Source organism: Epargyreus clarus, unplaced genomic scaffold (genome assembly GCF_041222505.1).
Source record: "Epargyreus clarus isolate Ecla_fem2 unplaced genomic scaffold, WU_Ecla_fem_2.2 ptg000033l, whole genome shotgun sequence".
NCBI classification, from domain to species: domain Eukaryota; kingdom Metazoa; phylum Arthropoda; class Insecta; order Lepidoptera; family Hesperiidae; genus Epargyreus; species Epargyreus clarus.
Genome location: NW_027332238.1, coordinates 6,456,285 through 6,579,817, shown reverse-complemented (window position 1 = coordinate 6,579,817; position 123,533 = coordinate 6,456,285). Strand labels below are relative to the sequence as shown.

General features: G+C 38.8%; 5 protein-coding genes and 1 long non-coding RNA gene across 7 annotated transcripts; 3 read left to right on the top strand and 3 right to left on the bottom strand.

The window, feature by feature from the left end:
- The first annotated feature begins 6,028 nt into the window (after positions 1-6,028).
- On the top strand, positions 6,029-13,200 carry LOC140755387 (uncharacterized). The gene is made up of 6 exons (XM_073090582.1): positions 6,029-6,057; positions 7,961-8,064; positions 9,548-9,635; positions 11,290-11,422; positions 11,789-11,897; positions 12,696-13,200. Exons 1-6 carry the CDS (start codon positions 6,029-6,031, stop codon positions 12,845-12,847), a joined length of 615 nt encoding a protein of 204 aa, XP_072946683.1. The 3' UTR covers positions 12,848-13,200.
- Positions 13,201-21,393: 8,193 nt separating this feature from the next.
- Positions 21,394-37,951, bottom strand: DPCoAC (dephosphocoenzyme A carrier). The gene is made up of 8 exons (XM_073090802.1): positions 37,747-37,951; positions 34,302-34,389; positions 27,836-27,983; positions 26,884-27,072; positions 25,376-25,546; positions 24,320-24,405; positions 23,455-23,638; positions 21,394-22,385 (listed from the first exon to the last, which is right to left on the bottom strand). Exons 2-8 carry the CDS (start codon positions 34,363-34,365, stop codon positions 22,247-22,249), a joined length of 981 nt encoding a protein of 326 aa, XP_072946903.1. The 5' UTR covers positions 34,366-34,389; positions 37,747-37,951; the 3' UTR covers positions 21,394-22,246.
- A 570-nt stretch (positions 37,952-38,521) lies between these two features.
- LOC140755470 (thioredoxin domain-containing protein 9) lies at positions 38,522-43,733 on the bottom strand. The gene is made up of 6 exons (XM_073090741.1): positions 43,564-43,733; positions 42,465-42,545; positions 41,337-41,436; positions 40,496-40,697; positions 39,598-39,733; positions 38,522-38,813 (listed from the first exon to the last, which is right to left on the bottom strand). The coding sequence occupies exons 2-6, from the start codon at positions 42,527-42,529 to the stop codon at positions 38,672-38,674; spliced, it is 645 nt and encodes a 214-aa protein (XP_072946842.1). The 5' UTR covers positions 42,530-42,545; positions 43,564-43,733; the 3' UTR covers positions 38,522-38,671.
- Positions 43,734-51,181: 7,448 nt separating this feature from the next.
- Positions 51,182-55,838, bottom strand: LOC140755395 (E3 ubiquitin-protein ligase RFWD3). Of its 2 annotated transcripts, none has more exons than XM_073090591.1 (2): positions 55,628-55,838; positions 51,182-53,828 (listed from the first exon to the last, which is right to left on the bottom strand). In XM_073090591.1, the coding sequence occupies exon 2, from the start codon at positions 53,815-53,817 to the stop codon at positions 52,048-52,050; it is 1,770 nt and encodes a 589-aa protein (XP_072946692.1). In that variant the 5' UTR covers positions 53,818-53,828; positions 55,628-55,838; the 3' UTR covers positions 51,182-52,047. The 2 variants fall into 2 exon arrangements, with proteins under 2 accessions (XP_072946692.1, XP_072946693.1); XM_073090592.1 differs by lacking the exon at positions 55,628-55,838 and adding an exon at positions 55,288-55,539.
- A 1,975-nt stretch (positions 55,839-57,813) lies between these two features.
- On the top strand, positions 57,814-98,599 carry LOC140755386 (BTB/POZ domain-containing protein 7; the record flags this gene model as incomplete). The annotated part of the gene is made up of 30 exons (XM_073090581.1): positions 57,814-58,096; positions 62,249-62,359; positions 63,762-63,823; positions 69,339-69,445; positions 69,785-69,965; positions 71,615-71,728; positions 72,399-72,514; positions 73,647-73,709; positions 74,381-74,524; positions 75,114-75,240; positions 77,523-77,682; positions 78,190-78,261; positions 79,088-79,161; positions 79,772-79,897; positions 81,094-81,269; positions 83,537-83,703; positions 84,568-84,693; positions 84,942-85,058; positions 85,363-85,533; positions 86,338-86,420; positions 86,777-86,863; positions 87,804-87,874; positions 88,216-88,279; positions 89,314-89,435; positions 90,145-90,207; positions 90,387-90,442; positions 90,807-90,876; positions 91,256-91,354; positions 97,649-97,855; positions 98,466-98,599. Coding segments are annotated over exons 2-30 (3,228 nt in total), but the record flags the coding sequence as incomplete, so codon positions are not given.
- Positions 98,600-98,606: 7 nt separating this feature from the next.
- LOC140755320 (uncharacterized) lies at positions 98,607-100,595 on the top strand. Its single transcript, XR_012103770.1, has 3 exons — positions 98,607-98,718; positions 99,634-99,695; positions 100,550-100,595. It is a non-coding gene; the product is annotated as an uncharacterized LOC140755320 (long non-coding RNA).
- Positions 100,596-123,533: the final 22,938 nt, after the last annotated feature.

Below are 123,533 nucleotides of genomic sequence, written 5' to 3'. Positions count from 1 at the left end.
ACGCAGATACTTACCTGAACCTCGCTGCTGTACATGCCATGCTACCTGCTCATACCTTCCCTACTAGAAATAACAACTGTCTTGATCATGTTCTCTTAAAAACGAAGTCCCCTGCTGTAACACTTGTAATTGACTCCTCTATCACAGATCATGCCCCGGTCATTTTAAGCTGCAACGGTATAATCAAAAAGAGTAAAGCTGCCAGCACTAAAACTCTTACTGACGAAGTTGCATGTGTTGATGAGTTGGAAAAAATGAACTTTGCATTTATATTAGCTATGACTGATGCTGAAATAGCAGCCTATGCATTAGTTAACACCATCATGAATATTATGAAAACTCACTCACGTACTGTACATATCCCGAGTAAACAGCGAATAATTAAACCCTGGATGACACCGGGTCTTTTGCGATGCATTAGAAATCGTGATAGATTGCACAAACTTTACAAAAGTGATCCTAATAATGAATTGTCTAAAATAACGTATAAACGCTACAGAAACCACTGTCGACATTTATTAAAAACTGTTAAACAAGCCTACGAACGAGTAGAATTTCAAAAGGCTAAGAATAACCCTAAGGCTACGTGGAAGCTGATTAAAAACCTTACCAATATCAACAGCAAGTCAACCTCTGCTCAAGCACTTCTGCAGGTAAATAATGAACCAGAGATAGCTGTAAACAAAGTCAATGATTATTTCAGTAGTATTGGTAGAGAGCTAGCCTCGAAATTCCAGACCTCTCACGAGAGCGATTGTCTCCCAACCCATTCAAGTAATTCGGTAGTTAATTCTATGGGTTTAATTGAAACTGACAATGATGAAGTAGAGCGTTACATCCTAGGACTTAAAAACTGCGCCGTTGGTTGGGACAACATCCCGGCGTCTTTATTAAAAGCAAGCCGCCAACAACTAGTCCCGGTTATAACTCATGTTTTTAACCTTTGTTTTTCCACCGGAATTTTTCCCGCTGTGTTTAAAGAGGCTCTTGTACATCCAATCTACAAGAGTGGAGACAGAGACAGCGTCAATAACTACAGACCAATTTCCGTTTTGACAACACTATCCAAGTTATTAGAGAAAATCCTAAACAGCAGACTGATAAAATACCTTGATACTTTTGCTATACTTTCTAAAAATCAATTCGGCTTTCGTCGTGGAAAATCTACAGAGGATGCTGTCTTAAAATTAATAGACACAATTGTGTCTAATCACAACTGTAAGCTCAAGACTATTGGTATCTTCTTAGACCTCTCTAAGGCATTTGACACTGTCTCTGTCCCTATTCTGGTAAATAAGCTACAGCACATTGGAATACGAGGCCTTGTTCTCAAAATTCTCAAGAGTTACCTGAGCGACCGTAAACAGAGAGTAAAAATTCATCCATATACTAGTCAACAAATATCAATCACCTCCGGTTTGCCTCAAGGCAGTGTGGTCGGACCGACCTTATTTTTAATTTATGTCAACGAGTTGTGCAACCTTGCATTAAATCAATGTACGATTTTCTCATACGCTGACGACACAGCTCTTCTCATACAAGCTTCCGATTGGCAAGAAGCAAGCTATTATGCTGAGACAGCGATGAGAACTGTAATAAAATGGCTAGACAGAAACCTTTTAACTCTCAATCTTGATAAGACGCAGTTCACCACCTTCGCTATCAATGCTTCATTCTTGCCAAACCAATCCTTTTGTGTTCGTGCCCATCGATGCTTATCCAATGACAGCTCCTGTTCCTGTACCACCATAGCCCGAGCTGGCACTGTTAAATATCTTGGAGTGCAAATTGATAGTTTGCTTACTTGGAAGGATCAGATAGAGGCAACTGTTGCTAGAGTAAGAAAGTTGATATTTATTTTTAAAAACCTGAGAGCTATTGTCGATCAGCAAACTCTAAAAACAGTTTATTTTTCTTTAGTACAATCTATTCTGTCATATTGTTTAACGGCCTGGGGTGGATCTGGGAAGGCTAAATTTCTCCGACTAGAGAGAGCTCAAAGGGCTGTGCTCAAGGTAATGTTCGCCAAACCCATTCTATTCCCTACCTCTGAAATATATAAAATTGCCAAAGTCCTAACAGTAAGACAACTGTTTATTCGTCAATTGATACTACGAAAACACCGGAGTTTACCTTTTGTGGGTACCACCTCTACCACTCGTCGTTCACGTCCGCGTCCGATCTGCGAATTTAAAAGATGTCGGACAGCACTCGCAAGACGTCATTATGAATACCTTGCATCTGTTGTTTATAATAAAATAAATAAAATCATTAATATTTATCCGCTCTCACATTGGGAATGCAAAAATTCTATTATAAAATATTTACAAAACCTGTCTTATGATGAGTCTGAGAGACTTATTTCTGGTTGACACACACACACACACACACACACACACACACACACACACACACACACACACACACACACACACACACACGCATACACACATACACGCACACACACATACACACCCACACAAGCACATGTTAATAATGTAACTATCTTAATAATTTTTGTAAAGTATTATTTTACTCTGATATAAATAATATGTACATGTAATAGAATATTTACCTAAATTATAATTATCCGTATTGTATAGATTTTGGAACAAACTACCTTCGTGTTCAGAGGGGGCGTAATCGGCTGCGACACAGTTCTTACTATTGCAGTTGTTTACGAATGTACAAATTGTGAAAATTGTTTACTGTTTCAATAAAATCTTTAAATCTTTAAATCTTTAATCTTTAATTTTGAAGGTGGTAGAACCCTTTATGGTTCGACTCCGGCGGCACCACCGCCACACCTATTTTTGTTATAACAGCAATGTTAAGCGCTGCTGTGTTCTGGTTTGAAGGGTGTGGTAAGGGAGACATACTTTTCCGAGGCGTTCCAGCTTAGTGCTCAGGAGTAGCAGCGCAACTGCGGCCGACCTCAGGTAGGAATATCTAATCCTATCTGGGGTTGGTTACAGATGTCCATGGACGGCAGTAGCCACTTACCATCAGGTGGACATCGTAGGGCATGCTCGTCTGCTACTCCTATATACTAAAAATAAAAATTGAACATCTAGTAATATATTTAAACGTACGCAATATGTTTCCCCAGGTGTAAGGGAGAGAGCGATGTGGAGAGCAGAGCTGAGTATAGGGAGAGGGATTACAGAGAACATTACCATTTGCACAGGTACGATACCTTCGATATACGTGTACCACGTAATGTATAAACCTTTTTTAATTTCAACCACAAGTCGACATCATCAATGTAAACGGCATGAATCATCAATTAGAATGAACTTGATAGAATAAATAGGATTATTTATTCTATCAAGTTCATTGATAGTTAAGACTTTTTAATGTTAGGCTAAGCTATGTTAGGTTCCGAACGAGTGCTACTAGCGATCCTGTGGTCCCGGCAAAGGTCGTACAGGGGAACTCCGTGAGGTTTTACCCGGTAGGAGTCCGGCATATCCTCTCCGCTGCCCCGAGGCTGAAAGGAATACTCGTATATGCAGGGATTCCACGTAAAAATGGCCTATTCCTTTTTTGGGGGGTTCAAATCCCAGGCACACACCGCTGATTTTTTAAATTTATGTGTTTATTAGAAATTAAGTATCACTTGCTTAAACCGTGAAGGAAAACATTGTGAGGAAACCTGCATACCTGAGAAATCTTAAAAAAAATGTTTTCGAAGGTATGTGATGTCTACTAATTCGCACTTAGCATGGCGATGGACTATGGCCATTACGCCAAAAGCTTCTCACAATAAAAAGGATTACCTTTTTATTGTGAGAAGGGACCCGTAGCCAGCAGTGGGACAGTAAAGTGTTGATGATGATTACTATTTTTTAGCTTCACATAACTTTAAAATCTTTATTACAGAAATTAAGATGTCATAATTGGAATTCGAACCTTCGACACGAAACATAATATAAGGAATTACAAACAATTACATTATTATTGATTGTCGCAGATAAATCAACATTATATTAAACGTGTACATTAAAGGAAAGAAAACATATAAATTGTTTAATCGCGTTATCGTAAACATCAAAAATAGATAAAGAAAGATAAGAAACACACAAATAAAGCGAGCAAATAATAAAATTTTCGTCTATGCACCATTAAAAATATGAGCCACCGTCTTATTCTCTTACCGTCTAAATATTCATCACCATCTTGATCGCCAGCTATATGAACGGTGAGGAAGTAGCATGAAGACAGCTCGAGGGTTCCCCCCTGAATTTTGACGACTGTCCTTATCCTGCGCCCAAATGTCTTCATATACCTCTCATAAACCATCTCTCTCCTCAAAATTGATAGTTCAGCAAACTGAGGAAGCGTCCTTAACTTCTCCAATGATGAGTGAATCAAGTCGAAATATTCTTTAAGAGTTAGTGCACTTGTTCTCTCCGGAATAAATCTATGTTTGTAATAATGGTATACAGCTGCTATGTCTGTACGAAAGCTTGGTGTGATCCGGTCTAAATAATACCTAACATTGAACGAAAGATCAAAATATGTTTCGTAATATATCTCCGAATCATTGTTTACAATTTCTGTTGTGATTTCATCCATAAGTTCTCTCTGTCTCTCTTTAAATGGTTTCTCATTATCTCTAGTCTCATATTTTAGTTTATCATTACGTTCTGCCAGTTTCTCACCAACATACGTCATCACAAACTGGACTAAGCTGATAAAATTCTGAAATGTGATTTTTTTCTCGGGAAATCTATGGAAGAATTGCTTCACGATTTTGATGATGTTCATGAAATATGTACCGCCGTGTCTTCGTAAATGACTAATTAGCTTATATAAGCTTTTCTTTTGTCCGTCATCTAAGTTTTTAAAAATGTGTACATTGTAGATTCCCACACATATATCATCTAAAGACATAACGCCAAAAATTTTGAAAAACGCCTCCCAATGTGTATCGGTTTCGTCATAATGCTCTTTCTTTATTTTGTTTTGTTTTTCCTCCGGTGGATCAGAGCCTGAACCACTTGTAACGTCAGTTTTTCTGCTCGACTTCTTAGTATCTTCTCTATTACTCGCGATTTTCTGGTAATTACGATTTGATTTACTAGATTGTGGTGTGAAGGCGCGAGCGAGTGCATGCGTAGTGGTTGTCTTTGTTACGATTTCGACCACTTCTTTTCCAACATTCTTACCGATTACTATGCCAACTTCCTTTGTAGCGTTGGCTAGAGTCGCACCTCCGATACCACCAACAATGTCGCTAGCTAGGCACAAAGAAAGCTCTAAAGTCGACTCAATAGGGACCTCTCCGTTAGCAATGCCCGTAGCAATGCCTATTACTCCCCCTAAGACTCCTTGTGGACAATCAGCGGTGACGGAAGACAGTAAGTCAGCGACCATACCAGCCGTGACAGCGCCAGCCGCTACCCCCACAGGACCACCCACTGCTCCCAGCGCTCCACCGGCCATTACAGCTGCGGATCTTGTGGCTTCAAATATAGCTCTGTTACCACCTTTAACATCTCCTGCTAAATAATGAAGCCCACCTTTTACGTGGCCCACAATTGGTATCGAATCCAATATCATATTTGAATCTTACTTGTAAAAAAATTTTGTGTTTAAAACTAAAATTCTTCGATATTTATTTTCGAAATTTGATCGTGTATATCATGAGCGCCACCAAGTGTGAGACGCAGGAACTTTATGAGTAATCTTAACCTTTATTTTTGACCCTTCGTCAGAATCTGAAACGTCTGCAAGGTCTCTGATGAGCTCATCTAGAATAGCAATACTTTCTTCGATTTTGTTTCTTTTGAGTACGTCTACAAATTTGCCATTATCACTATTATTGGGGAATTGTCCAAATATATCAATAAGGAATTGAATCGCTGATCTTTTGATAAGAATTGTGTTATCTAGCGTCGTTCTATACAAACAAGCAGTGTGTTCTATATTTATTTCCAACGGTAAAATAGTTTTCTCTAAAAGAAATCCTAAAAATTGTTTTTCTTTATCAGAATACTGAATATTTAGTTGTCCTATCTCAAATATGAGGATGAAGGCTTTTTCAGCATTGACGTGGGTCTCCCTTGCTACAGCAGCGTTGGAGTAATCGTAACAACGCAGCTGTCGTAAGCACGTAATGAGACTTTCGACTTTCGTCATCACCGATGCAGTGTTCTGGAAAAGAGAATATCTTAAGATTACAGGTGTCGTGTCAGGGTAGAACCCTTCTAGTTCGACTCCGGCAGCACCACCAACACACTTATTTCTATCTAATAACAGTATTGTTAAGCGCTGCCGTGATCTGGTTTCAAAAGTGTGGTAAGGGAGCCATACTTCTCCGAGGCGTTCAGCATAGTCCTCAGGGGTAGCGGCGCATCTGTGGCTGACCTCAGGTAAGATTTTATCCTATCTGGGGTTGATTAGAGAAGTCCATATTCGGCAGTAGCAACTTACCATCAGATGGACTGCATGCTAGTCTGCTACTCCAAAATAAAAAAAAAAATAGTTCTGCCAAAATTTCAAATAACAGTAGATATCTTACTAACTCACCTTTTTTCCGTAAATTCGTTAGGATATCAAAAACTTCGGGAACCAAATCCACTTCAATCTTAAAGTATTACATAATTAAATTTGAAATTACTTACAAATGATTAGATTTCCTTATGAGAATTGCGTCTAGTTCTATATAGCTTTAAATTGCCAATGCAATATTTATTAAAGATTAGCAGTGCTTATCTATAAGGATAACATTATCACTGATCAGTCGTTTACAGATATTCAACTAAAAAGCAGTGATAGCCTAATGGTTACGTATTAAACTCGGCCCCTCAATCGAGGGGTTCGAGGTTCACATCCCAGGCACCTCTGATTTTCCAAAGTTGTGTGTATTAGAAGTTAATTAAACGATTACGACTTAAACGATGAAGGAGTAAACATCGTGAGGTATGTGAAGTCTACTAATATGCACTTGGCCAGCGCGGTGGAGTATGGCCTAATCCTTCTCACTCTAAGAGGAGACCCGTGCCCAGCAGTGAGACAATAATGATTTGATGATGATTCAACTAAAAATGATAGACTTAACACTCCAAAAATTTACAGAAACAGTAGCTACGGAACCCAGTGATAGTCTCATGGAAGTTCACCTCTCTATCTGGGGGTCTGAGGTTCGAATCCCAGGCATACATCTTTGATAAACGCCAACGGATAACATCTTAAAAATGTTATCAAATTTGTATGAAGTCTAGCAATCCACATTTGAGCAACACGCTGGACTACGGTCTAAATCGCTCTATTTAAATACATTTGTATATATAATCTCTTTCCTATCTATAAATAAATCCTATTATTCTATTATTTATTTGTATAAATAATCATTAACGAGGAGCAAACGTGGTCCAATAGTCGTAACTCCAAGCTTTAATTTATATAAAACGCTAAGAAAACTTTGATATCGTGATTTATAAAACGTACAAGTAGCGTCATCTCTTGACGAGTTACGGGAATACGCCACACTTAAAACGAAATAGGGTTGCACCATTGATATACGTAAATAAAAACGTAGATAGGTCACTGCCAAAACAATTGGCGCCTTCTGGTGGCACCCATCGCGAGAAATGCACACTACAAAGGTATAGAGTGCAAGTAGGACAGCACGTCTAAATGAATGCGCGAAAAAGAGAGACATAATTAACCCGTATTTCAACTGCCACTTTTCGAACGTGTACAACCTATCTAAGTTTTTAATAGCGGTACCTATATCAATCTATATTCTATACTCATATTATAAACCTCATAATATATCGTTTGTTTGTTTGTTGGTAAGGGCTAATCTTCTGAAATACTGAACCGATCCTGAAAATTCTTTCAAAATTAGAAAGCTCCACTATTCAGTGTATATTTTATTATGATTAAACAAAAAGCGAGCAAAGCCGCGGGTACTTCTAGTCGTTTATAAATAGTGTTGAATGTTCTACAGATGTCCAACATATACAAAGTGCGTGGAGGAGGTGGCTGAGCAGGAGCCGCGCGAGGAGCCGGTGTCCAGCTCCGTGGAGCATCTGCCCTGGGGCGACAGACATGGTGAACTGGGGATCTTTATAATATAGGAGTAGTTTGAAGGTTGAACCCTTTGCGGTTCGACTCCGCCGGCAACACCGCCATAACAGCAGTGTAGCGCTGCTGTGTTCTAGTTTTTAGTGTGGTAAGAGAAAATAGATAAGTAAAGATTACTCACTCCTAACAAGAAAATGTACCCAGTTTTGAGAATTGAAATAGCTGCGTAAAAAAAGTTTTGCCACGTCTCCGTGCTAAAATGTCCCTAAAATATTTGAAATAATTATTTATTTATTATTTTAATTACGCAGTATTAGTTATTTATTCGTAAATTTTCTCTAAAAATGTTTTTATTTGTCAAGAATTCAAAAAAGAACTTACTAGTAAGCCGTTTGTGGCTTCATTCAATTTCAAGACGGCGAAGTATCTTTACTAATCTATGTAAGGGAGATATACTTTTCCGAGGCGTTCCAGCTTAGTCCTCAGGTAGGATTTTTTTTTTTTCTGGGGTTGCCCGTAGACATTTGTAATCAACCCCAGACAAGACCAGGTTCCCACAGATGCACCGCTACCCTAGAGAACTAAACTAGAACGCCTCGGAAAAGTATGTCTCCCTTACGACACCCTTCAAACCAGAAGCGTAGCAGCGTTTAACTCTGACGTTATGCATAGGCAGAAAAACTTGTAGGTGTGGTACCGCTGGAGTCGAACCACAAAGGGTTCTACCACCTTTACATCTACCTACTGAAGTACCAGCAACCAACTATGCAATTCACTTGGTAAGTGGCTACTGTCACCCATTAACATCAGAGACCAACTCCAAAAGGATCATTTTTAGTTTCTAAGATAAAAGATATATTATATAAATTTTAAAATAATGTTGACATATTTTTCAGATAAATTTAAATCTTTATATATATATTTCTTGTGTGCGTGTGTATGTCACTGAACTCCTCCTAAACGACTGGACTGATTTTGATGAAATTTGTTGTGTGTGTTCAAGAGGACTTGAGAATGGTTTAGATTCACAATTTAGTCCGTGGAAAAAGGTTTTTTTAATTAATTTTTAGTTCGTAAGTAGTTATAGACTCGGAAACTATGTATTTGATCAAGTGATGATCTTTAGCAAAGTTGTTGTCCTAGAGCCCACGAGGATTTGGGAGTTGGTAAGACCAATTTTCGACAGATGGCACCACTGTCATTCCAATGCCAGGTACAAATATTTCCATTTTATGTATGTCACAACGTTAGTTAACGTACTCCTCCGAAACAGTCTTACCGATTTTCACCAAATTTTATATGCGTATTCAGTAGGTCTGAGAATCGGCTACTATTTTTTTTTCATACCCCTAAGTGATAAGGGTTGTTCACCTTAACATTTTTTTATTTATATGGCAACACAACGTTTGCCGGGTCAGCTAGTTTGTTTAGCGTATAACAATACGTTAACAACACGTTTTTGCTGCAATTACATTATACAATGTAATTTAACATGTTCTAATCATTCCAGTGAGCAGTTCGCTGTGTTCCACTTCAACCTCATCCCGAACGGAAGCCTGTTCACCACACCAGCTGGTTTCCACAACACACGCCGGTTCGTAATCTGCTATATAGCCTAGCATGCTAAAAGCTATTTGCTAATGCTATTTGTCGCACTATATTTAGTACGTTATACGCTACATTATAACGGCGATAACGTTTATAATGTTATAACGTCAATGCGCTACGCTATTTTTAGAGTTTATTACGTAGGCGTCGCTATTCTTTGCATTATAATTATTATGCTCTAGACAGACGGACCGCATTTAAACTGCAATCCAACCGCAAATTGCAGTTCAGGTGCAGTTTGAATGCAGTTGACACGACTGCAATAGAACTGCAATCTAATCTAGTAATAAATGAGTAATAATCAGTTAGTTAGACTGCAATTGAGCTGCAATCGGACTGCGCGTTTGGTTTGCAGTTCTGTTGCAGTTTAGCGATCCCTTAGCGATATCCTTAGTGATCACTATTAATGACATTTTTTCGCCATATATTAATATAGTACGGCAACCTATAATAATAGATGGCGATAAAATTAATTCTAGGGGAACGACCGTGTTCCGATGGTCTCGATTTGTATCGAGAAATTTTTGATAGCGTGATTTACAGGTATGTGGTGCCATCTGTTGATAAGTTGCGGGAACTCGCCACAGTAGAATAAAAATAGTTAAATGCTTACGCTGGCATCTGTTATTGAACAAATACAATAGCAAACATTCACTATGTTTGCTATTTTTCCTTCTTCATACTAGTTCTGATCTGGACGACCTGTTTTATCGCAGTGAATCAGTTTTTGCTAGCTTTAAGCGACTATGGCAACTTCCCGCTACTCGCCAGAAGATGGCGCCACGTGTATTTGAATCACGCTATCGAAATTTTCTAAACATGTTGCATGTTTTGTATATACAAATTCTACTTAGACTGTGATTCTCGAAGCACGGCCGCTGTCCGGGCATGACCGAGCCCGACGGGTAATCTCCCTTTGCCAAAACGACAATTCATGTTAAGCTTAGCAATCCAGGGGCCGACCGCCATCTTTTAAAAAATATTATAGTTCAGACAAGTTTTATTTGAAATATTGCATAAACATTTTTTTTTCGTACCACGACCTCCTTAAAACAGTTTTGTTTTCTTCCTGCCGAGTGAAGTCATCGAATGAGTAATTTGTCTATTCCTTATCCAAGAGGAAACGAAATATTGAAACTAATCTCACCTGTTTCGCACCACAGTTTTGATTGTGTTCCGTCATACTTAGTTGAACAAACTTAAACCCTTATTCATTTTTCGCTTATCCATTGTATAAACCAACTGAAATTGTATTTTTTGCTTCAAAAGTTATATTTCCTGCAAAAAAAGGAATTAATAATTTCGACCGACATAATACAAAATTGCATATATAGTAATATTATAAAAACAATCTTACTTTAACGAGGTCGTGGTACGAAGTTTCAATGTATAATTACAATAATATTGTTTTTAACCGACTTTAAAACAGGAGGAAGTTCTGAAGTCGGCGCTCACATTGGGGACGCTGTTAAATATTGGGCGCCGACTACAGAACTATGTACTAAACCAACATTTATTTCAATTATTTTTATACTTTGTTGTAACATAGAAGTGGGTTGTATTTTTTTGTGTTTTTTTTTAAGGATTGTAGTAACTCGAGATGTTTTAAAGCTAGCAACCCTGGTGTTATGTGTCAGGTGCGAGCGGCGGCGCGGCGGGTGGGCGGCGCGGTGCGCTGCAGCTGTGGCAGTTCCTGGTGGCGCTGCTGGCGGAGGGTGCACGCTGCGTGGCCTGGACCGGACGAGGGCTCGAGTTCAAGCTGCACGAACCTGAGGAGGTGGGCAACCTTTGGGATTCGACCCTGGCGACACCACCGCCACATCAATTTCTGCCTCATAACACTAGTGTCAAGCGCTTCTGTGTTCTGGTTTAAAGGGAGACATACTTTTCCGAGGCGTTCCAGCTTAGTACTCAGAGGTTGCAGGGCATCTGTGGGTCCTCAAGGGAATCTGCTTTTTTTCTGGGGTTGATTGCATGGCGGCAGTAATCACTTAATATCAGGCGGACTATATGCGTGGACGTTTGCTACATCTTTGTTATAAAAAAATATCTCACAATTTTGTGTTGTTTGTACCCAACAATAAACAAAAAAGCATAAACAGCATTAAGTTAAGAATATGTGCTAAGAGATTATTATTTGCAGGTGGCCCGCCGTTGGGGAGCTCAAAAGAACCGACCGGCGATGAACTATGACAAGTTATCGCGTTCACTACGATACTACTACGAAAAAGGGATCATGCAAAAGGTCGCAGGTGAGCAGCGTCTCCTTCTTTCTTTTTATTTCTTTTAACGCATTTGTGCAGTATGCACATATCGATTGTAATACTGTACCTAAACGAATAAAAGTTGTCGCTCACTCGCAGCGCTGCGAACTTGTCGTATCATTTACCTTCTTCCCAAACATTTATCTTGGCGCACCTACATACACGCCACGTGCGCCAAAACATTAAATACTATTATTATTATAATTATATTTGCTATTTGATTTTCTCCTTCACTTTTTACCTGCTATTTCTTTTTCTACTTATGTTCCATATATATCTTTTTAATAAGATTTTTTGTTTGCTACTTTCGTTTTTCTTACATATCGTATGTTGTCTACGTTTTATGTGTCTTTGAAAAAATAAGACAATGGATTAAATCTTCACCATTATTTAATCTATTGTTTGTTACTGTTTGCATAATAAATTTCCTTCCCTCTTTCCTTCAGTTTCTATTATATTAATTTAGTCATAGTGACTTTCCCTTTACCTCTGTATTCTAGGTGCTTAAGGGGAGGAGCCGGAAAGGACGGTCCGCCCCGGGCCTCTGATCCTGGGGGCCTCCAAACACAGTTGCTAACATAAGGTCGTCAGAACCTAGCAATCCATGAAATATGTATCACTCACCGTCGCCGAATCACAGGCGAATAATTTTATGACACATTTGTCATATAATTTTGTAAAATCAAATAAACTTTTTACACTTTTGGGGGCCTCCATTCAACTTTCCGCCCCGGGCCTCCGACGTTAGTCCACCACTGTCTGTAACCCACAATTCTATTTCCCCAGGCGAGCGCTACGTGTACAAGTTCGTGTGCGACCCCGAGGCCCTGTTCAGTATGGCGCGCGCCCCGGCGGCGCCGTACGACGTGCTCGCCTCGCTGTACGCGCCCGACGACCCGCGCCGGTACTACGACCACGCTGGACATTATGACGCGTGAGCGACGGTAGGAGTATACTACAGGCTTACCATCTTTTAAAAAACATCATAGTTCAGGAAAATTTTATTTCAATATTGTATCAACATTAATTTTTTTTGTACCACGACCTCCTTAAAACAGTATTGTTTGTGTACTTATTATTTGTACATTTGTGTATAATTCAAACTTATGAACATTGAGTTTCATTTGATAAAACTTTGAAACTGAATAATATGCGTTTCTTCGTTTATTTAATAGCAGTTGTATAAAACTATACGTAGGTACGTACGTAATCTCATAAGTTTACCTTTAATTTTACACTTTAGGATGTGTATTATAGTAACCAGCATTACATTAGTCATTTATATTCCGTTGAACACAATATAGCAAAGTTATTTCCGATTTGGATATAACTTATTAACTAAAAAACTGCTTAATATTACTTAGGTTAATTACTAGAAATTATTATATAATAATGCTATCTCGTTATCAGGCTATTGCGATCGTTTTTTTTTTACATTTGAGCCTAACGATAAAGCAGACGCTACCTGATAGAAAGTAGTCATCGTCGCCTATGAACATTTGCCAGAGGAGGCGCCAGCATCGCCAGCTTTGAAGGTCAGGTCTTTTCGCACCTTTTTTGAAGAGCCCCGTGTCATAGCGCTCCGGGAATACCTCTGGATACATCGTCTTAGCGTGCTGTTGCTATTTATTAGTGATGCTAAGCGCTAGCAATAGATCCGTGAGGATAATCAATTTACCATGTTTCGGGCTCTGTAGTAAAGTAGAAATAAACATTTGTTAATTATTACAACAACCTGTCTCGTACTTAGGATTTAAGAAAATCTTTAGTAAATGTATATGAATACGTAAAATATCTAATTATGATTATTGTGATGTAGGTACGTAAATATTCTAGTCAATATTGCAATCATAGTTTGTAGAATATCATCATAGAATTTAGTATTAAAAATTTAAACTCATCACTTTAAAAACGAAAGTTCCATAAAGATTTTTACGATTTACTATTATGATTAATTATTATAAGACATCTTTAAAAGTCTTATTTACCATATTTTAAGCTTTTAAGGTCATTAAAAGTAGCTTCAAATTATTCATATGAATGAATTCGTGTAATATAATACCGCAAACCGATTTTAGATATAGGTCTGTGTATAATACGGTCTCGTGTTATTATTTTAGAACTTGGCTGACACACTACCGTGTATTTAGATGTATGGAACTCTCTGATACAATTCATGTAAGTTGCCTCACAATATTCTTCACAGATAAGATAATGTGTACTAAGCTATATTACTTAAGAAAATAACATTGTCAGTCATGTATAACATATAATTCTGTTAATAAAATAAATAAATAAGTTCTAAAAATCATGTATCTACTTTTAAAGCTGACCTCTGATAAGAGTAGAAACTTAAAATAAATGAAACTGATCTCTCATTGTATACTAGGAGACAAAAATATTAGGCCCCCAACTAAGGAAACTCATAGAATTGAAAATCATATTTTTTTGTTACTTATTAAATTATTTTTTCGCTCATTTTAATCTCTGTATTATCATAATAAGTATATACGAAGAAATACGTGAGAAAATCAAGATACGAAGACAAAAATACAGTAAAAATAGAGGTGTTCTATTTTATTTCTCTGCTAGCTAGTATTTTAGGATGAGTTACGAATGTGACGTTCCAACTTAGTTGTTAGTAGCAATCTCACAGTAAAGGTAGCAACTCATATCGTATTTAGAGTTAATAATAAATATGTAGGGGCAATGAACACTTGATCAATACTGTATATCTGTTATAGGCAAACTCCGAAGCTCCGGCGCTCCTAGGTTGGACTGGTCAATCCTCAGGTCAGACTGAATGACTTAGTCAAAGCCCAAACAAATGTAAATTTTCGGCCTTTGACTAAACAATTATCGTCAAACCTGGAAGAGACTAATTTGGTCAGGCAAACGTCAAAACACAATTTTATTAAATCGGGGTTGGACGAGTCAAACTCCGATATAGGTATGAAGTGTCTTATCTTCGTATATTTGGAAGCATTTTATCATTTAAGCAGCTTTCAAGTCTTAAGAACTGCTTAACTCTGCCAGTTCTGACACCTGATTGGTCAGCTTACGTGATTTTCACTTTTATATTTGAGATGCTTTGAGAGAATGCCGTGTGGCATTAGGCCCACCTTTTGTACGATGTGCAATAAAGTATAAAATAAATAAATAAATGCTTTGGAATATACGGAGGTTAGTTTGTAAGATTAGGTATAAAAAAATAACATTTTTAAAATTTTGATGTTTATTGTTTTAATAATTTAAAAAAACCTAACCTAACCTAACCTAACCTAACCTAACCTAACCTAACCTCACTCATCTTCAATTTTACACAATTACACGCCCGCACGCTCAATGAACGAACATGAAATGACAAAACAATCGGTCGGAACACCGCGAGAGACATTATGAACCTGTTTAAACATGTTCAGATCAACGTTTGACCGAGTTTTGCAGTCGCTTCTAGGATGGACTAGGCCAAAACCGAAACAGAATAATTTACTTTCGACGTTTGACTGAAAAGTTAGGAGCTCCTGGGTTTGACTAAAAATACTTCAGGCAAAGGGCGAAATTGAAATGTATTTCGGGGATTGCCTGATGGCTTTGGCCAAACCTAGGATAAACCAGTCCTTCCGCGAAGAGACTGTGTATCGGACTTTGACTATAACATATCCATTAAACTTAATTATATTTCATAAATAATAATGTTATACATAAAATTCTCGTGTCACAATGTTAGTTACCGTACTCCTCCGAAACGGCTTTAGCGATTTTCATCAAATTTTATATGCGTATTCAGTAGGTCTGAGAATCGGCTACTACCTATTTTTCATACCCCTAATTGATAAGTTCACCCTTAACATTTTTTTTATTTATATGGCAACACAACGATTGCCGGGTCAACTTGTAATATGTAATAATAACGCCGTGCAATATGCTGTAAGAATTACATAGAATTACAACGAATGTGAAGCAATCTTGTGAATAATAAATAGTTGAATACATTTTGTCTTTTATTTCTGCCATTTAAATTAATAAAACAATTTTTTTTTCATAATTCGTATTGTGTAATTGCATTTTTCGCTACTCGATAACAGATGTCGCTACAGGTATCGTTAGTAAAAAATCCGTTGTTGTTCGACTCCGGCGGACCACCGCCACAGCTATTCCTGCCTAATAACAGCAGTGTTAAGCGCTGCCGTGTTCTGGTTTGAAGAGTAAGGAGTATACAGAGAGTTCTACCACCTACTACCTAAATATCACAACTGTGAACTAACCTGTGCAAGTTGTATGTGCCAAGTGCTAATATTTGCTTAAAACAATCTATTTACGACATTTTTCTTTCTTTTTTTTTATAATGTAAGAGTAGCAGACGAGCATGCAGTCCACCTGATGGTAAGTGGCTACTGCCGCCCATGGACATCTGTAATCAACCCCAGATAAGATAAGATATTCCTACCTGAGGTTGGCCACAGATGCGCCGCTACCCCTGAGGACTAAGCTGGAACGCCTCGGAAAAGTATGTCTCCCTTACCACACCCTTCAAACCGGAACACAGCAGCGCCTAACACTGCTGTTATTAGGTACAAATAGGTGTGGCGGTGGTGCCGCCGGAGTCGAACCACAAAGGGTTCTACCACCTTCAAAAACATATTATCTCAAACGGATTAATTAAATTTTTCAGTACGACCTTAAGGAACATGCCCATACCTACTACGCGACTCATTAAAAAACAAATGCGAATAAAAGAAAATAATACCTCTACTTTAGTAAATCGGTAAAATAGTCTCGGTAACTCCTTTCAGGATTTTTCGCTATTTAATCATTCGAATTTGTCCCTGAAGGCATATTTGAAAAATTCACCCTGCATACACAAGCTCTGAATTGAGACTCATGGGTCATTCCCCAAACATGATCTCTTCAATCATACAAATAAAAACACAAGTAAACATTTAAACCTTTTATTACAACATAATGAGCGATACAAAATAACAAAGTGATAAAATGTACAACATTAATACTTTTTACAACAAAATTGTTACTTTGAGTAACATTTAATACATACAATATTATTTTTTACATTTTTCGTGTAATACATTTTTCTTTATAACTGAGTTTATCATGAAATAACTAAAACCATTCCATTTATATTAGATTCCAAATAGAAAACTGCATTAAAATAGTTTTTTTAACCAAACACCGTGTTTCCCACACTTGCCCAGCAGTGGGACGGTACAAAACTGACCAAACCACAGCTTTAAACTATTATTACAGCTCTATTCGCCTAACAATTTTAAGGAAAAAAATAAAATTAAAAAGCTATTTAAAAAGTAACACTTATACCATTTTAACAAATAACTTTAATTTTAGAAAATTATAGATATCGTCTTCATAATAAAAACATGTAAGATTCTTAAAATCTTTAAAACAAAAAGTAATAATAACAAAATTATCTTAAGTTCTACCGGTCCAGCCGAGCTCGGCTCGCCATCTTGTGAGTAATCGTTACATATTTTAACATATTCAGTTCGCGTTATGATGACGGTAGTAGTAATTTTGGCTGAATATTTTCAAATTCTTTAAAAAATCGATATTTTTAATTTTTTGTTGTTTTTTCACTATTATTTCGTCTTATAATATTCCGTCCATTCGTATACAAATTTACATTATCTATTCATGATTTACCTAACAGCATCTATATTCTTTTCTCATACAAATAAAAGAAAAAATAAAAATTATTTCGTTGCAAAATGATTTTTCAGTGCCAAAAAAACATTGCTTTTACTTCGGTCAGGATTCAAACACTTCGCTTAAAACATTTCCTCTGCCTTGTGATACAATACTTCGCGAGCTACAAATAATAAGAGCGTATAAAAATATTGTTTTTTTTTAGTATATCATTCAGTTCCAAATATGTCGATACATAACCTGAGTCAATTAAGAGTATTGACTCGAAAGTTATGTATTGTCATATTTAATCTGGATTAATTAATGTTTAAGAAAATAATGAAAATTTTAATGTTAAAAGTTTTTTTTTGTCTCCTGAAAAAAAAATATTTTCGGTATACATCCCTATGGTTTGAAGCCACGATATTATTTAAAACAACATTTAGCTTTTTACGAATTGCATAAAAAATAAAAATAATATTTAATAACTTTTTACAACATACTGGCACCAAAATAAGGCTCTATATAGCAAAAGATCAAATTTTATTTACAATAACTTACTTAGATAATCATTTTGCTTTTTCATAGTATTAAGATTCAAAATCCTAGAAATAAAAATAACATAAAAATATATATTTAATAATCGCAAAAAATATAATTACATTTTCCTTCAACCTTGTTGATATTTGAAAAGTTAATAAAAAAAATATTTATAACTAGACTAGAAGCCATATTGCCTGGAAGAATATCGAAATAATATAATTTATAATAACATAAGTGATATAAGCATAGCATATTAAAAAGTAAAATATATAAAAAAATAGAAACAAACTTTTTGTAACGGTATTTTCGTAATCATTACAAAAATCCCTTTCATTTGATACCCATATAAGGGGGTATAAAAAAAAAATTGGCTGTAATGATCCGCCATATTAGATTTACTATGACGTCACTATCATACATTGTAATCAAAACATTGTAACTGACAATTTGTAAGTGCCGCCGTTGGCCTATACAAAATAAATATATTTCATTTAAAACAAAATTGTGCAAAATTTCAGCTCAATCTGTTTTAACTTGTTTTAAATTCAGAATCTAAGAAAAAATCTAAGAAAGAATTTTAAATAAAAACTTTTAAAAATCGCCAAAAAGTCGTTAGTTTTGATATGAAGCCCTCTAATGTCAATTCTCTATAGTTGATTTTCAAAGTTCCTTTAGAATTACAATGACGTGAATATTAAAAAATACACGTAGAATAGATAACCTCTTACCTTCAGGAAGTCTGTTACAAAATAAAATTGACTTAAGTAAAAAATAACTTACAAACAAACATTGATGATAGGCGAGTAAATATTATTAATTATTATTATTGTCTTATTGTACAAAGTAAACCATCTGCACATAGCACTCATATTTGCACTTACGTCATTGTATTTCTTATAGATGGGCCATTACAAACGTGCGAACTGAGTCATAACGTCAAAGGAATGAGACAATGTTAAACAACTCGTTATCGATTAAGCGATGCAGCTCAACGCAGGGAGCTATAAACGATGCGGTCGTGACTAATTATATTAATTAAAGTTCAATAACATTTAATGTATTGTTTGTTTGTTTTAAAAGCAGGTTATATAAATACATCCTAAAAAATATTTCGCAATAGTTCCTTAACCTTCCTTGATTACCTGCTATTGACGATCGACAAATCCCTTTATTGTTAGACACAACACTAGAAGTGCGAGCGAGAGTCCGACATGCCTATAAGTGTGAACGAGAAATCTGATGGAAATTATTTCTGGCTCAGTTCGCACTTTTGTAATGGCCCAACTATAGTGTAAGCATAGATTAGTAAAGATTACTCACTCTTAACAAGAATATGTAACCAGTTTTGACAATTGAAATTGTCACTGTCATCTATTTTCGTGTTTGAAAAATCTAAAAAAACGTAGTAAAAACGTAACGTACCGTACCGTAACGTACGTAAAAAACGGAGCATTTTCAAACGATATTTCTTCGCACTTTTCCTTCGATTTCGTGTTATTTTAGCACCACTTAACTGCACATGTCGGCATTGTCCCGCGTAAACTACATCATGACAGTCGAAGACGTAATGGGAAAACAGTCAGCCATTTTACATGTGTTAGCCATTTGTGGCTTCCTTCAATTACAAGGTGAGATATCTATACTTATCTATGTGTGTAAGTTATAAGTGTAAATCTATCGCTACGTAGGTACACACTACGAGATATTTAACAATTAAATATATCAAACATTATTGTCTTATTGTGATCAGTCGTATATAAGGATGATATATTACATATACTTGTTATTAATATTCGACCTATCCAAATATTGCCTACCAGAGATATCATTGACAAAGATAAATAATCAAATGTGGTCAATGATGGATAGATTGATTTTTAATAACGGGCATTAAAATTACACATTGAGCTACAAAGGTACGTCGGGTTAACAGAACTACAAATTGTTAAACAAGCAACAATCATATCAATTGTTGAGTGACCGTACAACAGAACGTACGTACATTACATTACAGAACGTACAGTACATTTATTAAATAGTAAAAAAAAAGTTGCAAATGTCAAAAATATGTCTGTATTCATTGTTTTATAAGACATCTAGACGAACGGTTGTGCGTCTAACAAATTCAATATGAGGCAACTTCCCGCTACTCGTCAAGAGATGGCGCTTTACGTATTCTGAATCACGCTATGGAAGTTTTCTCGACATGTTACATACATACAAGAGACTGAGACTGTCATAGCACGGCCGCTGTCCGGTAAGATCTTTGCCGATTTTTTTATAATATAGGAGCAGACGAGCTTGCAGTCCACCTGATGGTAAGTGACTACTGCCGCCCATAGACATCTGTAATCAACCCCAGATAGGATTAGATATTCCTGCCTGAGATCGGCCACAGATGCGCCGGTACTCCTTAGGACTAAGCTGAAACGCCTCGGAAAAGTATTGTTCACTTACCACACCCTTCAAACCAGAACACAGCAGCGCTTAAAACTACTGTTATAAGGCATAAATAGGTGTGACGGTGGTGCCGCCATAGTTGAACCACAAAGGGTTCTAATACCTTCATTATGTTATTATATTCGAAAATATACTCTTTATTCAGAATCTATTACTACCCGACGTACTTTCGTTGCCTCAATGCGCTTAATAATAAATTAAATTGTCCTAATGTTGTGATAACTTAAGCGTGTTTGTGAAAATATCTAATATGGTGTGTCGTTAGTTCGACTGTGAGGACGTCGTCCACGCGCATACATTTCGCCACTACCGGTCACCCATCCAAGTTCTCACATAGCTTAACTTAGATAGAATGAGTGATATGCAAGAGAATCGCCGTTTACTAACATATCTGTCTCACCACACCCTCTAAATCGAAACATACCGCTATATAAAACAAAATATGGTGACAGTGGTGCCACAGTCGAACAACGACAACATAATATCAAAAAATGTATGCTGCAACTGTTAAAGTTATATAAAAATATATAAGCGTGATAAAAATACACAATCACCATGAATCCATTACAAAAATCTTTAATTTAGCTAACATTTACACAATTTGTTAAGTCCCTGCCTTCTGCAGTTAATTGGTTCTTCCGAAGCAATTGGATTCATACATTCGCCTCTAAATATACTTCCGAAGCATTTGGATTCACTAACAGCCAACTGCTGTAATTGAATCAACTTTCACGAAGCAACTGGATTCATAGTCTATCAATCATTAGTAAAATAACATAATTGATAATAAATTTATTATTATATATTGTTATATACTTTGTTAAAAACACAATTTATTGAGTTCCAAATGTTTCCGAAGCATTGGGATTTATTTTCTACAATTGCTGCCACCGTAATGTCCTAAAACATCAAATTCAGTTACTTCGATAATAACCAAAATTATATATCTTTTTTCCTTTTTTTTCTTTCTTTCTTGCTTTCTTTTTTATTGTTGCGTAATCAATTCAAGTATTTCGAAGTGCAAATCGTATTGTAATATATATTCGGCACAGTTTTAATCAATATTTTTTCAGTATTTCTTTATTATCGTGCACTTCAGAAGCATTTTGATTCATACCGAAGCTACACTCCAACGCTTCGGCCGTAGTCACAATTTTATCTCACCCACAAACCGAACCAAGATTCATTATCTGAAGTACTGAATCAATATCTTAGAGCACATTTCCGACATTTCAGAAGCACTTTGATCAATATCGTTACTTTCAATCTAAGGACGCTGCCTTATGATGTCACTCACATACCGAAGCAGCATTCATTCGAAGTATAGAATCTATCCTTCAAACTTTCACGAGGTGAGGGCTAACTCACTTCCGAAGCATTTTGATTTATACCGAAGTTACTTACTACAATCCAACGCTTCGAAACAACTTGAAAGATGCTGTCACACACCGAAGCAACACGATTCATTATTTAAAAGCACTGAATCCCTCAAGAATCCCTCACATAATCACTTCCGAAGCATTTTGATTCGCACTTATTGCTTGCTGTATACGCTACAAACGTAGCCACAACACACTATCACTACCCACAAACCGAAGCAACATTATTCAATATTTAACACATTGAATCCATCCATAGAAGGTAGCGTCATTCGAAGTACAGAATCCCTTAAGGGATCACGAGGTGACGGTTAGCGCTATGTCCCTAAGGAAAGCCTTGATGGAGTCGTACGTCGCGAAGGAGATTCCCACTGCGATGGGGCCCTTCACCCAGTTCATGCTGAGGCCCTTGAAGAACCCGCGCCAGCCCTCCGTCCTGGAAGGGATAATTAGTAACTAAGTTACACTATACATACATTATAGTATTTGTTTATTCTATTTCTTCAGATTTTTTTATAAATAACTAGTAGAAATAACTTTGCCCGCGTTTAAAAAAATAACATGACATACATATAACTGAAAATTTGTACCTTCATTGAAATGACAGTCGTGCTATCTGTCGTAAATTACTCGTACCAACTCAGAAACCTTCGTGGGCTCATGCACAGCAACTTTGCTAAAGATCATCACATGATCAAATGCATAGTTTACGATTCTATAAATGAGATACAGACTAACATTCAATTGTATATATATTTAGCAAACGGGCATGCAGTCTATCTGATGTAAGTAGTCACTGCCGCACAATCACATTTGTAATTTGTGAACAACCCTATATAGAACTTTTACTTCCTAAATAAATTAACAAAATAAAAATTAAACACAAATAAGCAATTTTACAACAAAAGTGGCAGAGTAACATTTTTTACATCAATCAAAAATAGAATCTCCAGTGCTTACTGGAGACATCGCTTGATCTACAGCGCCTTTTTATACCTCATTTTAGTTCATACCCTCATTTGACGATTACATTTATCTTTTTTATCATTTCTGATTTGAAATGAACTAAAGTCTCCGGGTACTCGCGTCCCCCACGTCCTGTCCCGTCTCACCTGTACACGGACAGCAGCGTGTCGACGGCGTTAGCGCAGGGGTAGGTGCCGTCGGGCCGCCGGCAGCCGGTCTGCATGCGGCGCCGCACGATGTCCAGCGGGTACGACGCGGTCTGCCCGAACACCCTCACCTGTACACGGACAGCAGCGTGTCGACGGCGTTAGCGCAGGGGTAGGTGCCGTCGGGCCGCCGGCAGCCGGTCTGCATGCGGCGCCGCACGATGTCCAGCGGGTACGACGCGGTCTGCCCGAACACCCTCACCTGTACACGGACAGCAGCGTGTCGACGGCGTTAGCGCAGGGGTAGGTGCCGTCGGGCCGCCGGCAGCCGGTCTGCATGCGGCGCCGCACGATGTCCAGCGGGTACGACGCGGTCTGCCCGAACACCCTCACCTGTACACGGACAGCAGCGTGTCGACGGCGTTAGCGCAGGGGTAGGTGCCGTCGGGCCGCCGGCAGCCGGTCTGCATGCGGCGCCGCACGATGTCCAGCGGGTACGACGCGGTCTGCCCGAACGCGCCCGCCACGCCGCCGAACAACACGTTCGTCAGCCCGCGCGGGGAGGTGCCGAATAGATCTGGAGGGGGGCGGATTATCATGTTTTAATTCAATGTTTTCTCATAGCGTAAATGCCTTGAGGACGCACCGAATAGATCTGGTTATAACATGTCTGAGATAAACGTTTTGTTTGAGGTAAAAGTCGTTGCCGTCTGCCCGTGCGAGGAGCAACCGAATAGGTCTGAAGGGGGAGATTAGTATTTCTTAGAACTAAAGCTTTATTTGGGGTAAGTGTCGTTGTCGTGAGCTCTCTAGGGGTGGAGCAAAATAGATCTGTTGGGGGAGGGGGGCGAATAACATATCTAAGATAAATGTTTTGTTTGAAGTAAAAAAGTCGCAGCCGTAAGCCCTCGAGAGAACGAGCGAAAGAGATTTAGATTTACTAGATTACGAATTGGTCTGAAGATTAGTAATTTACAAATATTAATAATAACGCTATCCAATGTTTTGTCTACCAAAGAATGAAATTTCAATCTTTAGTAGGTAAGAATAGGATAGATTGATTATAAATAACGAACGATAAGCGATATAAAATGAAAGATAGATTGCCAATAATTTACGAAAAATACATGTAAATTAATTCTCAGGAAAGCTTACATAATGTAGATGAACCTAAGAGATGAACACTAAGAAATGATAATTGAAATTCATGCAATATGAACAGGAACAGGAATCAGTGGGAAATATGGTGAACACTCACCAAGGTACCAATGCTTCAAATAGTCATATGTGAAGAAGGAAACGCCAGCGTATGGTATCACCCCCATTACGGTCGCAGGGTAGCCTCTGTAACAGACAGATGTAGAAACATCATTAAACCGAACAATTAACATACATCCCGTCCCCAGCATACGCGTTCACTATTCCTAATTCAATATTCAAATATTTGCGAAAAAGAGTGTAGAACTTCCACTCCTTTTGTTTTACGTGGGAGCGTCGCCGGGTTATGTGGGATTCTTACCGCAGTAAAACCCCGGTGGCCGTCCTCAACGTTTGTTGGAGAACTCCGGGATCTCCGACGGAACGCAACCGGAGTCCTGCAAGCGCGATGCCCCGACCGGGCTCTGCCCTGGGGGAGCAGATTTCGTTCCTCCCGCACCATTTGGTGTACACGACGCTATGCGACCACACATACCGCCGTCCTTCCCGGGATCGCTTACAGGACGGCTAGAGCTCCCACTCTTGCCGCCCGCAGCCCCGGAAGCCCCCTTTTAGTCGCCTCTTACTACAGGCAGGAGTTACCGTAGCCCTATTCTAGTCCCGGAACTACAGCGACAAGAACTTCCACTCCTAGTGCGTGCAGCTTCCATTAACCGCAGCACGCCTATTTGTGCCCCTCCTCCCGCACGACGCGCGCGAACACGGCGCGCAGCGTGCGGTAGTCGGCGACGGCCCCGTGTCCCCCCCCCCCTCCCCCCGCCCCGCTCACCTGTACAGTGTGCGCGGCCCCTCCTCCCGCACGACGCGCGCGAACACGGCGCGCAGCGTGCGGTAGTCGGCGACGGCCCCGTGTCCCCCCCCCCCCCGCCCCGCTCACCTGTACAGTGTGCGCGGCCCCTCCTCCCGCACGACGCGCGCGAACACGGCGCGCAGCGTGCGGTAGTCGGCGACGGCCCCGTGTCCCCCCCCCCCCCGCCCCGCTCACCTGTACAGTGTGCGCGGCCCCTCCTCCCGCACGACGCGCGCGAACACGGCGCGCAGCGTGCGGTAGTCGGCGACGGCCCCGTGTCCCCCCCCCTCCCCCCGCCCCGCTCACCTGTACAGTGTGCGCGGCCCCTCCTCCCGCACGACGCGCGCGAACACGGCGCGCAGCGTGCGGTAGTCCGCCACCGCCATGCGCGCGCGCGCCAGGTCCAGCGGGTACGTCGCGCTCTGTGACGTCACGCCCGCCAGCGAGCCCGCCACCAGCAGCAGCACCGGCTGCTCCCTTACACATGTTGATAAAAGGGGGCCTTTAAACAAGACTTGAAGGTGGTAGGACCCTTCGTGATTCAACTCCGGAGTGGTCACTCCGTGCTGGTGGTCACCAGCTCGTATTTCTGCCTAATAACAGTAATGCCCAGTGCTGGATGTGTTTGGAGTTGAACCCTAAAGAGATTTAACAGCCTAGAAATGATAGTATCATCCTATCAGACATCGATGATCGAGACTGCATCATGTATTGGCGAGTCGCTTCACTCGCTATCTAAGTTGCCGTCCTAAACCTCATCGAGCGTCTAAAAGTAGCGACCACGGCATAAACGATTGCATTTAATAACTGCATCTAGCATCCGAAAAACATTAAAATCATTTGCCGAAGCTAAAAGTAGTATATCTACGGTGGCCCTCAATGCGACTTAGAAAATCCTAGAATGTCTGACATAAACGTTATCAGTACAGTGGCAATGGTTTGCTCATTTATTTGCACTTACAATATTAGATGTTGATACGATAACGATTAGATACCGTTGCTATAATGGGAGTTTCTAACGTAAAAACGTAAGATAATGATTAGTGTCGTTCAAATGTAGGTTTACTCTATGAGATATTTGAAGGTATTAAACTTACTTAAAGGTATAAAACTTAAACTATCGCGGTATTGAGACATTGTATTATGTAACGGGTACTCACGATATGCGTTTTTTTATTGCCGATATTCGCAATATATTATTGTTTTGCCGTGACCACGATCCATGCAATGGGTCGAAATATCGGCAATAAAAAACGCATATCGTGAGTACCCGTTACATAATACAATGTCTCAATACCGCGATAGTTTAAGTTTAAAATCATATATTTAAAGGTTCTTTATTATTTTATGCTGAAGGTAAACCTGATCCTATTATGTACGAATAATAATCAAAATTTTGGCAAAAAAAATCAGTTGTTTAATGAAAAAATCTTAATGCTGTGATTAACTAAATAATTTCCATAATTTTCTAGAAAACAAAGTTGTGTATTTAATTAATTCTAATACTAATACTTTTTTTTAAGTGATTGTATCGATGTACCTATCGCTTAAAATAAAGACAAGAATTTGCATTACAATTTTTCGGTTGTTTGTTACTGTGCCTGTATATGCATTCTTCCTGTGTGTGCGTATTTGCCTGCGCGTGTGTCTGGCTTGTCTGCTCCTTCTGTCTCAGTGTCTCTGTGTGTGTGTGTGCGTGTGTGTATGCGCGTGCTCGTGTGCGTACGTGTGTGTGTGTGTGTGTGTTTGTGTGTGTGTGTGTGTGTGTGTGTGTGTGTGCGTGTGTGTGTGTGTGTGTACGTGTGTGTACTCACTGCGCAGTCTGCGGCGTGTCGACGCCGAGCAGCCGCTTCCAGTGCTCGTGCGCGGTGAACTGTATCGCGGCGTAGGGCACGATGCGCGCCATGGTCGCGCTGTTGCCGCGCCACAGCGCCGCCCAGCCCTCCGTGCGGGCGCTGTGCGACAGGAACTGTACTGCCGCGCGCCATGAGTACGGGGTCTGACTGCGGACAGATATACCGAACTGTCAGACTCACATGGATGGATACACATAGATAAATACGCAAACTTTTTGATACACAAGAGAAATCTAAATTCGTTATTTATTTACCTGGCTGCCCGAGTATCGAACTCAGAACCCAGTGCGCATCTAACTTGTTTACTATTTCGTTAATCATCCCCAATGAACATACATAAAAGCTACTAAACCTACCGCTGCATTCTAAATACGACCTTAACCTTAATAATAAAGCTAGTGTGTTAAGATTTGTGGTGTAATCATAACTATTTAACAACAACAAAGCATCTGTGATCAACATCAAGTAGTCCTCCATGCGATAGATGCCGTCCTGTTGAGTCTGTTACAGATGTTTATGTGCTGATCCCATAGGACCTGAATTAACTCCCATAAAATCAACCAGAGCAGTTAGCATCTAACATCAAATCAGATAAAGTCCCACAACATAACGCCTGGACATGTAAACAATCACAGCAGAGGCCGCCCCTGGGCCATGCAAGCGATTATGAATTATGCGTCCACACCGGGCGCCGTCATATGAGACGCGCCAAAAACACCCGAACATAACTGTTTAGTAAAGAGAGTAGTCTGTTAATTGAACGGCTACTTAAGATACTTGGCTGCAAACTATAGGGTGCGAGCCAAAAAAAAAAAGAAAAACGTCACCAGGACCTAGGGAGCACCACCATGAGATGTCGCACCACATATTTTTTTTGCTAGGGCCGCCACTGAATCACAGCAATACTCACGAGGTCTGGAAATTGATCTTGGTGCGGTCGAGCGGCGCGATGACCGTCTTCGCGAGCGCTCCGGCGGCGGCGCCCGCCACCAGTGACGTCACCACCGCCGCGCCGCCGCTCAGCTTGCGAGCGCCGCCCGCGTGCTCGCTCGCTGGTACTGCAGAGATAAGGGCATAACTGTTCAGAATGAACCACCTTTGACATCATAGTGTGGGCTCACAAGTTAACCACATACACACACACATGTACATACATACATATACACACATTCACAGCGATACATGTACACACACACATCAGTAACGCACCCCGGACTGTGTGCCAATGTGTGTATATGTATGTATGTACTTGTGTGTGGGTCCCTTAATAGGAATAACAGCCGAACATGCAGTTCATCTGGTGATTAGTTTCCTACCTGAGGTCGGCCAGAGATACGCCTCTACTCCTGAGGACTAAGTTGAAACACCTCAGATAAGTATGTCCCCTTACCACACCTTTCAAATCGAAACACAGCAGCGCTTAACACTGCTGTTACTAGGCATAAATAGACGTGGCGGTGGTGCCGCCGGAGTCGAACCACAGAGGCTTCTACCACGTTCAAAATAACTTTTGAATTTCTTCATAACGTAACATTTTCCGAAGGTGTGGTAAGTTATTGCCATACAAAAAACATTCTGTAAAGAATGTTCTTTAAATAAATTACCTTGATTTTTATAATTTCAAACTACGTTAACGTGAGTTATCGTGAGATATATACAAAATTCACGAAACGTGGCGTCACTGTGCCGTGACCACGACACATACAAATGGGTCGAAGTATTGGCAATAAAATTTAAAACAGCATATCGTGAGTATAGTGTGTACTTTCATTTATGTTTTGTTTCATCAATTTTTAAAACCTTAACTGACGTTCAAAAATGGATTAAAAATCCTACTTAAAATAAATTGCTGCATTGACTGCATGCTGTCTTCACCTATAATTGTAATGACACTTACCTCTTTCCTCTGTATTTATGATTGTTGCTTTTATTTGGTGTACATTATTTTGGTGATCATGATAATAAATAAAATAAATAAATAAATTGTTTTCAATTCGAGTTAGAACAATTAAACTTACAGCCCATGCCACTTCAGAAGTTATCAAATGAACGAATCCAATTGCTTCCAAAGCATTCAATTATTCCGAAATTGGTAATTAATATATAAATTTCTTCGAAAGCATTACATGAACTTTAGAATGCTAATAAATGAATCCAATTGCTTCGTATGCATTGAATCAACTTCAGAAGTTAACAAGTAATGAATCCACTTGCTTCGGAAGCGTTAAGAAACGTTAAGTCGAATCGACGCTTTACCTTCTCATCTTAATGTTTAAAAATAATTAAAATTAAATAAAATAATTAAATATTTATTGCATTAATTATATTTTAAAGATATTATTAATTTATATTTTAAAGATAAGTATGTGCTTAAAATAATCGCAATTCATTAGCTTAAAGTGAGGCTTACAGTGCTAAGTGTATATGATTAATTTCACAGATGAGCAAAAAAAAATTTCCGATATTATTGATAATTTTTTAAGAAAAACATGCTTACATCACACTTGAGGTCCATCGTCGTTGCTACCGCCTGTTAGTAATAATCGCCTGATACGCCTCACTTTATTTTTATAATATAGGAGTAGCAGTCGTACATCTAGTCCACCTGATGATAAGTGGCTACTAGTGATGCAACGGATATCCGGCAACTATCCGGTATCCGGCCTATCCAGCGACCTAAACACTACCCGGCCGGATACCGCATAGCAGCACCTATCCGACCGGATACCGGATAGTAGCACCTATATTCCTTACCATGGAATCGAACGAGTTTATTTTGAATAAATATAGTTCAAAAAACTAAAAAACACGCTTTTATGATAAAATCAACTAAAAAGTAGAAAATAATTTTCAATCTAGGAATCAATTAAGGAACTGTTCTTTTAAGTAAATGCATTGTGAAAGTTTATTATTACGGCTCAGGAGATAGAGCTCCGTGACAGACGGACAGACAGCGGAGGCTTAGTAATAGGGTTCCGTTGAAACCCGTTCGAGTACGGAACCCTAAAAATTATTTCGAGTTCATTACGATGCCCAATACGTACGTCATACTCGAATTTAATAAAAAAAACATTACCTTGAAACTTGAAACTAATAATAAATTATGAAAAAAAATACCATAAGATTAATTACTCACGTGTCTTACGCGTAATTTTAACATTAAACCCGTCATTATGTACATTGGTTTCCATCACACACAATATTATTTACCATTCATTATAATTACATGAAACTATATTTACGATTATTTTTCAAAATACACGCCTTACTACATTAAACTCACGCAAGTAACTAAATGAAACTAAACATAGAATATTACAATATTTACTAAAGATACTTATGCTCTGTTTGTAAACAGATGTCGGGGGTAAAGGTGCGTTTATAGTGAAGTCGATATTTGCTGCTCATTCTAGCTCATTGGCCCTAAATAAGATTTTCTTTTAAGGGTGCCATTGATTTACTAAAGCCAGATATACATATAACAGAAATATAAATTCATCTTTTATCAATTAATCATTGGGCGGTAGAACCATTTGTGGTTCTTCCCGGCGGCACCACCGCCACACCTATTTCTGTTATAACAGCAGTGTAGCGCTGCTGTGTTCTGGCTTATCACACCCCATAAGCGAGACATACTTATCCGAGGCAATCCAGCTTATTCCTCAGAGGTAGCGGCGCATTTGTGGTCGATCTCACGACTATCACGACGTAGGTATCTAACGTTATCTTGGGTTGATTACAAATGTCTATGGGAGGCAGTAGCCACTTACCATCAGATTGACACGGTACATGCTCGTCGGCTACTCTTTTATTATAAAAAAAATCTAATGGTATTGTATCCCGTCGATCGTGTGATAGACTCCAAAATGGTGATTCAAGCGTACGGATACGTTTATACATAAGCCGACATCTAATTCTCGGCTTATTTTGAACAAACCTTATTTGTTATTCAGTAATAACATAGAAACGTCATTAATGTTGTTACACTGTAATGAAATGAAACAGCTTAAGAATTAAAACTACAAAATACAAACAATGACGCAAGATTTAATCTTAATGAAGATTGCAACAAAGTAGCGTTCATACCATTCTATTGTGATTTGTGATCACTTACCATCAGGTGTTATGGTTTTTTTTCAAAAAATAATTAGAATTATCCTGTCCAGGATTTTTTTAGCAAACCCATTTTTAATGTATTACCCAATGTACTAATTTCGTTATAAAATGAGTTTCATTCTATTATCAGCTCGGTCCAGTTCGATTTAGCTTCGGATCTTCTACTATTATTTCAATTTTAGGAAAGGATCATTATTTTTTGCATGACTTTGGAATTATCAAATTTTTGCTTTTAATCATTATTTAATTTACCTTGACGATATTCCCATTGACATGTATTATAAATATTTTAATTGTTTGGAATTTATTATAATGAAAATACGAATTTTGAATTTTAAATTAGATTGTTCAACCTACATATATATATTTGTAAGCCACTCAGTGGTAGAATAAGCGATTGTCCAAAATTGTTTTGACACCCAACAGCCATTATATTATGTTTACCTTATTCACAAATAAACTGATTTGAATTTGCCACGTTTGAGAAAACAGAGCAGAGTGTATTGTACCGTGGGACAAAGTTACGCTCGCCGATGTTACACATACTTTTTGGCGTGGGACGAAGTTATCATGTAATGTAACACATATTTTTATAGACATATACACATATTTTGCTTTAGTCAATATTGTATAAAATACCAGAGAAGAAAAACTTCTTACGTGTGTACATCTATAAGAACTATTTTTATCTTCAACTAAGCAAACATAATCCGTTGTACGTAAACAAAGTACTCATACCAATGACTTTAATAAACAGTGGTTAATTAAGATCATTGTTATCAACTAGATTAAACCTGCTCCTAAGCTGGACCTTATAGCTGTAGACTGAAGGGTTAGCTAACATAGATAGTATAGTTTAATTGTTTTGTAAACGTGTGAAACATACATATTGAACAAAAGGCGTTTAAACACAATTGTGTATACATAATTATAATAACTATACATATATCTAAATCACAAAGCACTATGTTCGTAAATGCTAATATTCGTAACTGCGCAAACAATTTTCATGAATTTGAGATTTCAACCTTAGATGAGTAAAATACATAGATTGATCACTCCTAACAAGAAACCAGTTTTGAGAACTGAAATTGTTGCGTAAATAATGTGTTGCCACATCTCCGTTCTAAAATGTCCCTAAAGCCCTTGAAATACTTATTTATTCATTATCTAAATTTTTTTTTTTTTTTTTTTTTATAATATAAGAATAGCAGACGAGCATGCAGTCCACCTGATGTGGCTACTGCCGCCCATGGACATCTGTAATCAACCCCAGATAGGATTAGACATTCCTACCTGAGGTCGGCCACAGATGCGCCGCTACCCCTGAGGACTAAGCTGGAACGCCTCGGAAAAGTCTGTCTCGGAAAAGTGTGTGAAATTACGTAGTATTAGTTATTTGTACCTAAATTTTCTCTAAAGATGTTTTTTATTTGTCAAGAATTCAAAAAATAATTATTAAAATCATCCTTTTTTTGGTTCTTTCAATTTAAAGGCGGTAAAGTATCTTTCTATAATTCTTATCAAAGGTTTCAACAAGAAAGTTGGGATATTTATAAGTTCGCATGTTCGAATTCGGTATCCCTTTGAACTTTGCATGTATATGTAAATCGGATGACAATGCAAAATAATTATTACATGACTGATCTGAAGACAGAGCCGAATGGTCCAAAAACACTGTAATAAAATTGGCGTCTAAAATACGAGTTTTGTATTTAACATGTTCCATATACAATGTATTTAACACTTTTCCGCGGGGATACCTTGCATGGGTTCCTCTGCCCCGCCCGCGGGGGTAGCGGTGAGGATATGCCAGACTCCTATCGGCTAAAACCCCACGGTGTTGCTCTGAACACCCTTTGTCAGGACCACGGGCACGCTAGATACATTCTTCCGCATTCCACATGCACCCCCCCCCCCTCCCTCTCTATATCTTGGACTAGTTAAAATTACCACAAATAACCGTTTTCGCTTTTGCTCAATCATTAACCAAATGTTACTGATTGAGCAAAAGCGACCAATTATCGGTGGCATCGGAGCGTACATACCGCTGTTATTAACCTAATTGTTTCAACAGGCGAACGTAGGGCGCGCGTATCTTCAACTATGGTCAAGGCCCCTTCAATAAAATCATTAATCACCTACAAAAGCGTCAAATGTGACATTTTGTTCGACACCGCTATTTCATTTATAACAGCTATGTAACGGTACTGTGGTTTATATAGGGTAACACTTCAGAGAAGTTTATTACCCCTAGATGATTTGGAAAAACTGGATAGCGTGACTCAGGGTAAGTGGCGTGGCGCCATCTCTTAACAAGTTGCTGAAAAACGCTACAAACATGTTTCCCTATAATTCGTGCCGAGATCGTCGTCAAAATTAATAGTATTTTAATATTGTTGGACAAAAATGTCTTGCTACTTGACTGTTTTCTTTAATTATCTTTTTGAAGGTGGTAGAACCCTTTGTGGTTCGACTCCGGCGGCACCACCGCCACACCTATTTCTACCTAATAACAGCAGTGTTAGGTGCTGCTGTGTTCCGGTTTGAGGGGTGTGGTAAGGGAGAAAGACTTTTCTGAGGCATTCCAGTCTGTGGCCGACCTCAGGTAGGAATATCTAATCCTATCTGGGGTTTATTACAGATGTCCATGGGCGGCAAAAGCCACTTACCATCAGGTGGACTGCATGCTCGTCTGCTACTCTTATATTATAAAAAAAGAAAAAAATATATCTATAATATTTCATGTTCTCGACATTGACGATAAATTGATACCTACTATTTTAGTAAGTAAGATTTAAGTAATATTTACTCATACAAAGCAATAATAATCGATTCACAATATATGGTAAATCAATATATCCATCCCGAGAACCGAGTTTTTTTATAATATAGGAGTAGCAGACGAGCATGCAGTTCATCTAATGGTAAGTGGCTACTGCTGTATAATCTGTGATTATCCCCGGATAAAAATAGATTCCTGAGTTGGCCACAGACGCGCCGCTACCCCTGAGGACTAAGCTGCTTCCAGGATCTCCCACCTTTTTTTTCTTTACGAGGGGAAAACCTTCAAAAGGTACCCGACGCCGTAGGAGCGACGCCAGGTTATGTGTGATTGTTACCGCACTAAAACACCCCCGGTGGCCGTCCTCAGCGCTTGGTGAAGAACTCCAGGATCTCTGGCGGGACACAACCGGAGTCCTCCAAGCGGATGCGCTATCAGGCCCTGCCCTGGGGGAGCAATACGAAAGTCCACTGACCGTGGTGCGCGTGCGCGGGCCGGTCGTCGTGCAGCAGCGGCACGCGCGCCTCGCCCACCGCCATCGCGCTCACATCACCTCACACCATCTGCGGACGACGGGGACACATTTACAACACTGCGAAGGATAATGTCTCTTGAGCGTATATATGTATGTTTTTTTTCTGATGAGGGGGCCGTTCAAGTATTACGTAAGCACTATGGGGGGGTGGGGGGCCTTTGCTTTGCTTATTTTGGATAACCGGTTATTTATTTATTTACACGAATGGCAACCCTCACATTGTTTTGCTTGAAAACGAAACTAATTTCGGGGATTAAACAATTATAAAATTATAATTTAAAAAAAAAACAATACCTTTATTGAAAAATGTTTACATACGCATGGGGAAAGGGGAAAGAGCTTTAATTAATTTTGCTGACAAGGAAGATGGGGGATAGATAATTGTAATAAATCTGCTTACGTAATATTTGAACAGCTCTAGGAAAAAAATACAATTACGTATCATAGGGTCAAGATGTTTAAGACCATGTATGTCGGACTTGGCCTAATAGTGACCTGTACTAAGTTAGTATAGTATACTAAGTTAGTATAGATAGTACTACTATCTAAAAAACCGCCTCTCTATCAGGTTAGGTATTTCTTCACGGGGCCTTCCCCTTTTAGCTATTTATAAGCTATTTTGACCTACTTTTCTACCAGTTGTTCGAGTTCTTTCTTGCATATGTAGTGTCCCGAGGCCTTCCGTCGCATACCTATGTGTTTCTGTCTGTATGTATGCCTGTGAGTATGCTTGCATGTATGTACGAGTGTGTCATTCTTTGGCCGGCCCTACAGCTCAAACAGCATGACTGATTTTAAGATATGAGGTATCTTTAGATTCGTCTAAATTGTAAAAGTGACATGGGTAATATCATCAATCCCAGATAAGATAAAACATGATTCTTCCTCAGGACTAAGTTGGATCACCTTGGATTAGTATGTCTCCCATACCACACCTTAGAACGCTAACATAGCACCTCTTACTTTTGTTAGTGGTTTTCAACAAAAAGCAGTCAGATAAAAAATTAATTAATGTGAGTAAATGAACTAAAGGATATTTATTATGTGATAAACTTCCAAAAAACACATATTTAAGTAATGAGGTATATAATAAATAATTTTAATGGAAACGTCCTAACAGATTAAAATAATGTTAAATAGGTAAGTTATTCTCAATGACATTGAATTTAAGTTTATTAACAAAAAGTTTCCTATATTATAAATTTGATTATTATCATTTAAGATAAACAAGTTTTTATTTAAGTTGCTTATTATTTCATGACTTGCTGTTTATGTTTGGGGCATAGATTAGTAGTTTGGGGCAAATCTTACAAGTTACTTTTGAACCACTTCCCAGTATCAAATTAATCGAAAATGTGTTTTGATTGAATGACAATGCATGCTCTATTATATTGTGATATTATTTTGGACTCCTCAAAATTGCGGACCAATTACTTTAATGCAGGGTGCATAGTATAGGTATCAAACGAATGGGTTTTCTTTGAAGAATCATCATCATCATCAACAACAACCCATTACTGTCCCACTGCTGGGCACGGGTCTCCTCTCATAATGAGAAGGATTAGGCCATAGTCCACCGCACTGGCCAGGTGCGTATTGGTAGACTTCACATACCTTTGAGATTTTTTTTTTTTATAAATCTCTCAGGTATGCAGGTTTCCTCACGATGTTTTCCTTCACCGTTTAGCAAGTGATAATTAATTTCTAATACGCACATAACTTTGAAAAATCAGAGGTGCGTGCCTGGGAATTGAACCTCGGACCCTTCGATCGAGAGGCCGAGTTTCTTAACCACTAGGCTATCACTGCTGCTTCTATTCTTTGAAGAATGTAAAAAATAAAAGAGAAGAATATGAAAAATAAAATGTCTTTATAAAATGTTCGTACATATTTTTTTTAGAATAAATTTATTTATATATTGTATTTGAACCAACTTATACCTATATATGCCTTATAACAACAAGTTCTGATTAGTAGAGTGTGGTAAGGGAGACAAACTATCACAGGCATTGCAAATTATTCTTTAAGAGTATCAACTACCAACATATCGACCCCTCCTACTATAATCATATTACAGGAGAGCCTTTCAAAGTTTCGAATTTGTCGTAATTTGGTATGTATATTTTATTTTATATGCTTTATAACATTACTTGTGTAAAATAAAACACATTAAAATAGGGCAATTTATGCAATAAAAATGAAATGGTACTTTTGTGGATTACAATATTATACGTAGGAGGAGTCAATATATGTGCAAACTTCAGGTTTTCAGGAATCTCCTCGAGGGTTGATTACAGATACCTATGGGTGGCAGTTGCCACTTATCATTAGGTGGTTGCTTACTACTACTGTAGTAATCATGATGGATGAGTTCAACATTTTTGAAATTACCATTCAGTATATTTATCTATTATATCATAATTTCAAGGTTGCACTAAATTGACATCTATAAGTAGCATGAATGGTTTACTCATAGATTAGTAAAGATACTTCGCCGCCTTGAAATTGAATGAAGCCACAAACGGCTTATTTTAGTAAGTTCTTTTTTTGAATCCTTGACAAATAAAACCATTTTTACAGAAAATTTACGAATAAATAACTAATTTACGTAATAATTACGTAATTTACGTAATAAATAAATAATTATTTCAAATATTTTAGGGACATTTTAGCATGGAGACGTGGCAAAACATTTTTACGAAAGTATTTCAATTCTCAAAACTGGGTACATTTTCTTTTTAGGAGTGAGTAATCTTTACTTATCTATGGGTTTACTATAATAGTTTGTCAACATAAGTATAACATTACTAGCCTGTAACAATAGAATTACATAAGACATTTTTCAAGTTTTCTGGCATCAAACCAAAATTACACCTGTAAGTTAATTTTATATTTATCTTATATCTTAAGATCACCGATTTAATCCTAGAGTACTATTCTATGAAGTTTAGTCATACAATTCAATCAACTTAACCAATAAATAACCGCTAGGAATTTTGCAGTAAAGATTATTAAAAATAAAAATTGGCGCGCGGCCGTAAGATCATTCAACCTTGAATATCTACGTAATAAAAAAAACATTGACAGATAATACATAACCCAGGCTTAAGAATAACATTCTTAAGAAAAATTGGCGCGCACTTATAACTTGTTGATCCTTTGGTTGCGAAATTAAAAAAACAAAACAGATAATTTAATACCTCGGTCAACAAGTTCTTGGAAAATCGAGATTATTTTCACAGGTATAAAAATGTTATTTGGGATCGTTGTTCACACAAGTACAAAGTCTAAATACTAACTTCGAGAGGATCTAACACGCGACTGCGATCGACAAAACCTATAATCTATATTTAGAACACAATCCCATATAGATTTGTCTACTCACTTCGAATTCCCGATATTTTTTTGAACTTCGGCCCACAAATTCACTTAACCTTTAATACCAGATAAACACACTGTTTTATTAGCAAAAGCACAAGTCAGCCTCGGCGTGGCATTCCTTCTATTATCTCACTCGTATAAATATTTCGTAGATAATTTTTAATAAACACGGCACAAATATCGCACTTTGCAGCTGTTTTCAAACTGGGTCACAGATCAAAAATGTCATTGTCATAATTTGTCATTGACTGATAATGACATTCAAATGTTGCCAGGTATTATAGTAGAAAAAAATATATCATAGTAGATTATTGTGACCACTTTTGAAGATCATCAAAAAAAATGTTTAATATCGAAAATTAGGGTACTCTGAAATTTCTTTATTTTAAACGGTCTTCAAAAATCAAACAAAGAAACAAAGTTTTCCTCTTTATAATATTAGTATAGATTAGTAATTTGTTAACAGTTATAGATGCGACATTCGTATCAAATTACGTTTAAATTACCATATTAATAAGTGTAATATAGACTATAACAGTGACGTCAGTAGACCATTACCAGTCAGGAGATTACCAATTATTATTTTGCGTTATACAATAAAAATAAAACAAAATTGTAAAATGTATTTATAAATATTTTATTTTTGTGTTTATGTAAAATATAATACTCATTAATTTGTGAATTCAATTACAAATAATAATATAACGCGTGACACATGAAGAATACAAAAATAATTGAAAGGCACTATTATCAATTCACATAAGTAATAAACATATGTGATAGATGCTCTTTATTAAAGAGTAAAACAGCATTTTTTCAGATAACTAAAACAAGCCATCTATAAAATAGTAGAAATATAATTTTCACACAGTTACTGGCAACCCAGTCCGCACAGTCCGAGACGTTTACACCTGACGACACGACGACGATCAGTCGCTGAGCTCCAGGTCCGAGTCGGTATCGTCGTGTCGTCCGCGGATGGTCTTCTTGCTCTCGATGGTGAGGGCGCGTTGCTTGCGAGCCTCTGATGGTGGCACTAATAGGTCTCCTGAGTATTCTATTACTTCAGATCTGGAAAACATTTTAATTGTAATTATTTAAAACTAACCAAGCTTTTTGATTAAATATTAAAAATCATTTTTATTTTGAAACCAAAGTATGGTTCAATGGGAGGTATAGTCCGCGTAAAACTGCTAGTCCGCTCTGAATATAGAAATGAATCGCGTCGCCATAGCAAATTGTATGACAACACCCGCTCGCAACAACTTCAGAGCGGACTAGCAGTTTGGCGAGGACTATACCACGGCAACACCTAATTCTAATATATTTCTGCGTTTCGATAGAAGGGTGCTAATTTTATTTATTTTACGGCATTATTTTTAAATGCCGGCTGAATTACATAGGCGACATCCTCAGTCCTCATCTCAGTCCTCAGGAGCAACGCATCTGTGATCGGTAGAACCCCTGATCTATATGGAGTTGGTTACAGTTGCCCATAAGGCAGTGACATACCACCAGGTAGACTGCATTGCTATTGCAATTGCTACTACCATATTAAAAAAACAAGTTTAGTTCGGACATTTATAAACACAGACACGACCTCTATTAGGAGCCATCAATTACTTACATGATACATTTTGAGCTATTTTTATTGCAAAAAATAATCATATTTTAATACAGAAACACGCTTTGTATTAACATTATTTTCTCGCAATTTTATTTTGTTTACAACGTGATATTTGCCGAGACACCCCCTCTTCCCAAAGTAAGAGTAGATTAGGCTTGCCCCCCCCCCCCCGCCTCCTAAATGCTTAACGTAATTAGTCAACACATGTAAAAATCAATGTGACAATACCTGGCCAGCCTCCACTCCAGCATCTCGGTGGAGAAGTCATCTCTGTTCCCGAGGTCCGTGAAGCCCACTATGAAGTCCTTGGTCTTGTTGTCACACACTATCGCTATGGTTGGGATCATGATGATCTTCAGCCGGGCTGAGAAACAACAAATAAAGGTATGTTCACATGGGCATGTTTGAGAAACAGGTAATAAGAGTATTTTCAGACATTTATATCTTGTATGTATAAATGAACACTGATAAAACATTGGTTTCAAGCGAAAGACTTGAAAATCGCACTTGTATACAATAATACATTAATAACAAAATAAAATATGTATGTAAAAGTGTATGATTTTTTTGTATTTTGTACGTATAATTGCTGAAATTTAATTATCCATGCATGCACTCCATGCATATTAATAATGGTCACGATAGTGATGTTAAGTCATATTTATTTTTATACAATTGAGGCAGCAAATGATCACAGAGTCCACCTGATGGTAACTGGCTACTGTCCGTGAACATCAGCTTTCAGCCCCAGATGACCAGATTCCCATCTTGGGCCAACCACACATACGCCGCTACCCCTGAGGACTTAGAACGCCTTGGAAAAGTATGTCTTCCTTTAGCACACCCTTCAAACCAAAACAGAGCAGCGCTTAACACTGCTGTTGCAACAGAAATAGGTGTGACAATGATCCCACCAATGTCGAAGCACATAAGGCCTCCTACCATGAAAATATTACATGGAACCTTAATCAGAAACAAATAATACAACTCGAAATAGGATTAACGTTGGTGCCGCCGGAGTCTACCACCTTAAGGTGGACTGCATGCACGTTCACTATTATAAAAATAAAAGCTACAAATCGATTTAGCAGTAGCACCATACTCTTGCAACTCTATCATCACTAACCTGTAAGGAAGGGTGCTCTCTCAGCGTCCAGCTTCACGAACCGCGTCTCCACGTGTTTCTTGGCGAGCAGCTTGAGGTGCATGTCGACGATGCGGCACCGCGGACTGTCGTTCCGGTAGAAGTGGCACACGAGGTTGGGGCTCTTGCCGCTCGCCTTGAAGAACTCCTTCTCGCCCTCCAATTCTGTGTACTCGCCGTGGCCCTGCGGAGATATGGATTTGAAATGAAATATTCTGACTTATAAACCGGTATCACTATCAACAACATCATCATCATCAACCCATTACTGTCCCACTGCTGGGCACGGGTATCCTGTCATACTGACAAGGATTAGACCATAGTCCTCCGCGCTGGACAAGTTTGTATCGGTAGACTTCACTTAACTTTGTATTTTTTTTTATAATTTCTCAGGTATGCAGGTCTCCTCACGATGTTTGCCTTCACTGATTAAGCAAGTGATAATTAATATCTAATACGCAGATAACTTTGAAAAACATCTGTGATAATTGTTAGGTGGGTAGTATTTTTCTGGTCTATATTGAGCTGGTTACATACGTCAGAGATATGGCAGGGATCACATACCATCAGGTGGACTGCATGAGGAATGCCTTGTTTAGTGTTTAAAGGTAAAGGTGCCACACACTTCAAATCAGAGTACAACACCACTACACCAATATTATAGTCAAACCACAATCAGCTCCACCTCCTTTAAAAGGTTCACGATTTATTTTCATGACCCAATAAAACAAATTTCTGACCATTCCTTTATATGTCACTATGCCTTGCCTGTACATACGTTATAAGCTTAAACCATATACATAAATATGAATGTTTTGCTCACATTGGCCAACCACTCCTGCTTCTGTTTGGCGCGCTTCTTCATCTCAGCGATACGCTGTTGTCGAATGGCCTCCAGGTCACTCTGGTCTAGAGTCTCTAGCCTGAAATAAAACAAATATACTAAATACAGTGAAGCAGACAATCAATATGAACGAAAAGTTCTCATAATCATGATGTTTCATGAACTGTAAAGAAGCACTCTGAAAGGAGACCTATGCCCAACTGTAGGACAGTAATGAGTTGAAGACTGTTAGCTAAAGTAATTACTTCATTCTTGATGGAGACCTAAAAACTAAATGCAAAAGGATTTTATATTTTGGCAAAGGGAGATCTCCCGATGGGCTAGGTGATCATGCCCGGGGAGCGGCCGTGCTCCAACAGTCTCAGTTCGGAGCTTGTATATATGCAACATGTTTAGAAAACTTCGATAGCGTGATTTAGCAGCGCCATCTCTTGACGAGTAGCGGGAAGTCGCTACAATATAATACTATCCTAGCACTATAAACCACTTTATGTATGAAACTCGCTGCTACAGAGAGGTCAATCTGGAAGTTATATTGGTTGCTTCTTTCAGTTTTTTTTTAAATATATTTTAATAATTTGTGGCCTATGTAACTCCACAATAATTTATTCAAAACGGAACCAGTAGTTTCGAAGCCTATTCAATACAAACAAACAAAAAAATAACAAATCTTTCCTCTTTATAATATTAGCATAGAAATAAGAAACACTTTCTATACTCATAGAATTTTTCATTTTTGTTAATGCATAGACAAAAAGGACTAATACACAAACACCCACACAAACCCAGGACAGGAATCTAAACTCCTCACCGAGATATTTATCCTGCCGGGAATTGTACCTGGTACCCATTGCATTACAAAACCCTATGGTGACCGCTTTACCAGACAAGTCATGTTTGCCTCTGTCAAAGATAGGGATCCTTCTGGTTCAAGAACCATACCTGCCTTAATGCCGATTGTACATTAGTTTATTTTGAAAATTTTGTATTTTTACTTATAATTTGGTGTACAATAAGGAGTTTTGTATTGTATTGTACGGTGTTGTGTTGTATTGTATTGTGTTGTATTGTATTGCTTTATTATAAAAACCCATCAGTGTCGGTTACCTCTCCAGCTCACTGTCAAGCTGCCTCTCCATATTGTGGGCCACTTGCTGCAGCATCTGCTCCATGGTTGCAGCGGTATTGCTTTAAAGAAAGACATATAAGATGTAGCATTATAATAAGTAATGCCACAATATGTGCAGTTTGAGGATGCACTCAAAATACTATTATAAATAATTTTTAAGGTCATATATCCTCTAGCAGCTTAAGGGGGGGGGGGGAGGGTCCGCCCCGGGCCTCCAATCCTGGGAGGCCTCCAAACAGAATTGCTATAAAACACTTTGAAGGTGGTAGAATCCTTTGTGGTACGACTCCGGCAGTACCACCGCCACATCTATTTCTACCTAATAACAGCAGTGTTAGGCGCTGCTGTGTTCCGGTTTGAAGGGTGTGGTAAGGGAGACAGACTTTTCCGAGGCGTTCCAGCTTAGTCCTCAGGGGTAGCGGCGCATCTGTGGCCGACCTCAGGTAGGAATATCTAATCCTATCTGGGGTTGATTACAGATGTCCATGGGCGGCAGTAGCCACTTACCATCAGGTGGACTGTATGCTCGTCTGCTACTCCTATATTATAAAAAAAAAAAAAATAGCTCGTCAGAATCTATGAAATGTGTATAAGTCAGCGAAAAAAAAAAGTTACTGAATCACAGGCAAAGTTTTTACACTGGGGGGCCTCCATTCAACTTACCACCCCGAACTCCAACGACCCTAGTCAGCCACTACATATATCTCATAAACTTAGTAGTAACCCCAGCATTAATTACTAAAACAATGTTGCAAATTAATTAAATGCAATCTAATCAAATGGTCCATAGCAAGAATTTCATCCATGTTGTTACTTTTAAAAAATTCTATCTGTAGCCATTTTTGGAAAGTTGTGTCTTTTTGAAAAAGAATAACTGAAATATATTACAAGACTGGCGTTCTTATTGATGAGTCCTAGGCCTCTAGTGTTTTTTAACTATAGAACCATAAGTTTAAGAACTTAATATAACATATTATTTAGTTACTAATTATTGGTGACCTCATTCCTACTACGCCGCTACTATAGTACGCCGACGCACACCTGTTCAAAAATAATAAAATTAAGTGAAAAACTCACCTTCTCCAAAAAGAATAATAACTGAAATCACTTGGCTATTGTATAAACTACAAATAAATGCACTTTAAATAAAGCTCCTCGATATAATTTGGTGTTTTTTTAGAAAACAAATGATTACTCTATTGTTTATGCAGGAATGCCGTATGAAAAGGAATTTGTCTCAATGACACTGTCATAGTGACATTCCTTCGATTTATAAAATTTGATATTAAAAGTAGCCTGTATCAAAAACTAATTTGTGAAATGTCATTTGTAAAATTGAAAACGGATATTCTCCAGCAGGGCTGGTAATCATGTAAGGGTAAGGGCAGCTTAACTCCGACAATCACAGTCATAGATGCAATTGATTTTGAGAAAACGTAGGTAATGTAATTCGTGTAGCGCCATCTGCTGACTATTTGCAGGAAGTTGCCACACAATTATAAAAAAATGCCCGTCAACGGCTATTAGAAAAAATCTTAAAATTAACCAATATTTAATGTACCTACCACCTTTATTATATTTGGAGTACCTACTACCACCTAATACCTACATTAGTAGTCTTTTTTATAATATAGGAGTAGCAGACGAGCATACAGTCCACCTGATGGTAAGGGGCTACTGCCGCCCATGGACATCTGTAATCAACCCCAGTTAGGATTAGATATTCCTACCAGAGGTCGGCCGCAGATGCGCCGCTACCCCTGAGGTCTAAGCTGAAACGCCTCCGAAAAATCTGTCTCCCTTACCAAACCCTTCAAACCGGAACACAGTAGCGCCTAACACTACTGTTATTAGGTAGAAATAGGTGTGGCGGTGGTGCCGCCGGAGTCGAACCACAAAGGGTTCTACCACCGTAAAGTAGTGTACATTGGTTAAGCTTAGTGTGCCACTTACGTTCTTCGCACGTTCAGCCTCCCCTTCGTTTAACTGCTAGTAGGAGGGAGTTAGCCTGGCTATGCGTTTGCAGAAATTGTCTTTTTATAAAATCTATAATTAGTTAATAAATATTTTGCTAAAAGTTTGCAATTATTACGGAGATTCAATAAAATTTATGAGGTAGCCAAAATGCAATTTGATTAAAATTTATTTCAAATGAGAACCCATAGTACATATAGGTACACAAACACAATACAAAAAAATCCATGCAATACACCTGATGGTCGCAATTACGCTGCCTTTGGACAACTGTAACCATGACCGTATAGAAAAGAGGAAGAAGCCGATCAAAAATGCACTGCCACTGTTATTAGTCAACCCACATCCTTGCACTAAAATAACTGTTTTACGTCACACGGTGGCGGTAGTACCTCCTAGGTCGAACCACGAGTATTTCTACCATATTTCAAAATATAAGGAAACTTTTCTGTGAGAGGTAGCCGCATGATCTCAGTTAAAACGCAAATTTAATCTCGAGTTGATTTCAGATGTCCATGGCAGCAGTGTCCATATTATCTGCTTGAAACATACATACATACACCCAAAAGACATTAACCTCTGCTTTCGGGTGAAACATTTTTCTGGATTGGGATATGTTAAAACAACAATTATTTTCATCAATTGATTTATGTACACTCGCAATCATTACAATTATTATAATTATGGCAATTCAATGAGTTTCAAAATTACCGGAATAGTTAGTATTTCTTTAATTCTCCTTCAGATATGATTTGGGATACGTCAAATTTGTGCTTAGCTTAAACTAGGCTATCATTAGCATAATTTGATCTGAGGCCGGCACATCTGATTTTTCGTAATTATGTGCGCATTAGAAATTATAACTTGCTTTAATGACGTGAGGACACTTAAGTTCATTAAAGAAATAAAGCAAATAAATCTATTTACACGATACGACAAGATCGACAACAACATTTGGGTAATGTCATCCGAATCACCATATGGTTTTGAATTTTTGATTACCCAAAAATATTTTAATTTCATTCGATAAAACGACACATTTGTAATGTAAGACAAAAGTGTCGTCGTCGTGTCATCGTGTATAAAGCATAGTCTTAAAAATCTTTACAGATTTAATATCGAAATTTGAATAATATGTCCAGCATTATAAATGCATTTTAAATTAATAAACTAACTATTCCGGCGTACATCGATACTTTAAAATTTACATAAATATCACATATAAGAACAAAGTTATCATTTAGGACTAGTGACCGACCGAAGTTTCTGGTTTTGGGCCAAAAAGAATTTCGGACACAGTTCGGCCAAAACGTTCGTGAACTTTCGGGTTGCGTCGGTTGTGCTCGTATATTTTAATAGCAAAAATGGTTGTCTACTTATTCGTCAGTACGCCGACGAAACACATCTACCAAGTGAGATTTATATATATTTTAAGTACACCTTTCTCATTAAACAATATAAATAAATAGGGTTTATTCCGGAAATCCCCACCGAGAAATCCCCACCAGTGGGGATTGTTATTTTTTTTTCCAAAAATCCCCACTAATAAAACTAACTCAGCTTAGTGGGGATTTTTGGAAAAAGAACTAACAATCCCCACCAGGATTTATAGTTTCAAAATTAATAAAAAAATCGTTAATCGTTTAATTAGATATTTAAGTAATCATGTCAATATTATAATCATCTTTTATTATAAATTGTTTACATTGAAACGATAATGCAGCTATATCGAAAGCTCTTCAAAAAAGGTGCAAAAAGAGCTCTCCTTCATAGCCGGCGATGCATTGGCGACTCCTCTGGTGTTGCAAATGTCCATAGGCGACGTTAACTACTTTCCATCAGGTGGCACGTCTGCTTTATGACGACCTGGCGAGGTCCAAATATAAAAAAAAAATTACACCAATTAAATGGATAAAAAATATTTCAACATTTTACATCGTCGTCAATTTATCTCATTTTTTCCAAAAAATGTGGCACTGTAATGTTGCCATGGATTAACTCCTGTTGAGCATTTAATATAAATTGGTCATTTTCTTTGCTTCTTGGTGATCGCGGGTTCCGACGGCGACTCTCGTTAGCACTTCTTTCAAAGAACAAAGCGTCTTCATATAAATAATGTAGTAGTTTCAGTAAACTTGGATTTTTCTTCGATATAGCTGCATTAAGCTTTTTATGCCAACCTTCTAAAAAGTTTGTGGTTCTATGTCTCTCTCCGTAAACACATACTACTTTAATGAAATCGTCTTTTATCCATTGGCTCAACATATACCGGCGAAAACGTTCACTGTTTTGATTGTCTGGGCTTTGACTGGCAACATAGAACCAGCCTTCCATAATTTGATTTTCCGGTAACAGTGGTAGTACTGCAGCCAGTTCAATTTGCCTCTTCAAAATTTTGGATTTTGTCAAATTTAATTCTCGCCCCTTTTTCCAAATGGCATTTGTATAGTGAAAAAAGCAACCTCTAACAATTACTTCCGGAAATACCTCTTGAATAGCATTAATCGTGGCCTTTTCAAAATCGCACCTGAATGTTTGTGGGTGCCACATTGGTATAATAGATTTTATCATGGAAAAAACTATGTTGTAAGATTTCTGTGTTTTGTCACTCATCAAAATGTACAACAATGGCACGATGTGTGTATTATCATCTGTGCTACCATGTTCACCATGTACCGTATAAAGTTGATAAAATGGAAAACAACAGCTTTTAAACGTACCATCCCCAAAAAACTGTTTTATACTTTTCATGCGACTACAAGCGTTTTCGGTAGCAAATATTAATATGCGAGTATTATTATCGTTAAAATCTGCTATGAGGAATGATTTGAACTTTGGAGGAACTGTAACTTCTGCGAGGTTCCTGAATTCAATTTTTTTAACTTGAGCCGTTGTATTTCTGTGGTCATACAAAGAACTCTTTATATTTTTAAAAAGAGGGAATTGTGATCCACTCAACTGGAAACCTAAATCTTTGTATGATGCTGCTGCCGTATTATATGCTGTGGGAATATTCGGTAACTCTGGAGTGATTATATCGTTCTTCAGTTTTTGTATTTTTAAAGCTATTTCATTTTTTTCGAAATTCGGTGTGCATTTATGTGGCTTTTCCTTGACAATATTAGTATTCTGTAAAAAATATTTTTTTGTGTCATTATGTAAGCATACAATAGCTTTTTCAGTTAAAAAGTTCTTATGAAAGCCGCATTGGCGAATTGAGATCGATTAATCGGAGAATCGATCTTTCGAAAAAAAACCGATGGTTTTAATCGATCTCCAGTAATTGATCGATTCAGTGAATCGATCTTTCAACCCAGAAGATCGACATTCGATTTTTTCATAATTTACCTACAGTTACTTTACTTATCCATGTTAGTCGATCGATCTATTTATAAAAAAAATAATATTTGGCTATATATATTTGAATCGGAAACTATGCATTTGATCAAGTGATGATCTTTAGCAAAGTTGTTGTCCAAGATCCCACGAAGGTTTGCGAGCTGGTAAGACTAATTTTCGACAGATGTCACCACTGTCATTCCAATAAAAGTACAAATTTTCTGTTTTATGTATGTCATATTATTTCTTTAAAATGCGGGCAAAGCCGCGGGTTATCACTAGTCTTGAATATGTTAATAACCAATATGAACTTACATGAATAGTGATAGATCCATTACACTTTTCCTTTTTTCTTTTTACACATTCCCATATATTTGCTCCATTTTTATATTTCTTTTTAAAACAATATTGATGTCCCGCGCGTACAAGAATTTTACATTTTTTTTTATGTATGTAATCAAACATATTAGATCTAGAAGAACTTTCTCCCATTATGGTTAATTTACTTTTATAAATTACGCTTAAGAGACGATTGCAATTCAAGAACGTATTATTTGATTTCTCTCATATGTTAAGTACTAAGTCAAGATGTGATATTTAAATTTCGTGCCTTTTGTTCAGTTGACTTGAGCTGTCACTTATGTCAATTTAATTTTTTTTCTCTCACTCTGCATCGTGAATTTTACTAGCCGGCTATGTATCAAAACTTAAATAAAGTCTTTGCTATCCATTTTCTTGTATTGATATTTCATTGAAAACAAATACTTCTACTTAAAAATAGCAAAGACTTTATTTAAGTTTTGATACATAGCCGGCTAGTAAAATTCACGATGCAGAGTGAGAGAAAAAAAATTAAATTGACATAAGTGACAGCTCAAGTCAACTGAACAAAAGGCACGAAATTTAAATATCACATCTTGACTTAGTACTTAACATATGAGAGAAATCAAATAATACGTTCTTGAATTGCAATCGTCTCTTAAGCGTAATTTATAAAAGTAAATTAACCATAATGGGAGAAAGTTCTTCTAGATCTAATATGTTTGATTACATACATAAAAAAAAATGTAAAATTCTTGTACGCGCGGGACATCAATATTGTTTTAAAAAGAAATATAAAAATGGAGCAAATATATGGGAATGTGTAAAAAGAAAAAAGGAAAAGTGTAATGGATCTATCACTATTCATGTAAGTTCATATTGGTTATTAACATATTCAAGACTAGTGATAACCCGCGGCTTTGCCCGCATTTTAAAGAAATAATATGACATACATAAAACAGAAAATTTGTACTTTTATTGGAATGACAGTGGTGACATCTGTCGAAAATTAGTCTTACCAGCTCGCAAACCTTCGTGGGATCTTGGACAACAACTTTGCTAAAGATCATCACTTGATCAAATGCATAGTTTCCGATTCAAATATATATAGCCAAATATTATTTTTTTTATAAATAGATCGATCGACTAACATGGATAAGTAAAGTAACTGTAGGTAAATTATGAAAAAATCGAATGTCGATCTTCTGGGTTGAAAGATCGATTCACTGAATCGATCAATTACTGGAGATCGATTAAAACCATCGGTTTTTTTTCGAAAGATCGATTCTCCGATTAATCGATCTCAATTCGCCAATGCGGCTTTCATAAGAACTTTTTAACTGAAAAAGCTATTGTATGCTTACATAATGACACAAAAAAATATTTTTTACAGAATACTAATATTGTCAAGGAAAAGCCACATAAATGCACACCGAATTTCGAAAAAAATGAAATAGCTTTAAAAATACAAAAACTGAAGAACGATATAATCACTCCAGAGTTACCGAATATTCCCACAGCATATAATTCGGCAGCAGCATCATACAAAGATTTAGGTTTCCAGTTGAGTGGATCACAATTCCCTCTTTTTAAAAATATAAAGAGTTCTTTGTATGACCACAGAAATACAACGGCTCAAGTTAAAAAAATTGAATTCAGGAACCTCGCAGAAGTTACAGTTCCTCCAAAGTTCAAATCATTCCTCATAGCAGATTTTAACGATAATAATACTCGCATATTAATATTTGCTACCGAAAACGCTTGTAGTCGCATGAAAAGTATAAAACAGTTTTTTGGGGATGGTACGTTTAAAAGCTGTTGTTTTCCATTTTATCAACTTTATACGGTACATGGTGAACATGGTAGCACAGATGATAATACACACATCGTGCCATTGTTGTACATTTTGATGAGTGACAAAACACAGAAATCTTACAACATAGTTTTTTCCATGATAAAATCTATTATACCAATGTGGCACCCACAAACATTCAGGTGCGATTTTGAAAAGGCCACGATTAATGCTATTCAAGAGGTATTTCCGGAAGTAATTGTTAGAGGTTGCTTTTTTCACTATACAAATGCCATTTGGAAAAAGGGGCGAGAATTAAATTTGACAAAATCCAAAATTTTGAAGAGGCAAATTGAACTGGCTGCAGTACTACCACTGTTACCGGAAAATCAAATTATGGAAGGCTGGTTCTATGTTGCCAGTCAAAGCCCAGACAATCAAAACAGTGAACGTTTTCGCCGGTATATGTTGAGCCAATGGATAAAAGACGATTTCATTAAAGTAGTATGTGTTTACGGAGAGAGACATAGAACCACAAACTTTTTAGAAGGTTGGCATAAAAAGCTTAATGCAGCTATATCGAAGAAAAATCCAAGTTTACTGAAACTACTACATTATTTATATGAAGACGCTTTGTTCTTTGAAAGAAGTGCTAACGAGAGTCGCCGTCGGAACCCGCGATCACCAAGAAGCAAAGAAAATGACCAATTTATATTAAATGCTCAACAGGAGTTAATCCATGGCAACATTACAGTGCCACATTTTTTGGAAAAAATGAGATAAATTGACGACGATGTAAAATGTTGAAATATTTTTTATCCATTTAATTGGTGTAATTTTTTTTTTATATTTGGACCTCGCCAGGTCGTCATAAAGCAGACGTGCCACCTGATGGAAAGTAGTTAACGTCGCCTATGGACATTTGCAACACCAGAGGAGTCGCCAATGCATCGCCGGCTATGAAGGAGAGCTCTTTTTGCACCTTTTTTGAAGAGCTTTCGATATAGCTGCATTATCGTTTCAATGTAAACAATTTATAATAAAAGATGATTATAATATTGACATGATTACTTAAATATCTAATTAAACGATTAACGATTTTTTTATTAATTTTGAAACTATAAATCCTGGTGGGGATTGTTAGTTCTTTTTCCAAAAATCCCCACTAAGCTGAGTTAGTTTTATTAGTGGGGATTTTTGGAAAAAAAAATAACAATCCCCACTGGTGGGGATTTCTCGGTGGGGATTTCCGGAATAAACCATAAATAGAGGTAACTAGTCCAAATGCTATGAGTGTGTAAATCTTGAAATTTAATGAAATCGTGATAATTTCTGAAAATGATTCCCTTTCGGCCAAAACTAGCACGTAAACCCTTAGGTTTGTTTCCGATTTGAGCCGAAAAATCACTTTCGGTCGATCACTATACAAGAATATTCAACAAAACATCAATTAAACAATTGGAAATAAATTACACTGAACAATTATCTGCTGCTATTCGAAATATTAATATTAAGATACCAGATACTAGATACCAGATATATACACCCTAATCGTAATATCGCGTCCGCACGCTTGCCAAGCTGTCACAAATACAAACGTGTGGATAGAGTTTGACTTGATTTGTCAGGATTTGCCTAATTTCTCAGAGCTTTGAAGTTAGTTGCCATCGCCAAGCGTGCGGACCCGACGTAAGCATAATTTTTACAAATGCAGTCATAGGCTCCGTTTATAGCCACAGTCATCGAACATGTCAGACACGTGTCGTAACAGACAAAATCATATTTTTGTATACAATATTTTGTCTGTGACAAACACAGTCTGTATTTGCCCGTTTGTGTTACTGTAGGTATTAATATACATCGTATAGAAGAATTTTTTGTCTGTCATGGGTTGTGTCTGACACGCTCTATGCCTGAAGACTATATGAACGAACCTTTAAGTTGCAATAAATCTAGACATTTCACGTAGACAGACAAAATAATACCACTTTATACAATGTGTGTAACGTATTCATATCTACAGTGTAACGACCGTGCAGACACAGGCTTCGCTTGTCAAAATATTGTACAAAAACATATGATTTTGTCTGCCACAACACGTTCAATGTCTGTATATTACTACACGTACGCAGCCATTAATATTTAGTCGCGATCGATCTGTACAAACGTAACCGTGTCTCAGAGAGCGCTGCGATCACCGTATCACCGTTCATTTGAGCCGCACACACGTCTAAGGTTGCCTCCGCGGCTGGCAACGTCATCTTTCTCCCTCCCTCTAATGGATAGAGAAAAAGAAGGGAATCGCTTTCAGAGTACGAAGCCACCCAGGCCGCGTCCGGGCACTTAACAAACGCTGCCCTCGACATTAGCGTGGAGCGTGTGGACCCCGGCATGCTTTGCACCAAGTCGTACACCACGTCGCAACTATCACCTCTGTGCATCTTGTACACGGCGAGCCTCGCACGCTCGCCGGGACGCGGCCGGCACGACACGACCGCGCGCTGCGTTTCCACATCGTAACTTAGGGATGTAAACGGCCCTTTCACGGGAAAGGGTTGGGGATCAGAGTACGCCGGCCGCCACAACCAACACGAGTTGAGCTGGCAGGATAGCAGCCCAAACTCGGTGGAACACAGCGACACGCAAGGCGACATGTCCCCGGGGGAGTTAAACGTCTCCATAGCCGTCCCCGTGTTCCTGACGTCGTACTGCCTGACGACACCACCCACTCCGCCCACGTAGAACTGGTTAGTGCGGACGCGGTCCCACGTGCAGGACCACAGCGGCATCCCGCACTGCACTACCGCCGCTGGTATACCGCGCTCTACTATCCTCGCTGTTCCATCCAGACCAGCACTTAGGAGTAGATCCATCGGCTGCGAGTACGCAATATCTCTTATCGCTTTCGGGTGTAAATGGATGAACGAGCCTAGCTTATAGTCGATGCTGTTAACCGACCTCACGCCGTAACCAGGGAAGAGGTTGTTCGTCTTCTGTGAGACGTAGAACTCGTAAGTCCTGCAATTGAAAGCTAAGACCCTGCAGCCACCGTCCCTCCAAACCTCCAGATTCTTCTCTAGAGCAAACCTCCAGTCGTTGACTTGCTGTGGCTTCATTTGGTTCTTCCGAATGCTTTTCTGTAGCAACTCCAGTTGTATCCCGAGCGAGCGGTGCTCAAGCTTCGTCGCTTGGAGCTCCATTTGAATTTGATTCTTCTCCATCTCCACAGTTTCCACTTGCTTTTGAAGTGCTGTGAGTTCCGTCATGTCTACCGCGACTAGACGTTTGGCGTAAATACACCTAATGTCCTTTAGAGAGGCCTTCGCCTTACACGTAGGGCAGCAACGCTCTTTGCTGTTCTTGCCTCTGATCCACCTCTCGACGCACTTGAAGCCGAACAGATGTCCACACTTGAGTGCAACGAGCCTGTGGTCGCCGGAGTTGCCCCACGAGTCCAAACATATGGGGCAGGTCTCGCCGTCGCCGTCATCGGAGTTCAGAGGTGGAGAGCTCATTTTCCTGACCTTAGCCGGCGGTTCGCTGACCTCTGAATTATGTTCCGATTCCTGATTCGTGTTCGAGTCACTAGGCATTACATCCACGTCATTGCTAGGGGGATCGTAGAGGTTTGGTAGCAAGCGAATACGTGGCCCCGTCGTGACGGGGCGAGTGTCTGGCGGCGAAGGTGAAATGGGCACAACTTGGGACCAAGGGTCGAAAGACTCCTCGGTATCTATAATAAACCTGTGCGGTCTGTCCGTGTTCTCGACGACGTCTGGCGTGTCGGTGTCGCGGCTCCAGCCTAGGTCGTAGATATCTGATGATGATGACGTGTCCTCGGATGTGGTCTGACTTTCACTGTCTTCTGACCCGGTCGATGATTCTGTTGATGTCTGGTCGTCCATAATGCTGTTTCCTGAAAATGTAGAGAAATTAATTTCATGAAAATATCTACTGTATGTTAATAATGAGAGGGTGTTGTTAAAGGTGGTAGTACCTGCTATGTTTCAACTCCGGCAGCAACACAGCCATACCTATTACTGCCTAATGGTAGCTAGTAGTGGTAAGGGAGACATATTTATACAAGGCATTCAAAACTAGTCTTTAGGGGTAGCAGCATTGTGGCCGACTTCAGGTAGGACTTATCTTATCTGGTTTGCTCCTTCCATATATAATAAATTATAGTTTAAAAACTAAAATAACGCAAACAAAAATTGCCTAGTAAAATTTGTTAACTCTGATTAGGATAATGGTACAGAATTATTAAGATTGTGTATAATTGGTTTTTGGTAAGTGTTCAAAATTTTAAATTCGTTGGACCGTTCAAAGTTGGTAAAAATCAAGTTCAAAGATTCCATTACATACATACAAACTGGTCAAGCTAAAAAAAGCATGGTAAAAACCAAAAGAAGAAATAGGTGAGGAGATGTTCCATCCATACTGATTCTATCTTTCAAAGTTTATTTCAAAAGTGTTACAGATGTTACAATTCATTTGTTACATGTGTTCTATATTGACCTTTACTGTATCTGTTTAAATGACTTGCCAAAAACACATTGGCAACTTGTCTAATACCAAAAGGAGAAGCAGTTGCTACCAAACATTAGTGTAACAGTTTTATTCTTCATTATTTGCGAGTGGACCTCTGAATATCAGAATTTTGTGCCTACTCTTGTATATTTGTTAAATATTTTTATGACGCATTTATTAGCTTGACCTGTATGTATGTATGTAACGGAATCTTTGAACTCGATTTTTACCCACTTTGAACGGTCCAATTAATTTAAAATTTTGAACACTTACCAAAAACCAATTATACACAATCTTAATAATATTGTCACATTCATCAAGATCATCAGGATTAACTATTTAGCCTGCACACTTTCAGTGTGGATTTTAGTTTTTTAACTATAATTATTTCATTATATTGTAGCAAATGAGCATGGAGTCCACATGATAAGTGGCTACTGCTGCCCATGGACATCTGACATCAATCCCAACATCCTACATGAGGTCAGCCATCAATGTACCCCTGAGGACTAAGCCGAAACACCTCAAAAAAATATGTCTCCCTTACCACATCCTCCAAACCAGAACACAGCAGCGCTTCACACTGCTGTTATTAGACAGAAATAGATATGGCGATGTTGCCGCCGAAGTCGAACCCCAGAGGGTTCTACCACCTTTAAATTATGCAGCATAGCAAAATCACAAGAAAATCAAATATCAATATTTATAATTTTCTAAGTTTAAAGTGTATAGTCTTATCAGTAAGATTTTAATTGCAGTGACCATATTATTCGCGGTACTACGATGTACTTATCAACCCTATGTTAAAATAAACATCAAACTAACAACGTTTCTTAGAAACTAACCTTTTGTTGTTACTAGCAGCTGGTTACATACGCGGGAATATTGTCGATTCGCGACTTTTAACAAGTTTTAACTAGTTATTTACGTATTTTTTTATCCATTTAATTAGACAAACATCCTATATGAGTACTTAATGAGATGAAAAACAGTAATTTTCATTTATCAAATCTTTAACTAAAATAAAGTGACATCTACATTTGTTTATACATTAAAGGCACTAAAAATGGCGAGAACTCACTAATACACTAAGTAAAATGCTATAGTCTTCCAGATGGACATGAAATAAGCAAATTCAAAGGTGAAAACTAGACGTAAGAAGTTTAATAATAATTATTTACATACCCCTTTTTAATACACTTTCAAAACCTTACAATTCATCTTCAAAGTAAACATGTAAATTACTTTCGTCAAATATCATAAGAAAAACAAAATTCTAAACAAGTATAAAGCTTCAATCTCAACTTCTAAATTGCTGTTACTTTTTTGTTTATAAAATAGTCATAGATTAACACAAACCGACATGGCCGAATTTATTATTTTTTATTTTTACATTTCAACTGTCAAACTTTTTGACAATATAAAACTATCGATTGTGTTCGAATATGCTGTACCTGTACAGATTTTATTATTATCTTAAAATTATTTTATCCTTTTAATGTATTTAAATAAAACAATCTGTAATGAGTTGTTTAGTCTAAGTATTATTCATTCATATTTTGTACAAGAAATTTATTCATTTTAACTATATCTAAGTTGGTAACAAAGTTAGTTTTAACTCCTCTTTTGTGAAAAAAAAATGTTATACACTCAGTAAAAAATAAATAAAATTACATTGTGATGGGTATTGAAAATGTAAAATTAACCAATAGAATAAAATTGTTCATCTGCCATTTCAAAATAACTACCATTACATTCTTAGTTCATTTTCATACCTCAGCTCGATGGTTCATTGGCAAAACTTAAATTATAATTAACAGGAATGAATTATGTGATATGTATATTGGCACGTGTAACTTTCGTTCCCTAAAAAATACACTGTTATATTTTTTCGAACACGCTAAAAGAAGTATATCTTTAAAAGCTTTACGTGAAAATAATTTAAATATACCGTAGTACCAAGCAAAGAATATAGTACCAAGTCACATTTATTTCATGCTGTTTCAATTTTTTCCAATTAATAGATAAATTAATATTTAGTTTCGTGTAAAAAATATGATGTACAAGAAAAAAATACTATTTTTATGTATAAAAAATTATACACATGGATTATCTTATTGAAGTTTGGGGGTCAGCTGCTAAAGTCCATCTTGACTCAATTCAAATTACCCAGAATAAATTGATTAAAGTACTATTCAACTACAATTTTTTAACACCTTCAGAAAAAATATACAGAGAAACCAAAATAATGAACGTAACACAATCATATAGATATTACACATGCATTTTAATTCATAAAATATTAAAAAAAATATATATTCACCCAAATTGAATTTAAAACAAAATCTAGTCATCAAAAAATTAAACTAAGAAGCGCAAATAATTTGTTGTTACGACCACCAAGAACTAGCTACGGTAAAAAAAGTCTAGTATACGAATCCGCACAATTATACAATAATCTCCCAAAGAACATCAAAGAAGCCAAATCAATAAACATTTTTAAAAAATTACTCAAGCAACATATCTTATTAAAAACAATAAAATGAACATAACATAGGATTAAATCAAACACATACTATTTTAAAAAAGCTAAAAACAATCAATAACATAATAAAAATAAAAACGAATACATAAAATAATATATAAAAGAACACATAAATGTAATAAAACTATATACAATATTATGTAGAAGTGTCAACGAACATCCACCGTCAATAAACTAAATAAAAAAAAATAAAAAAAAATACACTTACCTCTTACCTGAACACTAACCTAACTTACCTGAAATAATTTAAATAAAATAATAATAATGATACATTAAAATAAACATAACATAACATTTAATAACACTTCTGTACAAATAACAAATTAAAATGCATTAAAATTAACATTAAATTAAAATAAAACAAACAAAAATAAACGACTACGCTCACCTTTCTAACTTTAACATGAAGTCGCATCCAGCCGGCACTATCGCTACGTTACCTTTTGTTAACAGATTCCGTCTATACCGCCGTCGCAGTGTTGTTTACAAGTAAAATCCACATAATTTTTGCAGTCTACCCTCATGCTCATTACTTATGAATGTATTTAATCTTAAGTTCTCATTTAAGTGAATTGTAACCAATTCTTTTGAGAATAAATGATCTTTAACCACAAAAAATTAAGGAATTTCAATGTATAGTTTCATATCAAATTCAATATTTACACAAGCTTAATGTACAGGCACACTAACACAAAATTCTATTAATATCTCCCGTAACTGCGTCGCCTTTAACGCAATGAAAGCCAAGTCAACGTATCCGAACGCATTTGTGTCAGTCATTTGGTACACTTGATATTTATTTATCAGTTTGTTCGGTTGACAGCAGTGTCAAAGGAGCGACGAACTATAGGCGTAACGGGTCGCTCTTTCGCATCTTTATCATTACGACGAGCTTTTTCGTGATTTATTCGAGTTAAAAGTTAATTTTAGATGTGCGTATCGTGCGTGTGGAGTGTGTAGTGCGTGTTTTGGGCCGTGTCCAGTGCGTTTCGCGTTCGGTTTACGCGATAAATGTTTTAATGGCGGTGCAGTGCAATCTGTGTCTGTCATCGTATGTGATGTTTTAGCAGTGGATTTGACTGGCGCAGCTGTGATGACCCGGATCGTTGGTAAGTAGCACCAATCCTCCCGAACGGAGTACATAAACACCTACATTTCTTGGGTATTCTGACTTTTTAGACGTATATGTAACGTTTTATTTGGTGTAGATTTGTGGGCCACTTAGTCAATAGCTTGGTTAGAGCCTGTTGACATTTAGTTGTGTTGCAACGAGCGGTATCTGGGTCAGGCTGGGCCGGTGGTGGGGTCAGCTGCGCGCGCACCTACGTCACGACCCCCCACGACCCCCGGGCCCCCAAACTCACTTTCGATACTAGTAAATGGGACAACCTACATACAATATGTGCCCCAAGAATTTCGGAATTTCACTGACAGGTTAGCTTTTTTTTAGAAACGCAAGTTAGTGCAGGTTTTCGTGCCATTCAGCCTTTAAACAAAAAGAAAAACAAATAACAATTATTATCATTTCTACCCCTAAAGTCTTTACTATGTTTTAAGAAACTAAATAAAAAACAAAATTCATAGAAGTGCAAGTGTTTCTCAAGTATGTCTAGTATTTGAATATGTGTGTCAAAATATGTTTGTCAAATAAGCACAAATATTGCAATAATAGTACACAAATATGTATATTACAAAATCAAGTATGTAACTCCCTCATACTGGTTTGATAAGTGTTGCATAGAAGTCACAAGTGGAGCAAGTGGTATCATATTGTGAAGATATGTGGTTCTCAAACTGTCATCTATTATGTTACTGGAAAAAGATAACATAAATAATACTTATGTGTGTGTGTGTGAATTGATAGTGTGTTGATTGATAAGTGTTAGGAAAAGTAATTTAAAATCTATTAAATAATAATTAAATCTTACACAGATGTTGTTCTTAAATTTACAGGAAAATAAAGATAACAAATATATTTTTATGTGTTTGTTTAATGTGTGAAACAGCAGTTTGAGATGCAGTGAATATAAGAAAATGCTATAGGTTCTCAAACTTAATAGAAAAAGAAAGGTAATAGTTATTAATATGTGTGTTTTGGACTAACTAGTTAGGTCTAGTTTTGATGTTAAGAAAAGTAATATTAATGAGATGTGGTTCTCAAAGTTACTGGAAAAATGAAGATTATAGGAATATTACTTATGCATGTTTATGGACTAATAACTCTAGGTTTTATTAGTGTTAGGAAAAGTAGTTAAAAATCTTATAAATAATAATTAAATCCTATATAGATTTTGTTCTAAAAACTTACAGGAATACTAAAGATTAATAGTTCCAAGCATATTGATTGTGGGAAAAAGCAGTTTGAGATGCAGTAAATGTAATAAAATGCTACAGGGATGTGGTTCTTAAACTTAATAGAAAAATAAAGATATTGTTACTTATGTGTGTCAGTTTTGATCACTGCTAAGAAAGGTAGTTTAAAATCTATTAAAAATAATACATTCTCTGAATATGCTGGAAAAGGAAAGGTAATAAATGTTAGAATGTTATTTATGTATAAATTAATAGATGATTCCAGGTTTTACAAAACTTACTTTTAAAGTGGTTCCAGTAAGGTAGTAGAATCCAGTGAAAATAACTAAAATATTATATGGATGTGATTCTCAAATTTAGTGGAAGAGGAAATATTGTGGAAATGTTATTTATGTGTGTCTATAAAATAATAGATAGTTCCATTTCATAAATTATATAAAATGTTATTTAACATCAAGTAATAATAATAAAACTATAGACATGTGGATCTCAAACTGTCATCTGCAATATATATAAGAAAAGAAAGATAATGAAGATGTTATTAAACTTTTAGCTTATAGATTAAAAGCTTCAAAGCTTGTTAGAATAAGTAATTTAAATTATTTATTTATTTCAATTAAATAATGTTTTTACACTGATAAATAACATTGAAGAATAAAAAAATAAAAGTTACACACAATAAGAATGAAATTAGATATGCACTATATTTCATATAAACATATAAACCTGTGCTTCTCAAACTGTTTTATGTAATGTTAGGGGTAAAAAAAGGGGTAATTAAGAAAGAATGATAGAGAAGAATAGTAGATTTGTAGCTCTCAAAGATTTATTAATGAAGTATCTGGGATTTTTTGTGGAAATGGTAGTGAAGTTTAAAACACATTCATCGATGTTTTTCTCACCAAAAATTGAAATTAGACAGTGCAATTGCATACACATATTCATAATTTTTTAAATATTAAAATAAATCCTTTCTTAAATTTTTTTCTGGTTTCATTGTGAAGATATGATTATTCTCTTCATAGGTTTGATAAAATGTAAGGATTTTTATGCTAAGCTTAAGGAATTTTTAATAGGAATTGCTGAATACAAGTTATGAGAATATGTAAAAAATTATAAATAAATCTGTGTGTTGTTACATTATATTTATTTTAAGTAATATTATTTTTTAAAATAAATTAGTCCTTCTTATGTCCATTGAACCCACTGAAGAGTTTGACCATTCACCTCTTAGCTTCATCATTACCTCTCGTTTAGCTCCTCTTGATGATACCAAATTTTTTACTAATATTTGTGCTATATATATTTTTACGGTGCTAGAACTCTCTGTGATTTAACTCTAGCGGCATTACCGTTACACCTAACAGCAGTGTTAAGCCCTGCTGAGTCTTGGTTTCTGAGGAGTTCCAGCTTAGCCCTCAGGGGTAGCGTACCTATGGCTGACCTCAGGTACGAATATTTAAACCTATCTAGGATTGATTACAGATGTCCATACTACAGTAGCTTACCATCAGGTGTACTGCATGCTTGTCTGCTACTGCCATATTATTAAAAAAAGGTTAGAGCTTTTTAGGTATTTAGTTGTGGAACATTAAAAAACAATGTATGTCAGGCTCATATGATAAAAGTTTCATATCAAACAACCTTAATCCGCCTCAACTGTGTCAGACAAACACAGCCAGATTTGTTTGTCGCACTTTTAGGCCTTGGTGGTGCTATTATGTGGAGTATGATAATATTGACATTTTGATAAATAATTAAGTTTTTTGAAAAAAAACTATCCTATACTCTATACTCTAACTATATATGTATGCTACTAAATCATCAATCATCAATTGTTATACTGTTATGTTAATTTTTATGGTTCTGTATCCAAAGGGTAAAAGAGAACCCTGTCACTAAGACTCCACTGTCTGTCTCTCTATCACAGGGCTCTATCTCTTGAACAGTAACTAATAGATATTGAAATTTTTACAGCATATGCATAGCTATGTAAACTATATTAATATCCTGTATAGTATATTTCAAATATTCAGGGCCAAAGCCAGGGCAAAAGCCGAAACTATAAGGATTAGTGAAAAATGCTGAAAGGAGTTACGAGGCCCATTTTGATAAAAACTACAACTACATCATTACTTTTTTTAAATATCTTTTTCCTTAGCCGGGAATCGAATGAGTTCATTTTGAAAAAAATACACTATATTACTCCACTATCTGATAATGTCGCTTATAAGGATCAAATTCTGGGAAGTAATGTCATGTGACAAATTAAATCTGTATACTGAAAGTAAAAGGGGTTCCCCATAACAGAAAGTGGTATTTTTATACTGTAATAAGTCTATTAAAATTTTCACAATACATATACTTTGCTATAGTTGCCATAATAACAAAATATTAAAACAATAATAAGATGAAAATTTCAAGAAGAAATTGCAAGTTTGATTAGCCAATTTTTAATTTTATGTTTTTAGTTTAAGGTAAAAGTTTTATTTCAATATTGCATCAACATTATTTTGTTTTATATCACTATCTCCTTAAAACAGTTTTGTTTTATTCCTGCCGAGTGATATAAAACAATGAGTAATTTGTCTATTCTTTCCGTCATATGTAGTTGAACAAACTTAAACTTTTATACATTGTATAAAACCAACTGAAATTGTCATATTTTTCTTAAAAAAGTTAAATTTCCTGCAAAATAATGAAAATAATTTCAACCGCCATAATACAAAACTTGTTAATATTGTAATATTATAAAAACAATCTGACTTTAAAAAGGTTGTGGTGCAAATTTTTATGTATGATTAAAATAATATTGTTTTAATTGATGGTAGTAGCCCCCAGAGGCTCTGCTGCCACCCTTTAGTCGTGTCGTCATGTCGTCACTGCTTTGCGACCTTAATCAAGCTACGATTAGTAGGATAGTAACGTGTTTGTGTTATGTGTTTCAGAGGCGGGTGGGTGTCCGCCGTCGCGGTGATGCCGGGCGGGGCATGAGCCGGCTGCTGTGCTGCCTGCGCGCGCGCCGACACGACATGGGCGCGGCGCTCTCGCACCCGCAGGTCACACACCACCACCACTCATACACTACCACCACTCACACACTACTACCACTACACTACCGTCACACACACTACCACCACTCACACTAACATCACTCACACACTACCACCACTCACACACTACTACCACTCACATTATCATCACTCACACACTGCCACCACTCACATTATCATCACTCACACACTGCCACCACTCATACACTACCACCACTCACACACTACCACCATCCATACACTACCACCACTCATACACTGCCACAACTCACACACTACCACCACTGACACACTACCACCACTCACATGGTGCCATCACTCATCCACCGCCACCACTCATATTACCATCACTCATACACTACTACCACTTATACACTACCACCACTCACACTACAATCACTCACACTACCATCACTCATACAAAACCACACCTCACACATTACCACCACGTACACAGTACCATACACCGCTCACCATCATTTACCATCAATATCACTGACCATAACCATCACAGCACTACAGACCACAAAACCACTCACCATCACTAGTCACTACCATCGACCATCACCCATCTTCTCTGCTTACCAACACCACCATCGACTATCACCACCACCGATCGTTATCATCACCACCAATTGATTGATTGTGAGCTAACCATTGTTAGCTCACAATCTCTATCACTTTCATTACCACTTCTCACCTGTAACAGCACCACACTCTAACACACCACTCACCATCACAACCAATAACCACCATGACCACTCATAACCATCACTAGTTACTTCCAACTTCGATCGTCATCACCGTTGACTGCCACCACCACTACCATTCAACATCAACACCACTTACAATCGCCACAATACACCATCAGATACTTTACAACCACCCAGTTACATTTACTACATAATTATATGAGGTCACCTTAGCCTTCCAGGTTTTCCAAAGAAGCATATAGTCCATCTGATAGCATGTGGTTACTGCCGCCCATGGACATCTGTAATCAACCCCCAGATAAAATTAGATTCCTACCTGAGGTTAAAAGCTGATATACCTTAGAATAGTGTGTCTCCCATACCACACCAATCACGGAACATAATAAAAATCTCCGGGAGTGCATGCAGAAGTGAAAACGTGAATATTAACTGAATTGTTAGGGAATAATTTCGCACGAATTGCTTTATTAGTATAAAAGTACTATAATTTATGTGGTGTAATTCAATATTCATGTGTTTTAAAAATCGTCTTACGAATTTTCGATCAGGTCACGTGTCCTGACGCTAGTTTAACATTTTTACCCATCACATAGTGCACGACGCTGCTAAAAAAGTTTTCACTTCAAAAAACACAAAATATCATGCATGTCATGCGAATGTGTACGTAGTGTACGTGTATTGTGCTGTGTCCACAGGAGGGCGATGCGTGCGATGGCGGCATGCCGGCCGCGCCGCCCACCATGGCCGACGTCATACGGTACGTTACACAAATAACTAATAAAACATTAAAATTAATTGTCACACACATTGTCAGGGGTCTCGAAAAGGACATAGGGTACCTTTTATTCCGAAAACGGTACTGATCCCGAGGGATATATAGAAACTATTATTGTTTTCCACCTCTGACTGCGAGCAGAGTCGCGCTTTAAAGCTAGTAAAATAATAAAATGAATGTTTAATGAGATCTTACGATGTATGCAGAATACGATGCTGTTAACTAGAGTCAACGAAGGGAGTCAGACATTTGATTACAAATAGCAGCTGTCGTCCTACCCTCCTTAATTTCAATAAAATTGTAAATGTTGCACCTACCCGCTTGCCACTCGCCGCAAACTCCAAACCTTGCAAACGCACAAACGTGTGGACCCGTCGCAAGCGCGGCAAATTCCCTGTGATTTGCCTGAAAAACTCACACTGTATTGGATCGGCTACAATCTTGCATACCTTCACAAGCCAAGTCAAACTTTCTGATACAATTAAATGACTGATATGTGGATTAATCGGATTTTATTGGATAGCTTTGAAAATCTTTACATTCACTTTACAATGTTCCGCAGAGTAGAGAGAATAGACAAGTGTCACAGATCATGAAAAAGACATTAGATGGAAGGCACGAAATTTTAATTGTACAGATAATATATTTTAATATTTTAACACTTCCTTCAAATGAGAGCCTTCCTTCAAACACAAAATTAATTAAAAAATATATATATATTAAGTTTCTATATTTAACATACCAATGTTACCTCTTAACAACTTAAATCTATCTCGAGGTAATGCTTTTGTAAAAATATCAGCAAACTGATGATCTGTGCTTACATACTTTAAAGAAATAATTTTTTCATTATACTTTTCTTTCACAAAGTTATACTTAATGTCTATATGCTTGCATCTTTTGTGAAATTCACTGTTTTTAATTACATTTATAGCACTTAGATTGTCAATATGTAGGCACACAGAGTTTTGTTTATACTCTCCTAAATCACTTAATAAGTATTTCAACCACATTGTTTCTTTGGTGGCTGCACAGGCAGCCATAAATTCAGCCTCAGTGGTTGATAAGGCTATAGTTTGCTGGCGTTGACTGGACCAAGTTATTGCAGCTCCATTTTTTATAAAGACATATCCTGTCATAGATCGCCTTGTTGTTATATCATTGGCATAATCCGCATCACAATAGCCAACTAGATCTGAAGACAGTGGCTTACACTGATAACTTAAACCTAGGTCAATGGTCCCTCGTAATTACTTCAATATTTTCTTTACAGCACTCCAGTGAGACTCATTATAATTGTGCAAGAACTGACTTACCAGACTAACTGCATACATAATGTCAGGTCTGCTCACAGTCGCTAGGTGTATAAGTGATCCAACTGCTTCTCTGTATGGTAGATTGTTGTCGGGTACCGTCTCACTTTTCTGGAGCTTCACATGAGGATCTGCTGGAATACTGTTGGGATTAGCACAGCTCATGTTAAACTTTTCTAATAATTTTTCAATGTATTTACTTTGATGAATAAAAATGTGTCTTTTATTTCTATATATTTGCATGCCCACAAAATTAGAAGGAATACAAGTCTTTATGTCAAAGCTTGTTTTCAATTCATCAATTACTTCTTTCAAGACTAACTTTTCTTTTGACATTAGAAGGCCATCATCTACATAAAGGCATAAATAACATTTAATTCCTTTAACTTGACCAACATAGACACACTGATCAGCCAAGCTTTTGACAAACCCGAACTTTTGTAACACTGTGTTAAATGTATCATTCCAGCACCTGGGGGCTTGTTTCAGACCATAGATTGATTTATTAAGCTTACACACAGTATTAGGTGGACATTCTAAGCCCTCAGGTGGAACCATGAATATATGTTCTTTCAATTCTCCATAGAGAAAAGCTGTCTTTACATCAAATTGAATTATTTCAAGGTTTTGTTCAGCAGCTATAGATAAAAGTAAACGTACAGAGTCATACCTGACCGTAGGTGAGAAGGTTTCATCATAGTCGATTCCTTTGGTTTGTGCATATCCCTTAGCACACAGACGGGACTTGTATCTTGGACCTGTTGGTTCATCTTTCACTTTGAATACCCATTTGCATCCAATCACTTTGGCATTTTATGGTTCCTTGACCAATGTCCATGTATTATTTTGACTATGTGATTGTAGTTCTTCACCTATTGACATTTTCCATTTCTCTGCATTGGCCGATTTCATTGCGTCTTTGTAGGTCAGAGGTACATCTAGACTTCCTTCATTGTAGTATAGATATGTTTCAAAATCTTCAGTTTTAGATTGTAGTTGTTTGTTTCTTGGCCTTAATGTGACATTAGAGACTGGTAGGTTGTCAATTTTTCTGTCTGGTACATAGATGCTGCTGTTTGGTGATGAATCATAAGATTCATACTCTTCACAACTACTGGAGGAGTTTGTGGAACTTAATTGTTGACTGTCACACGATAATTCTTCATTTACAGACTCCTTCTTTGATTCAGTTAAGTCCACCGGAACATAGTTTCTTACAACAGTTGATTCTAGAAAAACTGCATCTCTGCTTTTCACAATTAATCCAGAGGTAGGAATTATGAACCTGTAGCCTTTGGTGTCACTACAGTAACCAATGAATATGGCTTTCTTTGCTTTTGGATCCCATTTCTTTGTTTTCTCTTTTGGTAAGTGCACCATGGCTTCACAACCAAACACACGCAGGTGACTAACACTTGGTTTTGTTCCAGACCACATCTCCTCAGGAGTTTTATATGACAATGATTTTGTTGGTATTCTGTTTAATAGATAAGCAGCAGTTTGAATGGCTTCTGCCCAATACTGTTTAGATAATTTGGCATTAAGTAACATACTTTTGGCTTTTTCTATTAAAGTTCTATTTAATAGTTCAGTAACTCCATTTTGCTGCGGTGTATAAGGCACTGTGGTTTGATGTACAATTCCATTACTTTTTAGTAGCTCAGAGACACTGTTGTTAATGAACTCGAGGCCATTATCAGTTCGAAGGCACTTGATTTTACATTCTGTTTGATTTTCTACATATCTTTTAAATTCTTTCAATTTCTCGATTACTTCTGATTTCTTTCGTAGGAAATAAACAAATATCTTCTTTGAAAAATCATCGGTAAAGGTTAGGAAATACTTTGCTCCGCCAAGAGATTCTGTCTCCATTGGACCACACACATCGGAATGCACTAGTTCAAGGAGTTTTGAGGCACGTGTACCTTTGTTTTTGAAGGGCAATCGTGCCTGTTTTGCTTCTAGGCATGTTATACATGTTAAATTGTTATCCTGTTTCTTTAGTACTTTCATACCTTCAGTATTTTCAATCATTTTATTTAAGTCATTGAAATTCAGATGGCCCATTCGCTGGTGCCATAAATATGCATCATTTTCTACAACATCAGATATGTAAGCATGTTCGTTATACATATTTAGTCGATACATATTGTTCACTAAATCTGCTGTTCCCACTATAGTGTTATATTTGTTCAGAATAACACATCCTTTGCTATTGAATTTAACTTGGCCATCATTTCTAATTATTTGGCTAACAGATAATAAATTAGTAGCCAGCTCTGGCACAAAAAGCACATTCTGAAGTAAAACTATGCTGCACTGACCTGTTTCATCACAAACATCTAGACTCAATTGCCCCGAACATTTCACTGGTAAACATTTTTCATTGGCAACCTTGATCGTTTTGATTACTGATTCTTTCTGATGTGACAATAAGTCACAGTGTCTGGTCATGTGTGCAGAGGCTCCGGAGTCAACATACCAAGCATCACTGCTGTTATTAGAAGCAATGAATGCAGCAGCATAACTTGAGCTTTCTGCTTTATTTTTCTTCTTGGACTTACATTCCGTGCTGATATGTCCATACTTGTTACAGGAATAGGAGGTCCTTTTGGAATAAACTTTTTATTTCCTTTCCTTATGAAGTTCGTCTTAGTTGCAAATGCTGAAGTTTGACTTTCACTCATTTTAACATCTTGTAGAATTTTCGATTTAACAGAATCTGAACTTATTTTGAGTCCTGAACTTTCAATTGCAATTATCATGGGTTGATATGACTCGGGTAGACCGGAGAGCAATAAGGTTCCTAACCACTCATCATCTACTTTAAACCCAATATTTCTCAGTTTGTGTGCTGTCGTCATAATTTTACTGACGTACTCCTCTACATTTTGGCAACCTGTCAGTGTGGTTGTGCACAGTTCCCGAAGCAATCCAACACGGCGTGTCAGCCCTGAGTCATCGAAGGCTTTGGCAAGATTGTCCCATACTTCCTTCGCGCTTTCAGCCTCTTGTATGTGAACGTAATTAGTGGAGTCAACCAACAATATTATTTTTGACTTCGCTTTGGTATCGCGTTTGGAGTCAGTACAGCCTTTCTCAACGCAATCCCAGAGTTCCTCGTGCTGTAAATATGTTTTCACAGCAAATCTCCACGTTGAGTAATTGTCTCGGCCGCTTAGTTTTTCTATTAATGTTAACGGATTGCTGGAAGACATCTTGTACGCGTGAATACTTTTAGGTTAAGTATTTGCCGGCTTGCCGAAATCACACTTTTACAGATTACTAATCTTTTATGATCACTCGGGCTATTCTGGGCCCTTAACCTGATACAATTAAATGACTGATATGTGGATTAATCGGATTTTATTGGATAGCTTTGAAAATCTTTACATTCACTTTACAATGTTCCGCAGAGTAGAGAGAATAGACAAGTGTCACAGATCATGAAAAAGACATTAGATGGAAGGCACGAAATTTTAATTGTACAGATAATATATTTTAATATTTTAACACTTTCTAACCAAACGTGTGTATTTTTAACGTTTTTTTGGGGTTTGCAAGCCTGCGGCATTACATTGTCAATAACAGGCCTGGTAACACCTGTTTGGGAAAGTCAGATCTTACTAGGTGATCACGCCCGGGCAGCGGCCGTGCTCCGACAGTCTCAATTCCCAGCTTGTATACAGGGTGGATACTTTCATACGACAATAAATGAAACCACACGTCCTACTTCTTCCTTGGAACATGTTAAAATAATAAAAATCACTACAAAATAGAACATCATTTATAAACAGTTGACTTACCTTTACTAAGAGCGGCAGCAGCGCAATGTCAAGACGTAAAATCTTTTGCTGCGAGTGTGTCCTTATGTGTTAGGAATAAGGTATAATATGAATTTCCTTAATTTGACGAATTTGTAACATGGTAGTTTTATTACGTCACGATTTATCATGTTTTTGATTTTAAAGATATTTGATTGAAAATTTGTTTGGAGGATTTGGAGACGGATAGGTTCATGTGGTTAAATTTATTGTCGTATGACAGTATCCACACTGTATATATGAGACGTTGAGAAAACTCTCATAGCGCGATTCAGATTACTCGTGGCGCCATCTCTTGACAAGTAGCGAGACGTCTCTACAACCTGTAACGTAGTTGTACATAAACGTGCGATGTTCCAGCGAGCGCAAGAAGAAAGCGGGCGGCGCCGGTCTCGGCACGCTGCGGCGGCGGATAGCGGCCGCCGCGCGGCGACCGCGCGACGCACGCGACTCGCGACCCGACCGCGGTGAGTGTAGTACTGCTATGGTATTACTGTCACAAGTATTTCCATATGTATGTAATAAGTGTTAACAAGGCGGGGCACGGGGTGCAGTGTAATTTTTTTTTATTTCGAAATGTGTGATTAAAATGGTAGCCCTAGCGGCTTCTCCAGCTTTACCTGATTTTGGTGGTCGGAAAGGAGGCATGGTTTTAGTCACCGTTACCGGTTTCCTAGACTGTCCACCATCGCTAGAGGGTTGGAACCAGCTATTGCCAGGGTTTTAGGCAATTTTATGCTTCAATCGCGCTCCTCTGGTCGAATTTGGAAGCTTTCTTTTTCATAAAGCGGTGTTTCTGTGTTTAGGTTGCGAGCACGCGCGCTTCATCCGCTCGGTGGTTGGCACGTGGAGCCTCGCGGAAGTGTTCCTGGTGTGCGAGCAGCTGGAGGCGGGCGCGGCGCTGCGGGACCTCGTCACCCAGGCGGAGCTGGCGCGCGAGCCCGCCGCCGCGCTGCACGCGGACCTCGCCGCCGCGCTGCGGGACAGGTGTGTGACGTCACGCGGGCGGAGCTGGCGCGCGAGTCCGCCGCCGCGCTGCACGCGGACCTCGCCGCCGCGCTGCGGGACAGGTGTGTGACGTCACGCGGGCGGAGCTGGCGCGCGAGTCCGCCGCCGCGCTGCACGCGGACCTCGCCGCCGCGCTGCGGGACAGGTGTGTGACGTCACGCGGGCGGAGCTGGCGCGCGAGTCCGCCGCCGCGCTGCACGCGGACCTCGCCGCCGCGCTGCGGGACAGGTGTGTGACGTCACGCGGGCGGAGCTGGCGCGCGAGCCCGCCGCCGCGCTGCACGCGGACCTCGCCGCCGCGCTGCGGGACAGGTGTGTGACGTCACGCGGGCGGAGCTGGCGCGCGAGCCCGCCGCCGCGCTGCACGCGGACCTCGCCGCCGCGCTGCGGGACAGGTGTGTGACGTCACGCGGGCGGAGCTGGCGCGCGAGCCCGCCGCCGCGCTGCACGCGGACCTCGCCGCCGCGCTGCGGGACAGGTGTGTGACGTCACGCGGGCGGAGCTGGCGCGCGAGCCCGCCGCCGCGCTGCACGCGGACCTCGCCGCCGCGCTGCGGGACAGGTGTGTGACGTCACGCGGGCGGAGCTGGCGCGCGAGCCCGCCGCCGCGCTGCACGCGGACCTCGCCGCCGCGCTGCGGGACAGGTGTGTGACGTCACGCGGGCGGAGCTGGCGCGCGAGCCCGCCGCCGCGCTGCACGCGGACCTCGCCGCCGCGCTGCGGGACAGGTGTGTGACGTCACGCGGGCGGAGCTGGCGCGCGAGTCCGCCGCCGCGCTGCACGCGGACCTCGCCGCCGCGCTGCGGGACAGGTGTGTGACGTCACGCGGGCGGAGCTGGCGCGCGAGCCCGCCGCCGCGCTGCACGCGGACCTCGCCGCCGCGCTGCGGGACAGGTGTGTGACGTCACGCGGGCGGAGCTGGCGCGCGAGCCCGCCGCCGCGCTGCACGCGGACCTCGCCGCCGCGCTGCGGGACAGGTGTGTGACGTCACGCGGGCGGAGCGCTGCAGGACAGGTCTGTAATGGCCCCCTGTTGATGCAGAGACTACAGTGGCTGATGTTGAGCTGGTGTGTTGCGGGACAGGGGGTATAGACGTGTGGATGAAGAAAGGAATATACCAATCGTCCGGTGACGTGACCGAGCTGATAATTGAGTACTTGAAGTAGTGAATGCGGCGATCCTGTGTCCTGAACAAGTGTGTACGACTACCTGGTAACGTAGACTGAGCTGATGCACAGCAGAAAAGGTGGGTACTGACGTTAGGGGACGACGATAGACGCCTTTATTTGAAAGGTGAGCTGACACGCCTTAGCGTGCGCCTTAGATCAGGTTACCGGTCCCCAGCCTCAGGACGGCATATTTTTGAGGACGAAAAATAACACAAATGATATTTGCTTGCTGTATAAAATTTAAATAAATGACAATTACGTATGTGCCATTGTCCATGTAATTTTAATAAAACAAAATATGTCATGACCATATAAAGACGATAAATTCTCGCGATTATATCGCAGAAGGAGGCTTCAACTTTATTGTTACTATAAATATATGCGCGTGCGTGCGTTCGTGCGTGTCTATATGTGTGTGTATCTGTGAGTGTGTATGAACAACGTGCGTGTGCGTGTGTCAGATGGTGGTGCGACGTGGAGCTGGTGGGGGCGGGCGGCTGGGCGGTGGCGGCGCACCGCGCGCTGCTGTCCGCGCGCTGCACGTACTTCCGGCAGCTGCTGGCGCGACATGCCAAGTGAGTACTGCGCACTGTTGCATTTTCTTTGTAGGTTCTTTGTATGGGTTTTAGTGTCTTTTTAGGAGTTTCAGAGGGGCGTTTGGGGAAAATAATGAGGAATTTTTTAAAACGCCATTTTAACACTGCAAGTTAGTAAATACAGCAGGTTTTGCAGAAACAAAACTTTTTTAAATAAAAGTATGATCGTAACATATGTCAACTTAACTGCCAAGTCAATATGAAAAAATATGCATTTTTTTCAATTGACTTGGCTTTTTCTTTAATTTGTTATTTATTATTACTTCCCAGAATTGTATCCTTATAAGCAACACTATCAGATAGTGTAATTATATAAAGGTGTATTTTTTTCGAAATGAACTCGTACGATTCCCGGTTGGGGAAAACGGTATTTTAAAAAAGTAATGATGCAGTTTTAGTTTTTATCAAAATCGGCCTCGTAACTCCTTTCAGCATTTTTCGCTTGACCTTATAGTTAGGGATTTGGCCTGTTTGAAAAATTCACCTTGTATATGTATTTAGTTACACAATAAGGCAATCAAATATAGTATTCCAGGATATATTTAACAATGTGTTTGAGACGACGCCACGTGCAGGAATAACAATTGAATTAAATTAAAATATACTAGTGGTTGATATGAAGGTTCATATCTCGATATTCGCGTTACAGTTCCCGGCGCGTGCCGCTGGAGGGCGCGGGTGGGGCGCTGTCGCGCGAGGAGGCCGCGGCGCTCGTGTGGGCGCTGTACGCCGGGCCCTCCGCCGCGCTCTGCGCCGCGTGCACCAGTCAGTATACCACCACACTGCCCCACTATGCCACTACACACCATTACACACAAAAATATTCACACGTACCCCACTAAACACTACTACACAAATGCACACACACACACGTAAGATACCATACCCAAAGGGTAAATACAGAACCCGCTCCGCTGTCTGTCCATCAGTCCGTCTGTCACAGGGCTTTATCTCTTGAACAGTAATGTATATTATATAGACACTTGAAATTTTACAATTAATATACTGTGTGAATACTTTCATATAACAATAAATGAAAACACAAGTCTAACTCCTTCCTTTATTATTGTAAATAATTAAAAAAACACTTAACATGGAATTTGAAAAAAAAACAAACAAACTTAAAAATAAATATTGCGGTAAAAAATGGAACGCCATTTATAAACAACAGTTCACTCACTTTTGATAAAAGCGGCAACAGCGCAGTGTCATGACTTAAAATGTGATCCTTATGTCTAAAGAATAAAGTACAATATGCATTTCCTTAATTTGACGAACTTGCAACATTGTAGTTTTATTACGTCTCGATTTACAATGTTTCTGCAATTAAACAAAGCGTGAAAAAAAAATTAAAAATGCTAAATAAATCCTGAAAATCCTGAAAAAATCCTGGTGCTAAAGTACTAAAGATATTTGATTGATAATTTGTTGGGAAGCTTGGGAGATGGATAGGTACATGTGGTTACATTTAATGTCGTATTATAGTATCCACTCTGTATAACGTTAGCCGCTATAACAACAAATACCTATTAAAAATAAAAAAAAAACTTGAATATAAAAAGGGGTCCAAAGCCGTTCCCACTAACGCCATCTGCGTAGATATAGTAAGTTATCAGCGCAAACAGTAACATCGCTAGTATACAAAACTTCCGATAGATGGCGTTACTTACTACATTTATATCGACACGGTCTATTTCGTACGGCTAAATATTGTAAGAACTTGGTGGTATGGAAGCCAACATATGCGAGTTTGACTCGTACTTGGCCAATTATTTACCCTTCCTTTCTGTCAAAATACATTCCCTATTACACTTAGTTGGCCTTAAGGAACTGTTCATCATTAGTAACATAAATTTTAGTCGTCTAAATTTAAAGAATATGCCACTTCTATTCACAGAATGGGAGAGAGGTATGGGTTCGGAGGCAGAGTTGGATATCATCAGTATAGAAAACTCCGCGAGTAAGTAGATTAGCTTTTTTATGGCCTGTTATTGTGTCTATAATCACCCCCGTGTTACCCCTCTATAATGTTTTATCCTTATCTCTTTCCCTTTATATTATGTCTATATCTTTTTCCCGACAATGTTTTTTATTTGTCCACTCTCCTCTATTTTTCTTTATTCCTCTTTGTTGGCGTGAGATCTCCCGTTAGGCTAGGTGATCATACTCAGACATCGGCCGTGCACCGACTGTCTCACAACTGTCACTATCAACATAGTGAGAAAACTTCGATAGCGTGATTAAGATACTAGCGACATCTCTTGATGGATTGCGAAAAGTAGTCACACCTATATTAACCCTTATTTTTCATTTTTACGCCACTATATGATACTTGAAGACATACATTCAATATCGATCGATATTAATTCAATACCGGTCTTACGCACAGAGGGTCCCGGGTTCGATCCCCGGCCAGACAGATATTTAAATGATGAATTTAGATTTCTGTTTCTGGGGTGGGTGTTTGTGGATTTTTCTTTGTGTGCATAGCACCCACGGTACAGGGAATTCTAGTGAGTGTAGAAAGCGTAATTAATTGTCGTTAATATTCGTGTTCTATTTCTCCTATATATCTCTCTCTCTCTTTCTGTTATGTGATCGTCGTGGTGTACATTGTGTGTGTGTTTGCAGCGTCACGTGGGGTCCCGGGGGGCGTGTCCGGGGGCGGGGCGTGCGCGTGTGGGCGGGGCGCGGCGGCGCTGCGGCGGCTGGCCGCGCTGCTCGGCTTCACAGTGGACTCGCTGCATCATGACATGAGATATCTGCTCGATTCTGGTGAGTTGTGGGTTAATGTGTTGGGAATTATAGAAAAAAAGTCAATGCCATCATAAACACAACTTGTAAAAAAAACCAAATCTCACAACTTAGTTCTTCTACCGTAAAAAGTTGAGAGATTCATGTAATACCAAGTCGGTTAATTTATTCAGTACCTTTCAAGGGACCTTCTGTGTTGAATTATTTCGTAATTAGCTAAGGTAACAACATCTTATGAGACCATATCAATATTAAAAAAATCTTTTATTTTTTAAATAAATATATTGACTTGGCAATCGTATTAAACAACCTAATTTAATGTAGTATGTTTTACTTGCGAAATACATTGTGTTGTTATTACATCACAACGATTATTAATAACGGACGTAAAGTTACGGCGGAGTTACGACTGTCATTAAAGTTGTTGTTTTTTAGTTTTATCGTACTTTAACTACTTCTGACACATTACGATGCATTGGCGACTTCTCTGGTGTTGCAAATGTCCATAGACGACGGTGATTGCTTTCCATCAGGCAGCCTGTTTGCCTCATCGTTTAGGTATAAATAAAAAACAATTTGACTGTTCCGTGTTTCTCCCCATCTTTCGCAGGCGAGCTGTGCGACGCGCGTCTGTCGTGGCGCGTGGAGGGCGGCTGCGGCGCGGCGTACGGGTTCCGCTCCGCGCTGGAGCTGCCCTGCCACCGCCTGCTGCTGGGCGCGCGCTCGCGGTTCTTCAGGTGGGTACTGGCCACTGGTGCCCGGCGTGTGTGTTGCCGCCCGCCTGCCGCGTGGCGGTGGAGGGCGGCTGCGGCGCGGCGTACGGGTTCCGCTCCGCGCTGGAGCTGCCCTGCCACCGCCTGCTGCTGGGCGCGCGCTCGCGGTTCTTCAGGTGGGTACTGGCCACTGGTGCCCGGCGTGTGTGTTGCCGCCCGCCTGCCGCGTGGCGGTGGAGGGCGGCTGCGGCGCGGCGTACGGGTTCCGCTCCGCGCTGGAGCTGCCCTGCCACCGCCTGCTGCTGGGCGCGCGCTCGCGGTTCTTCAGGTGGGTACTGGCCACTGGTGCCCGGCGTGTGTGTTGCCGCCCGCCTGCCGCGTGGCGGTGGAGGGCGGCTGCGGCGCGGCGTACGGGTTCCGCTCCGCGCTGGAGCTGCCCTGCCACCGCCTGCTGCTGGGCGCGCGCTCGCGGTTCTTCAGGTGGGTACTGGCCACTGGTGCCCGGCGTGTGTGTTGCCGCCCGCCTGCCGCGTGGCGGTGGAGGGCGGCTGCGGCGCGGCGTACGGGTTCCGCTCCGCGCTGGAGCTGCCCTGCCACCGCCTGCTGCTGGGCGCGCGCTCGCGGTTCTTCAGGTGGGTACTGGCCACTGGTGCCCGGCGTGTGTGTTGCCGCCCGCCTGCCGCGTGGCGGTGGAGGGCGGCTGCGGCGCGGCGTACGGGTTCCGCTCCGCGCTGGAGCTGCCCTGCCACCGCCTGCTGCTGGGCGCGCGCTCGCGGTTCTTCAGGTGGGTACTGGCCACTGGTGCCCGGCGTGTGTGTTGCCGCCCGCCTGCCGCGTGGCGGTGGAGGGCGGCTGCGGCGCGGCGTACGGGTTCCGCTCCGCGCTGGAGCTGCCCTGCCACCGCCTGCTGCTGGGCGCGCGCTCGCGGTTCTTCAGGTGGGTACTGGCCACTGGTGCCCGGCGTGTGTGTTGCCGCCCGCCTGCCGCGTGGCGGTGGAGGGCGGCTGCGGCGCGGCGTACGGGTTCCGCTCCGCGCTGGAGCTGCCCTGCCACCGCCTGCTGCTGGGCGCGCGCTCGCGGTTCTTCAGGTGGGTACTGGCCACTGGTGCCCGGCGTGTGTGTTGCCGCCCGCCTGCCGCGTGGCGGTGGAGGGCGGCTGCGGCGCGGCGTACGGGTTCCGCTCCGCGCTGGAGCTGCCCTGCCACCGCCTGCTGCTGGGCGCGCGCTCGCGGTTCTTCAGGTGGGTACTGGCCACTGGTGCCCGGCGTGTGTGTTGCCGCCCGCCTGCCGCGTGGCGGTGGAGGGCGGCTGCGGCGCGGCGTACGGGTTCCGCTCCGCGCTGGAGCTGCCCTGCCACCGCCTGCTGCTGGGCGCGCGCTCGCGGTTCTTCAGGTGGGTACTGGCCACTGGTGCCCGGCGTGTGTGTTGCCGCCCGCCTGCCGCGTGGCGGTGGAGGGCGGCTGCGGCGCGGCGTACGGGTTCCGCTCCGCGCTGGAGCTGCCCTGCCACCGCCTGCTGCTGGGCGCGCGCTCGCGGTTCTTCAGGTGGGTACTGGCCACTGGTGCCCGGCGTGTGTGTTGCCGCCCGCCTGCCGCGTGGCGGTGGAGGGCGGCTGCGGCGCGGCGTACGGGTTCCGCTCCGCGCTGGAGCTGCCCTGCCACCGCCTGCTGCTGGGCGCGCGCTCGCGGTTCTTCAGGTGGGTACTGGCCACTGGTGCCCGGCGTGTGTGTTGCCGCCCGCCTGCCGCGTGGCGGTGGAGGGCGGCTGCGGCGCGGCGTACGGGTTCCGCTCCGCGCTGGAGCTGCCCTGCCACCGCCTGCTGCTGGGCGCGCGCTCGCGGTTCTTCAGGTGGGTACTGGCCACTGGTGCCCGGCGTGTGTGTGGATCACATTCGTGTTGCCGCCCTCCACCGCCACGCGGCAGGCGGGCGGCAACACGAATGTGATCCTCTTAAAGAGGATTCGAGTATGATAAAATCGCGCCGAACTGCTAATCTGCTCTGAAGTTGTTGCAAACAGGTTAGGTATATTATCTTTTCTGACCATTAATGACAAAAGTTTTGAACTAAAAAATTTGAACTAAAAATGTCTAATATATTTTTTAATATCAAAATAAGAGAATATGAGAAAAAACGAAATATTTTAAATTAATTATGATTTTGTAATATAATAAAAAAAATACACGATTTTAGACAATTTTATTTCATATTTTTATTTCTCTTAAAATCAACTGAAAATGTTTCAAAAATAAAAAAATAACAATATTATACAGTAGGCTCCTATGTATAATAATCACTTATATCACAGGAGCGTGATGTCCCGTCGCAGCGCGGGCGGGGGCGGTGCGGGGGGCGGTGCGGGGGGTGCGGGCGGTGCGGGGGCGGCGGCCGGCACGGTGTGTGTGGACGAGAAGGTGCTGCCGCGGAGGTTCGCCCGGGCGCTGCTGCACGCCGCGTACACTGACCAGGTGAGGGGAAGGGGGGAGGGAGAAAGGGGGGGGAGTGAGAAAGGGTAACAAAGACAGACAGTGTGAACAAAATATGGTGTTAGAGTAAGGAGACGAAATAGTGAATGGGAGACCGGGGGGATAAAAGGCAAAAAGTGTAATAATATAGGACTGTAGGACAGAGGGGAGCAGAGTGAGAATGGAAGAGAGAGAATGAGGGTGTGAAAGTAAAGAAAATATAGAAACGAAGAGATAGACAGTGTGGGAACAGGGAGAGAAATAGATAAAAATGTCGATCTTTAATCTTATTAATCTTTAAAGCAACGGGTCACGCGAGAGATAGTGAGATACAGGCAAAATGGATGTGAGTGAATAATATACGATATACTTGTATATGGTGTATATAAACATACAGATAGAAAAATGAGAATGAGTGGAAAAATAAGATAACCGATTCGCTTTTAAGTTATTACAGCTTCTGGCTTATCAAAATAAATGGTTAATTTTTTTTTTGATATGATTTCGCAGGTGGACCTGAGCCTCATCGGCAGGAGCTCCACGTCGCCGTCGTCCACCGGCGGCGCGGGCAGCAGCGGCACGGTGAGGCACCACACTATTATATTAAGGGTGAATGTTTCAAATAGGCCTTCAGGGCCAAATCCGAAACTAAGGATTAGCGAAAAATGCTGAAAGGAGTGACGAGGCCGATTTTAATAAAAACTAAAACTGCATCATTGGTTTTTTAAAATATCTTTTTCCCTAACCGGGATTCAAACGAGTTTGTTTTGAAAAAAAATACGCCCTCTGTCTTATTGCACTATCTGATAGTGTTGCAAATGGCAAATTGCTTGAAAAATTCACCCTGTATATAAATGAATGTTTGTCTGTGTGTCCTTCATAGAATCGTAAACTATCAAAATCATATGATCATGTAGCAAAGTTGTTGTGCATGAGCCCACGAAGGTTTCTGAGTTGGTCCGACCAATTTTCGACAGATGGCGCCACTGTCATTCCAATGAAGTTACAAATTTTCAGTTATATGTATGTTATGCCATGCGGGCATTATTAGTTACATATACACATTTAATTAAATGGTAACCATGACAAAAACTAACCCCCCATCCTACCAATTCTTTCTACCAATCTCCAACCAGGCTCCTAACGACCCTCTTGTATGAATACGTTAATAATTATGCAGTGTTAAGAGCTACTATGTTCTGTTCGAAGGGAGTGGTAAGGGAGACTTATCGGAGACGTCCTAACCTAGGCTGGGCTGAGGACTAATCCTTAAAGGTTGTAACGCATCTGTGGTCGATCTCAGTTAGGAATGTAATTTTATCTGGGGTTGATTACAGATGTCCGTGGGCAGGAGTAGCCATTTATAAGCTTTTTGCAATTTTTTTAAGTATTATGATGATGTTTCCAGGCGAGATCAGGCACCGCTCGGGGTTCCTCGACCGCTGCCTTAGAGGATGCCTTTCAGTTGTACGAGATAGCTAGGTGAGTTATTTAAGTTATGTTTCCACACCATCAAGTTTTGTAGTAAAGGTTATCAAAACGGTTTTTTTATAGTATGATTATGGTACAATATGATATGACATGATATAAGATACGTATCAATTGTTTTTTACTATAATAATTATTTGTATTGGTATATGTAGTTTCACTTTATGCGCGTGTACATGTTACACTTTTTTACTTTCTTATGTTCTCTTCCAAAGAAGTTTATCTTCTTAACGGCTCACGTCCATACAATCACAGATTTTTTATTTAAGAGTCATGTATTGATATTGAAATTTAGAGATTTTAATTGTCGTTCAGTTTTGAAACTGTCGTTTTTATGTGACGATGTACCTAAACAAATTGATCACATTTGAAGAACATGTAAGAAGTGTCTTATAAAGTCAATACTTAAAAAAAATTGTATTTGTTGATATAGCGGCCACCGTTATGCCTCCTCTGTAAAATTTTCATGTGTCTATCTATTACGGTTCCGGAGATAGACGGACAGATGGAAAGACAGCGTAGTCTTAGTAATAGTGTTTCGTTTTTACCCTTTAGGTACGGAACCCTAAAAATGACAATTCCTTATTTGTCTCCTCCCCCTCAGGTTCCTAGAGATGCCGATAGTGGTGCAGGGGTGCGAGGACGCGATCGCGCGCGCGCTCGCCCCCGACACGCTGCCCGCGGTGCTGCGCTGGGCCGCCGCGCCGCACGCCAGCGCCTGGGTGCACCGGTATGTACACAACACACAACACACACAGACAGCCATGCACGCAAACACACACACATACATACACACAGGTACACACACCCTTACATACGCTACCCAGCGCGTAGCACGTCAGCGCCTTCGTGCACCGATATGTAGCCAGCACACACAACACATGCGCACACATGCATACAGATACACACGTACACACACATCCACACATACGCTAACCAGCGCCTGGGTGCACCGGTAAGTACCCAGCATCCGTAACATACACAAACATGCAAACAACAATAAATGAAAACTACTACTTCGAGTCCTACTGTTACTTTAAAGTAATTATGCAGTTATAGTTTTTATCAAAATCCGCCTCGTAACTCCTTTCCGAATCCTTATAGTTTCGGATTTGGCCCTGAAGGCCCATTTGAAAAATTCACCCTGTATGCAGAGTGAATTTTAAAAAATAATCTTAAAAATTATCCATACTAAGTCGAACATAAAAATGTTAATTCCTAGAAAACAAAATGTTTGCTTTCGAATGATTTGAATAATTAGACCACATAAATATCTTAATATGTGAAATGTATAAATTAATGAATGAAAAATATGCATTTTCTTAAAATTGAGGCTTTTCACATAGTTTTCATTACTTCAAAATTAAAAATTTGATCCGTATAAGCAACACTATCAGGTAAAGGAATAATATAGAGGAAGTAATTTTTTTCGATTCCCGGCTAGGGAAAAAGATATTTTAAAAAAGTAATGATGCAGTTTTAGTTATTATCAAAATCGGCCTCGTAACTCTTTCAGCATTTTTCGGTAATCCTTATAGTTTCGGATGTGGCACTGAAGGCCCATTTGAAAATATCACCACTGTATAGGTCGACTTACCTTGTTAAAGTCCGCATCAAACTTCTAGTCCGCTCTAAAGTTTATTGTGCGCAGATATAGTTAGAGAGCCAATGCGGTCGAACACAACTACAAGCATATACTCCGTAGCAACACTAAGGGCACAATAACTGCGCCATGTACCCGCGGGTTAGAGCAGGCAGCGAAGAGTGCCGGGGGGGGTCGCGCTGTCTTCGTCCCGCTAATATCTACAATTTGCTATTGCGACGCGATTCGTTTCTATATTCCGAGCGGACTAGACGTTTGGTGGGGACTGGGGACTATACCCTGCCCGTGTTTATCGGCTTAATATTGTCTCTCGTGTGTCGCAGGCAAGCGATGCGCTACCTGCGCGACGAGTTCCCGGCGGTGATGGCGAGCGCCGCGGCCGCCCGTCTGCCGCGCACCGCCCTGTGCGACGCACTGGCCTCGCCCTTCCTGCAGGCCAGCGAGTCCGCCGCGCTGCGAGCGCTGCTGCGGTACGCCGAGCGCGCGCACCCGCCGCCAGGTGAGGGGGGAGGGGGGAGGGGGGAGTGTGTGTGACGCACTGGCCTCGCCCTTCCTGCAGGCCAGCGAGTCCGCCGCGCTGCGAGCGCTGCTGCGGTACGCCGAGCGCGCGCACCCGCCGCCAGGTGAGGGGGGAGGGGGGAGGGGGGAGTGTGTGTGACGCACTGGCCTCGCCCTTCCTGCAGGCCAGCGAGTCCGCCGCGCTGCGAGCGCTGCTGCGGTACGCCGAGCGCGCGCACCCGCCGCCAGGTGAGGGGGGAGGGGGGAGGGGGGAGTGTGTGTGACGCACTGGCCTCGCCCTTCCTGCAGGCCAGCGAGTCCGCCGCGCTGCGAGCGCTGCTGCGGTACGCCGAGCGCGCGCACCCGCCGCCAGGTGAGGGGGGAGGGGGGAGGGGGGAGTGTGTGTGACGCACTGGCCTCGCCCTTCCTGCAGGCCAGCGAGTCCGCCGCGCTGCGAGCGCTGCTGCGGTACGCCGAGCGCGCGCACCCGCCGCCAGGTGAGGGGGGAGGGGGGAGGGGGGAGTGTGTGTGACGCACTGGCCTCGCCCTTCCTGCAGGCCAGCGAGTCCGCCGCGCTGCGAGCGCTGCTGCGGTACGCCGAGCGCGCGCACCCGCCGCCAGGTGAGGGGGGAGGGGGGAGGGGGGAGTGTGTGTGACGCACTGGCCTCGCCCTTCCTGCAGGCCAGCGAGTCCGCCGCGCTGCGAGCGCTGCTGCGGTACGCCGAGCGCGCGCACCCGCCGCCAGGTGAGGGGGGAGGGGGGAGGGGGGAGTGTGTGTGACGCACTGGCCTCGCCCTTCCTGCAGGCCAGCGAGTCCGCCGCGCTGCGAGCGCTGCTGCGGTACGCCGAGCGCGCGCACCCGCCGCCAGGTGAGGGGGGAGGGGGGAGGGGGGAGGGGGGAGTGTGTGTGACGCACTGGCCTCGCCCTTCCTGCAGGCCAGCGAGTCCGCCGCGCTGCGAGCGCTGCTGCGGTACGCCGAGCGCGCGCACCCGCCGCCAGGTGAGGGGGGAGGGGGGAGGGGGGAGTGTGTGTGACGCACTGGCCTCGCCCTTCCTGCAGGCCAGCGAGTCCGCCGCGCTGCGAGCGCTGCTGCGGTACGCCGAGCGCGCGCACCCGCCGCCAGGTGAGGGGGGAGGGGGGAGGGGGGAGTGTGTGTGACGCACTGGCCTCGCCCTTCCTGCAGGCCAGCGAGTCCGCCGCGCTGCGAGCGCTGCTGCGGTACGCCGAGCGCGCGCACCCGCCGCCAGGTGAGGGGGGAGGGGGGAGGGGGGAGGGGGGAGTGTGTGTGACGCACTGGCCTCGCCCTTCCTGCAGGCCAGCGAGTCCGCCGCGCTGCGAGCGCTGCTGCGGTACGCCGAGCGCGCGCACCCGCCGCCAGGTGAGGGGGGAGGGGGGAGGGGGGAGGGGGGAGTGTGTGTGACGCACTGGCCTCGCCCTTCCTGCAGGCCAGCGAGTCCGCCGCGCTGCGAGCGCTGCTGCGGTACGCCGAGCGCGCGCACCCGCCGCCAGGTGAGGGGGGAGGGGGGAGGGGGGAGTGTGTGTGACGCACTGGCCTCGCCCTTCCTGCAGGCCAGCGAGTCCGCCGCGCTGCGAGCGCTGCTGCGGTACGCCGAGCGCGCGCACCCGCCGCCAGGTGAGGGGGGAGGGGGGAGGGGGGAGTGTGTGTGACGCACTGGCCTCGCCCTTCCTGCAGGCCAGCGAGTCCGCCGCGCTGCGAGCGCTGCTGCGGTACGCCGAGCGCGCGCACCCGCCGCCAGGTGAGGGGGCTGACTGCGAGCCAGCGTGCGAGGTGGGGGAAAGGGAGAGGGAGTGAAGTGGCTACGCTGCGAGCGTAATGAGCGTGCGCATTCATTATTAGATGAGGGAAGGGAATCTGGGAGAGACACCAGCTTCCGAGATCTGGGGCGAGGCGCATTTGGCAACAGATGAGAGGAGGATACTATAGGTTAAACACCCGCTACTAGGTGAAGGGAGACAATGCAGACGAGATGAGACTAGGGAGGGGGTTTCTAAAGTCCTGTGATGTAGGGAAGGAGACAGTAGGGTTCGTATGCATTCGTCGTCATATGAAGGAGAGGAGAGCAGAGCAGAGCCTATTGTAAAGACAGTGTAGGGATAATTAAATAATTGTGTTGTGAGCCTATAATAGACCCCTAAGTGAGAGAGGGGAACAGGGGGACAGCGTAGATAATAACAGACGAAACTTATTGCACTATGTTTAAGATTCTTATACCACTGTGTTAATACGTTCATTATAACATCCCCAGAGCCCGGCGGGCCGTGGCCGGCCTCCCAGTCGCTGGGCCGTCGTCGCGGCGGTCGCGGGGCGCGGCGTCGCTCCGGCGCGGAGGGCGCCGCGCGGGAGGCGCTCGCCGGCCTGCTGCCGCTCGTCCGCCTCGAGCACCTGCCGCCCGACTGCGACATGCTGCAGCAGGTACTGCACTACACTACACTACACCACACTACACTACTCACTAGCGGAGGCGCCGCGCGGGAGGCGCTCGCCGGCCTGCTGCCGCTCGTCCGCCTCGAGCACCTGCCGCCCGACTGCGACATGCTGCAGCAGGTACTGCACTACACTACACTACACCACACTACACTACTCACTAGCGGAGGCGCCGCGCGGGAGGCGCTCGCCGGCCTGCTGCCGCTCGTCCGCCTCGAGCACCTGCCGCCCGACTGCGACATGCTGCAGCAGGTACTGCACTACACTACACTACACCACACTACACTACTCACTAGCGGAGGCGCCGCGCGGGAGGCGCTCGCCGGCCTGCTGCCGCTCGTCCGCCTCGAGCACCTGCCGCCCGACTGCGACATGCTGCAGCAGGTACTGCACTACACTACACTACACCACACTACACTACTCACTAGCGGAGGCGCCGCGCGGGAGGCGCTCGCCGGCCTGCTGCCGCTCGTCCGCCTCGAGCACCTGCCGCCCGACTGCGACATGCTGCAGCAGGTACTGCACTACACTACACTACACCACACTACACTATATTTTAATAAATTAATGATGCAGTTTTAGTTTTTATTAAAATCCTGATAGTTTCGGATTTGGCCCTGAAGGCCTATTTGAAAAATTCACCCTGTATATTACATTGAATCATGGGCAAAATCACAGGGTAATATTCATTCATTTTAGGTGATACGAAATTCATCGTCATATAGTTTATGTATGAAAATCGCTTAGTTTCCACAACGTAGCAACATTATGATCGCCAGTGGCGCCCGTGCCACACACATAAAAAAAAGTGAAACAATAAAATTAAACTTGAATACCATTTTCCATTGCCAGATAATCCGTCGCGGCTACATCACGGGCCCGCTGCAGTCGGAGGAGATATCCAGCGCGGACGCGTGGCTCGGCCGCGCGGGCTGCCGGCCGGCGCGGTGCTTCCTGCCCTACCTCGACGAGATCAAGGTGACACGTCGATGCTGTCAACTACGCTACAGATTTTTATGAACTTTTCTTTACAGTCTCTTGAGATATTTATATGAAAGAAGTCTGTACTAAAAAAAATAGAATTGCTTACAAATAATGAGTATTTGTTTAAATTAGCAGGTATCATGAAACTTTCTCTATGGAGTTTCAAAACAGCTGTCTGAAAATTCTTCATTTAAAAAAAAAAAAAAATGTTTTGCTGGTCTAACATCTGGTTGTGTCCCCAGGCGTTGCTGGAGGACCAGGCGGTGCCCGAGGCGGAGCTGGCCCGAGCCCGGCGGTCGCGCCTCACCGCGCGGATACCCGACACGCTGTACATGGTGGCCGCGGCGCGCGAGCGGGAGGTACGTGGGGGCCGCCCCGACCCCCCGGCGACGAGGGTCCCACTCTATCCCCAGGCGGTGCCGAAGGAGCCTCACCGCGCGGATACCCGACACGCTGTACATGCACATTATTTCGATTGCAACATTCATGGACTTCAAGTTTAAACACGACAACAACAAACACACAAGACAATGTTCAAACAATTATTTGGAATTTTAAAACACTCATGCATCCGTTTGAATTAGTTAAAGTAAGAACATAAAAAAATAACAAAAAATCTCACTTTGACTTGACGTATAATAATTTACTGTGTGTATGTGACAGGGTCTCTCCCCCCGCGCGGAGGGCTCCCGCGCCGGTGCGGAAGGAGCGGCGTGTGTGTCTCCGCGCACCATGGCAGCGTTGCGAGCGCGCGTGAGGGAGCTGCGAGCTGCGCCGCCCGCGGCCAGCGCGCTGCGGCTGCACCGCGCCGACGCCGCGCCGCTGCACAGACAGGTGCGTGTACATACACGTACACATACACATATACATATCGGGGAAAACACGCTTAGGACATCAAAGGGACACGTCAGTCAGTAACTCAGTAATAATAAAATAAGTTATCACAGTTAGTCTGTCAAGTATATAGCAAAATAACCATAGCGATCAAACGCGTTAATTAGGTAAACCGACAGTTTCGTATTGGAGATGTGACCGAGTCCGTGTCTCACGGTAAACTACCCTCATTCTCGAACACGACTCTGTCCGCATGTCGCACTATTTTTAAATTAAAGTGACGTCACGGCGTCTACCTGAGGTACAGATAATAAAATTAGCAATCTAATGAAACAACTATATCGATATCCACGACATACATATATACACACATTAAAAAGAGCACGCCGCACGACGTAACACCGCTTCACAGACATGTGGGTGTGCTTATACATAAATATTGTACATATACACATTGTAAAGTAAACTGCAACTGCACCGTGCGAACGCGAAGCTTACTACTGCACCAAGCATCGTGAAGTGCTACGCTGCGAGGAATGTATACACACGTGTTTAGGAATATTCATCGACGTCAACACTACCGGTGTTAGAACACTACATTGGTGCGTACGATAGACCAAGACACACACACACACACATAGACACACACTAAGATACAATAACACACACACAGTAACGCTTGGTATACATGTACACACGCGTACATACATACGTGAAATCTATTCTCACATATGCTTAACGGAGAGGTTCACACCTCATAAACTTTTGTGTGCGCCTACTTATGTGATCCCTAACGTGTTTCAGATCGCACTACGCGCTGTCCGCGAGATGTCGCTGCCGGACTCGTGTGCGGAGCTGCTGTTGGCGGATCCTGAGCCCACGGAGAGGTACTATTATTAACATTTTATTATTATTTTATATTGTTATTGTCATGTTCTTTTTTATGAAATGTAAATATGACGAGAGGAAGTAGATCATAAGACTACATAAATCTAATAACGATTAAGGACTAAATCTAAACTTTTTAGCTCACATAAAAATTGCTATGTTGGGAAAAAAATTGATATTGGCGATTAGTGATACAAGAGTGTCGCTACAGTGTAATATGCATTAGTTTGATAACTGTCCGCTGAAACTATTTTTATACCTGCCTATTTATGCCAGGCCCCTTACAAAAATATTAGGTACATTACAACAGTTATAATGATATTTATTATTGAACAATCAATGTGTTGTGTGTCAGGGAGCGTGCGGCGAGCGCGTGCGGCAGCGCCGCGTCCGACTGGGAGCCGAGACGACAGGACAACGGCGACAGACCCGACTGCTGCCGGTACACACACACACACACATGCACACACACACACGCACACGCAATACACAAGTCGCAGATATACTGCGCACGCACCAGATAAACTCATAGCACATGACATATACTGCGCGTATGCACATACACACACACAGTGGAGATATACTACGTGCACGCACATAGAAATACACACGAATACACGCACGCACACGGCAAACGCGTGCGTACACTCGCACACAAACAACATACATACGCACAAATATACATATACTGGCGGATGTACAATAAGTTAAAATTTGTTTTGGACATAATGTAGCTTCAAATATTGTTTAATAATGTGTACTGTAGACACTTTTGATAGTCGTCAAATAAAACAATAATGTGTTGCTCTGTAAAAGAGGAACAATATTTAAAGCTATTATTTTCAAACCAATTTTTACTTTATTTTATATCATTTTTAATGATATAACATTATTCTATACACGTCTAAATTGAATTATAAAAATAAAAACATAATACGCCCTACATGAGCATAAAACCTAAAAGAAGTCTACTTCGTTTACATATATTTGTAGTTCACCTTTAACACACACTCGATCCATTGTGATACTCGAGATATTTATTTATAACTGAATTACTTACAAGATTACATTGTGGAGGATTAGGCCATAGTCCACCACGCTGGCCAAGTGCATATTGGTAGACTTTGGTACACTTTTAAGAAATTCTTTAAAAAAACTCACAAACGTGCCCATAAGGTATAGTCCGCGTAAAACAGCAAATATAGAAATGAATGGCGTCGTCATAGCAAATTGTATGACTACACCTGCTCGCAACAACTTCAGAGCGGACTAGCAGTTTGGGCATATTTTATTTCACGTTTAAGCAAGTGAATATTACTTGATAATACGCTCACTATGATGTTTTTTACAATATGTGTTACATTTATTGTGTGTGTTCGCAGATCCAACTCTGGTTCGCTGCGAGGCGAGTCCGGCAGCTTGCGGAACGTTCCCGCCACCATCGGCTCGCTCGGTAACACATATTTTTACGATATTTTATATCCCCGTAACACATACAAATTAAAAATATATATAACATTGTCTACATCGTCTATGATTATGTTGTCTATGAATAATCTGTAGATTTACTATCTTTATTTTATCATTTTGGTTATTTATAGTGCAGTTTAAGTTTTATAATTTATAAAAAAAATGTCAGTGAAGCTGTTAAAATTTCGTATCGAAAATCATAATATTGTTATGCTTATTCATGATATACAATATTCAACCGTTTTGGTCCTTCGAGCCGGATATTAAAAGATTTGACGTTCATTTGACGTAAATACAATAATGAATGTTTTATGTGTTCTCCAGAGGGTTCCCGCTCGAACACGTGTCGCCGGGAGCTGCCCGCGCGGCCGGGCGACCCCGCCAACAGGTGGGTCGGCATTAGGTACTGTTACGTCATCATCATCAACTCAGCACTGTCCCACTGCTGGGCACGGGTCTCCTCTCAGAATGAGAAGGATTAGGCCATAGTCCACCGCGCTGGACAAGTGCGTATTGGCAGACTTCACGTACTTTTGAGATTTTTTTTTATAAATCTCTCAGGTATGCAGGTTTCTTTATGATGTTTTCCTTCACCCTTTAAGCAAGTGATAATTAATTTCTAATAAACTATTATGTCCTAAAATGTAATAATTTTATTAGCAGCAATGTGGTTATAATTTGGTGTTGGTTACAGCTTGCTTGCTTACAGGTCATAATGATCAGAATTTCATATTTGCCACATTGTGGAGAATCAATCAATTAAAATAAAATATTAAGTTACATTAAAATATACATTAGAAAACTGATACATTATTTAATTTATCTTAGTCAGTTAGTATTATTTATAATAGTCAAATGACATAATGAATAAAACTTGGTTAAGACCAAGTGGTTTGACGGTGGTAGAACTTTGTGGTTCGACTCCGGCAGTATTACTGTCATACTTATTTCTGTTATAACAGCAGTGTAGCGCTGCTGTGTTCTGGTTTGAAGTGTGGTAAGGGAGTCATACTTTTCCCAGGCGTTCCAGCTTAGTCCTCAGGGTAGCGGTGCATCTGTGGCCGACCTCAGGTGGGAATATCTAATCCTGTCTGGAGTCTATTACAGATGTTTATGGGTGGCATTGGCCACTTACCATTAGGTGGACTGCATGCTCGTCTGCTACTCCATATTATAAAAAAAAATCTGTGTTCGATCTCAACTAAGAATGTAAAATCGTAATATAATCCATTTGAACACCAGAGGAGACACCAGCATTCGGCTTTGAAGAAGAGCTCCATTTGCACCTTCTGTAAAGAGCTTCATGTCATGGGTTTCGGGGAATACCTCGGAAGGAAGCTCATTCCACACAGAATGACTGAAAATTAGCGCTGAACAAGATCACAATAAATGTTTATTATTATTATTATCGTGTGGCCTCAGGGCGGCGGGGTGTTCCCGCGCGCGGCTGTCGGCGGCGGTGCCGGACGTGGCCATGGCGCCCAACGCCAACACGCATCTGCTCACCGCGCGCGACCTCTACGCGCACCACAAGCACGCGCCCGGTCAGTGAGCACACACACACACACAGCACACACACATACACGCACGCATCATGCACACATCATGCACACACATAAACACACATAAACACACATAGATATACACTCAGCACGCACACAGGCAGACAGACAGACACATGCACAATAGTTACACAATTCACACATACACAGCACGTACGCAGAGAGACACAGCATGAATACACACAGCACACACACTGACACGCAACACACGCGCTCTGACACACATACAGGGCACAACGCACAACACACCGTTGATACACATAACACAGCATATATGCAGACTCATACAGCACACACGTAGACCCACACACCGAACGCATACATACATTGACATACCCCTCAACCACAAACACCACATGCAGCAATGTTTACATTAAAACAATATCCCGGTGCCTACGTCACCATTCCTCCATCGCACCACTCGCCAGAGGACTAGCGGTCCTCTACAAACACAACGTGCATATAAACTCTCACAAACACACACACACATACACGCGCGCACGGAAATTCAACTGAAAAACGCATGATAACTTATATTACTATAATTCTCTAAGACCCCCCGCCCCCTTTCTTTCGTCAACCTTAAATCCCATTCCTACCTTCTTCCTGAGCATTGTACCTTTACTCATCTCTCCTTTCCTACCCTACATTGCGAAACCCCACAATCTCTCATTAACATATTTCCTTACAGAGTACGGTGGAGCTGTGTTGCAACTGGACCTAGGAGACGGGGCCACGCATACACCGAGACCTGGTATGTATGAACGGTTTAACTAAGTAATAAATAGACGTTCGTATTCAATAAGTTCACTGAAAATAGACACAAGTTACAAATTTTATTATAGGATTTTTTTCTTTTACAATGAATGAATATAAAATATGATTATTGTATTAAGCAGAATTGAGTTTTGTATGCGTGTGTGTGTGTGTCAGGGTCCCGAGCACAGCGAGCGGCGGCACATTCGTCGAGACACAGGGAACATTCGCAGGTACGCTGTCAAATAATATATAAGACTTTAAAATAAAATTTAAGGAATAATAAGAAAAATTACATCGATACCGTAATTCGCAAATCAGCCATCTCCACTTTTTGTCAATATATTTTTTTTTATTTATTTTCATAGTCAATGGCGTTGATCGAAATCAAAATAAATATAAAAATATTTTGACAAAAAGTGGAGTTGGCTGATTTGAGAACTAAGGTCGATATCTGAAACTCAATACCATCACTTAAAATAATATTCGGTATTAATAATGAATCCGTCCAAATTTAGCTATTAAAGGTCGAAATTTATATATTGGTAGATAAAACATCGGATAGATTGATTATTGAGAACCGATTTGTGTTTGCAGGCGGGCGCGTGTGTGCGGTCGCGCGCGGACGACGAGCTGCGCGCCGCCGTCGAGCTGTCCGTCATACGCGGTGAGCACTACACGCACATTGAACGCCGTCCACACACTCGGCGAACAACTACGAACATCCACGACTCGTGTGTGACGAGTGTGGACGTGACATAACAAACAATGAAAAAAAAAATAGATGCAATTACTTATTTTTAAAACTTGTGTAATAAATATGTCTATTTATATTGTTATCGTTTTACCTCGTATCTGTGATATTGCCTATAAATCTATAAGTTCAAATATCAACTACACTCTTACTTTAATCGTTTCTTCAACATGTAGTCATCATCCGTAATTGTAATGACCTTTTTTTTCTCAATTTGTCTCACGCTTTATTCATCTATTTCGTGTCCATTACGTTGGTGTTTGATTAAATAAATAAATGAATGTGTGTACAGCGTATTCGTCGCTCGGCGGCGGCGCTCGTCGCTCGCTGGCGTACCGCGCGGACCTGCTGCCGCCGCCCGCGCTCGCCTCACAGCACCACGCGCCGCCCGGTGTGTATACACACACACCACACACACACACACACAGCACACACACACACACAGCATACACACACACAGCACACATCTACCACCTTATACATATGCATACATACATACACACACACCTCATAGGACATGTTATTATTTTATTGATTAAGTAAATACAATTTCATTATATTCATTAACAATACATACTTACATTATAAATAATCAATATTACTTAGATATAACTCGCCATAACAATTTGCATGCCATGACATGGCTGATTGTGAGATTCCTAGCAACTATAGTGAACATCTTATTGTACCACTATTACCACTATTACCGCAAATAAATATTTCATTTCATTTCATTTCATACACGTTAAAGTATTGTGGAGGCGAATGGTACACTTTCTTGTATCCTAAATACTTACATGAGTTTGTCCTTATCATATAATTTATTATACTGTCCGTTTCAATTTTAATTTTATTTTTAAATATAATAAAACATATATGTGTTGGCAATCAAATTAATTTGGTTGAAGTCACCGCCATCTACCGGTTAAAAGAGGCAACATTGGCGCAAAGAAGAGTAGACGACAGTACTACCATCTATCGGAGGACTTTTGCAACATTTTTATTATCGATGATAGTAGGGATGGAAGACCGCTATAAAAGCCGAACGACGCACCTGACTGGTGTTCTTTTCCTATTGTGATCATAAGCTGTTACTCTGCCCGTTTGAGGAACGATATTTAATTTGTATATTTAAATAAAGTATTGCATTGTAATGTAATGTGAGTGTTTAATAAATATATTAGTACTCAAAGGTGTTTAAGTTAAAATCAGAAGTGGTCCGGATCAATTGAAGCCAACATGGGTAAACGCAGCAAGCGCAGATATTCAAGGCGTACTCGTTCGACATCAAGTTCCACGTCGTCCTCATCGAGCGCAAGGACCCCATCGCCTCCTGCACGGAGAAGTAAAAAGGTATCACGTAAAGCTGATACCAAGACTGTAAGTACCTGTTCCGTTACTTTGAACAACCTGATACCAGAGTTTGATCCACTGAAGGATAACGTCAATACGTGGTTAAAGGTTATACAGTCATATGCTAATACGTTTTCTTGGACTGACGACATCATCCGCTTTCAAGCGTTAAATAAGTTAAAAGGATCTGCTAAAACGTGGTATGATTCTTTATTGCGCACGGACAACCAGTGGCCATCCTGGAACTGGAATGTATGGAAAAATAAAATAACCAATAGTTTCCAAATTCGGCGTAATATGTTTGAACTTTTGAAAGACGTTATTGAGAAGAAACCAATCGAAAACCAGTCTCTTTATGAGTTCTACTTCGAACAAAAAAGTAAAATAGACCTTTTGTCACTAAATTTCTCAGATCAAGATATCATCTCAATAATATTAGGAAACATAGGAGATAGCACAATTAGTACATCTATAGAGGCGTGTTATTTTACGACGTGCGATGACTTGGCCAGTTTTCTTCACAGCCGTATATATAAACCTAAAAATAAACCAAACAATAACAATACACGTGAATATCAAAGTAAAGCGGTAATTCAAAATCAAACTAAAATTTCACCGACACCAATTGGTGATACGTTGCATAACCAGCCTAGCTCCAGTAGTGTCGCTGTAGATAACGGACAGACTCAGTACCGAAAACCCATAAAATGTTTCGCATGCGGGGGTAACCATAAACGAAACCAATGTGATATAAAATGCGATTTTTGCGGTAAAAGAGGACACCTAGAATCTATTTGTTTTCAAAAGAAAAGTAACGTTAAACCAGAAAATCAAGATATAAAATTTGTTACATCATCTACCTGCAAGAACAAATTTATAAAGAGGGTAACCATAAATAACTTTGCTCACGATGCATTTATTGACACTGGTAGCAGTTGTTCTTTAATTTCTGAGTCCTTGGTCGACAATAATTGTTTAAAAAGTGTCTTACTAAAGAGTCCGGTTAGTTTGCAAGGGTTCTCGAAGCAAAACTTAAAAACGGTAACACATTCGGTCACAGTAAGTTTACAGATTGACTCAATTATATTACAAAATATCGATATGTACGTAATAGATGATTTAGTGGGATGTGATATTTTGATAGGACGCAATGTAACTGAGCGTCCTGATTTAATATATTCTCGTGTAGGTGATGTACTTAAGTTTGATTATGCGGATTCATATATAGATTTTTGTAACAGCATTGATGAACTAGATATTGACACAGATTCACATTTTAGTCAACTAATAAGTTTGTTTAGGAAGTATAAAAATTGCGTAGCATCTACCATTAATGAATTGGGGAAAGTAAATAATCATGAAATGAATATAAGTTTAACAACATCTCAACCTGTACAGTGTAGGCCGTATAGAGCTTCTGTTGCCGATAGGAAAGCAATTAGAGATATAGTACATGAACTGATTGAAAATAATATTATTCGAGAAAGTAAATCTGCTTATGCTAGTCCTGCAGTGCTCGTAAATAAAAAGAACGGGGAAAAGCGTCTTTGTATTGATTACAGATCATTAAACAAAATCACTATAAAAAATAAATACCCAATGCCACGCATCGAGGATCTCATAGACAGACTTCAAGGTTATAAATGCTTTACTAGCCTAGACCTTAAAAGCGGTTATTATCAGATAGGTATGGATACAGAATCAATCGACAAAACTGCATTTATCACCGAGGATGGACACTACGAATTTTTGAGACTTCCATTTGGGCTTGTTAATGCGCCTTCTTGTTTTCAACAGATGATGAATAAAGTGCTAGGAAACCTGCGTTTTGATAGAGTGATTCTGTATCTTGATGACGTGTATTTAGTTACTCATACAGTAGAAGAAAATTTAGATTTGCTTGAAGAGGTATTAAAAATATTTAGGAATAACGGTCTAACGCTAAATCTAAAAAAATGTCATTTCTTTAAAAGTGAAATTAATTTTTTAGGTTATAAAGTAAAGTCAAATGCTGTAATGCCAAATGAATCCAAGTTAGAAGCTGTCAAGAATTTTCCTGTACCTAAGTCAGTACATCAACTCAGACAATTTCTTGGATTAATTAGCTACTTTCGGAAATTTATCAAAGATTGTGCACTATTATCTAGTCCTCTTACAAAACTCTTAAAGAAGGACTCTCCATGGAGTTGGGAAGCAACTCACATGCATGCATTTAAAATTTTAAAAGACAAATTAACTTCCGATAGTGTCTTGTCAATTTTCGATCCTAATAAAGATACTATTTTGTACACGGACGCATCTAGAGATGGAATAGCAGGTATTCTTATGCAGGTTACTGAGGAAGGTGAAAAACCTGTCCATTTTTATAGTAGGCAAACGACTGATGATGAGAAAAAATACCATTCGTTTGAACTAGAACTTTTGGCTATAATTAGTTCGTTACAAAAATTTAGACTGTACTTGTTAGGATTGGAATTCAAAATCGTCACAGACTGCAATGCAGTCCGGTTTGCTTTAACTAAAAAGGATATAATACCTAGAATCGCTCGGTGGGTACTATCAACGCAAGAATTTTCATTTACAATAGCTCATAGGGAAGGAAATCGTATGCAACATGTAGACGCATTAAGTAGGAACCCGATACAATCTGGGGAAAAATCTGAAACCGAATTAATTCTATCAATAACTGAAGCAGACTGGTTACTTTCTGTGCAACAGCAAGATTCTGATTTAATAAAAATTAAAAATATCTTAGAGTCAGGCGAGGCCGAACAAAACAAGGACATTTTCAATAAGTACGAACTACTTGGGTATAAAGTTTACAGAAGAACGAGTCGAGGTCGTCGATGGGTGGTGCCAAAGAAATGTGTATGGCAAATCATAAAATGCAACCATGACGATCTGGGTCATTTTTCTGTAGACAAAACTGTTGAACGTATTCAAAGTCTATATTGGTTTCCTCGTATGCAACAAACTGTAAAGAAATATATTAAAAACTGCCTTAATTGTGTATATTTTAAAAATAAAGGTGGGCGTAAAGAGGGTGAATTGTATCCACTGCCTAAATATGCGCAACCGTTTCATACACTTCATATTGACCATTTAGGACCATTTATTCAAACTCTAAATAAAAATAAGTATCTTCTAGTTATAGTAGACGCTTTTACTAAATTCGTTTTTATTTCCGCGGTTCGATCGACAAATGCTTCCTGTGTTATAAAAGAGCTAGAGCAGGTATCAAAAATTTTCGGTAACCCCAAAAGAATAATATCCGATGCTGGGTCATGTTTTACGTCTAGTGAATTTAATGAATACTGTACGAACAAGAATATCCGCTTGCACACTGTAGCTACAGGTATGCCACGTTCTAATGGTCAAGTCGAACGCTCCAATAAAACGATACTAGAATCTATGAGAACAATGGGAGCAGAAACAGAGGATAATTCATGGGATAGATGTGTGAAAAATCTGCAACAAGGCTTAAACAGTACTATTCATAAAACTATAAAAGCGGTTCCAAGCGAAGTCTTCTTGGGTTATAGATTAAGAGCTGATAGTGATATGTTATCCCCAAATGTAGATAACGACATACAGGTGGACGTTACCGCGTTAAGAAAATGGGTGGATGAAAATATAAAGAACAATGCAAAAACTCAAAAGGAAAGATTTGATAGGACTCGAATGAAAGCAAAAACTTATAGTGAAGGAGATCTGGTCTTAATTAAAATACAGAGTCAAAACAATGACGGAAGAAGTAAAAAACTATTGCCAGTATATAAAGGTCCGTTTAAGATAACTAAACTTCTTGGGAATGATAGATATGAGGTTTCGGATTTACGTGGAGGTGAAAGAAGTAATAGGATGTATACTGGGATAGCAGCGGCTGAAAACATTAAACCGTGGATAAAAATTGATGATTGGGAATAAACTGCTTTATATAGAGATACCGTGTTGGCAAGGTAAAAAACTCATTTCTGTTAAATTTTGTTGAGTCAAAATAAAATGCCAAAACGGATAATTAGCCCACTGCAGATCTATCAAAATAGATAGATATGATATTTACAGTTTCTATCGATTCTAATTTCTGATTTAGACGTAATACATTATTAGTGATGCATTCTCCTTGCAAGGATCACTTAACATACGAAGTCTTTCTCTTATTAAACATGGATGGGACGAATTTGGTACACTAAAGTGAGATAAAAGCACTTTGTGGCAAATGGTCCTTAGGAATAAGACGAACCTGGAACACTCAAGGGGGATAACACCCGAGTAGTGCAGGCGGTCTTATCGGTGTAATATTTTGAGTAAGATACGGGTTGATAATGCTTGCATCGAGAATAAGTAGTAGCTGCAATAAGTAATAAATAATGTACGTGTAAGTTATTAACCAAATTTATGTTTCAGCATTTTATTTAGACTCGTGTGGTGCCTGGGGCAGGCACCGCGCAGCATGGCCGTGTTGGCAATCAAATTAATTTGGTTGAAGTCACCGCCATCTACCGGTTAAAAGAGGCAACATTGGCGCAAAGAAGAGTAGACGACAGTACTACCATCTATCGGAGGACTTTTGCAACATTTTTATTATCGATGATAGTAGGGATGGAAGACCGCTATAAAAGCCGAACGACGCACCTGACTGGTGTTCTTTTCCTATTGTGATCATAAGCTGTTACTCTGCCCGTTTGAGGAACGATATTTAATTTGTATATTTAAATAAAGTATTGCATTGTAATGTAATGTGAGTGTTTAATAAATATATTAGTACTCAAAGGTGTTTAAGTTAAAATATGTTTTTTGAATTTTCAAAATTGTAAAATTATAATAACTTTTAATACAGTTACACAAATTAAACACAATTTTTGGTCGAGATCGGATTATGAATATTATATTTTTGATACATTGAATTTAATTTAGCAGATATAGTTTGGACGCGGTTTTAACAAACACACAAACACACAGACAAACCAAATAATCTATGTTCTTGTAAGTCTAACAGATAACATGATAATTAAAACTAATTTAACGATACTCATAATACGTTATTCTAGTTCAATCGAAAGTGGTTCTTATGTTATTTAGTTTTTTTGAAAAGTTGTTAAACGTCGTTTTGCAATTACGTTACAGTCTATATGTCAATAAATGTCAATAAATAGTCATCGTTATCTGGAAAAAAATCGTAATATTTTATTTTATCATTATGACATATTTAGTTCCTATCACAATATGTTCTTTTCTGCATATTACTTTTACAAAATAATGTCGTTGTTTCACAGGCGTCCCGTGACGGCTCACATTTTTTTTTTATTTACACCGCGATATACACTTGCAGATTTCTCAGCGATGCGGTCGCGCGCCACGCCGAGCCCGTCCTCGCTGTCGATACCGGCGCCGGGCCCCGCCCTCGCGCTGGGGGCGGGGCCCGGCGTGGGCGGGGCGCTGGGCGGGGCACTGGGCGGGGCGCTGGGCGGGGCACTGGGCGGGGCGCCGGGCGGGCGACGGAGGATGGACAGGCACACGCCGCCGCCTAGACTTGCACGTGAGTGATTGTGTTATATTGGTTTGGGATTATGTAAAGGTTAATTTGGAATTTGTTGACGTTCAGACATTGAACGTGTCGTGTCAGACAGGATTTAAATGCCGATCGACACTACTTGTGGCCGTTCGATATATATCATCATCACTAACGGAGTGTTGGGTACAGATGTCCTCTCAGAATGAGAAGGATTAGGGTATTGTCGATATATAAAATTACAAAAAACGCAATACAATATCAATGTAATCGTTAGAGTGATATACGTCTAGGTTTTTTTAGTTCCGCAATCCTTTTTCATTATTTTTTACTGCAGAACCGGGCGCGGTCCCAGGGGGGGGCACAGGGGTCATGACCCTTCTGAAAACAAAGTCCGACTCGCACTTGGTCAGTTTTTTTTCGTGGGGAACCCTGCATAGCTTTCTTCTGCTACGGGGGTAGCGGAGAGGAAATGTATGCCGGACAATACAAATAATTACTAATAATAATAAGTGAGAATAACGTACTAAGGGAATAGGAACGTACTTTATATTAATTGTAATCTAGCCTAATTTAAGACTAATGAGTAATTCGACGTTAACTTAAAATGCTAAACAATCCAATTAAATGATTCCAGTGAGTCGTGTGAGCAGCTCGGAGTCCCGCTCCGCGCCGAACTCCGCGTCGGGCTCGTCCGGCTCCGCCGCGTCCGCCAACCTGTCCGCAAACCTATCCGCCAACCTGTCCGCCAACTTGTCCGCCAACCTGTCGGCAAACGCGTCGGGTGGTGCGTCGGGCAACCTGTCGGGCGCGTTGTCGTCTCGCAGCGGCAGCCCGACGCCCACGCACAGCCCCAGCCCGCGCGTGAGACACTACAGACACGACTACAGGTATAGTGTTGAATCTTCCTTCAGCATTTTCCGCTAATCCTTATAGTTTTCTAAAGAATTATACATAAACCATTTGTTATGTATCATCCTTAAGGATTAGTATACCAATGTATGAAAAAATATGTATTTTCTTCAAAATTTTCCATTTCCTTCAATTTGTCACATAACATTACTTCCCAGAATTTGATCCTTATAAGCGACACTATCAGATAGTGGAATAATATAGAGGGTGTATTTTTTTTTCAAAATGAACTCGTTCGATTCCCGGCTAAGGAAAAAGATATTTTAAAAAACTAATGATGCAGTTTTACTTTTTATCAAAATCGGCCTCGTAACTCTTTTCAGCATTTTTAGCTAATCCTTCATCATCAACCCATTACTGTCCCACTGCTGGGCACGGGTCTCCTCTCAGAATGAGAAGGATTAGGCCATAGTCCACCGCGCTGGCCAAGTGCGTATTGGTAGACTTCACATACCTTTAAGATTTTTTTTTTTTTTTTAATAAACTCTCAGGTATGCAGGTTTCCTCACGATGTTTTCCTTCACCGTTTAAGCAATCCTTATAGTTTCGGATTTGGCCCTGAAGGCCCGTTTGAAAAATTCACCCTGTATACATACATACACACTGTACATCTTCAAGTTTTCTTTCTGCCAGTTGACTTTAATCTCTCACCCTATACTTATGCATCTTTCTCTCCTTCATTATCATTGTAATATTCCCTCTTGTTCCTTTTCTCATATATATTCTCTCTTTATCGAACACATACACACAAAAATATAATAATCTCTTAAATCAAAACCAATATCCCTATTAATTACTTAGATATCTATTTAATTATGGATAATCTCTTGAGTATATATGTACTTGTATTTTGAGAAGGGTCGGTATTAACATTGTTGTGTGTGGTGTCTCAGGGCGGAGTCGCTGGGGCGCGCGGGCTGCAGCCGCGGACACAGCCCCGGGTACGCGTGAGCCGGTGAGACACGCGCACACACACACACGGACACACACACACACACACACACACACACAGCACACACACACCACACACACACGGACACACACACACACACACGCACGCACACACACACACACACACACAGACCCATACAGATATGTACGCGTTTAGTTTTGAAGATGGTAGAACCGTTTGTGATTCTACTTCGGCGGCACCACCGCCACACCTATTTCTGCATCATAATAACTGTGTTAAGCGCTGCTGTGTTCTGGTTTGAAGGGTGTGGTAAGGGAGACAGACTTTTCCGAGGCGTTCCAGCTTAGTCCTCAGGGGTAGCGGCGCATCTGCGGCCGACCTCAGGTAGGAATATCTAATCCTATCTGGGGTTGATTACAGATGTCCATGGGCGGCAGAAGCCACTTACCACCAGGTGGACTGCGTGCTCGTCTGCTACTCCCGTAATATAAAAAGAAAATGCATGCACACATGCACATATACACGCACACACGCATATATACACGCGCATACACACATTCAATTATAGATTATATTCAATAATCATTATTTAATATTTGATTATTATTCAATATTTGACACATGTTTAATATTTGATTATTATTCAATATTTGACACATGTTTTTAACAGACTTCAAAAAAGGAGATTTCTCAATTCAACCGTACATATGTTTTATTGGAATGAATTTAACTTTGTTTTAATAGCAGTACACACATGATGAACACTTTTCGTTCATAGATTATCCCGCTATTAATGATCAAAAGCAAATATCGATATTTGACAATTTCTTCATACTAGACTTGGTCAAATTTCAATCTGTGGTAAGCAAACATAAATAATATTGTGTTTCTTTTAGATGCTAACGTGCAAAAGCTACAGTGCTGCCAGAGAATCCAAAAACAGAATGAAACACGTGACCGAGTGATCTCACGCCGCGGGGGAGAGGGGGGATGCTCCCCAGGGGAGGGGGGACATACAAAAACTCAAGAAAAAGCGACACACTTGCTCTAAAGGAGATGGTAGTTAGTAAAAAATTGAGCCAGGTATTATGAAAGGGGAGAATGGGGTATGACGTTTAAATGATGTAAGTATAAGTAATGACAGAACTTAAGTAATGCCTGAATTTATTCAAGATATAGAGGATGATGAGATACTCAAAACTTGAAACTACGCAAAAATTGAAAGGAATAAGGGGAGACAGGGGATAAAGAGCGATTCAAAAATAACTACTGCAAAGACTTAAAGGGGTAAAGGTGTCCGCAAGGACCTGCTCAAGAGAAAGGGGAGAGTGGGGTAAAAATACTCAAAATGCTTAAGTACCATGCGTGCGCTTGGGAGAGTGGGGTGAAATATTTATAATCCACAATGAGTCTTTTACTCTACTCTCCTCAACCAAGACACACTTTGAGAGTGAAATGGGGTAAAAAGGTAAGTACTAAAAATCTAGCATTTATAAAAAAATTGACGTAAAAACTAATTGATTAACTGTTGAAAGTTACAATAAATTCGATTTTATACATAATATACATATGAAAACGTATATTTATAAAAAAATGGTTAGATACAGTCCCCGCGGCAAACGAAGAAGCGAATATAAATATATAATAGAAAATATATAATATACATTAAGTGTAAATAGTGTATAAGGCGTTATTTGTACCGGCGTTGATACATTTGTATATATTTGGTATATACACGACGGAATCTCCTATTATACAATTTCTGGATTTTAAATTTTTAATTATACATTGCTTGTAATATTGAGAATTGGTGAAATATCATAACTAATCATTCTTTGAACGCGCTAATAGTAGACACTAGTGACAATATTGGACCTATATTATTATTTTTAAAATCATTTATGTTATATTACTTTTGATAAAAGAAAAAGGTACAAATTTTAAGTTTTTGTCTACATTTTTTTTTTACAAAAAAGCATTGTATAATTCAATTATACATTCTTAATTGTATATTTAAGATGGATTCCGTCGTGTATTCAACTTATTGATAAAATAACTGTAATTTCGACTGTATGAAATTATTTGCACATTAATGTATAAATAAAATACAAATATATGAAGTTGTCTGTATATTTTGAGTTGTAATTTTATTTGTAATATTAATGTAACATTAATATTTTATTTATGTAGTTAAGTGTGATGATTTTTGTATAATATTTTTCTCAAAAATATTTTTCCTTTAGTCCCTTTTATTGATTTTCACAAAGCCCTTCGAAGCCTTTTGTTAAACTTTTGACAATCCTTGAAACGTATTAATTTTCGCTCGAAAACCTCATCCAAATCGGTTCAGGATTATCTAAAATTAACTGATGCATATTCAATCAAATAATAGATATTTTGCAACTTTTTGCAATTTTTTTTTTTGAAAATTGTGAATATTTGAAATCATTAAATATTGCAATTATTTCTAAAATACTGACACTTTCAATTATTTTCAAAAGACGTAAAGTGGATAATTGAAAAAAAAATAATTGGATTGTTTTTAATCTCTGAAAACTACGATACTTTTCATAAGTCATTGAAAATTGCAGGTATTTACAAATCACTGAAACGTGCAACAATTTCAAAACATTGGAAAAACTGCAATTAATTTCAGGCCGACGAAAAATGCAATTATTTTAAAAAATAATACCTATTTTGCGTATAATTAAAATCTTACACACGTTCAAACCTACTTAATACTATTATACATAATTGTAAATACTTTCCCTCTTTTTTAAGTTATACAAATAAATTATACAATAATTGATTTGAAATATACATAATAAATAAATAAATAATTTCATACAATTGAACGCAGATGTATAAAGGTAGGGTAGATCGCGACCAAGGCGTAACGTGTACAGTACCTGTATAATATATACACGCCACGCTGTATAATTGTATAAGACATTGGGTTCTGTTGCTATTGGGATATTTTTATCAATAATTGATTTTTTTTGTTAAATTATACATTTATTGGATTATAAATGGGCGTCGGGTTTTATAAAAAAATAATGGCAGGATAATAAAAACATAAAATCTAGACTGGAAATTAAAGCCTACGTCACTCACAATTCAATTTTGGGTGGTAAAGGAGACAGACTTTTCCGTGGCGTTCCAGCTTAGTCCTCAGGGGTAACGGTGCATCTGTGGCCGATCTCAGTTAGGAATTTAACCCTATCTGGGGTTGATAACAAATGTCCATACGACAGTAGCCACTTGCCATCAGATGGACTACATGCTCGTCTGTTTTTTTATAATATAACAGTAGCAGACGAGCATGCAGTCCACCTGATGGTAAGTGGCTACTGCCGCCCATGCTACTTCTATATTAAAAAAACATACAGTGGTTCGATCCTTGTTCAAATGAAAATTTAACAGCAATTGTAGTACTTTTCCTTATTGTAGCACTTTTAATTCTGACGTCATTAATATAACCCCGACGTTCATTATTTTCAATATAATTTCGTCGTTAAGAATTAATGATTTTAGTATTAGCAACAGACCCATAAGTCAGGGTTCAAATTCAAAGGATTTTGCTTCTAAATGTTGCTAGGGTTAAAAAACACTATGCATTTTTATACTTGAGTCAGTCTGCCAGTGTTGCCATACGAACATTGTTTTAAAATTACAATGACGTATGTGGTCCCCAGTTCGATGCCCGGCCAGACAAATATCTGAATGATGAATTTAGATATCTGTTCTGGGTCCAGACCCACATAGTAGGTGCAGACCCACATAATAGGTGTTTATGTATTCGTCGTGTGTGTCCGTGGCATTACGACACAGGGAGTCATAGTGTGGGGCTGTGAGTGTAGGAAGCATCTTTTTTATGCTCTAACCACACTTGTCACATGCTGCAAATTACAAACCTCTATAAACACAAACGTGTGGACGCGTCGCGAGCTTGCGGCGAATTCCCTTTGATTTGTGAAAAAGCTGGGACTCTATTGTATCAACTAAATGCATTGCAAGCGGCAACCAAGTCAAACTCTATCCACACGTTTGTACTTGTAACGGTTTGTCGAGGTTTGGCGAGCGTGTGGACGGAGCTATAAATGTTTTTATATGTAAGTCATTTATGTCATTGTAATATTTAAAATTATGCTATAGTTTTAACCAGTAACATTTAGAAATAAAACTTAGCTATGTATTATAATATTGTTATGTAAATTCGGCGAATATTGTAGTAAATTGATACAAGTTAATATATGTAGCTACTGACGGACATTTTTATTATTTTATATAGTTTTTTACAAGTCTGAGGCGAGCGCGAGGTCGACTGTATTTTTATTTTTAAGATTAAATGCATTTATTTAGTATATTAAATGTTTGTAGGTGAATAATTGCACAGTTTAATAATTTAAACATGACTATAAAATAATGTTTTCTAATATTAGAAGTTCCAACATTTATATGTGATGAGAAGTTGCACTTCTCTGGTATAAATAGTAAATATAAAGCAAGAACACATTTTCCGTTAACTATAAACCTATTCAATGTTTTGGATAGATCGATTATTAATAACGGAAGATAATACTTTGGCTGCGAGAGATCACCCTGTGATCTAGGTGATCATGTCCGGACAGCGGTTGTACTCCGACAGTCTTAGTATCCAGTTCATATATGTACAAGATATTTAGAAAACTTCGATAGCGTGATGCAGAATACTAGCAGCGCCATCTCTTGACGAGTAGCGGGAAGTCGCCACAATACTATCCTACCTAGCATGCGTCGATGAAACATTACAACAATTTTTTACAAAATATAACTTTTTGAGTATCATTGCACAAAAAATTTCAACAATTTTATATTATTTTTTAACAAATGCACAATATTTAATAAAACCGTTCAATACTGTTCGCTCGCCGCGCGCTCTCCTCGGATAAACTCAAAATTATTCAGCTCTGACGGTTTGTAGGCTTCAACTCCTGTTTGTATGTAAAATATGAAAATTTTACGGCGATATTGTTGAAAAATATTAAATTATTATTAAATTTTATTCAAACACTTCAAATAATGTTTTATCATTCAAATATGGGATGTATTCAGAAACACTGGATTGTGGTGTAATGTAAAAAAATCTTCGTTAAATCTTACCGAGAAAATCACAAGTAGATCAGATAGACTTAAAACTGTATTAGTTTACTTGCAATAGGAATTATTGTCAATATTTATGTTTTGTTACCATTCAAACAACTAAAAAATTTAGAAAAACGTTCTTAACATGGTAATTCGTTTGGTAAAAGGTCATTTTGACCAAGTCATATTGAAAAATGGTCATAAAGAAAATTTTGAGAAAGGTTATTATGAACTTGTACTATTATTTTGAATAAATCTACTTCACATAAATAATTCATATTATAATTCAGCTGTGATGTGTATCACTGCCATTTATATTTTTTTGAATCACAACTGAATTTAAATATGAATTATAATATATACAAACCGTTATTTTAGTAATTATTATGTTATTATGTGTTACATTTTTTTGTGTTAGATCGTGTATATGCGTGGTGTTGTAGTGTGCGTGCGATGACGTGACGTCATCGTCGTCGTCGGTGACGTCATTGCACGCACGTACTCATTCGTACAGACATGTAACACACAAGGCAAACACTTGTCTTGTATAAAATTTACGAAAATCATTTCCCAAAAAAATATGTAATATGTTTTTTAATATTTTGTTTAGTAACGCAACTAGTGTTAGCCATTTTAAGAGATATTTCCAATAAATATTTTAATTTTAAAGCTATTTCTGTTGTAAAAAGCGTAAGACAACGTTCGTGGGTTCGAATTCCGAACAGACAAACATGTAAGCAACGAATTTATATGTTTTGTGGGTCCATGGTACCCTTGATATGAGTGTAGCAATCATATATATTTTCAGTTTTATTACATATTTTTGGAATTTTGATAATTCAACAATATCGCCCAACAGAGCTGCAAAGACTGAAAATGAAATATTATTTTGTATTTTAATTTCGTTTTTTGTAATAATAATGATTGTATCGTTCGAGACCGGCGCGTTCAGATGTTCTCTGTGATGTTTTGTGAGACCGGAGACTTCGGTGTGTGGTAAGGGAGACTTGCTTATACGAGGCGTTCCAGTTTAGTCCTCAGGGGTAGCGGCGCATCTGTGGCCGACCTCAGGTAGGAATATCTAATCCTATCTGGGGTTGATTACAGATATCCATACTGCAGTAGTCACTTACCATCAGGTGGACTGCATGCTTGTCTGCTACTCATATTATAAATGTCTCTGATAAGTATGTCTCCTTTACCACACTTCAAACCAGAACACAGCAACGCTTAACACTGCTGTTATGAGGCAGAAATAGGTGTGGTGTGGTGCCGCCGGAGTCGAACTACCAAAGGCTCTACTGCCCTGAAAAAGTAATGCGATCATCATTTCTTTTATTTATTTATTCACTCAATTAATTCAATTTCTAAAGTTGCGAAGTCTTCATGGTCTCGTCTATATTACAATTTGTAAATAATGTAATTTTTCTTTAAAATCTACGAGAATATCCGAACGCTAGAAACAGATCGTAACGCAGTTGGGGTTAGACATTACTGTATAGACCTATACCTAGCGTAGGGCGTGGGCCGCGTTGCCCACTTGTGGGCTGACGTTCAAACAACTAAACAATCAGTGGTTTTAGACATTAAAATGTCCTTTGTAAATGGTAAATTAATTGTTTTTTTTTTAAATATATTTGACTATGATATAGTTTGGTTGGTATTTACATATTGATATTTTTATATTACAATTTAAAAGTAATGATATGTATTGGGTTGCGCGAGGACCTATAATATTACTGCCAGATAAGTAAATTTCTTTGAGATTACTTCACTAAATAATAAGACGTTTTTCTTTGAAGTCAGTTACAAAGGACATATTAAATATGTTCAATTGGCTATTGCACTATATGTACTAAATAAATCGTAAACATTTATAAAAAAAAATGGTTGTTTGAACGCCATATTAGATCTGTCCGTCAATGTCATGTGACATTGTGCACAGTGGCGCCCCTGGCGGCCGGCGGCGGCAACCGCATGGGTCACTTTATATAGACGCGTACAACATAAGCCTGAGGTAATTTCTCGTAAAAGCAATACAAAGTGTTTTATATGATTATTGATTTCTGGGAATCAACTTTTGAAAAATTATGACAAGACTAGTGAGGTCTTCAAATTTGTGATATTTTTAGACTGTTAATTCCAATTTTTTGACTTTATTTTTCCGAAATTGTGTTTGGGTCTGCAAGTTTTAAGTTAGATTGGTGATAAGGAAAGAGTTGTTCGGGTAACTTCGGATATATTCGGTTTAGTGCCGTCATTGTCGCAGAGCCAAAATTATTTTTTGAATAAAACGGCGCAATTTTTTCCGTCAAATCCTTTAAAAATTCACTGCCAAAAAGTATAATTATTTTAACAAAGAATGTAGTAAGTTAAGTGCAGCTATTATCGAAATTTCGACATTTTATTCTCTACTATGGGGCCCCTCTTGTGGAGGTCCCGGGGCAGTAGTCTCGCTTGCCCACCCCGAAATCCACCCCTACGCAGAGACTTGACACCAAGTAAGCTAGTTTACTGTTAACTAGCAAATGTCGAATAACTCTTTCCTATTTCCAATATGACTTAAACTGTTGTTCATGTAACAAATACTGTCATATATAATGTTTATAGTATACATACATAAAGCAATATAATACATTTACAAGTCTAATTTTTTGTTTTGGTTAAGTTTAATATTACAATTTATTGATAAGACTTATATTAGCTGATTTAATATAAAAAAACAAGAATAATGAAATTGTTTTTAAGGATAGTACTAAATGAATTCAAGTGGATTAATTGTATTAACTAATTTAACGTATTTTCAAAAGTTTCAAAGCGAAAAATTCATTTTTGAAAAGCCAGTTTCATTTCTTAATATTCTATGCAATTTTTTTTTTAATTTTTTATCTTTTTACAGTAATTTTTGGTTACTTTTGGAAGACTGAAATTATGCTGCTTTTATTGGATTTTGTTTTGAAATTTGATCTACAATTAGACGTTGATGATATGGTCGCTACTTAAATAAATGATTATATAAAATACATACGGTTTTATTTTATTATAAATCGGCTTCTTTTTAAAAGTTAAAGTTTATCGGTTCAATTATTGTGGGTATTTCGCTGTGGCAAGTGTAATTTTTATACTAAAATATAATATATCAAATAACAAGTAACGTTATGTATAATCTGAAATAGACACGTATGATGAGCTTTATATAAGTGCATTTACTTAGAAAGTTGAAAGTTATGTAATTATAATACGCGTAAATAAAACCATTTTTTGTAAAGTTAGCATGGTCATCTATTTCATTTAAAGAAAAATGTTATGTAAAACTGTTTTTATTTTTATAATACTTGAAGGATTTATCGACATCCGAATTATTTGGAGTCACTGTAGATCGTATAGAGTTAATTTGACCAATTTTAATAAAATTTACGGATGGCTTCAGGAGTTTTATTGCAATTTTGAGTGCCTAGTGCACCTGAGTGAGTTGTTTACATACTCGTATTAGTTCATATTCGTCTACTCTGCGAGTTTGTAAACCTGACATAAGAGTGCAATCTATTAAAAGGTATCTTTAGCGAGTCTATTTTAAGTTATACATAACATCATTGAAGGTAATAAAAGCGTGTTAAAAAAGCAAAGTAAAATTCATATTAATTATTACAGAACTTAAACATAATTTGTAATTCCTTGTGTTAAGAGTATCAACTCCAATGAATGTGTTCACAATTATTGAAATATGAACTGAAGCGACAAATGTAAAGGTCGTTGGTTTGTGAGACAGTTTCGTTCCCGAGTTGTTGGTCGGTCGTTGTTGAAGCAGATATTATATATTAATAAAATATTTATTCACATAAACTTCTTTTATTTAACACATTTCTCCTGGATGAAAAATAATTAACATTTTGTCCCTATCAGTGTAAATGAAATTAGCAAAACTACCGTAGCACTCGTGTTTATTATAATATATTGCTCTATAGTAGCAAGCGCCCAGTGGGTAGTAACAATGAATTATAGTAACTACTTGTACTAATTCTTGAAAAATCCTTGCAAATAAGAACGTAAGAGAGTCTATATGCTGGCTAATAGTATGGAGGTGTACACTCACAGATTAGTAAAGATTACTCACTCCTAACAAGAAAATTTAACTAGTTTTGACAATTGAAATTGTATGTACACATTTGAAATTGTATGTACGACATGTAAAGTTAAGTGGTGCAAAAACACGAAAGAAAAAGTGCGGAGAAATATCTTTCCTTCGTAAATGCTCTAAAAACTACATTTTTTAGTATTTTCAAACACGAAAATACACGACAGTGACAATTTCAATTGTCTAAACTGGTTACATTTTCTTTTTAGGAGTGAGTAATCTTAACTAATATATGGGTTAGGATTTGAAATAAAACAAACATGAATATTAATATTACATTATATTATTTCGCAGCGTCCCTAGCACCATCCAGACTGTACATACATACATATGTACACGATCCTCTATCCTTAAGCTACATGGCATTAATACGTATTATAATTTAGATTTAGCTCGATTTTATTTGTAACGTTATACATTATATGCTCTCTGATAATAGACGTAAGGCGACAATAATAATGTCAAAATACCTTTTTTACTTAATTAACATGAAATTAATTGAACTGAAGTGAAGTTTCAAATGGGCTTTAATGGTGAAATCTGAAATTATTAAATTGGAAAAAAATGAAAGGAGTTACGAAACAGATCTTTATAAAACTAATCTGTATCATTAGAGTATAAGTAGACAAATTTCTCTAGTCGGGAATCGAACCAATTCATTTTGAAAAACAAAATCACAACCTGTATTATTCTACTCTCGGATAGTGTCGCTTATTAGGACAAAAATTTAAAAAATAATGTTTAATGACAAACTAAAGGAAATGGGTTATTTTAAAGAAAATATGATTACATATAACTTTGGAAGGTAAGTTCCCGCCATTTGTTAATTTAAACATTTCGTAAATAAACTTAAACATTTAGACATGCAATGTTATGTAAAAATTCAATCAATCTACTAATTTAAAATTTTTATAAACTCAAACATGCGTAACCATTATTACCACCCTTTTATTAGCTTGGGTTGTATGTATGTATCTACATATGTAACGGAATCTTTGAACTCGATTTTTACCCACTTTGAACAGTCCGATTAATTTAAAATTTTGAACAATTATCAAGAACCGATGACAATACACGATTTTAATAATTTTATCCCATTATCTTCATCAGGATCTTCAGGAATCAGGATTAACGATTTTCCTTGTGCTATTTTAGCGTGGTTTTTAGTTTTTAAACTACGTATAATTTTTATACATAAAAAGTTAACAAAAATGTGACGTAAATACACTCGTATCTTAAAACATAACTATTATTAGAGAACTTACAATTTTAGTTTAAAATACATTATAATCCAGGCGTAAGGCTCTACATAAGACTTTAATTCACATTTATTATTATTTTGCATTAAAAATTCCATTTTAGCAGCACAATTAAAAATCGCGTTAAAATCTCACCCCACAAGCTTAGCCGACTTCTTGCGTTTTGGCCTTTATATTGTCAGTAGCGACATCTATACATAGTTTTTTTTCAAAAACACTCAGTTTTTATAAAAATTAGAGGATATCTATATTATATTCTTTATAAGACTTACCATTGGTTACTATCAGAGCTATAGTTGCTTAAGATACTGGACAAGTTGCTTGTTAATAATCAATCTATAATTAATTATTTATTTACTACCAAAGATGAAAATTTGACACCTTCTAGTTGAAATCAAACTGTGACAAGTTAAAGATTGAATAGATTCACTATTAATAACTAGTGAAGTCGCGATCGCTGGGACGACCAATTTGTTGTTTCAGCGACCGACAAGTAGAACATATTTGACACTTTTCGACAAATCTGTCAACAGTTTGTCTACTCATCTGTATAGGGCTCGAACACAAAACTGCGATGCGACGCGATGCGAATTCGCAACGCAGAAAATTGCGATGCGAATTGCTGCGATGCGATATCGTGCGGCGTAGCGTCTCTCAGGGTGACCAACAACAACAACCACTGTGCGATGCGAATCAATTCGCAAGTTCTTGCGATGCGTCGAGGGAGCTCGCAGATTTTTGCGATGCGACGTCGCATCGCAGTTTTGTGTACGAACCCATAGATACGTAAGCAACTAAATAATTGCCGGGCAACTTTTAAGTCGCGTTAACCACTATTTAATCGCTAACCCCCGTTATTAATATTCAATCTATCCTATGTTTTATGTCTCAAAGATCGTCATATGGCAATCTTCTAGATAAAGGCCAATTTCTATCTTTGGCAAGTGATCAAAGATAGTTGGATTATTGACGGGCGAAAGTAACCAGTAGCTTAAACGACAGTAACCAATGGAATTTCAACCTTATACAGACTACAAACTGACTAATTGTATGATTTATTTCAGCTGTAAAATTATAACATATTGAGGGCTTCAAGCCATAAGGGAATTAAGAAATAAGAGCCATAAGTAATTTAGCGGTACTTAGGAGACAGAAAACTTTAATAACTTTTTAATTATGTCACAAAGATTTTCATTGTTTTCATTAAAAATAATTAATTGATTATTATGATCCATTGAGTTATTGTGTATTGACAAATTTGGAAACCATTTTTTTTTCGTACCCAAATGGTAAAAACGGAATTCTATTACCAAGCCTCCGCTGTCTGGCCGTATGTCACAGGGCTCTATCTCCTGAACCGTAATTAGATAGACACTTGATTTGACAGAGTATGTATAAAGGTGGCCGCTATAACAACAAATACTAAAAATAAACATCTTGAAATTAGTTGGGTCGCCATACAAAAAAACTGGTATTCTTTGTCATTTTTCGCTTTATCTATTGAACCGTAATAAGTAGACAGTTCAAATTTTCACAATGCATTCACTTCTATGGCTGCTATAATAACAAATACTAAAATAAAATAAAAAATCAACGGGAGTGCTGGCAGAAGAGCAACTTTCGAAACCTAACCTGAATAATAAAATATAATAAATAAAAAATTAAATTGACACACATTGCCATATTTTTTTATGCTGACACTGGATGACACCTTGACTTTTGTAGTTTGCTTTCCCGTCTTACGAATTTTCGATCAGGTCACGTATCCTGAAGTTTAACATTTCCCATCACAAAAAGTGCACAACGCCGCAACGAAAACGAAATTCTTACTTCAAAAATGAAAATTTGGTGATAAATAAAACGCATTATTTAACACTAGCTGACCCGGTAAACTTTGTACCGCCTCAAAATCTATTTATCAAATATATTTCATAAAAAATATAGCTTATGTTACTCGTGGATAATGTAGCTTTCGAATGGTGAAAGAATTTTTAAAATCGGTCCAGTAGTTTTTGAGCCTATTCATTACAATCAAACAAACAAACAAACAAAGTTTTCCTCTTTATAATATTAGTATAAACTATGACTTGAAACCCACAATATTTTAATTTTCAGTTTAAAAGCATTTTAAATTAACCTTTAAAGCCTCCATTTAGCGCAAGCCTCGCATAAATATATTATTATTTACAATAAATCTCTATATTTATTACAACAGATCATATTTAAGATTCTCTAATTACTCACCTTATTTAATATATTTTTTTGATATTCCATATATTGACTTTCATTAATCTTAGAACTTAATATAAATTGAGTTTTCACTGGGTTATGTTCTTTATAGAAATTATAAGTCTAAATTGATCTAAGAAATTAATCAATGTTTTGTCAGTACAACGTCCGTAGCAAAAGTACTACAAAAATGAAAGTGCTACAATAGCGCGTTAGATCAGTTATACCTATTAATATTCTAACCATCTTAGTTTTACCTACCAAAGATTGATATTTATAATCCGCGCCAAACTGCTAGTCCGCTCTGAAGTTCATGACGACGCGACTCATTTCTATATTCATAGCGGACTAGCAGTTTTACGCGGACTATATTATAAGTTCATGATTATGTAAGAATAAATTGCATTTTTGGAATCCCTTCTTGTGAATACTTAATCTTTGCGTGTTAATACTTAATCTTTGGTAGATAAAACAATGTAACAATGTAAACTACTATTGTAGCTCTTTCTTCTACTTGTAGTACTTTTATTTAGGACGTTTTTGAGTGACTAACATCTATTAATTGATTATAAACTTATATTATACTAAATTAATGCTTACAGAAAATAAAATTATATTTAACGATGATATAACAGAGACTTATAATTAAAATAAAATTGTACTTACACAACATTAAATGCCAGATTTATTTATATGTACATAATGGATACCATAAGCTCCAATAATTAACAGAACCTTTTTTAAATAATAAAAATAAGTCAAAAAGTGTTCATTTTATTGTTTTTGTGAGAGAATTAAAACAGACGTTTCTAGGGTTCTGTACTCTTATGGTTAAAACGGAACCCTATTATAATACTAAGCCTCCGCTGTCTGTCCGCCTGTCACAGAGCTCTCTCTGACAGACTGCCAGAGATCTCCGGAACCGTAATAGATAGACACTTGACATTTTTACAGAGTTTGTATATCGGTGGCCGCTATACAAACGAATACTAAAAATAAAATCTTTGACAATAAAGGGGGATCGTAGGAACCCGCGTTTTCCGCTTTATCTAATGAAGGGTAATAGGTAAACAGTTCAATTTTTAAGTGCTTTTACTTCTATGGCTGCTATTATTACAAATACAAAAAAAAATAATTAAAAAAAATGGTTGTACGGAACCCTCAATGTGCGAGTTCGATTCTCATTTCACCAATATTTTTTGTTTTTTTTTTATGATGATTGTATGATACATATAAATATTTATGTTTCTCTATCAATATATTGGCCTTAACGTATCCACTCCGTACATATTTATGTAAAACACACACAAAACACATACGACGGTAGAACAAAGAAAATTTCGTAAACCAAGGCGGACATGTACTCCAAATAACATATATAAAATACAATTTTACTTATAAAAACTTATATATTTTTTAATTCAGCTGCATTCGTTTCAAGGATATCAAAATAATATGAGATTATATAAACATTTAGATTCAAATTAGATCTTTTCTCTATTAACTCCTTTCTGTCTTCTCTCCTCTTAACGTGTCATCTCTTACCCCTAAGTACTGAGAGAAGAAAACATCATCTATTCTCTTGTTATCTTTCCATCTGCAACATAACTCTAGTGTAGTTCTTTATTCATTAACTCTCCCTCTCCATCGCAATCCACTCCTTCAATCTCCATTTCTCTCCCTCTCTCTCCTTCCCTCCCATGTCAAAAGTGGAAGTCAATATTATAGTATAAAGCCCGCTCCACATCCTCGCGAGAACGCGAGAAAAGCACGTGATATGAGAATGTGGAGCTGATACGAATTGGGGTTTTTTCACGTTCTCGCGAGAATGTGGAGCAGGCTTTACAGTATAATTTTGACTTCCACTATTGTATTTCACTTCCTTCATCTCTCCACGCTTCTATCTCTATCCATTTCTTCTTTCTCCCAAACTCTTATCACCAACTCTCCTCTCCACTTCTCTCTCTAAGAAAGACAAATTTCCCTTTCATTCTAACCTACTTCTTTATATTTTAGTCTTCTCTTACTCCCTTCTCTCTTTCTTTCAAAACAAAACACTTTACACTTCCTCTCCCTCTAACTTCAACTCCCTATTCTAATTCTCCTTCTCTCTCTATACACCCCCATCTCCCCTCTAAATATCTCCACCCCCACTCTCCTATACACCCCCTCCTCCTATAAATTTAACATACCATAATATATAAGATATAATTATTTTAATAACAGATTCCTCCACTGTTCCCGACTAAACTATATAATCTTTTAAACAGTGTCTACACAACGACATAATATATATTATTTATACATATATATGGCACTTAGTAATTTTTGAGTTAGAAACATTGATATAGGGTCGTTTTTCTAATATGGTCTTTGACGGGAGTCACCATACCGGTCTGACACGCAGGTTTCCGGGTTCGATCCCCGGCCAGACCATCTGAATACATTTTGATCAATTAATAATAATAAATTTATACAATATTTTCTAACCAAAGAGTGGATTTAACCATTTTAATAGACTTTTTTTTATATAAACGAGTAACTAGTTGACCCGACAAACGTCGTGTTGCCATATAAATAAAAAAGAGTTAAGGGCGGTCGACCCTTATCACTTAGGGGTATGAAAAGAAGATAGTAGCCGATTCTCAGACGTTTCGGAGGAGTACGGTAACTAACATTGTGACACGAGAATTTTATATATAAGATATAGGAGTAGCAGACGAGCATACATTCCATCTGATGGTAAGTCATTGCCGTATGGACATCTGTAATCAACCCCAGATAGCATTAGATATTCTCATCTGTGGTCGGTTATAGATGCGTCGCTACTAGAGGACTAAGCTGGAACGCCTCGGAAAACACTTTGTTAAACTATTTAGTAGGCAAAACGTTGGATAGATTGATTATTGATAACGGATATACCGCATATCAATGCTCATAACTCGAATAGCCATATAATATAATTTAGCACATAAAGAGCAGACATATCTTATATATATATATATTATTGTAGTTAGTTGCCTCCGTGTGTGTGTCTGTTTGTCTACAGGTCTGTTTCTGGTTGTGAGGAGTGGAGCCAGTGGCGACCGCGTTTGCTGCTGTCACTCTGAAAGAATAATCAATAATTATTATAATATATTTTATATAACTTATAGATTGTAATGTACAGGGTGAATTTTTAAAATAGGCCTTCAGGGCCAAATCCGAAACTATAAGGATTAGCGAAAAATGCTGAAAGGAATTACGAGACCGATTTTGATAAAAACTCAAACTGCATCATTACATTTTTTAAATATTTTTGCCCTACCCGGGAATCGAACGAGGTCATTTTGAAAACAAAATCATCCTGTATATTATTCCACTATCTGATAGTGTCGCTTATAAGGATCAAATTCTGGGAAGTAATGTCATGTGACAAATTAAAGGAAGTATACATTGAAATGTAATTATGATATGGAGTTATATAATTTAAATGAATTATTTTTATTAGTATATTTTATTTGAATGCGGTAATACCCTTCGTAGTTTGTGGACGACCTCAGGTAGGAATATCTAATCCTATCTGGGGTTGATTACAGATGTCCATACGGCAGTAGCTTACCATCAGGTGAACTGCATGCTCGTCTGCTACTCCTATATTATAAAAAAAAATACTGGCCTGTCTACATAGCAGTGGCCGTAAGCTCTTTTGTTACCTCGATCTTATATAATTGGCATGATGACAGTATTAAAAAATCAAAGAATAAATAATTTAATAAAACACAATATATTGAAACGATTTGCAAAAATGACTCGGTTTAAAAAAAACTTTAAGAATACTGCAGTCGGCCATCTTGTCTGAAACGCTAACGGGGCGCGAATGACGTCATTTTTGGGTATGTCACTGAATTGCTTGAAATTTTGTATGGGATGTTCTAACGTGACGTCACCAACGGACGCCATGACACTCGTGAGCGTTTTCGCGCTTAATTCAAAATGGCTATAAACGAATGTTATTATTTTCGTTAATACTGAATTTATTACCGAAATAATAGGATTTTCGGAATCGGAGTCACTGTAAATCGTATAAAGTTAATTTGAACAATTTTAATAAAATTTACGGATGGCTTCAGGAGTTTTATTGCAATTTTGAGTGCCTAGTGCACCTGAGTGAGTTGTTTACATACTCGTATTAGTTAATATTCGTCTACTCTGCGAGTTTGTAAACATGCTGACATAAGAGTGCAATCTATTAAAAGGTACCGATAGCGTGTCTATTTTAAATTATACATAACATCATTGAAAATAAAAAGCAAAGTAAAATTCATATAAATTATTACAGAACTTAAACATAATTTGTAATTCCTTGTGTTAAGAGTATCAACTCCAATGAATGTGTTCACAATTATTGAAATATGAACTGAAGCGACAAATGTAAGGGTCGTTGGTTTGTGAGACAGTTCGTTCCCGAGTTGTTGGTCGGTCGTTGTTGAAGCAGATATTATATATTAATAAAATATTTATTCAAATAAACTTGTTTTATTTAACACATTTCTCCCATATGAAAAAAAAATAACCTTTTGTACCTATCCGTGTAAATGAAAAATAGTAAAATTACCGTAGCACTCGTGCGTTTATGATTATAATTGTTTTATAGTAGCAAGCGCCCAGTGGGTAGTAACAATGAATTATAGTAACTACTTGTACTAATTCTTGAAAAATCCTTGCAAATAAACGGTTTAGGTCAGAGTCCATATGCTGGCTTATAGTATGGAGGTGTACACTCATAGATTAGTAAAAATTACTCACTCCTAACAAGAAAATGTAACCAGTTTTGACAATTGAAATTGTATGTACACATTTGAGATTGTATGTACATGTACAGGTAAGTAGTGCGAAAACACGAAATCGAAAGAAAAAGTACGGAGAAATATGTCCTTCGTAAATGCTCTAAAAACTACATTTTTTAATATTGTCACGAAAATACATGACAATGACAATTTCAATTGTCTAAACTGGTTACATTTTCTTTTTAGGAGTGAGTAATCTTTACTAATCTGTGGGTTAGGATTAGAAATAAAACAAACTTGAATATTAATATTACATTATATTATTTCGCAGCGTCCCTAGCACCATCCAGACTGTACATACATACATATGTACACGATCCTCTATCCTTAAGCTACATGGCATTAATACGTATTATAATTTAGATTTAGCTCGATTTCATTTGTAACGTTATACTTTATATGCTCTCTGATAATAGACGTAAGGCGACAATAATAATTTCAAAATACCTTTTTTACTAAATTCACATGAAAGTAATTGAACTGAAGTGAAGTTTCAAATGGGCTTTAATGGTGAAATCTGAAATTATTAAATTGGAAAAAAATGCTGAAAGGAGTTACGAAACAGATCTTTATAAAACTAATCTGTATCATTAGAGTATAAGTAGGCAAATTTCTCTAGTCGGGAACCGAACCAATTCATTTTGAAAAACAAAATCACAACCTGTATTATTCTACTCTCGGATAGTGTCGCTTATTAGGACAAAAAATTAAAAAATAATGTTTAATGACAAACTAAAGGAAATGGGTTATTTTTAAGAAAATATTAAAGATTACATATAACTTTGGAAGGTAAGTTCCCGCCATTTGTTAATTTAAACATTTCGTAAATAAACTTAAACATTTAGACATGCAATGTTATGTAAAAAATCAATCAATCTACTAATTTAATTTTTTTTATAAACTCAAACATGCGTAACCATTATTACCACGCTTTTATTAGCTTGAGTTGTATGTATGTATCTACATATGTAACGGAATCTTTGAACTCGATTTTTACCCATTTTGAACAGTCCGATTAATTTAAAATTATGAACAATTATCAAGAACCGATGACAATACACGATTTTAATAATTTTATCCCATTATCTTCATCAGGATCTTCAGGAATCAGGATTAACGATTTTCCTTGTGCGATTTTAGCGTGGTTTTTAGTTTTTAAACTACGTATAATTTTTATACATAAAATGTTAACAAAAATGTGACGTAAATACACTCGTATCTTAAAACATAACTATTATCAGAGAACATACAATTTTAGTTTAAAATACATTATAATCCAGGCGTAAGGCTCTACATAAGACTTTAATTCACATTTATTATTATTTTGCATTAAAAATTCCATTTTAGCAGCTCAATTAAAAATCGCGTTAAAATTTCACCCCACAAGCTTAGCCGACTTCTTGCGTTTTGGCCTTTATATTGTCAGTAGCGACATCTATAGATAGCTTTTTTCAGAATCACTCAGTTTTTATAAAATTTCCGGGATAAATATATCCTATGTTCTTCATTAGAGTTACCATTGGTTACTATCAGAGGTATAGTTGCTTAAGCCACTGACTAGTTGTTTGTTAATAATCAATCTATAATGAATCATTTATTTACATAAATTAGTAAAGATACTTCGCCGCCTTGAAATTTAATAAAGCCACAAACGGCTTATTAGTAAGTTCTTTTTTTTTGAATTCTTGACAAATAAAAACATTTTTAGAGAAAATTTACGAATATATAATACTGCGTAATTTACATAATAAATAAATAATTCTTTCAAATATTTTAGGGACATTTTAACTTTTAACGCAACTATTTCAATTGTCAAAACTGGGTACATTTTCTTGTTAGGAGTGTTAGGATCTTTACTAATCTATGTTTATTTATTACCTACCAAACATGAAAATTTTACACCTAATTGAAATCAAACTGACAAGTTAAAGATTGGATAGATTCATTATTAAAAACTAGTGAAGTCGCGATCGCTGGGGCGACCAATTTGTTATTTGAGCGACCGACAAGTAGAACATATTCGAAACTTTTCGACAAATCTGTCAACAGTTTGTCTACTCATCTGTATAGATACATAAGCAACTAAATAATTGCCGAGCAACTTTTAAGTCGCGTTAACCACTATTTAATCGCTAACCCCCGTTATTAATATTCAATCTATCCTATGTTTTATGTATCGTCATTTGACAATCTTCTAGACATTGTAAAAATTCTATCATTGGTAAGTGAACAGGGATAGTTTGATTATTGACAGGCGTAAAGCAACCAGTTGCTTAAACAATAGTAGCCAATGGGTTTAAAACCTAACACAGGCTTCAAACTGACTAATTGTATGATTTATTTCAGCTGTAAAAATAGTACATATTGAGGGCTTCAAGCCATAAGGGAATTAAGAAATCAGAGCCATAAGTAATTTAGGGGTACTTAGGAGACAGAAAACTTTTTAATTATGTCAAAAAGTTGTTTCATTAAAAATAATTAATTGATTATTATGATCCATTGAGTTATTGTGTATTGGCAAATTTGGAAACCATTTTTTTTCGTACCCAAATGGTAAAAACGGAATTCTATTACCAAGCCTCCGCTGTCTGTCCGTCTGTCACAGGGCTCTATCTCCTGAACCGTAATAGATAAACATTTCAAATTACAGAGTATGTATAACGGTGGCCGCTATAACAACGAATACTAAAATTAAAAATCTTGAAAATAGTTGGGTCGCCACATTTGGTTTGTCATTTTTCGCTTTATCTATTGAACCGTAAAAGGTAGACAGTTCAAATTTACAGTGTATTCACTTCTATGGCTGCTATGATAACAAATACTAAAAATAAAAAAAATCAACGGGTTGCATTCCGGGAGTGCCGGCATACGTGAAAACTTTCGAAACCTAAACTGAATAATAAAATATAATATATAAATAATGAAACTGACACCATTGACATATTTTGTCTATGCTGACACCGGACGACATCTTGACTTTTTCTTTGCTTTGCCGTCTTACGAATTTTCGATCAGGTCACGTATCCTGGAGTTTAACATTTCCCATCACAAAAAGGGCACAACGCCGCTAACGAAAACGAAAACGGCAACGAAATTTTTACTTCAAAAAATGAAAATTTGGTGATAAGTAAAACGCATTCGGTGAATTATTTAACACTAGCTGACCGCCAACTTTGTACCGCCTCAAAATATATTTATCAAATATATTTCATGTAAAATATAACCTATGTTACTCGTGGATAATGTAGCTTTCGAATGGTGAAAGATTTTTAAAATCGGCCCAGTAGTTTCTGAGCCTATTCATTACAACCAAACAAACAAACAAAGTTTTCCTCTTAATATCAATATTAGTGTACACTATGACTTGAAACCCACAATATTTTAATTTTCAGTTTAAAAGCATTTTAAATTAACCTTTAAAGCCTCCATTTAGCGCAAGCCTCGCATAAATATATTATTATTTACAATAAAATCTCTATATTTATTACAACAGATCATATTAAAGATTCTCTAATTACTCACCTTATTTAATATGATTTTTTGATATTCCATATATTGACTTTCATTAATCTTAGAACTTAATATAAATTGAGTTTTCACTGGGTTATGTTCTTAATAGAAATTATTCTTCTAAATTGACTTAAGAAATGAATCAATGTTATGTCAGCATTATAACGTCCGTAGCAAAAGTACTACAAAAATGAAAGTGCTGCAATAGCGCGTTAGATCACTTATACCTATTAATCATCAAACAATCACAGTTTTACCTACCAAAGATTTATATTAATAATCCGCGCCAAACTGCTAGTCCGCTCTGAAGTTGTTGCGAGCAGGTGTATTCATACAATTTGCTATGGCGACGCGACTCATTTCTATATTCAGAGCGGACTAGCAGTTTGGCGCGGACTATAACAATGTATATGTACCTTTTTATAATATAGGAGTAGCATATGAGCATGCAGTCCACCTGATGGTAAGCTACTGCCGTATAGAAATCTGTAATCAACCCCAGATAGGATTAGATTCCTACCTGAGGTCGGCCACAGATGTTTAACCCCTGAGGACTAAGTTGGAACGCCTCGGAAGAGTATGTCTCCCTTACCACACTTCAAACTAATAAATAATAGTAGTAATATATAGACCCTTGATTTTTTTCTATTTTTATATTTTTGGAATATTCAGTCATGCTTTGAGTTATGAACATTCATCTGATTTTTGCAATATCTTTTGTAATAAATGAATGAAGACTGAAGAAAGAAGAATGTTTTATTGTAAATTGATGATTAAGAAGGAATAATGTTTTGAATCCCCTTTTAACGTTTTTGTACCTAATCTTTGGTAGATAAAACATTGGACAGATTAATTATTGATAAGCATAAATGAACTACTATTGTAGCACTTTCTTTTACTTGTAGTACTTTTATTTAGGACGTTTAGGTTATAAACTTATATAATACTAAATTAATGCTTACAGAAAATAAAATTATATTTAACGATGATATAACAGAGAATTATAATTAAAATAAAATTGTACTTACACAACATTAAATGCCAGATTTATTTATATGTACATAGTGGATACCATAAGTTTCAATTAACAGAACCTTTTTTTTTAAATAATAGAATTAAGTCAAAGTGTTCATTTTATTGTTTGTGTTCATTATAATGTTTTTAAATTGTGAGAGAATTAAAACACACGTCTCTAGGGTTCTGTACTCTTATGGTTAAAACGGAACCCTATTACTAAGCCTCCGCTGTCTGTCCGCCTGTCACAGAGCTCTCTCTGACAGACTGCCAGAGATCTCCGGAACCGTAATAGATAGACACTTGAAATTTTTACAGAGTTTGTATATTGGTGGCCGCTATACAAACGAATACTAAAAATAAAATCATTGACAATAAAGGGGGATCGTAGGAACCCGCGTTTTCCGCTTTATCTAATGAAGCGTAATAGATAAACAGTTCAAATTTTTAAGTGATTTTACTTCTACGGCTGCTATTATTACAAATACAAAAAAAAAATATAATAAAAAAATGGTTGTACGGAATCCTCAATGTGCGAGTTCGATTCCCACTTCACCAATATTTTTTGTTTTTTTTTTATGATGATTGTATGATACATATAAATATTTATATTTGTCTGTCAATATATTGGCCTTAACGTATCCACTCCGTACATATTTACGTAAAACACACAAAACACATACGACGGTAGAACAAAGAAAATTTCGTAAACCAAGGCGGACATGACACTTCCAAATAACATATATAAAATACAATTTTACTTACAAAAACTTATATATTTTTTAATTCAGCTGCATTCGTTTCAAGGATATCAAAATAATATGAGATTATATAAACATTTAGATTCAAATTGGATCTTTTCTCTATTAACTCCTTTCTGTCTTCTCTCCTCTTAACGTGTCATCTCTTACCCCTAAGTACTGAGAGAAGAAAACATCATCTATTCTCTTGTTATCTTTCCATCTGCAACATAACTCTAGTCTAGTTCTTTATTCATTAACTCTCCCTCTCCATCGCAATCCACTCCTTCAATCTCCATTCTCTCCCTCTCTCTCCTTCCCTCCCATGTCAAAAGTGGAAGTCAAAATTATAGTATAAAGCCCGCTCCACATCCTCGCGAGAACGCGAGAAAAGCATGTGATATGAGAATGTGGAGCTAATACGAATTGGGTTTTTCTCACGTTCTCGCGAGAATGTGGAGCAGGCTTTACAGTATAATTTTGACGTCCACTATTGTATTTCACTTCATCTCTCCACGCTTCTATCTCTATCCATTTCTTCTTTCTCCCAAACTATTATCACCAACTCTCCCCTCCACTTCTCTCTGAGACAATTAAAAACGAAACTCCCTTTCATCATAGATTAGTAAAGATTACTCACTCCTGACAAGAAAATATAACCAGTTATGACAATTGAAACTGTCACTGTCATCTATTTTCGTGTTTGACAAATATTAAAAAAAATGTAGTTTTTAGGGCATTTACGAATGAAACGATATTTCTCTGCACTTTTCCTTCGATTTCGTATTGTTTTTGCACCACTTAACTGCACATATTGGCATTGTTCCGCGTTAATTATACTATGATAATCGGAGACGTAATGGGAAAACAGTTAGCCATTTTACTTATGTGTCAGCCATTTAATGTGCATTATTCCTTCAATTACCAGGTGGTGAGATATCTATACTTATCTATGCCTTTCATTCTAACCTACTTCTTTATCTTTTAGTCTTCTCTTACTCACTTATCTCTTTCTTTCAAAACAAAACACTATACACTCC

Coding starts and splice junctions, on each gene's coding strand:
- LOC140755470 (XM_073090741.1), bottom strand. CDS start 42,529: ATGGAGCAGATGCTGCAGCAAGTGGCCCACAATATGGAGAGGCAGCTT. Junction 41,437..42,464: donor CTTGACAGTGAGCTGGAGAG/GTAACCGACACT, acceptor GTTTTATTTCAG/GCTAGAGACTCTAGACCAGA. Junction 39,734..40,495: donor GAGAGCACCCTTCCTTACAG/GTTAGTGATGAT, acceptor GTTGTTTCTCAG/CCCGGCTGAAGATCATCATG.
- LOC140755387 (XM_073090582.1), top strand. CDS start 6,029: ATGAGGATGAAGGCTTTTTCAGCATTGAC. Junction 8,065..9,547: donor GCCCTGGGGCGACAGACATG/GTGAACTGGGGA, acceptor TAATCATTCCAG/TGAGCAGTTCGCTGTGTTCC. Junction 11,423..11,788: donor AGCTGCACGAACCTGAGGAG/GTGGGCAACCTT, acceptor TATTATTTGCAG/GTGGCCCGCCGTTGGGGAGC.
- DPCoAC (XM_073090802.1), bottom strand. CDS start 34,365: ATGGCGGTGGGCGAGGCGCGCGTGCCGCTGCTGCACGACGACCGGCCC. Junction 27,984..34,301: donor GCCCGCGCACGCGCACCACG/GTCAGTGGACTT, acceptor TTATCTCTGCAG/TACCAGCGAGCGAGCACGCG. Junction 25,547..26,883: donor GACACGCCGCAGACTGCGCA/GTGAGTACACAC, acceptor AACATGTGTAAG/GGAGCAGCCGGTGCTGCTGC.
- LOC140755395 (XM_073090591.1), bottom strand. CDS start 53,817: ATGGACGACCAGACATCAACAGAATCATCGACCGGGTCAGAAGACAGT.